Consider the following 121896-nt stretch of genomic DNA (forward strand, 5'->3'; position numbering starts at 1 on the left):
TAACACAAACTTCCAGTAAGCACACAAGCAACCAAGCAGACAACCTTATTTCTATCATTTAACTAGAAACCCACTGACTTCGAGATGGAACCAGAGGCACAAAAAACTAACTCATTCCTATGTTTTAGGACAAATTCCTGCAGAACTCAGTAATCCAAAAGTAAAGCTTTCAAAACTGAATCATCTCCAGTGAGTGTCACGGACAATAAGTTACAATATAAGGTATGAGTGATGCTTTTTCTATCACCACTGGCCAAAAATGGACAGAAATCACTTTTTCTTACAATGCTGTGAATTCTTTCAACAGACATTTTAATATTACAACATTTATGCTTCTTTAACCTATGGAATATATATATATATATGTATGTATAGTGTCCACTTTTATAAAGTGTATATTGCAGTAATAGTATGTATTTTACCTGTGTATTGACATAGGCAAGTGGAAGGAGTGTGAAGGACACACACATCTTATCCTGCTACCAAAGAAAAACACAATCTGATATGTGAATCCATGTAAACCTGTGTGTGTAAATGTGTGTAATCCGGTGTGTGAGAGTGCTGAGTGTAAAAATAAATATAATTCAAAGTAACAGGCTCTGTCTGTACAGTATTATTTACCACTATCGATTCATAATTATCTGTTGAAAATGAAGTTATACATGTGTTTGTTTTCAGTGACTTAACATGTTAATCTCATGTTAGTGCTACTGCTTATACCAATAAATCAATCTCCTTCTCCACTGTAAGAAACTAAGAGGTTTATTTCACCATATTGGTTTCTACAGGAAGTCAAATGGGGCCCCTTCTGGTTCTCATCTGTGTTTGTGAGAAAGAGGCGTCTGGGAGTGATTTGAAGCTCACTGTGACCTGCTTGGCAACGGAGCCCTAAGGGTTGCTCATGTCAAAGGAGAGGATGTGAACAGCTTGGATGGTGGGAATTTGATACACATAACGCACTTCTCATCTCTGTTGCCAAAAGAGGATTGGGGAAAGAAAAACCTGAGCGTTACTTATCTGTGCGCTTGATATGTCTTTGCTTCGATTAGGCAGGGCTGTTTACATCTGCTCATAAACAACGTCATTATTATGGAAAAAACGGGCTTCAGCACACGTACATGTTACTGAAAATGTAAACAGTCTCTGACTTAATGTATTAGAAATACATTTGTCCTTCAAGGCTGAAATGTACTGAATAAAAGCACTATGTCTCTGTGGAAACGCTCCACAGTTCAAGTTTTTTTTGGCTGTAATCAGAAGAGTCATTAACTCAGGATTACACCATCTAGTCTTCTCAAACAGAGACAGAAACCAGGACCATGTAATCCCATGCACAAAGTTGAAATAGGCCCAAACCCACCAGAGCTGTGACTTATCAGATGCTTTCTGTTGTTTGTTTCAGTGCTTAAATGATAAGTCTCAGATAGGTCAAAAGCCTTATGAAACAGTTTCATATTCCCGATATGAAATAATGGTCAGTTCGGTCCAGTAATTCAAAACAGAAACACTGACTCAATGATTAAACAAAGTACATAAAAGAAAAAATATGTTAGGATGAAATGTAGTTTTGAACAGATTTATGTATTTTCTGGGAAGTATAAAAGAAGTGACAGAGTGGAAATGACAGAGAGAAAGACAGGGACTGTAAATGGTTTTAGTTCTTTGGAATTTGGTGGGAACTGTGTTTCTTGCCAACAGTGAATAGAGTAAAAAAAAACAAATAATAAAGGGGGTCAAAGGTCCAAAATGCTTCTTCATGCAGAGCTTATTTATTTGTTACAAATAGGATGAAAAGCCAACACTATTCATGACATACACAGACAGTATGAAGCTGAGTTATTAGACATTCAGCCCTGGAATCACAGCCATTCATTTATTTTCTGTAAGCATCTAGTCCTCTGTTTCTATCGTCACGTTGAAAATAAAAATGAATCTGCTTACCATAGAGTCTAATTTCTATTTTCATCAATTAATATCATTTAATAAAAATATATAAATATAGTTTTACACTGTGGATACTTGTGTTGGAACTTGCAAACAATAAACTTGGGCACATCCTGTACATATGCTGCTTAAAATAAACCATCCCTTTAGACGTTTTTTACTTCGTCATGAGGCCAAAAATGGTTATATTCTCATTACAGGGCCAAATAAATCAGGCAGAAGGAAAAAAAAAAAAAAAAAAGGAAGCCATATTTTAGTGCTTTTGTGTCTATTTTCATCATGTATTTATGTTCACATAATCTAATCCTTGTTCATGCTATTCTTGGTATTGGTCTAATAGTCTAATAATAAAAGATATTAATATACAGAAATACACAATATAGTTACGGTCTTTATTTTGCTGCTGTTAATGCTGTTAGACTTTATGAAGCTTCTTCCACTCCATCACACTCAACTTGTGTTGTTCAGGAACAGATGAAGTGAACGCCCTCAGTCAGTCTGAACATTTCCTGACACAAAGGCCTATGGCAGGCGTATTAAGATAAATAAGTAATTGTTGAACAATTACAGACTTGTGTATTCCTCTGACAAAGGAGGTGCACTTCGGCTGATACATTATATCTCCAGAATGAGAGAGTACGTCTCCTCCTTTGTTGTGCATTGATTATTAGGATTTTTCAGACCTATCCATCCTGCTTATCCCATCTACATGTGTTCGCCACAAGGCATGCAGCATACAGGTTCACCCTACAGTTATGTCTATGACTCACTGAAACATGATGGACGCCACATCCTTTATGCTAAAATATGTTTTGGGCCTGATCAAACACAGCATATGTTTATCTACCCTGCCCTTACATGGCTGTACCCTGTATGCCACTTTGCATGGCAATCCCTCTCAGCTATCCACCATGGCACTCGCTTGCACAACTTGTGGCAAAGACCATTTCTAATTCATAAAAGCCAAAAGGATCAATACAAAATTCATGAACAATCTGTCCTGCAACAACCAGTGATTTCTGTGACTGTGGGGCAGTGGAGACATGGTGCAACAGAAAGGAAAGTTCTGCCTCCCCTCATTTTTACAGGAAGACACACAGACATATGCAATCACACACACACACACACACACACACACATACACACACTGTAGGTAGAATTTAATATAAAGAAACCTTGCTAATCTGTGCAAAATATGAACGGACCTCTGGATTTAGGTGATGAATTCATCTACATCTTGCTTAAATTACATGGGTGAAGGTATTTAACTTCAACAGCAAATAAATGTGGCATCTGAAATTTAATAGATTTATTGTGTACTATAAAGGTTATCTCTAACTTGGTTTCATGGTAAGTGGTTACATAGTATATTCTAACAAAATAAAAGGAAATATGCATTTGGTAAGATATTTTTTATTGTTGAATGCTACTGGTGGAAGTTGACACAAACCTGGAAATTTACAATCCTGACAAGCAAGACGGGCAGCAGTAATAGAGTAATTTCTAAGAAAATTTGCAGTCGAGTCAAATAAGTGAATATGTACCAATAAGTGAATATTTTATTATGGATGTTTTCGCTTTACATAATACTTAATCCATAATAGAAGAATTAACAGAATATATGGTTCTTTAATTCTCCCAGCAAAAGAACAACTACATAAATAAGGTTTTTTTTTGTTTTGTTTTGGTTTGGTTTTTTTTTAAACAGATGGGACTGTTTAAATGCGGTCTGATTTCAGTTCTGATTTAATGAACAGGAAACGATGGAGGTTTGCATTAAAAACCCAGATGCGTATTTTATATCTTATCAAATCCAAAACGATCCACTTTAGGTGAAAAGCGAATTTAAAGGCTTATAAAACTCTTTGAACGTGCTGAACGATCCAAAACTTTTTTTTTTTTTTGAAACGGCCAGATCTGCGAGCTGCAACATATCACATGTTTATTAACTCACATTGCCATCTGGTGGTGAAAATACGAACTAAAAATGCAGAGCAACCAAACTATCCACATGAGTCACAGATATACAGTAAACTCTCTTTAACGATTGGCTAGCTGTCTAAAAATAGCCAATCAGATATTAGTCGGGGGCGGGATTATAAGCAAAGCCAACACCAGGAAGTATACGATCAACAGCAGCTTTATCTTTGGAAACTTTTACTAGCGAACGTAAACTAATTGAAAAACACTAAGAATTGTATGTTAACTTTTAGGGCTACTTGCGGTGTTGTAAAAGGTTTTAATTTTACAGCTGTTGCAGCTCAAAAACTTTAAACGACAGGTCATGAATCATGTGCTTTGTTTGTTTACACGGTGAAACAGCTGACAAGCTAACGTTAGCCAACTGGCTGGCGTGCTAAAATCGAGTCATATGAGCAGATAATGACCCTACAGTTATATCCTCCTGAATGAGATTTTGACAGTAGGACAGAAGGGAACTTTGATGTGCATTAGTAAGATCGTTTTAGGTCGAAGTGGGCGATTTTAAGTGGAACTATGCGAAGCTAACGTTAAGTGTGTCGAGCGCTAGCCAGTGTTAGACGAGTTAAATTGTTTTGTCACTGTACCTGCGGCCAGTTTTAAAGGCCTTAAGGCGTCTTCATGACAAGATGCCTTGCTCCTGTGGGAACTGGAGAAGATGGATTCGGCCGTTGGTCGTTTTACTGTATATTTTACTGTTATTGGTCGTTCTTCCCTTGTGCATCTGGGAGCTGCAGAAATCAGAGGTTGGTTTTAATAAATTATGGTCAAAACAAAACAAACAAACATGGATTTGTTTTGTTTCTGTTAGCACTATAACACTTACCTCATAATCTGTTAGTGTAAGTTTTATTCTGAGGTACTTAACTATTCCCATTTGTGGTCATTTTTATTCATTTTCCTCAACACTACATTTCAAACCAACGCAACAATATTTTATCACTTTACAATGTAAGTAGGATATGATTAGCTTCCAAAATAGATCTGTGAATCATCAGGTTATAAAGTAATTGTAAGCTTTATACTGCTCTCTTATATAGATGGGCACTCAAAGTCCACCCAAATTGGATTTTCTGTGTCAGTAACGCATAACATATATTTAAATAACCTTTTTTTGTTGATTTTACCTTGGATTTTACATTTTTAAGGAAATAGAATTGAAGCTTACTATGTGACCTCAATGAGACCGTCTTTAAGTTTAATACTTTTTTCATTGTAACAACAGGTGGGCACCCATAACAAAGCATGGTTTATTGCTGGAATATTTGTCTTCATGACCATACCCATTTCATTGTGGGGTATCCTTCAACATCTGGTGCACTACACTCAGCCAGAGCTTCAGAAACCAATCATCAGGTAAAGAAGAGAGAACAGTTACATCATTTAGTTCTAATCATAAACTGTATTTTATTTACAGTAAATTGTGTGTGATTTCTTTTGGTTTTTCCAGGATATTATGGATGGTGCCCATCTACAGCCTGGATAGTGTGAGTTGTAGATCACATACAGTAATCTTTCTATTGTCATTGTTGAATTTCCTTTTATTTTTATTAGGTATGATGCTTATTTATCATACCTCCCTTTTCTCCCATCTTTTAGTGGATTGCTTTGAAATATCCCGGCATAGCAATTTATGTGGACACTTGCAGAGAGTGCTATGAAGCCTATGTCATCTACAACTTCATGACCTTTTTGCTTAACTACCTGGAGAATCAGTACCCCAGCCTGGTGATGATGCTAGAGGTCCAGGAACAGCAGAAACACCTGCCCCCTCTCTGCTGCTGCCCGCCCTGGCCAATGGGAGAGTGAGTATCACCATTTATAATTGGATGAAGACTTCTTATGCAGTCCATGTACACAGTAATATGTGAGAAACTTATTGGAAATTCTTTATATATACAGGGTGGGGAAGCAAAATTTACAATATTTTGAGGCAGGGATTGAAAGACAGTGTATGACCAATTAGTTTATTGAAAGTCATGAGAATTTATTTGCCACAAGAAAATGTACAAAATAGAAAAGGTTTTTATTCTATGTGTCCTCCTTCTTTCTCAGTAACTGCCTTCACATGCTTCCTGAAATTTGCGCAAGTGTTCCTCAAATATTCGGGTGACAACTTCTCCCATTCTTCTTTAATAGTATCTTCCAGACTTTCTCGTAATAGTGTTGCTCATAGTCATTCTCTTCTTTCCATTATAAACAGTCTTTATGGACACTCCAACTATTTTTGAAATCTCCTTTGGTGTGACGAGTGCATTCAGCAAATCACACACTCTTTGACGTTTGCTTTCCTGATTACTCATATGGGCAAAAGTTTCTGAAAAGGTATGGATAATAGTGTTAGGTATGATTATGACATCAATATATGTTTGGTTTCAAAACAATTGACGTAGTGCCTGCTGAGAAAAAACAACTAAATGTTCATTGTAAATTTTGCTTCCCCACCCTGTATATATTCCATTAATTAAATATTTCAATTCTAAGTAATAATCTTATATATTTATTGTGTAACATGGTTATGAAATATCTAATTGAATCTCAAGTAATGTTAACGGGTTTCGGGGTTGGGCAGGATGGACAATGACGTCTTCCATCGCCGCCATACCATGTTGAGGCCAGTGTTGGGGTGCAACAAAAGCTGAACAAATTATGCAGTCATGTTTAACTAGTTATACAAGATCTTGGATAAAGAAATAATGAAATCAGCAGGAAGTAACAGCACATTTAAAAAAAAAAAAAAAAAAAAAAAAACCTATTTGAATATACCTGTTAGAATCAAATAAAATAAGAAGGTTGTTCCTGATCACGCAATTTATTTAGTAAATGTAACAGACAACCCACCTTTTATAGGCTAAAACTCTGTATTTACTGTTTACATTCAGAAAGAAGATGATGCTTAAATGTGCATACACTAAAAATATTGATTTATATGGTTTATATAAAGAAGATTGTCATTGTCCGTTATGATGTGATCTGCGGCAGCACTCAACTTAAAAATGTAACAGAATATAATGCAAAAAAAAAGAAAAATCATCAAAAATATTATTATGCATCATTTGTATCTAGAGGCAAACTCCACATGGAAAGACCTAGATACAAGTCCTTTAGTTTGGAAATAAATTAAGTACAATAACATTCACTAACCCATCCTGAGAACATTGGTGGAAGAAAAATAATTACCAAATACACATCATCCCATATCCAAAGGGAATGACACAAAGCTGGATTTTATTGTGGTTTAGTTTCTTTTTCTTTGCATCTTTGACTTAAAGTGAGTCAAGCTGGTACGAAACTGTAGAATTGCTGCAAGAGAAGTCTTATTTTCTCAAAGCAGCCTACTCAATGACTGTCATCAGCTTCAAATTAGCCTCAGTCAGGCGATATGTGTAATTTATGTAATTTGTTAGCATGCCCTCAGTTGTACCAAGAGGACTTGTAATATAGTTTGACATTCAGACTCTGCAGGTCAACGGATTCCATTGATCAGTCCTGTTGATTGAATGAATAAATTGAGTATTTTCATTTACTGGCCATAGATAAATGCTTTGCTTTATTACATGTTGTTCATTCTATCTTCAGGGTGTTACTGTTGAGATGTAAGCTGGGAGTGTTGCAGTACACAGTCGTCAGACCTGTCACAACAGTGATCGCCTTGTAAGTAACTCTGTTCTTGATGCACTCAGTTGTATTTTTCAATGTGAGCCAGAGCTTTCAGTTCCATATTATCATCTGAACAGGGTCTCATCGTGTTTGTTTTTCCCTCCAAGGATCTGTCAGCTGTGTGGAGTGTACGACGAAGGCAACTTTAGTTCAACAAATGCATGGACGTACCTGGTGATCTTCAACAATATGTCACAGCTGGTAATAACATTTTTCTTCCCTAAAATCAAAGTCAGCTTTATTTGTCAGTTTTGCCGTATGTAAAGCACACACAGAAAACTGAAATTACAAAACTGGAAGACCCTCTGTGCCACAAGGAACATAGTAGAAAAATATAAAAAATAGAATATAACCATAAAAATACAATTTAACTATAAACATATACACATATAAAGGACTCCTGTTAATTAATATGATTATTACATTGTATAATTACACTTTAATGTGTCTGTATGATTGTATCACCAGACTGATTTCATGAAATTGCGTTGTATGTCACACCAGTTCTTACGGCATTTGGCGTGCTATATGTACAGATTTTCATTCTTTTGCGTGTTATTCAATGCCATTTGATCGTGTGTCAATGTACGCCAAGATCCCTAACCCTAATCACTAACCCTAAACCTAACCTTAACCGCTTATTGTGTGGCATTTTACGCGGCATGAACATACACACGGAAAGCTTATAATGCATACAGATAACACACCAATTAAAAGTGGTGCGTTATCTGTTGGCAATTCATGATATCAGGTTGGTATCAAACTGAATACAACACCAAACATTATGATCTGATGTCTTAGACTGCTGGTGAGGTGGTGTGGGATGTATTTGAGCACGTAACGTTTACAGTCTTGTTTTCTGTGGGTCTAAAGTCCAGTAAACTGAATTTAGGTCTTAATGTTGCATTAGCTTCAGTCTTCACTGTTCGGGTCTACATTAACATCAAAAGCTGAAATACTCTGAATTCCTACAATTGATATCTACATAACAGTCATTTAAAAGCAGTAAATCATGTTCCATGACTATGTACCTTAAAGAACTTTAAGTTTTGGAATGGGCAGGATAAAACATGTTAAATTGCATAGTGCTTTTTCAAAGGTCTCAAACTCCTTCACTTTTAATATTTTTGTACACAGTTACACAAAGTCCTAAAAATGTCTTGTTAAAACCTGCAGAAACCTTGGGTGTGTGGATGCTTATTGGTTTTAATGCATCAAAAACAGATATACGTAGGTTAATTCTCCTGTCAGTGCCCTGCACCACGATGCTGATAAAGGTCTGGAGTTGGTCCCTGAACACCTTCAATGGCAGCTCACTGCTCCTAATTTGTGCTATGTGCTAAAGCTAATGCTACAGTAGGTAGTGTGTGTATTAGGATAAGTACAAGGCAGACAAAATGTCCTTACAGGGATAATAAAATGAGTTTAGCTCTAACCTTTAAAGTCTCTGCCTAAGACAGAAAATGAAAATGCATCATATTTCTAAACTCGTTCACAGTGTTGTTTCTGTGACATCACACCAACACTCCAAAAATAAAGAGGATTTTATTTAGCTGGTGTGACAGTGTTGGCACGTGTCTTGCAACAGGCTTGTTTGGTGGTTCTGCAGCACCCTTTGACCTTCTAGTGCATGTGATGTATGTAATAGAACCCGACCGATATGGGATTTTTGGGGCTGATGCCAATACCAATATTGGGGGCTAAAAAAAGGCTGATATCCAATATTGGCCGATAACCAATATCTTGGCCGATATATGAAATAAGAACATTGATCTACAGAGGATATAATAATATTCAGCCCTGCGATGAACTGGCGAAATGTCCAGGGTGTACCCCGCCTTCGCCCGTAAGTAGCTGGGATAGGCTCCAAGCGACCCCCGTGACCCTAGTGAGGATAAAGCGGGTTCAGATAATGAATGAATGAAGGATATGATAATCTTATATTAGATAATTGTGGACAGGTGGATTAACAGTTGCATAAATCTTTATCTCACAAAGATAATTTACACAACTTTCCATTTGGAGCGTGGGGAATTGGCGGTCCATCCTTGTCGGATCGCGGTGGGGGGTGTGAAACTGACACGCTTGACTGTTCCTCTAACTCTCCGGGCAGCACACGCACACACAGGAGCAGTGAGCGACAGAATCTCAGCAGCAAAAAAGTTAATAAATCGGTTACATGTTGGCCGATGTGTATTAATCGGTCGGGCTCTAGTATGCAATAACAAGAAAAATCAGAACACGTTTTCAGCCAGACACGTTGGAGGCAGATCATAGACACAAATGTGACCAGTGATGTGTCTCAGCTGTTCAATTGTGGTTGCATTGCACAAGACGCATCTTAAGATGAAGTGTAAACAAGGCCATAGAAATGCAGCAGGAGTTGTGTTTTGTGCTTCTCAGCAACTTTTCTTTCTGTTTCTGTCTAGTTTGCCATGTACTGCCTGGTGCTGTTCTACAGGGCTCTGAGGGAAGAACTGAGTCCAATCAAACCAGTCGGCAAATTCCTGTGTGTCAAAATGGTGGTGTTTGTCTCTTTTTGGTAAATATCAGTGTTCAAAATTGATGACGTAGACACTGTAATGTTCATGTACCTGATTATGTTTGAAATGTCAACATGCAAGTTATAATATTTTTTAGGAAGTGTGATGAACATACGGTGTCCATACAGTCTTTTTACAATTTAACAAATTTATTACAAAAGCAAATGAATAGACAAATCTGTGGAAATTAATACAAAATGAAAAGCAGACACTAAAGTTTTTTTTTTTTTGGCTCATTTAATTCACCTCTATATCAGCACCATTAGTTGCTGGATTTCTTGCCTTGTTGGCTATAGTATAGCCTCATCAGTGGTGTCAATGGCATCAGTGATCTTTGGCTTCAGGTCATTGATGTCCTGTATCTTTGTTCATTACACGATATCTTACCCCCATAGAAAGAAATCCAGGGGTGATATCTGGTGAATAAGGTGTCCAGGGAATTGGACCATCCCTTCCACTCCACTGATCTGGCCAATACTGTCCCCATCTCCATTAATTTCTTGTGTCATGCACAAATTAACGGACGTGACGGTGGATGCCTTCCATACTTAATCCTGTAATTTCGCTGGGTCTGCGTATCTGATTTTGTTTCAATAAACATATTGTGCCTTTTTTTTTTTTTTTTTTTTTTTTTTTGAGGAGTAGCCATTTTTTAGAGGTTTGTTTAACACAGTAGTCGTCACCTGGGGGGCGTGGACAGTCTTCTGGGGGGCCCGAATTTGTAACAAGAAAGCTGAGAGGGGGGCGCTCAGGTACAAATGGTGCGTTTTAGCGACTACTGTTGCACATGACAACATTATACATCATTGCGCCCACACACACACACACACACACACACACACACACACACACACACACACTTATGGATTGAGGTCTGTCATGTAATAGAGGCATATCTCCCTGCCCAAATTTTTTTTCAGGGGCGGCAGGTGATCAATGACGAGATGAGGGGGGCTTTATCAACAGAGCTATATAACCTACAGCGTCCTCCACCACATACAGGTCCATCGCGTTACGTTTAGAATTACGTACCATCCTCCAGTCCCAAATGTTTTTTTTTTTGGGGGGCGGGGGGGGGTCAGCAGTAGGTTCATGATGCCGTTAGTGGGGCTTTGTTCAAAAAAAGTTGAGAAACACTGATTTAACAGAACCTGTTTCATCAACAGGGTACCTGAAATTCACAAATGTAATGTGATTGAAAACTCTGATAACCATTGAGTGCATAGAACAAACCTGATGAACATATCTAATCAATTGCTTTTGTAATCCTTTTTTTAAATTATAAAGAGACTTTGTGGACACGCTGTACAGTAAATGGACTGTGTTTTGTCTTCTCAGGCAAGCTGTGCTCATTGCTTTACTGGTTAAAGTAGGCATTATATCAGAGAAACGTACATGGGACTGGCAGAGTGTGGAAGCTGTAGCCACTGGTTTACAGGTAAGAAGTCCACATTTTTAACATGTTTTTGGTATTGCTTAGGGATGTAAACAATTAATCGACTATCAATTAACTGTCGATAAGGATTTGCTCGATTAAATTATTCATTGTCGGTTAGTTGCCCATTTCAGCGGCGGGATTTGTGGTGTCAGCAGTAGGCGGCGCCACTGCCCAAACTAGGCTTTATTGCTGCGACGCCATGGCTGGGATAGCCGGTCATTGAACCGGATCATGGCGTTGATGAGTTAGAATCGCTTTAGGGACATGGTGGAGCAAAGCACAGACCGGCCCATCTGTTTGTGGGAGCGGTGCACCCCTGACTAAATACACACACAAATGTGGGGTCGGTATCGGATTGGAGCGTTTTCCCTGGAGGTTGGTCTAGTCCACGGTCATCTGGACTATCTGATCAGTGAGACAGAAGTTGAAAACATCCTCCAGGCTCCTGATCCGGGCCACAGGTACAGTATGTGCTGCATTATGTTCCGCTGTCAACCCGGTGGCCACGCAAAAAAAACTGTGGGGGGGGGGGACGCATCTCAGCTGAAATCTCGCTCCATCATGTTAGTGATGCAAAGTCAGAAATGCTCATTTCTTCTAAACTACCCCTCTTCAGATCCATTTATTTTATAGAATTTCTCTGCAGAATTTCTTTAGTTCTACTCCATAAATGTCACCGTCTGTACTGTATCCAATGGTACAATAAATCAATTAAGGAATATGACACGCTTTTTTCATGATGTACATAAACAATATTTAACTTTTATTCTTATAGACCCTATCAAAAGAGAAATTCAGGTTCTCAGGAAAATTGCCGGTCACCCAACTAATGATTAATGGATTAATCGATAATTTGCATCCCTAGTATTGCTCAACAGTTTCCTTCCAATAACACCAAACTGTCCTGTTTCCTCTAGGATTTCATCATCTGTGTGGAGATGTTTCTGGCGGCCATTGCACATCACTTCAGCTTCACCTACAAGCCTTACATCCAGGAGGCTGAGGAGGGCTCCTGCTTCGACTCTTTCATGGCCATGTGGGACATATCTGATGTCAGAGCGGATATTTCTGAACAAGTTCGCAACGTTGGTAAGTGAATCCTGGTTACTGGTGCACACAGTTCACTTTGAAATACATAAAACTTTAGTGAAAATGTACAAAGTAAGTACAGCAACATAAAAAAACAGTTAACTAATATAAAGAAGATACCAAATCTCACAGTGAAGTATACAGAACTGCATGTCAGGTAAGGAAACAAAAGAAAAAAATCTCAGGTCTTTCATTAAATGGGACTAAACTTTATATCGCCATGCAATTTATGTGTAGTGGGGTTGGGGTATAGTATGGTATGAGATTTTTTTTTTGTTTTTTTTGGATAAATTTTTACTTGTCAAAAATGACATACAAAAGTACATAATTTTTGTTTTGTAAAACCAAACCAAATGCTACATTTTTACCAGAAATAGAAGCTGGAAATGACATTTTTTGTTTAATCCATTGGTGAACGTCAATCCAGAATGTATGTACATGAGAAAACATATAATTGTTAATATTAAAATCCATTAGTAATGCTATACATGGGAAGAATTCCAATGTTGTGTTTGTTTTTTGTGGAAACATATATGGGTCAATAGTCACTTTTCCGTGGACCCTCAAACTGCGTAAATATAACTTCACCTAATGGAAAAACGACAACTTCGGCAAAACTCTTGTTTTTCAATCTAGTTTTTGTGCTTGCAAGAGGTGGTTTTTCGGGAGTAGCAAAATTGGTATATCGCACAAAACTGCAATGAAAAGACCTTTTTGTGCAACTAGTCCCATAAACATAAAAACGGATGTTGATGGATGTTACAACAAGTGAAGAAGAAGAGTTATAAACAAACATGGAGCAGTATGTGTGGACACACGAGGAAACCGATTCATTTTTTAATTTCGTATGGGACAGAGTACTATGTATCTGTAAATCAATGTGATATTTATGTTTGTTGCCATCTCGTGACATCTAGATAATAAATAAACAAATCATCGCATTTGTGATTTAATGGAAAAACTGACATTATGCACTTCTGATTTTTCTACATTTAGTAAATATCGGTAAAGTTTTCCACATATGTCCAATGGAAAAGCGACTAATATTACTAGCAGGTGCCTTTGGTGTCCCCCAGCAGAATCTAACTGTCACCATGAATGAAAACATTGCAAAATAGTGAAAATCCAGGGTTTTAGTATAAATGGGCAAATGCTTTCACATATGTCAGTACAATTTTAAACCTCCTGAAATGTGATTTAATTATTTTGTACAATTTGTATTTGAATGTACCTGATTTGTGCTTGTCCCTCAGACTGCCCTTCTGACTTTAGTGAGTTTGATAAGAGTTTAAATGAAAAAAATTAAAATACTTTTTAGATGTTGTCATGTTACTCAACACGACTTTTCGATAAAACAAGTCATTTTGATAATTTATATTTTATTTTAATAATATTAAAGTTTCTACACATGTGGTTGAAATTGCTGTCCACCCTGTCACTTTGTAGAAATCGCCCCTTTAATAAACTGGTTGATGACATCACTGATGACATCATAATTTTGAGTGTCTTCATTGGAGGTGGAAACATAATCTACAAGAGCATTTAGTGTTTGCATTTACGTTTCAAAATTTTGATCATTTTGTGTTTGTACTTAGACATAGTCAAGCTTAGCATGTCCACCCTGTCTCCACAAAATAATCTTTCATATGAAAGTTTTTAGAAATTTAAAATATATTTGTTGAACATTATACAGTCCTCTTCAAAGATGACCCACTGACCAACTCAAGGTCCAACATGTGGTCATTAAATGAGCATTCCAATGTGTTTCTACAAGTTAAATTCAAGACTTTTTAAGACTACGAAATTTACAAAAATGTATTTACTCCAATGCCTTGATTCCCACCATTCCAAGTAATTTCTCACTGGGGGCTGTGAAGTTAGCGATAATTGGTTCCTAATTTCAATATAAATTTTCAGGTTGGAACGAGTGGAACTGAGGTGACTAACGTTACTTTCTTTGCTGCTTGGACATTTCCCAGACACATTTAAGCACATTTATGGCAGTTTATGACAACATAACATAAGACCTACCATACCAAATGCAGTACCTTTTAAAGACTTCAAGGTATTAAATTCAGATTTGTAAATTCATGTCTTTTAAGACTTTTTAAGACCCTGCGGGAACCCTGTTAAATGCTAACTTTAGCCAAAACTGTCCACCCTGTCACTTATTTTTTACATGCATTTGTCAGTGATAGGGTGAACAGTCTACTGAACATAGAACATAAACAGGGCTCCTGTGGGGTCTTAAAAAGTCTTAAAAGTCTTGAATTTACAAATCTGTATTTAACACCATAAAAAAAGTCTTTAAAAGGTTTTAAATTTGATAAGGTACGTCTTACGTTATGTTGCCATAAACTTGTTTACTGCTGTTAAATGTGTCTGAGAAATGTCCAAGCTGGAAAGAAAGTAACGTTAGCCTACTCGGTTCCACCTGTTCCAACCCAACAATTTATATTGAAATTAGGAATTAATGATCGCTAACTTTGCAGCCCCTGGCGAGAAATGATTACAGAACATTCAGCCCAACACACGTGCAGCTGTTAGTCATGCACACATCACCCAAGAAAGCTGAATTTGGGAATGTTTTTTGAAACGTCCATTAAATTCTGTTCCAAGTTGTCTTAAAAAGTCTTAAATTTAACTTGAAGAAACCTGTGGGAACCCTGATAACTCTAAGTGGAAAATTTCCAGCTGTCTTTTAACACTTTGAAGCCTTAAAGGCACCTTATAGTAATTTTGACCCATACATTTTCCATATATTTTTGTGTATATCAGAAATGTAATCTTTCGTAAAACCTTGTCAACAGGGAGAACAGTTATGGGGCGTCCGAGGAAGTCCTACTTCGGCGAGGCAGAGAATGACGGCGAACGATCCGGGCTTTTGTCCTCAGCCTCTCAGGACGCCATCACAGAGGCAACGACCGGAACAGGGTCTCCCAGGGGTCAGTACCAGGGCCTAGGTCGAACCCCGGCGCCCCACTCTCTATCGGCCCCTGCTGGACTCAGTTCTGCACCGTGGGACGAAGGATATGAGGCGACACCTGGAGAAGCTGAAGAAGAGGAAAGGACCGAGCAAACCAAAGAACCAGCAGAGGGAGATCTTATTGTAATCACTTAGTCTGACGCCAAGGCTGAGACCAGAGACACGGTTGGGCTGGACCCAATTACAGCCTTGCCCTTTTCCTGCAGACATACTTTACTAATACAACATGAAACAAAACTGACATGTAGACGTTTGCCAACAAATGCAAAACCAGAAGGACCTCTCTGCCAGTGACGACTCCAAGAATGTTATGGCACCAAGTGGTTATGAATCTGATGTTATGCTGTTTTTTTGAGTTCTAGGGACTTCTATAGCTCATAAGACTTACACCAGAATGGTAATTGTTCTTTTTTGGCAAAGAGCACATTTTTAATCTTTGAGACGTTGCGTTTCTCAAGGTAAAAGGCTGCAAAACATTTCCTGAATCCGAGCAAAGCATGCACATTTATCCTGCGTGTGTGTGTAGGAAATTGAACACACTTTATATGTGCCGGCTCAATCGTATCAGGACTTGTGGCAGTTTAATGAAAAGAGAAATATGCAACTTTAAAGCTCAAATTTTTGTTTCCTCACATTATGAGAAAAAAGGAATAATCAGTGATCTTTATCTTTTACTAAAGCACATTAGATAAATAGGATAATCGTGTTTTGTCCTAATAAAAGATGAAGGGAAGCACCGAACTTTAAGGATGTATAGTTGAAACTAAAGAGGTTGATTTGTGTACTTCTATACTATGCCAGATGAAAAATCTTAAACAGATTTGTGTCATTACTGAAAAAACATATCATGTATCTCAATGAATACTACAAAGTATTACAGCTACTAACACTCAGTCAACTGTACAATCTGCATTTTCGTTAACTCACACTTTCATCAATTAACTGCATACGACTCACTCTGTGGTAGAAATATAGACTAGCTTTCTCAGATGCCTTGTTCTATATGCTGTGGACCTGATCTCCCCATCAGATCAACATTCATATTCCACAATTCTTTTTTTTTGATGAGAAGTTCTCTCTTTTTTTTTTTTAGCTGAATTCATTTTGCAGCAACAGCACGAAAGCCATTTATCTTCGTTTGCTCATTTGTCTTTGTGACTTCCATGGGTTCGTACAGGGATATATCCGTTTAGTGCGTCTGTATAATACATAACTGTATCATACTCCAGTGTAATCTGCATCATGTCCAGCTACAGCATGTTGCATTGCCTTACATGATTTTATTTTTTTAAATAAGACTGACATCAAGAGCAGCTGTATGTTCACATGAGGATTTATTGTCTTACAGTTTCTTCAATAAATCAGATAAGCTATATTTTTGACAGATTTTTGTCTTCTTGCTTTAAGAAATTGTTCTAGTTTTACTGGTATATACAAATGATCAACATCTCTATAAAACATTTGTCCAGAAGGAACAACAGTATTTACATGTATATTCACGTCATGCAGTGCATTACTGATCTGCAGACATACATTACATTGTGTGTGTCTTGGAAAATGGATAAATTTCAAGTATTAAAGTGAGCATATGGAGAAGGGCGAAGTTTCAACAGTAACATTAAGGGAGCACACAGTTCATTTTGACTGAAGCGGGAACATTTAACCAGTTTAGAAACTACAGCCCAGCACATTACTCCATCAGCCGGGGTTCGTTCACTACATGAGCCGATATGGAGATGGTGCTCTTGTGGAGCTTCACAGCGAGGCGGACCCATTCTCCGACTCGGACCTCCAGGGGCTGCTGCAGCACTACAGCTGCCTGTTTCCAGTGGGAGTTCTGGCTCAGCGTGCTCACATGGATATCCTGGTCCAAATAGATGTGGTACCAGAAGGGAATGGCAGTCAGTCTACCTGCGGATGTGGCCTGGACCTGGGCAAACAATACGACTGAAAGTAAATGTTCAGTTTACTTCAACAATTTGCTTCTTATTGGTGTGCAAAACTGAAAATGAACGACAAGAGGATGTTGTGAAGAGTGTTTTCATCTTCCAAATGTAGATTATTTCAAACAGTTCCTGGACATTATGCTGTATACTTACAGGGCTTCTAAAACAGAGTTATGAGGTAAAGTTAAGATTAGAGGAGACGGTGAAAAAAACACTTTCCTGCTTGTTTTGCACTCATAATACAGGGTGCTTGTTCTTTATCCGAGTATAAATTCCATACTTTTTCAAAACTGCAGTTTTTCAGGTATTATGAAGAAAACACAATTTATAGTCAAAAGCAATGATAGAATGCTACTGTTTATTAAAATGTTAAGCAACAAATCCATTTCTCAGGATGATTTTACCTGCAACACTATTTTAATTTTATTTCCGTTGTTTTTTTGTTGTAGTTTGGATTTCTCAGTAGACGGAATTTGTTTTTTCTCAGCTGCCAGTTTTAGTCTTAGTACTGGTTAACTGTAAATAACTTTAGTTAAGATGTTAAGTCAAGTTCTAAATTTGACCAAATGAAAGGTGTATATAAGCACTTTACTGCTTCATTTGCATTCACAAGCCTCTTTGTGTTGTAATCACATTAATTGCTAATTAATTCCCCCAACTGGTCAAGGCAGACGGCCATCCTCCAGGAGTCTGGGTCTGCTCGAGGTTTCAGTTTGTTAAAGGGAAGTTTCTCCTCGCCACTGTCACCAGTCACAAGTGTTTGCTCCTGGAGGATTCTGTTGGGTTTCTGTAAATTGGCTTAGAGTCTGGTTTTGACCAACTCTATATATAAAGTGTCATGAGATAACTTTTTTGTGATTTGGCGCTATATAAATAATATTTGATTGATTGAGTGATTTGATTGGTTTTCCCCTGTAAGTCGCTTTGGAAAAAAGCGTCTGCCAAATGCATAAACATAAACATAATTAATTGGAAAGAAAATAAATCAGTAAAAATGGTTCCCTTTTTCGGTTGCAGCTTCTAAACCCTGAGTGAATCTGAAATCTAATTGTAAATTCATAAACTTAATATATTACATTATCAGATGCAATTAAACAATCAGAATCATTAAATTAGGTTGAATAAGAGTTATAATTTATCTATTTTTCCAGATTTCCAAAGAACAATGAAATCAGACTTATACTAGCAGTGAAAAGTGAGGTTTCTTACCTTGACTTCTCTGTCAGTGTAGTTGGCGTTTGTATCCATGAGGTCAAGAACAAAAAGCTCCACAGACTCACTGAGATGTCTGCACTCCAAAGTGGAGAAGTCCAGGAACACATGGACTGGTACCTGAAGGAGATGCAAAACAGACACACTGTTAGAGCGTGTCCGACGGCTGATAAACACAAGGCTTCATGTCCAGACGGGTGACAAATTAAAGGAAAATCCAGCAAAGATCAGTAAGGTGCCTCCAGAAAAGCATCAGAGCATATTTGGCACTGACCCCACAAATCTGAAGTCCAGTGAAAAGGTGAATGTCATTCTTCCAAAAGGGATTTCCTCCTTGTCAAATATACAGAAACCTGCCCTAGGTGTCCTGTCATTTTCAAACACCTCAGAACCAGAGAGCCCTCATGCCTGGTTTATATAGAAAAGTGAAGAGGTCCTGGGTTTTCAACATTTAAAGACTAAAAACAAACACATCTGTTGCAAATATTCATTATATTCTCACTGAGGTGAACAGTGATTTGGTTTTGAGGGCCAATACAATTGGCAGTAAAATAAAATTTCAAATGTAATTGCATTTCTTGTCAATTTTTTTGCACTATATTTTCAGTCACTTTGAAACACAGTTACATTGATTTTTCCTGTAACCTGGATTTAACTTGCTCAAATAGGTTTAACAGATAATAGTCACTTCAACTTGTATCAGTGATTATTATTTCAGCCACAAAAATCAGATATTATATGTGGAATTTGACACAAACATAGGATATTTCACAAAATAAGCAATCTGACACCTTGTTACCATTGTTGTAGTTACCACTTTGGAAGAGAATACACTTAGATTTGGAGTCAGGTTTTTAAAACAGAAGTCATAGTCAGATGGTCGCATCAGATGATTTTAAATACCACAAAAAAGAAAAAAAAAAAGAAAAAAAAAAAGAAAAATCCACTGTGTTTCTTAAAAGGGTAAAAGTCAGTATATGCACAGCAGCGGTATTACATAATTATGGTATCTTTTAATGCATTTAAAAGATTCCTAATGTGTGCGTTTGTGTAGTTATGTGAGGTTTGGTTCGGAGTTTCTGTCATGCTTGGAGCTGGATGCCTGTTGTCAATCGCTGACTGCAGAAGCTGGAAATGCAGAGTAAGCCAACTGTAACTGTTGTTCCGCATCTTTGCTGTTGATAGAGATGCTGAGCAACATGACCGCAAGTGTCTCAAAATCAGTGTACATCATGAATGTAAGCCACTGAGTTATTAGTTTGGCAATGGAGTAATCTAAGGTCAGTAAAAAACCAGGTCATGCCGCTAAACAAACTTAAAAACACTTGATGTAAGTCCATGCAAATCATCTATAGTGCACCTTTACATCGTTTCAACTGCAGGCAGACAAAAAAACAAAAAAACAAAAACAGATAATAAGGTTTAATTTGACTACTATATGATTTATGCACTATTATTTTAGAATAAAACTTCCTTTTTGTTCCTTTTGCTCATGTGACACATTTGGACTGTTTCAGATTAATGACTGAAAGACAAAGCACAGAAAAGCTGAAGCTGCTTCAGTTAATGCTGGCACAAATCTATGTGCATTGGGTTGGAGGTTTTTTTTTGAACACTTATTTGTGTATAGTTCATTAATTATCATATTGATAATATATTGTGTAGTATGTTCTACAAATTGCTGTTCTAATTGTATCTTAAAAGTGTTTTAATGGGTACGATAGATAGATAGATAGATAGATAGATAGATAGATAGATAGATAGATAGATAGATAGATAGATAGATAGATAGATAGATAGATAGATAGATAGATAGATAGATAGATAGATAGATAGATAGATAGATAGATAGATAGATAGATAACAGATAATTTCTTTCCTACTAATTTTTATTATACTTGAATGGAGCAACTGTAACACCCAGTAATTTCCCCCTGAAATGAATACAGTATTCTGATTCTGATGATTATAATCAGTGTTGTCAGTGTCTAATCACACTATAACTGTTTCATGCTTGGAAACTTATCTTCATCTCTCCTTTTAAAACAGGCAGTGACTGCAGGGCCACAGACTTCAAAGCCACGTGAACAACCGACGCGGTGGCACAGAAAGTGTCACACTGTTTACTTTACCGCGGAACAAAAGCATCTTTCCTCCTCCCTGTCACAGTTGTGTAGACCTCAGAGCACAGTGTTTGATGTGCGTGATGTAATGTGTACTGATGGATTCAGGTAGGAATGTCTTGGGCCAAGCTGTGTGTTGTGTCTTGGGTGACAGTTGTGCTAGAAAGTGCCCTCCACCGAGGGCTTCAAAGACAACATCTGTTAAAACAAACGATCATCCCGCGAGGGGCCTGTGAAATTAGAGCACAAACATAAAGCAGCGAAAAGAAAAAAAAAAAAAAGGTAATTTCCAGACCAAATAAAGACAAAGAATTCAAAGGGATTTCACAGCTTCTTCACGGCAGCTGGGAAACACACATCAAAGACGACTACACAACCGATAACACAATCTTGGACCTGAGTGTTATTGAGTTGAGTGAAATTCCAAGTTCAACACAAGACAACCCATACAAAGTAGAAAAAACAACCAGAGTCATAATGTGGCTTATTTCAGACAACTTCAATCTTTTTTTAAGAATTGTTTGGACTTTTATAGTACTGGGTTGTGTCAATCATATTTAACAACCCCTTCTCACCTCACCCCACCTCACCACCTCACTCCAGCTGCACATTTGCACGTAATGGTCAGACTTTAAATGTGAATGATGAAAGCTAACAAACACGGCATACTGTATGTGAACGCTGTCAGTATTCGCTGTTGCATCAGTAACATGAGACAGAATACAAAATATGAGTGATCCAACATGTACAAAAGGAAGATGTTTGCAACTTGTGTTAAGAAAGTTTGAACTTAATATAGTTTTATTGTTCTCCAGTGATTTCATAGGAGATAATTGGAATTTTATGCATTTATTCTGATTACATTTTAAATTACATATAAATACAAGTGGTGTGAATATCAGAGGAACTCATGATATGATATTATCATGATATGCTACATCAAACAGCCATAACATTATGACCACTGACAAGCGAAATAATACTAATGCTGATTTTCTCATTACAATGGGACCTGTCAGCGGGTGGGATACATTAGGGAGCAAGTGAACATGTAGACCTTGGAGTTGATGTGCCAGAAATGGCAAAACGGTACGGAATTCTAAAAGTAACGCGACAGACCTGTATGTAGAGAACGTGGTGGGTTATATAGCTCTGTAGATAGAGCTGTGAGAAAGTGAAAGTGAGCTCCCCACATTGTATCATTAGCTACCTACTGCCCCCCCGAAATCAAATTTGTGCCCGACGATATGCCCCCCCGACCACGCACTTGCAAGCACACACAACAATGTTACTTGCAACTAGTGGTGTGTATTGGCAAGAATCTGGCGATACAATACAAATCATAATCCTAGGATCACGATACGATATATCGTAATCTATCATGATACTGTTAACAAGGCGATATTTTTTGTTTTGTTTCTTTTTTTTTTAAGATTATTTCCTGGAAAAACTTCAAGTGCAGCATTTGGATAAATAAAGTTTTAACAGGCGGCTTTACCTGTACAAAAAACCCCACAAATAAATAAATAAATAAATAAATAATGTTTTGCAGACATTACAGTTTAAGATCCTGCTTAAATGTTCGTACTCTATTGCGAAAAGAATGCAGTGTTCAGTCCCTGAATCATCCAACATCAGAACATTATTTTTGTGCATTCCCAATACAAAAGAACTAACATTTGCCTCTTTCAGACAGTAAAAAGTGCTTTTAGGATGCTTGAAATAACCGTTATCAATTTAAAAAAAAAAAAACATGTGTGACCTGCAATATCACAATACTACTTTTGTAGTATACAAATAACAGAGCAAAATACCTATGTGAATATAGAATAAAAGAGTATGAAAAAAGAAAATCAAAAAACAAAAATGGATCTCTGCCATGTCTGCATTTGAATAAATACTTAAAAATATTGATACAGTACTTTTTAACATCGATACAGTATCATGAAGTGAAATATTGCGATATATTGTGGAACCAATATTTTCTTATACCCCTGCTCGCAACCCAGCCCCCTATGTGCTCGCACCCCCCTGGGATAGTGTCCGCGACTCCCAGGGGGACACACCCCCAGTTGAGAACCTCTGTAGTACTTGAAGTACTAGCAAAAAAAAAAAGTATTAACTCTGAGTGGTTGCCGCAGCACCAGCTTCATACACAGCCTTTTTTTCCAAAACAGAAAAACACCAATACTGTGCATCAGCTGTTACACTAAAGAGAAGAGAAATACTCACAGGGGATCATCAGCCTGATCAAGTTACCACAGATTCTTTCATTAAAAGTAATTATTATTAAGTTAAACAAATAAACTCTGCAGTGGTGTGTGAAAGAGAACTTACAGTGAATTGGTTGATAAAGGGAGCGATATTAAATCCTAGCGTTGGTTCTTGACCCTGGACAGCACTCTCCAGCAGCAGCATGTCGGACTCCACCAGCATACCATGCACCACTATCTTTTCTGGGAAAATATGTCCTCCGTCCTCCAGCAGACACCTAGTATATCCAACACATACAGTACTCCCTTTAGTATTTAGAAGTACTGCACCCAAAAGACCCATTCCTCTCTTGCTCCATGGACTTACCTGGCCAAGGAAGCTTTCTCCATCAGCTTCTGCCTAATCAAACCACATGTCTCTACACAGTCCAGGATGATAGCGCTCCAGAGCTTCTCCCTGGAGGGCCTCTGCAGCATCTCCTGTTCGTCCTCCAGTGGTTGAGCAGAATTCCAGATGTTGTTCTGGATGTTATTGCCGCGAGCCAGTCTCTTCAGGACTTCCTGTTGCTTGTTCTTCTCCACAGAACTGTAAGCTTTCACATGACCCTGACTGGCAGCGATGAGGGAGAGCAGAGAGAAGCCCTCGGACACATCCAGCACATACAGCATCTCACCACAGTCTGTGGACTTCACAGGGTCACGGACATCTGACTGAACACCTGATCCTTGCTCTTTGTTCTTCAGTTGAGCGATGAGTTTGGCGACCGCGTTACAGAAACTCTGGTGGTAATCATGATTATTCAGGAGCGCCATTTCTGAACATTCCAGCATGCAGAAAGTCCTTGGTTTTGAATCTGGTCTGTTTGAAGAGAAGCCAATGCACTGCAGAGTTCTGCCTCTGGGTTTAACCTGGGGTCCTTTATGCACAGCAAGTCCAGATGCTTGTCTAGACGGATTTCATGCCCATCTCTTCGTACAGCAACACTGCAAAGCCTCAAGTACGCGTCTCTACAAGACACTTCAACCAACAGTTCATCTCCTGGATTCAGGGTGAAACCTAAGAAGAAAGACAAAATCCTTAGCCTTCAGGTCTCTCCTCGATAGGAAATATCTATTTCTTTTGCCTAAAGAAGATCGTTTGGATCAAACCATTGCCACATAAGACAAAGAACTGAATTGTGTATATGAAGCTAGCACACTGTTAATGTATCTGTTGTGACCTCCAAACATGACAACGCATAGATGAAACTACTGAAATGACAAGACCTTTGCTTGTGCATTTAGAGGCTGGACATCAAGACACTCTCTTTGAACAGACTAACATGTGTCCATATCAAATCTATAAAAATGCAGTTTATCTCAAAGGTAACAGTGCAGTAATAGTGTGATAATTAAGTGGTAATAATTGAGTAGTACCGCTGCAATTACCCTGTAATCACATAAACAAGGTATAGTACATATATACTAGGTATTATGTAGCCTTTCTGCTTATATCTGGGTAATATCTGACTGAAATGTATGGAACAGGAAAAGAAGGGGACAATAATGAAGGCGTGTATAATAAAAAGAAAAACTGCAATGCAGCATAACAGTGTTTATGACAATTTAAATTTAAAAATAAACTCAGCATGCACTTGCAACCAAAATGACATCAATTAAACTGTAGATAGCTGAGGCGTCACCTGATTGATAAAATGGTGTGAATGCATGGCTCATGTGTCCAAGGCTCCATCTGATAAATGTGAACCAAACATGAACATGAGGCATGTGCAAATAAAATTGTTTATCACTATAGAGCCATTCATCTTTTATGATGAGTTTATTGCATCACATGTTCATGTCGTGATGACAATGAACATGTGATTTCTCAGTCATTATCAAAACAAGGGCACTGATAGGAAAACAGAGGTAACAAGTGAAAAAGTAGGTGGAATTTACTAATACCCTAACCCAGTCACACAACACCTTGCCCCTCCTGCTCACTGATACTCTACCTACCCAGAGATTCATTTTGAGTCTTGACTTTCAATCTTTTCAAAAATTTGTAAAAAAAAATACAAAAAAAAAAAAAAAAAAGGTGAAAGGGACATGTTAAAAAAAAAAAAAAAACATGTGTGAAATCTGAAAAGATGAATCGGGTGAATAGTGTCAGAGAAATTGGTTGGACAAAAATCTTGGTATGGACAGAATTCCTGGTATACATATATATAAAATGAAAAACTATTCAGCAGCTGTATAGTAATGGAATGGTATATGAGTATAAAAAAAAAGAAAATGTAAAATAGTTAAGTAGATAACGGCGATACCCCGAATAAAGTAGTCATTGCAGTTGGTCTAATGGTAACAAGCTGGCAGTTGGTAAAACCCATGTGAAGGAAAGGTGACCAGCTATAGTTAAAGTGTCATTTATAGGCAAGATACTGCGTTAAAGATAGAATATCAAACAATAAAAGAAACTGAAGCCTATGTGTGTGATATGTCTGAAGTAAAATCTCACAACTGAAATGTACAGAATAGAACTAAAATGCACTTTTCACTTACAAAGAACCACTGAAAACCATTGGTTTCGGTTTTAGTGAATGATCATGATGAAGTTAAGTATGTTTAAAAATCTGCTTGACATTTAACGTGTTTACAAGCCTATTTTTGAAAAATATATTTGGCTTGGATACTATATGAGTGATTGTGACTTGATGATAGCCTAATGGGGAAATTGTGGTTCCCAAGGCCAGACCAGCTGAGAACCGTAAACAAATGCTGGTCAATCACTGGGACACAAACATGAAATGATAAGATTTTGATGGTGAAAGGTCAGAGGTCAGGAATCAAAACGATGTCCTCTATCTCCTGTGCTATAGAACGCAATGTTCCAGGAACTCCTCAAGAGCGCTTCTTGAAATTCTACCCAAACATTTACATGGATATTTTGGTGGCCACAATCAAGGTCAAGTTCACTGCTTAAACGATCAAAGTGTGTGCTAAATTAAAACTTGTAATATTAATTGTACGTTGCTCATAAGTGACAGAACCGTACAAACACTTTTTCATGGAAGCATCTGATTAAATGTTAGGTTGTTTTCCTCTAAAATGAAGTGATAATAAAGTAAGTGAATCAAATATACTTGTCATGCAAAGTGATGTAAACCATAACATTGCAGCTTATTGTACCATGATTATGACCATGGAAATTGCAAGTTGGCTTACAACAAACTTCACTGAAAATCCTGAGGGGATTAAAAAAAAAAAAAAAGTGAGAAAGCACCCATACTGAGAGAAAAGGAAAGGAAAAGCAGAAAATGTGAAAGGAGCAGAGGCAGGGTGAGCAAACCCATAGAGAAATGAGATTCAGGGGATGGTGCAGAGAAAGGGGGAGAGGCACAGAGAGAATCCTACAGGAATAACATCTGTTCATGTCTTCTTGTCAGCGTGGCACCTCATCATAGTCATTGGGGAAAAATGCATATTTATCACTTATAAGAATTTCATGAACACTAAAGAGTGTCACAGGCGATCATGGAGCACACGTCACGGCAGCCGGGGAAACGGATGTTGGTGATCACCGGCAAAAGGTGGAGGCTCCCTTGACGCTGCCCCTCACCAATTAACAGTGCTTGAAATGCTGTTGAGCGCTGTCTGAAAGATGATGTACTGTGATGCCAACTGGAACATGTCACTGCCAGTCAGTGGGTATTAGTGTCACAGTGGCCCGGTTTGATAAAAAAGTAAAGAATATACATAACCCTGGGGACTCTCAGCACCCTTAATTTATATTTAGAAGGTTAAAACTTTGTCTTAAAATGCCTTTAAAATTACATAGTAAAATTATAATAAAACAGCTCAATTCTATATAAACCAAGGAATAAATTGCTACCGCAATACTTCAAAAATGTTTAATGAAAGAGAGGGGGATATAATCTAAGGGAAAACTTAAATCTACAGGTCAGAAGTGTGCGTACAACATTGAAAAGCTTCTGTATTACAGTTAGGGGAGTTAAACTGTGGAACAGATTGAGTGCAGAACTAAAACAAATTGCCAGTATAACTGTGTTTAAAAAGAGGCATAAAGAAATGATTTTCCAGAGGTACATTGATAAACAAACTCCATAAGGCACTTGTTTGCTACTTGGATATCAATTTTGCAATGTGTTGGGTGAATGTGTTGTAATATGGATGAGTGACGAAATGTACATGTTTCAAAATTGCTGATAAATTGGGAGTGTTGTTTTCAGTAAGCATGGAAGGTTTGAAGGGGTAGGATTAGATAAGTTTATACTTCTTCCTACTCCTTTTTGCTCATGTAAATGTTGAGGCTTAAGACGTTACAGTTTTAAGTTACCGTTTTGTTCTCATTCTCTTGATTATCATTTATTTGCATTTCTGTTTTTAAATTGTCATTTACATGATCGAAATAAAGATATCAATCATCAATCTATGAATAATACCAGTGTTCAATTATGGGCAGTTATACTGTTATAAGTTCAACTCAAATGTCAAATTTTACACTTTGTGCACTGTTACAATTGGTAAATATTTATTCCTCAAACTTCTTTAGTCTTCAATTCACATTTCAGCATCCTAAGTCATAGTGTTGACTGTGACTATGTCCAATACAAAGCTATACCCAAATGTCAAACCACTTTGTGCACAATCACAACTGTCCACAATTCAAGTTTCTCCAATCACCATTTTGATAATGTTTTTGTCAAATTTTATGCTTTGTGCACATTGAAAGCTCAGTCACAAAACCTCTCCCATTTCCTTCATTTGATACCAGTGAATCCTTAGTTTGACGGGTCAAAAGGTTCAAGCTTCAGCCTTCCACTGTTTTCCCTTTGTCATGTTACTACCAGCTGTATGTACAGCGCTACTGGATTTTATTACTCAGATGTTTCATGAAGTTCACCATTGAGAATATCTAACCTGTTGCACAACTACAGTAGTTAATGTTGGCATTAATGCAGTACAGGGTGAGGTCAGAAAAATTAACGCTCTTTCCATTTAAAGAAATTGTACTGCTAAAACGGAAACACTGATTTTTCTTTGACCATACAGTCATATTGATGGGTTATTGAGCATGTCTGGTGATGTAGTCATAGATTTATTGCATTGCATAAGAGAGAGAAGGTCCATTGTTTATTGGGCACTGAAATACCTGCCAACACAATGTATGCCACAGTGAACAAACTTGAAATTGACAACAATTACAGGAGTCGGGGCTTTGCTTTCACACTCAGGACATAGGCCTACATGACAGTGCCCAGGGAGGTTTTCACCATGGCAAGACCACAGCGATTGCAGGTATTATTTCCTCATCGAGTTGTCTGTTTGGGTCAGGAGAGAGAGTGGCCACCTAGATCCCCGGACTTGACCCCCCTTGATTTTTTCTTGTGGGGGTATCTTAAAAACTGTGTGTATCAGACTGTTCCACAAACTCTTCAGGAACTCCGAAATCGCATCACGGCTGAAATCCAAGCCGTACGACGAACACAAATGGCGAGAGAGCTGTGTTAGAGATGCGACAACGAGCACAGATTTGCATCAATCTGAATGGTAGCCAGGTTGAAGGTCGTGCCGGACGACTTCGGTGAGACAAAACATTTTGATGGCGAGTAAACATGCTGTAATGTTGACAATTTCAATTTCATTCACGGTGGCATAAACTGGTTGGCAGATTTTTCGGTGCACAATAAACAATGGACATTCCCTCTGTATGTTATGCCATAAATCAATGATTCAATCGCCAGACATGCTCAATGACCACATCATATGACTGTATGATCAAAAGAAAAATAAGCATTTCCATTTCAGTGGTAACAATTTCTTTAAATGAAAAAGAGCGTTTTTTTCTGACTCACCCTGTATTGCATGTCTGCCAGATTACCTGCTACTTACGTTCTTGTGTTAGGCTTACAGTTACTAGTTTGCATTGTGGTCAGTACTTTGAGTAAGTTAGCATCATCAGTTCCAGAACCTGCCTTGTGAAGGTTTTTATTATGGCAAGTGTTTCATGAAGTTTGCAATACTCACCTGTTAGCATAATGTAACTGCATTAGCCAATGTTAGCATGAATGCAGTGCTGTATTATACTGTCAGCTTGATGGCTTATTAGACCAGCTAGTGCTAAGGGTTGTGTTTATTCATTACACAAAGCTGACATGATACAAATGCATCTATATTAATAAAGGAAAGTGGACTCTGTGTGGTGTGTGTGTGTCTCAGGCATCACACTGAATCCAGAAAGAGGTGACTGCTGCAGTTTGGCATACTTAAGTATTTTGGTCAAGGAAGAGACTAGTGAAAATGGCAAATTAATAGGACCAATATTCTGGGAGATATTACTAATTTTGGAATACAATAGCCTTACAATCATGTTGCTATACCCAGATCACGTGGAACACTTTGGCGGTGACTGTTGGAGAATGCAGTACAGCATGCATGAATACACACAAATATCCATGCTGGGGGACCAGGATGTTGCCCCTCAAGGTCGGGATGTGGATTTTAAAAACACCCCCCCTTTTTGCATCTCACCCTCGGTATTGCCATTGATGAAGTCCAGGATCTAGAACCCATGATTCCCCATGGGTCAACGTGCCTGTGTTTTAATATCCACAAAGTAGCGGAAGTTGCTTAGGTGCTGTTAACGTAACAGTGTTACTTAGAAGCATGGTTGATATTTTCAGTAAGTTAGCATTAGCATTATCTTGGCAATTGTAACCTGCTGCGCTTCACTAGCTCCACCCTCCCAACGCCCACAAACTGTCATCTGCTATTGTGTGGAGATACCTTGTCTCCGGTTGGGCTCTTACCCTTAGGGCTGTGGACAGGGTAGATGGCCTGTTCCCAGCAGGTGTCCTCCTGTGGTCCAGTTGACAGACTGCTCTCCTCATCCAGATGCAGCTGAAACCAAACAGCCAAAGCATCCAGCTCCCCCTTCTGTGTGACCGGCAACCAGATCTGCTGAACTGTCCTGGAGCTCAGACCCTCCACTCCTGAAGAACAGTACACGTGAGAATTATGGAAATACTATGTGTACTGAGCCTCAACAGAAAAACGACTTTTATGGGTATAAACTGTCATGACTTCCTCTGTTAACCTGTTACTGTTATTTTGGTCATCATTAACATAAGGATTCTTGGTTTTTGCCACAAACATGATTGTGTAGTCTTTAGAATGTCAAACTATTATCACTTCATCTTTGATTCCAAGTGAGATGTTTGTACCAAAACTAAAACAATACTTTAAATATGTACTATGCTGTTGCGTAGGAATAACAATATGAAACCTGTTAAAAGTCAGATGATTAAAAGAATGTGAATAATAGATATGTAAGGATTACTTTAGGAATTTCACATTGGTGTGTTTAGCAGTTTTTTGCGCATATATTCCTTTCAGTAGGAACAAAAACAGAAAATCTACAGTTAACTGTCAAATCAAACATGACTAAAACATCACATCAAGACCAAGAATCATTCTAAAGTGAGTTGGTCTCACTGATTCTAGACACAGCATCATGGCTCTGTACTGTCTGCATATGATTCATGTCAGTCAGTGATAAATATCAATGAAAAGATCTACAGGTAGTGACTGGTAGACGTGCACTGGGAGCTAATAAATCATACAGCCTCAGAAGGGTTAGAGCTAAGTAAGAGCTACTAACATGCAATATTTAAGCCTACAAGGCAGTAGGTAGGATCTACAGAAATCCTGTCAAGTGAATTAATTATGTATTTAATTATTAACTATCTGTCCAGAACAGCCTTTGACACTTAGTGCCGTGCTACTTTCTTTGTTTTAACAGGAGAATGCACTGTATTGTTGTTACTCTTACTTATTTGTGATGCTTTTATTGTTATTCTTATATTGTACAGCACTTTGGTTGTTGTGAAGCGCTTTAGAAATAAAAATTGACTGATTGATTAATTTGTTACATTGTTCTGATTGACTGAATAATGACGATAAAAAGCAGACAGTGAACTTTTCCAAATCAGGATATTCAAACGAACGGCAGAAAAAATATGAATATTTTCTATTCATATTTCTGAAAAATATGACACATACACAGCTCTTAATTTGAGTACACCCATCTATTAATAAGCTTCATTTATGTATTTATACAATATCTCCAAACACATGCTTTCCACTCAATCACACTCTCTGACTGCTGCTTGTTCACTTGCACTGATCACTTGGAAACATGTCGCTTCTGGCCGGCAATGGCTGCTCCTCATAGGTTCTGTCCCCTGTCCGTAATTCATGTAATACAAAGGTCAAGTATGGTGCATTTATGGCAATTTTTTTTTACTGAATTTGCAGCTCTCTTTCTTAAAAGTAATACATAAAGCATAATCAGATGTTGTAAGCATGACCAGTACAGGTACGCTTTAAGACGTTAGTTCTAACCTGCACGTTGTTGAAGTCTATGTTGAAGGCTGTGAATGGGTCGGTCAGAGGTTTATATCCTCCAGGCAATCGGCTCAGTCTCTCTGTAGTGTAAGGCTCCATGGAGTCGTCTGGCTCAGAGCTGCAGCTGACTGGGCTACGGAGCTCCCCAGCCTCAGACATGGACAGCCCACCCACCTCTGACACACAGAGCCTGGCAAAAAATGTAATGAAATAACAGCACAACATGGATGACTGAATAATTAGAAAAGAAAACAGGGTGTTCCGATACATGTATTACAGGTAAATATGGTCATGATGTTACATCTGGAGTCCGTTCCAGCTCATCTGGTCTACCTGTGATGACGACGGATCTCAAGGCACTCGAGAGCCATCCCGAACACAGTGGCTCCGGCAGGGATGACCCGTCCAGTCGCAGAAGGCTCCTTGAATTCATTCTCCCCACTCTATGGAAAAAAGAAACACATGCTTTTAATGGAAGAAGAAATAGGTGTTAATATGAATGTAGTAATGTGTCCTGCAAAAGGGTGAGCTAACAAATCATGTTTTTTTGGCCCATTTAAAAAAAATTTAATTTTTGCTGGCCTGAAATGACTTAATTATTATTACAACATGATAAAGGTGCTTTCCTTCCTCTGTGTGTTTGTGTTAACCCTTAGTGGTCTGAGCCTACTTTGAGTACTTTTGATTTTGCCTTTATATGCTATATAAAGAAATGTTTACTATACCCATGTTTGTTTTGTTTTTTCAGCACAACTTCATTTCATCTTACTTCATCTACCTATTATTTTTTCACTTTAACCTACTATACCAACACAAGAGGACAAAAAACACACAAAAAATATAAAATCTGATTTGAAAAATTTGTATAATTAATTGCAAAATAACACAAAGATGCTTCATGAACCTTTTCGAAGACTTTAAAAGTGAATACTTGTTCCAAATATTAGGTATATAAAATTCAAATTATAATAAATTAAAACTATACTCAAATATTTGACATAGCAGCATAACTTTACATAGGCATTTTCTCCAGTTTTCTCATCCCTTGTCCCCCCCCCCCCCCCCACCCCACCCCACCCCCAGTCCTCCTGGTTTCCGCATCCAGTTCAGGTGGGGTCATTCTCACCCTTACCTGTAATGCTAATGCAGTCTGGTGGATTAGAATATGCAGATTTGGACAGTTTTTTCCATTTTGAAAAAGGACAAAAATGATGAAGATATGGTCAGAAATAGAACGCCCCCCCCCCCCCCCACACACACACACACACACACACACACACACACACACACACCTCATTTTCATACTTTTATTCACATTCATTTGCTCCAGTTTCAAAATGTCATATCTCCGGTTGTATTAGCTCCTAACAACATCAAATAAAAAGTGGGAGAGTGTTTCAAGTCCACACTTTTGAATGCAATTGTCCCCAGTGGTCTGCGTGACCGACTTCCGACGCTACAACATGTTGAATATGCCATGTGATTGAGTCACGGGGCCGTGACCGTGGACCCTTAAGTGTTAATCAATGGTTTACCTGTGGAGGTAGCAGTAGGTGTTGCCAAGCATGAATGAGACTTTCTATAATGCCCTCTCCAAACAATCCTGCATCCACTGTCTCCGTCACAACCAAAGATACCCTTTAAAGGGGAAAAAGACATCAAAAGACAGATGAAAAAGCAATGAAAAAATAATAATAATAGAATATATATATAAATATATAAATATAAATAAAAAGAACTCCAGGAATCTCAAATAAATAGAAACACTGAGCAGGTATTGTACTTGAGAGATAAATGCTGAAGATTTTATATGTAAATGTTACCTGTGTGGGAGGTCTTTTGGTACTTCCATCTCCAGAGATTTCATGTGGAGGATCTTGATGCTGCCATCCATCCCATTAGCAGTCACCACCTCACAGGCCAGTTCATACATGGTCTTTGACAGTTCACAGGCATACACCTCTGTCGCCCCTGCCTTCTTAGCACACATACTTAACAGAGGAAAACAAAAATCAGAAAATAAACACGTAACGTCCAAAGTATAGCTCCTATTCTACCGAAAACCAACAGAAACGCTAAGTGTGTGTTAACACTATCGAAGTGAATCTAAATCACAATCAATGTAAAAAAAAAAAAAAAAAAAAAAAAAAAAAAAAAAACTTCATAAAAAGTCCAGTTTCTAATGGAAAATATCTCACCCAAGGATCCCAGTGCCAGTACCTACTATCAAGTACAGTGGTTTGCAGCCACTCTGAACAGCCTTCTGAATGGCTTGCTGGTACTTTTGTTTCTGCATGGTCGTTGAGCATTAAGAAATGCCAGCGCTCCACCAACCGTTAGCCACACGGTATAAGTTTTCCCGGGCTTCTGGATAGTCCGCTTCAGCTTCAAGGCTTTTGTGGAAATGACCTGCAAAGCCTCATCCCTAAAGCCCATTCTGGATACGAAAAAGAAATACGATAGGAGTCAAGACATCGAACAGAAATATGTTTAAATGCTAACACAGGAATGGAGAATACCTGAACAGGTGTTCACCCATGCTATTTAGGATGACCTCGTCAGCAGGGAAGAGCTCCAGCGCTTGTTCGTAACAGTCAAAAAGCTCCTGAATGCGACCTAGAGAGTCCAGCTCTTCTGCCCATTTAAAGAGAGTGAATCTGAAGGAGTCCCTGCAAAGGTATCATAGGTTGTGTACTGTAAACATTGACAGTCGTGGAAAAAATTATTACACCATCAAAAATCATCAAAAACAATGGTTGTGCAATCAAGTACTAACTCCTGTGTGTATCACGTGACTAAAACAGACAGAAAAGAAAACATGGAATGTCTAAAAGCACTGTTTTTGTCAGTACAATGCCATAGCTATTCATGTAAGAACTGAAGTGATTTTGGTTATTATCAAGAAAACATGGAAAATGGATAGATATTAGCTCTGAAATTAAACACTTATAAGCTATTTTTGTTATCATATATTTGTCCCAATAAATGTACCTTTAGTTGTACCAGACATTAAAATGAACAAGAAATTGAAGAAAATAAGTGGTGGTCTAATAATTTTTTCCATGACTGTATATGTTCTGCAGATGTGTCTACTTTGTAAGTAAGAAAGTGACACAACATTCATTCATTCATTCATCTTCTGAAGCCACTTTATCCTCACTAGAGTTGTGGGTGGTGCTGGCAACATGCTCCAGACAATGCAAACAGACTGGCCTTTTAAAGCAGTGGATATGGTCCATACCCGCGCAAAGTCCTTAAACACAGGAGCAAGGTTAAGGACAAGTAGGTAGTGCACAAATGCAGTGCCATAATCCTGGTTAAACAGGCACTGCTGAGCACTTTCCAATGACCTGGACACCAGCTCGTTACGGGCAGGGTCCTCTCTGCGTCGCCTTCGGGTTCGTCTCCCATGCTTAGGTTTGGCATTGGCATTAGGCATCCCTTACACAGAAAACAACAGAGAGGAGACAATCACACATTATCAGTCTCATTATCAAAGACCACTTCAGTCAAAAAAAAATTATAAGTTTTTTCTGATAAAATGTGAGGAAATCATTCTGCTTATGTTTACTATTATTTCTATTTAATCAATTTTTATTTTACTTATTTAAAATACATTTAAGCAAGGACCCAACACACTTATGCTATTGTGTTGTTATTTTCATGTTGTTCACTGTTAGCCAGTCAAGGGGGTGCACCCAAGCAGCTTAATACCTGGTTTTGCCTAAAATTTGTAGAAAATAGCACTTTCTTATTATGTGTTTTTGGTACTGTTTTTTTCCAAGTGCACAATGATTGTCTCACTTTTAATAATAGCAGCTGAGGAAGCGTGAATGGACTGGTCATCAAAGGTTAGCTGTTATTGAGAGCAATAAAACTTTTGCACTGTATGTGTCTCTGGCTGCAACACAATCAACAAGAAGAAAAAGAAGAAGAAGAAGAAGACGAAGAAGAAAAAAAGAAGACAACAAAGGAGAATCATTGTAAAAAAAAAAAAAATCAGGAGGTTTAAGTCATTCTCTGCTCATTCCTGTTTGTCATTTAGGGTTTAGGATTGATAATTGTTTGGGGAAAAAGCTTTTTCATGTTTTTCATTATTCTTTGAGAAGAGTGGCACTTCTTTTTATTGGTCAAGCTGAAGTAAGATTTGGGAAGAATTACAAAATATATTGGATAGACAAACTAAAAAGTGTACTCTATTAAATTCTATTGGACTTCCATCCTGTTTGAGCCAAGATACTTTTCCAGTATGTCAGATATTATTTCAAAATAATGTCCCCAAAAACATTCTGGATAAAATCACAGACTAGAGTAGTGGTTCTCAATCTTTTTCTGTCTGGCCCCCCTTTGGAGCACGAAAAATCTCCAAGCCCCCCTCAACCCCAACAACATTGTACCTGTGGTGCAATTATTACTTTTATTGAAAGAAACATCAATATCGTAAAAATACTTTTTGCTTTTCCTTGAATAATTTGTTGTGCAAATTAAAAATAACGTAGATTTTTGATTGAACAATACAAATGAACTCAACAAGACTGCTCCCTGAGACATTATTTTTCAAAATAAAAATAGGAAATGTGTAATTATCTTAAAACTATGACAATAAGGTAAACTTTTTTTTTTTTAGAACAACAAACACATTTTGGTAACAAAGATGAACATTTTAACAATATCAGTGGCTGCAATGAGCCCATTTATGTTGCACATCTCAGAACATGAAAGTGCAAACTGTACAAACTGTGCAAAAACAGAAACATTGCACATTTTTCTTTTCCAGTCCAATCCTTGTCCATTCTCCAAACCTAAACTCTTTGTCTAGTCTAGTGACAGATCACCATGGCAGTAGATTTGTTTGTTGTACGTCCCTAAAATGAGTCCAGAATGCTCCAACGCTAAAACATTAGTTCCACCTGCTACATGTTCTAACCTGAAGAAAAAATAAACACCTAGAAATGATACCATGCCCCCCATGTTTATTTTCATTCCACAGATTAAAAGTATCCTAAGCAAAAGAATCCATGGATCAACAAAAAGGTGTGTACAATACAAATAAATATTTAAAATATTATAAAGTCTATAAATTATAAATAAGACCTAATTTAAGCCATTTGTAATAAATGTATGGCTCATTGTAACACTGAATTAGTAAATCATAAAGGCACTGGATAACAGGAATAAGACACTAACAAACTTTTTTTTTTTTAGTTTTTTTGATTTGCTATACAAATAAGCATCTTTCTGCTACCTGAGGAACAACGGTCCACTACAAAACAAATTAATAATAAATATCAAACAACAAAATAAAGACTAAAACATGAATATCGACAGTAATCAGTCATTGTAGGATACTTTATACCGGTGCTAATTCACTGTTTTACTTATTTATTATTACAGACTTACTGTTTGTTGTTAAACCTCCGGCTCGTATCAGGCAGAGAGTGTTTGGGGCAGTTATTTGAAGTGTCAGTGCTGATTTTGCAAAGACACAAACCTTACGAATCTGTCCAGAAATAAACTCGTTAGCATTGTTAGCATCTCCTCTCTGAAAGCCCCCTAGTATAACCGTACACGGACAAAGCGGTAAACCTGCACTAGTGGCAGTCGCAGCAATAGGTTAACTACATGGAAAAAACACTACTTCTCTTAAAATCTCAGCTTATGCCACTAAACATATATTTAAAAGCGTGCATCACATTTGTTATATCATGCCGAGACTTGTGTCCGCACATAAACATCTCGGTCAGGAACATATGCTGAGAAACAAAAGGTTCCGCTTTAATTGTAATGACGTACAGTGTATTATTATTTGCAAACAGATTGTATTTTCTCTACAAATTCAACACAGTGAAGAATATTTTTTCTAAATTATATAGCACATATGACTATTGTAAAGGTTAATGCTTTAGATTTGCCTCTGATTGAACTAATAAGAGACGATTCTTAGATCATGGCCAAAGAGTATGGAAGATCAAGAGAATTCCTCCAACTATTATCATCCATATGAACCTGATGAAAAGTGGCCTCAGAGTGTTTGAGTTGCATTAAAGTGTTTTGGATGACAATACATTACAATGACTTCTTGAACCTTGAGGATTATTAAGATGATTTTTCCCTCAAACACTAGGTTATCTATGTAATGGATTGGCCAGTGCTCAACCCAGTGTGAATAATGTGCAAAATTACACTTCAATCCAAACTTTCTGATAAGTTCTTTATTATATAAGATTTATTTAACGATATTTTTTTCCCCTTGGAAAGTGTAGCAGTTATTTATCATCAAAATTAAATCAACTTAAAAGTGACTGAACTTAAGGCTTTAACATCATTCCAATAACCACTGAATGCACCATGGGTTTGTGGTTTACGCAGTCAAAAACACAATGTCCATACCATTGATCTATTTCCAGTGGTTTATTTTAAGGATTTTTTTCTGGCAAACAACAACCAAGGCCTTTTGTGCTGTCTCTCTTGCTCATCCTGTCTGTCCGTTTGTCTGACTGATTGTCTGATTGTCTGGTAAAAAACAAAACAAAACATAGGCCCACCCAGGTGCATGCTGGTCTCCCTTAGTGCTGCCTATTTATGTCCAGGTGCCCACAGTCTAAACCAATAAGAAAACACAAAACAAAAAGGTGCTAAAGACTAAAAAATAAAAGCAATAACCATGAAAATCAAAACTCCAAAATATATTCTAATTATTAAACAAACAAAAACAAACAAAAAATAAACAATTAGCAAAAAAATCCTAAATAAGTGAACAAAAAAGTAAATTAACTTTGAACAAAAAACTAAATAGACAAATAGCTCCTACAGAAAGGATTAAAGCAAGATTTTAACTGATAGATTTGCAGTCATTCATTGTGCAAAACACACATCATATCACAATAAAGTAAGTTAAAAAGACATACAATAATGATCAGAATTAGAAAGTATTTCTGAAAGACATCTCTATCCATATATAATAAATCTTAAAAGAGCATTGACAGCCAGATCTGCCTTCCTCAAAATCCTTTAAAATCACTTTGAATCATCTCAAGTTACCAGCTCCATGTTTCAGATCGTTCTGAACTTCAGTGAAGCTGCACAGTTAAACCACCTTAAAGTGGGCTCCTTCTGCTTTAAGTATAATGCCATTGAAAGTCTTTACAGGTCACTGCTCTGGGGTCAAAAAACAGTTCCAGAGGTGACTGGGGAAATTAGACAGGAGGCACTCATGACCGGTGTCTGCTGCACGATCAGTAATCTACAAGAGTCTGCACAGAAAAACAGGAAGGACATGGACTGCTGATGAGATAGATCACACAGACCTTCACCCACATACAGCATATATTACTGGATGAAAATGATATCTATTCACTTCACAGTTTAGGCTTAAGGGAACTTTAATTCTAATTCCCTCTGGTGGAAAACTACCATGTAATCAAGTTTTAATCTGAAGAAATGTGGTAATTACTGTATAGGAACATGGTCCATTTCATTGTCTTCTGTAATGTATTTGAAGAGACAAATAGTCATAGAGCAAAAAGTGTTAGTGTAACAGTGTCCTTACACCACTAACACCTGCAATCATAACAATCTACAACAAAAAGATTAACACCAATAGGTATGGCCGTCTCTCTATGACCTTCTATTTCTGTGGTCCATATCATTCTGGACATAAAATGGACATATTTTCAGAAACACAAGCTCCGACAAACACAGAGGTGCCTTCATTGCATAGCCCACACCCTTAGTAAGGGGGGGGGCAAAGTTCCAGCCCTCTACAACCTTCCATTGGACTCCAAAATCAAACTACACAATCCTCAAATATAGAATCGTGGCTTTTACCCATGTTCCCTAACCCTTAAACTAACCTGCAATCTACTAACTCTAACCAAACCCTAAACTAATCCTACATTTTAAATAAATAAATAAATTAAAAAAAAAAAAAAATATATATATATAATTATATATATACTGTATATATATATATATATATATATATATATATATATATATATATATATATATATATATATATATATATATATATATATATATATATATATGTAAAATTTAGGGTGACATGGCGGTGCAGTGGATAGCACTGTTACCTCACAGGAAGAAGGTCCTGGGTTTGATTCCAACCAGGGACCTTTCTGTGTGGAGTTTGCGTGTTCTCCACGGGTCTGCGTGGGTTCTCTCCGGGTACTCCGGCTTCTTCCCACCATCCAAACACATGCACTGATAGGTTATTGGTTAATTAGTTAATCTAAATTGCTCATAGGTGTGAATGTGACAGTGACTGTTTGTCTCTATATGTCAGCCCTGTGATGAACTGGTGACGTGTCCAGGGTGTACCCCGCCCTCGCCCATAAGTAGCTGGGATAGGCTCCAGCGACCCCTGTGACCCTAGTGAGGATAAAACGGGTTCAGAAAATGAATGAATGAATGAATTTTTAATTTAACTAAGAAGTCCCATTGACATTAGAAATCGCTTTTGTAAGGGAGACCTGGTCAAAGTAGCTGCCACACAAAGTCAGAACTATATAAAACACACACATGCCCTAACTCTAACCCTACCCTAACCTTAACCCTAATCCTAAACTACTAACCTTAACCCTAACACTAACCCCTAACCCAGTGGTTTCCAACCTCTTTTGGCATGTGACCCCATTTTAACATCACAAATTTCTGGTCACCCCAGACATTCAAAACAGAGACTTTTTTTGGGGGATAAAATTAATTTGTTTCTGATCATGTAATAGTTTGCTATACTATGTTGCAAATGAACATTAATTTTAGATGACATTTAGTCTATATAATGTATATTATTATGGACAGAGGCAGAAAAGCCAAGTGTAGATTACTGCACAAAGTGAGAATTTTATTTTCCTCGGTCAGGATATGTACAGTCAGTCCAGTTTATATTTACAAGGCTGACAATTAATACTGAACAAACAAGAACTCAAACTATGAATTATGAAAGAGCTGCAGCATCTGAAACCGACCACAATGAACATTTGAAAGATAAACAGAACCACAGTGCTTCAGTTTCAGCTTCACAGTTCGTCATGTCTGTTATGTATGTGATTGTCTCTGTCAACTCACCATATATTTTTTATGAGTATGTTTTTGGTTTTTTTTTTTTTTTTTTTTTTTTTATAAATTACTAGAAATTTCAGGCCATCTGAATTCCAGATGACCCCATGTGGGGTCCTGTCCCCAAGGTTGAAAAACACTGCCCTAATCCTAACCTTATCCCTAACATTAACCCCTAACCCTACCATTAACCCTTATCCTAAACTACTAACCTTAACCCTTTTCTTCCTCCCATACCTAACCTTTTCCCTAACCCCTGCCCCGACCCCTACCCTAAGCGTCTTCCACCTTCATGTCTAACCTTCCCCCTGCCCCTAAACCCACCCATTCCCATTCCCACTCCTTTCCTTCCTCATTCTTCTTCTTTCCCATATCTTAACACACCTGTTTACCCCCACATTGGCCACCCACCCAGTGCACACCAGCATCTTCGAAAAAAAAAAAAGATAAACTAGAAGCGCTCGGAGAGCGCAGACCTCTGCCAAGGCAGATCAGTGCCCCGGATTTGGATGAAAATTTCAGAAAATGTTGATGCTGGCACAAGGAACAAATGATTAAATTTAGGTGGTGATCGGAGGTGGTGGGGTGGGGGGGCCACGGGGGCCCACTGATCTGCCTTGGCGGAGGTCTGCACTCTACGAGTGCTTTTCTAGAAAAGACAGCGCAGACCTCCGCCAAGGCAAATCAGTGGGCCCCCGTGGCCCCCCCACCCCCGATCACCACTTAAATTTAATCATTTGTTCCATGTGCCAGTATCAAAATTTCCTGAAATCTTCATCCCAATCCATCCATAACTTTTTGAGTTATCTTGCACACAAACAGACAGACAGACAAACAGACAAACCAGCGCCAACAAAAACATAACCTCCTTGGCGGAGGTAAATATCATTAAAGCACTATATGACTTTCATCACAAATGTTTTTTCAAATTAGTAAAACCCCAGTGATATCCTAATTATCACTAATCCATTAGTCTTTATGTACCTGAATCACTTACCTCACGGTGAACAACTTAGAAGATGACTCCATCATAAACGCAGTCCACTTATTTACATAACAAACCCAAACGTCACTCAGGCCTTTTCAGCAGCAATTTCACTAAAGTGGCCTTTACCTCCATCCACCGACTAGACTCATTCTATAAAACAACGCTGGTGGACTGGAGAGTTTTACGTTGTAGTGATCGGACTTGTTTTCTTACTGAATCTGTGAGAAACCATTGTCACTTGGTTGCCATTCCCACAGTGCACTTCCTGACAAAATTTCCATGAGCACAGAAAGACTAACGGATTAATGATAATTAGGCTATCACTGGGGTTTTACAAATCTGAAAAAAAATTGTGATGAAATTCATACGCTGCTTTAAACAACCCACTGAACTGGCCCACTCTGACTTATTTTACATGTGCTTAAAGAACACACCATTGTTTTAGCTGGCACGTGGTAGACCATCCAACACAAAAACACACCAGGCCGTGATGAGTGAGGACCTCATTGTCTCGGGATAAACAGTGTCAAGAGTGTGTGAACACTGAGAAGATGTATGCATGTATCACACCGCCTAACGCAGTAGGGTCCGATCAAATGGAAACACGTGGACACATTTGGTGTTCAACAGTCTCTGTCATGTAAGCAGAGTAACTTATATGCATGTATTATACATATTTGAGTAGGTATTTATAAGCACTTTAACATTATTCAGACAGACCTACTCAATTCCATAATGTCACTTTTATCTGCTGCCATTTTATGTACCTATGTGTTTTATATATGTATGTGTGTAATTTTAATTGTGCTTTATTTATTTTAACAACTTTGTACGGTGACCCTGAATGTCCTGAAAGGCGCCTATAAATAAAATTTATTATTATTATTATTATTATTATTATGTATAACAACATTTGGGGAGATAAACTTTTAGGTGAAAAATATCTAATCACTGCTCAGCAACACATGGACTTCAAACGCACATCAATTTTTAAGCTTTACGCAAACATTCAAAACATGCGGTTCTCAACAGAAATTGACATCAAGTAGAAAAAACCTTTTAGATATTATGTCCAACTATGCTGAAAATAAATTTTGGAGTAAAATATTGAAAAGTCTCTGTTTTATTGACATGAGAACGTGGTAACACATGGATAGGTTGCCATAGTAACACGTGGATGACTCTTTACCATTGTATGTATCACCCAAAATGTTGACTTATTTTTTAAAACAAGCCAGATATAAACACAATGCTTTATTTAATGTATTTAATACTAACACAGTGTTGTTTACAACTTGTGGTGGTCCATACTGATATAGGTAAATTACAAATATAGACTAATTTCTCCGTAACAGTTCACAGGTAGTCTTTTTAAATGTGATCAGTGTGTAAATTCACAAACTTCATCATTCAGAATTTTAATCTCTAAAAGAAATATATAGTCTTTTGCATGTCTTTTTGTTAATTTAATGCAGCCTAACAGAAGGTTTTGAACTCCTCCTGTACTGTGTAAGTCGTATTTTAAAAAGGATAACAGTTCCATAAAATAGAGATGTTTAGCTAAAAAATGAGCCCACTTAATAAATGATATGTGCAAATTTACTTTTTCATGTTTACTTTCACTTGATCGGACCCAGCACTTAATATCACCAGGGTTATATGTGTGTTCATTCTGCACATGTCTGTAGAACCTGCTCAGCTATACTGAGTTTACTAATCCTGTCGTCAGTATTTTCTGTGCTGATGTTGTTTTGTTTTGAACCCAGTAATTGTCTGAGTCTTTTTGGTTTGTATGAGTTGCACACACTATGTTCTCACTAGGCTTTGTTTTAGTGTTTCTTTGAGGAGTTTCTCTTTTTCTCTCCCTCTCTCTATCTGTTTCTTTCTTTTCTTTTCTTTTTTGATCCAGCGTGTTTTACTGTCATTGGAGAATATCAAGGATAGCACAATTAGTGACCTGATATTAATTTCAATAATAATAATGATAATAATAATAATAATAATAATAATAATAATAATAATAATAATAATAATAAGTAAGTAAATTTTATTTATAGAACACTTTTCACAGACAGAGTCACAAAGTGCTTTATCAAGTCAAATCAGAATCAAATCAAGTTTACAGAGACCCAACAGAATCCTCCAGGATCAAACACTTGCGATTGGTGACAGTGGCGAGGAAAAACTTCCCTTTAACAGGCAGAAACCTCGAGCAGACCCAGACTCCTGAAGGATGGCCGTCTGCCTTGACCAGTTGGGTTAAAGAGAGAGAGTAGAGGAGGAGAAAAGAGAGAGCGATAGAGATGTAGAGAGACTGGGGGATTGGGGGGGGGGGGGGACACATGGAGTACTTTATGATGAATACATAGGGTGTAATCAGTTTGTGGTGGCCCTGGGTCAGGTAATAATAATCATCATCATAATTGTAATGATGATAATATGAGAATAAAATATCATAAAACAAGACAACAACAGACTAAAATAGTCATGGACGCAATAAAAAATTGTACACAAAAAATAATAATACCAATTTTAAAAAGTTTGTGAGTTTGTATACATTGTGTCAGGTTTTTGTAGTGTACTATAATATACTCACATCATTCTGAATACTCTAAACCAGGGGTGTCAAACTCATTTTAGTTCAGGGGCCACATTAAGCAAAATTTGGTCTGAAGTGGGCCGGACCAGTGAAAAAAAACAAAACAAAACATAATAACATATAAATAATGTCCAATCCAAACTTTCCTATATATCTTAGAGCAAAAAAAGTAAAATTATGCAATGAAAATGTTTACTTTTACCAATTATCCTTTAAAACAATGGGAATATAATGAATAAATGGACATTTCTTGATAAAACTAAGTGCAATTTTAACAATATTATGTCTCAGTTTATCATTTACACATGTACTGTAAATTACAATGTACAGATCACAGTGGATCTACAAATACACAAAACATCTAATAACAGGCGGAATATTGGTAAAATTACACTTCAGACGTTTCAAAATGTTCATATTTGTTCAGGTTATTTGTGTTTTTATGAAAAGTTAGTTTGTTTTAGTGTAAATACAGTAAAATGACATGAAAATGTTTATATTTACAAAGGGAACAATTTGGAGTTGGGATCTTTTATGGGTTATTATGATAGTATTTTACTAATCCGACCCACTGGAGATTAAATTTGTCTGCTTCTGGTCCCTGGACTAAAATGATTAATATCTTCAGTGTAATTTTTGCATTTCACAAATTCTTCCCAGGGGCCAGACTGGACCCTTTGGCGGGCCGGATTTGGCCCCCGGGCCGCATGTTTGACACCTGTGCTCTAAACAATGCTATTGCATCGCTAATGCATGTAACTGTACTACATATTTGTCTGACAGACAGACAGACAGATAGATAGATAGATAGATAGATAGATAGATAGATAGATAGATAGATAGATAGATAGATAGATAGATAGATAGATAGATAGATAGATAGATAGATAGATAGATAGATAGATAGATAGATAGATAGATAGATAGATAGATAGATAGATAGATAGATAGGTAAAGTTCTACTGCGAAATCAGGGTAAATAAATTAAATTGCTCTCACATTATCTGAAAAACTGAAAACAGAATGTCTAACAAAGCTAATTAGAAGTTGAATTGGATCTCACAGGGCAGTGATGCTACAAATATACTCTTACATTTTTGTTGACTTAACTTGCAGTATTGTTTGGCTGTTTGCTGATTTTTGTAACACTTTTTGATTGCAGCAGGATGTTTCCTCCTTGCGGATCGTTTTGACAGCGCAGGCGGAAGTACAGGTCAGGGAATCCTCTGGATGCAGCTGGACCCTCTTCGGCAGAAGTTTTGCTACACGCACACAGATGTCAGCAGAGTTTCTCAATCTGTCACTTGGCTGGTGGACTCTGTTTGATGGACGAAGGGGAACATTGGATACAACAACACCAACTTTTTGACAGCACCAGCGGACAGACTTCGAATGAATGCTTGAACCGACACCGTACTGTTGTCCCCTTGTCACCGTCTTACCTGTTAGCTGCTCTTTTCGTGATTTGACAACTGTGGAACAACACCCATGCGCGTGTGTGTGAAGTCACCATGCTAACGCCGCCGTTAGCTGCTGCTACCTGACCTGACTATGTTTTACCTGCTACACCTACATTTAACAGCCAGACAGGCGGTAACCTTTTTGTAACTGCTGTTTAGTTAGTTTGTTTGTTTTTTCTGTAGATTTTGACGAGTTTGTTTAGTGTACGAGGCTGTGTGTGTGTCAGTAGAAATGGGACTACACCCGCTGGAGTTCAGCGAGTGCTATCTGGACAGCCCCTGCTTTAGGGAGAAAATAAAGGCACACGAAGCAGAGCTGGACAAAACCAACAGGTTTATCAAAGAACTCTACAAAGATGGCAAGAACCTCATCAATGCAACCAAGCGTGAGTCAGTTTTTTACCTTTTAAAACATACAAAAAACTGTCTTCTGAGTCAGAACAGTCATGCACTTGCACGTCCTTCTTGACTTCAAATGGACTATAATGTCTCAGGCAACTTTATTTTCCTGAGTCAGGGTACACTATTCCCATATTCAGCTTTTCCTGGACAATTATAGTTAGTTTTTTATGTCTTCAGACCCTAAAGGAATCTTTTTTGTTACAACAATCATAAACTTGCCTCTCTTTACTGACCTAAACTGATAATGCTTCAGACAGCTGTATTTCAGTAATTCAGCTTTTTCTAGATAGTTACAGTTCATTTTTACATCTTAAAACCTAATAAGACTCTTTTGTGTCAGAACAATCATGCACATGAATTTCTGTCTTGACCTAAATGGATTATAATGTTTTAGACAACTATGTTTTAGTGATGTTAGGACAGAGTATCCTCTTTTTATCTTTTCTGGACAATTATAGTTCTTTTTCTTTTCTCCTAAAATCTAATAAGACTTTTATGTGCTACAACAATCATGCACAATGTCTTTCTAGGCACAACTGTATTTTATTGAATTTATGACACACTATTCCCTTGTCCAGCATTTTCTGGATAGTTACAGTTAGTTTTAACAGCTTAAAACCTAAGAAAACTCAGTTTTATGTTAAAATAATCATGTTTTTGCACTTTTGTCTTGACCTAAATAGATTCAAATACTTCTGACAATTGTATTTTAATGATTCAGGACACATTAGCCTTATACTCAGCTTTTTATGGTAAAATATAGTTAGTGTTTACCACTAAAAACCTACAAAAAAAACCTACCTTTGTGTCAGAACAATCATACATATACATATGTTTCTTGACTTAAATGGATTAAAGTGTTTCAAACAAATGTATTTGAATGATTCAGGGCACACTATCCTTTTAGTCAGCGGTATGCGACTACTTGTATTAAAGGCTTTGTTTTATATGAATAGTTTTCTACTTTGTTTGCTCACAGTCACACACCTCCAGTGGGTTAAAATGATTAGATTGTTATCTCTCTGAACTCTAGTCCTGTGGGTTGGGTTTGTCTTTAAGGTGCCCAGAGCTTAGTGCCAGACTTAAACACTTAATCCACGCAGACTGTCACTATGTCTTATTACAGTCTACTTCATGTTTCACCAATGTGACAGCCCGAGCCTTTACAGTTTGTGGCACTGTAGCTCTCTATATTTGTTTGTTTGTTTGCTTTTTTGCATAGCATATGTAGTAATGCTGGGCTCAAGCTTAAGCCCTGCAGCAATGCTACAGTGTTTTAGAGCTGTCGGCTGTAACACAACATATTTTGCTTCTCTAAATTCTTCAGGCAGCACCCAGGTATTTACATATTACCCTGGGACAGGTTGAAACTCTCTAAAACACATGCTATATATGAAGTTACTGTAACTACTTTCAGTCTTAGCAGAATTGTATTTGATCATTTAAGACTGGACTCAAAATTTCTGTTGCAGTTCATTGTTTTGTTATTCATTTATCTATGTATTCTCTTGTAATATGTAATTATAGTAGTTTTTAAAGTCCTACTAGTTATCAGTATTGTAGGCTTCATCATTTGGGGGGAAACATACACCTGAGTCTGGGTTAAAATGTCATGAAGGGATTTGTCCGGAACGTCAAAGTATGTAAAAAAGCATTCCACTGCAAACCACCAGCACACCTGTACTGAAAAGGCCATACAGGATACAGTAGATCTGTGGATGAATTCCCCCAAAGGCCTTTATTTGTCAGAGCAGGTGTCTTTCCTGTCTGTACTGTCAAATTTTAGTTTTGTTTTTTTCAGATTCAACACTACTGTTAGAGAGGCTGCTTCTTTTTTATACATTTACCGTTGAGTTGTTACTAGAAAGCTTCAAGAAACAAGGTTGTACTGGTGTTTTCCGTAGGCTTTTGGGGGGTTTTGTTTTAGTCATGACAGGGTATCATTTTCACTTTCATTGTACAGTTTTTTTTTTTCCTGTTTACAGAAGACTTAAGTATATGAGTGGGGGCTCTGTGAGTCCTGTAGCAACAAAATTCTACCTTTTTCTAAAAAAAAAAAAAAAAATTAAATAATAATAATAAATGATCACATAAGTTCTGGAAACCCTATCTAAAACACCATGACCATCTAAAAGCACCAAAAGTCCAACCATAGTTATACCTAACAAAAGTATTTTAGTTAATCTTATACTCTTTTCAGTAACTTGGCTAATATAGTGCTAAAACAGGCTCGGATGTTGTAGCTGAGAAAGTAAATTCTGCAAAATTCACTCGTTAACTCTTTAATAATAGTGATTCAGCTGCACAACTAGTGCACATTTGCTTTGCTTTCTTCCCAGGCAAACACAATAACCTGGTGATTTTTTTTTTTTTAGATGGGTCACAGTGGTAACTTAGGCTATGTTCAGACAGCAGGTCTTAATGCACAATTCAGATTTTTTGGTGAAATTTGATTTTTTTTTTGTGTGCTTGTTCATATTACACATTAAATGCAACTTCTATGAGTTTTGAGTATGAACTGAATGCGACCCTGAAGTGACCCACATGCACCAAAGAGGTCCTGCATAATACATGACCACGCAGGTGTGCACTGTGTTAACGGAAGTAAATATGTTTTTCCCACCGCTTCTCCTACTGGAACGCAGAATGGTGACATTTGTTGCATTTCAGTGATGTAAACAGGGTTTCTGCGGGCCATTAAAAAGCATTAAAAGTTATAAATGGATTTTGTGAAAATTAAGGCCTTAAATGGCATTAAAAAGCATTAAATTTGATGTCCAGAGGCATTAAAATATTAAATACACTTGATGGAGAAAAAAAGCATTGTTATTCACAATTTATTTTGATTATATAAACACTTAATAATTTTGATCGGAAGTATAGTGTGATGATTGACAGGTGGAACCCTTTAATAGGCTACTGTTTATGGCTGATGCACAAAGCACAACACCGAATGCTTGGAATGCAGCGTGCTGTGAGCGTGCTCATGCTGTGGTGAAAGTGCAGAGGGAATATTTGCGAATGTCTGAAAAATAGGAAAATGCAAGTTTCAGCAGAAGTGATTGGAGGAGGAACTATTCAGAACCTGGTTAAAGCCTGTCGAAGGTAAACTGTCATGAAAATATATATAAAACTGTATGTGCAGTTGGACATGGGCATTAAATTTGTTTAGAGTGGCATCAAAAAGCATTAAATTAGATTTGCTGATACCTGCAGATACCCTGGTAAAGGTTGGATAAATGCGACCTGGCCGTTCATACTGAAGTGCAAAATATCACATACGTATCAGATTTAAGACCACATATGAAAGTGGCCTGGGTTGGATTTGTACTGTTCAAACTGTCTTTAACAGATCGGATACAGGTCATATATGGGCAAATAAGAATCAGATTTGGGCCACATTTGCCTGCAGTCTGAACGTAGCCTTAGATACACTTCACAGTGTAGAACATCAAGCCAGACCCTTTCTTTCCACTTGACGTGAGTGATAGTGCGACTGTTTGCCCGATGAATATCTGTCTTTATGTAGTGGAAATGGTACTGTTCGTCAGGACTTCAGTGAAATGTCACAGTGAAGAGAAGTTTTTTGTGGACAGAGACCTTCCACGGAGCAGTGGGGTGAACTCTGGTATTCCCCATCGCTCACAGATGTTAATACTGTGCATGCTGTTGTAAGCTGATCCACAGTGTCCTGTTTCAGGTTTACACGTCTTCTAAGTCCTGCCATATATGACTTTGGTTAAACTATCTGCCCTTTTTTTGCAGCTGATTCAAAGTGGATCCAAGGTAGTTACAAATTGTATCATATGTCAGATCAGTGTTGGCCCACGGTCTATGAGAATATGATATATAAAAAAAATAACAAAACAAAACACAGGACTGTGCCCTTCATGGCAACTTTGTCATGTAGCATCAGTGTTAAATGAGTATTTATGACTTCTTTTCATCACTGTAATCATGAGGCGTCTTCCTCTGAGCTAATGACAGGAACAGAACTAGAACAACACAAACATTATCCAACTTTCACAAAATGTATTAAATTGGCCCTATATCCTGACAATTTACCAACACATCTTCAGGCTGTTTCAGATATATCATAATTTAAGACACAGGTTGGTCCATATCCATATATATATATATATATATATATTTTTTTTTTTACTGTATATTCACTTTATTCTAGCTAGTTAAATAGTACATAACTGCAAAGATGAAAGTTTATGAGACTGTTACATGCTCTAATGTGCCATTGTCATTATAGTTAACCAAAACTAGCAGTGAAATAAACATTTATCAGTTAAAATAAAAATAAAAATGAAAAACATGTGAAATTAAACAGTATAAAACAAGAGCTGGAACAAATTAGTAAATAATGACTTTCTTGATAATACCTAAAATAAAGCAGAAACAAACACTAAAGTTACATAAAAATTACCCAACTTATAAATTTCTCAAAATAAAAGTAATTATGGACTCATTAAACAAAACTCAAATCAAAAACAACTTGTCAAAAGACTAAACCAAAAATACAAACTACATGGTGTCAGACTCACTAAACAGAATAGAACCTAGGATCGATTAAAAGTGTTTCATACTATAGCTGATGTGTAAATAAGTTATAAAGGAGTATTTTCAGTTCCACTGTCAGGGTGTTGCTCTTATTACTTGGACATTAGTGTGATAATGTCTCCGTCTTAACTTCTCCAGTTCGTACAGATAAAAGTGCTCTGTGGTTTATTTTTTCTTTTAATCTCAACTTATGAGCTCAGACAGTTGTTTTTGATGAACGGGCCTGATTTGGAAAGACTAAGCTGTCTAATCCTCCCTCTATGTGACAGCCACTATTAGCTTCACAGCGAGATCAAACACTGCCCAAATGGTTAATTTATCATTCTGTAGTAAACATCCACAGTGTCACAACTCAAACAAAGTCTCTAGTGCTCAAGAGTTGTCCGATAAAATGCTTTTCTCCGCGTTTGACCTCAGTGTGATCTGATGTTTTGGTTTGATAATCTCCAAAGGCCCAGCCCTTTTTCTCAGCTGTTCAGTCACTCCCTCCTCTCCCACGGCGGGGAGGATGTCCCACTACGGAAAGTCCTTGGTTCTGAGAGGAAACTTTACAGCGGGGCCTTGGGCCACAGAGCCATGACATGGAAGTGCCCACTAGAGGAGCAGCGAGCAGATGTGCTTCTGTTTCAGTGGGTTTCCTCCACAGGAACTGTGTCCTGTCTGTACCCTCTCAACTCCCACTCACTGTTATCCTTAGTGAAGGCACTGTGTTCTGCTGTGGAAATCTGACAAGTACTGTAGGCACTCTCTGTTTCCTAACCCCTGAGACCCACATTTCTGCATATTTTTTTTGTTTTGTCTTCTAGTGTTGAGTCTTTTTTATAGTATCTTTTACACAAGTTTACGCATCTCAAAAATCAACACATTGTTTAGACACATATCCTTAGCTTCATAGCATAATTGCCAATGTCATTTATTTTTCCAGGTCAAAGGCAAATCAATGATGAGAAGTTAATCAGCAGTGTTAGAATAAAGTTACACAGATATCACAATTTGGCCAAAAATATGACTTAGGCAATTGTTCTATGAGGCTAATGATATGGGATATTAGCAACAAATAGAACAAAAACATTAAAAAAAATGGAATGTAGCCTAATATTTACTTATTTTATTCACAACAGTACTACAACACAAAGCATTGTCGACACTTTGGACTGACCTGGAATCTGCCGGCTTCTTCTATTCATGAATTATATCCATTCCTTTGGGCTGTGACCACTTTTCATGGACATTTGTCCCTCAGTTAATGTATACCCCTAAATGAGCTTCACTGTGCTTACCATCTTTAATGCTACTGCTTCCTACTGTACAGTCCAAATCCAATCCAAAATCACCAGCCTAAATATTCCACTGTATTTTGTGTAATTATAATATAGCAATATAAAAATGCAATAATCTAACGCAAGTGCATCAAACATGAAACCCGCCACAGTTCTAATCCAGCTTGCAGAACGAATTTGCAAAAGTGCAAAAAATTACTTTGACAATATACATACAGACCAATGTGATCTTGAGTAAAATAAGAGCACAATGACCTATAAATAATGACTCCAAACTGTCTTAGTTAAAATATGATTTTTTTTTTTTTTTTAACATCATGCTTATAAATAATGACAACTCCAATTTTTTTCCTCTTTGTTTTAGCGTAAAAAAAACCAAACAATTTTATTCTGAAAATATTTACATTAAACTATCCTTTAGCAAAAAATGTGAATAACCTGAAAAATATGAACAACCTGAAATATCTTAAGAAAATGAAGTCCAATTTTAACAATATTCTGCCTGTTATTAAGTGTTTTGTGCCTTTGTAGATCCAATCCATAATGTACATGTATAATTGATAAGTTGAAGCATAATATTGTTAAAATTGCGCTTAGGCTATTTTTCTTGAGAAATTTCAGTTTTTTCAGGTTATTCACATTTTGTTTGGATAGTTTGTAAATGTAAATATTCTCATAATTTAACAGACTGATCTCATGAAATTGCATTGTGCGTCACACCAGTTCTTACTGCATTTTGTCTGCTATACGTACGCATTTTCATCCTTTCGCGTGTTATTCAACGCCATTTGGTGGCGTCTCAATGTATTCCAAAATCTAACCCTAAGCCTAACCCTAACCCAAATCACTAATTGTGCTAACTGCTAATCGTACTAACCCTAACCCCTAACCGTTAATTGCAGAAATTGCTAAATGCACTAATTGCGTGGTATATTACGCAGCGTGAACATACACGCGGAAAGCTTATAATGCATACAGAAAACACATGATGATATCATGTTGTAATTTAATGTTATTTTTTTGCACTTAAACAAGGAGAAAAAATTGGAGTCGTCATTATTTAAAGGCTGTTATGCTATTTGCTAGGCTATGTAATTTACTGATCCGGCCCACTTGAGATCAAATTGGGCTGAATGTGGCCCCTGAACTAAAATGAGTTTGAGATCCCTGTTCTAAAGCCTCGGATCTACTCAGTACTTAACTATTTCATTCTATCTTTTCAGACGCACCCACACATCTCTTTAAGAAGGGGTGTCCATCTTTTTGTCTGTCAGTCAGTCAGTCCTCAATGTGTTTACAGTCACTTTTCTCAGCTTCAGGTCAGATTATATTAATACTCTGTAGGTAGGGTGGAATCAAGGTGCTGCTGATGCAATGACAGTGCATGTACCATTGAAATGACAGGTTGTTTTTTATTATTACAGCAAATTTGCCCCAGCTCTGTTTGTAGAAAATCTTTGAATAGACCAAGCCTCTGAATCAGGCACTCTGATGGGCTGTGGTAGGCTACCACCTAGTACAGCCAATAAGAGTGCCTGATTCAGACATGTCTCTTTATACATCACCAGCAAAGGTAGTGGAAGACAGTTGTTTAATACAGTATGCACACAAATGGAGTATAAAAGGCGACAATGAAAGCGAGATACTATTCTGTGATGTGTCTCTTCTGCAAACCAGCCTCTGCAGAATTGCAATGCCGTAAATATGACATGTTTTTGGGATTGCAAGCAATTTCAGAAGGTTTTTTGTGTTTCTTATCAGATTGATTAGTTTGGTAGTTCTTGTTGTTGTTGCCAATGTTGTGTAATTGCCAGAACCTTCTTGGAAACAGGAATCAGCAGAGTTGAAAGGGGGTCCATTGTAATGCTTTTCACAGCTGGACCTCGCCTTATACATGGGACAATTGGCCGTTAGTTTTGTTTTTAATCACTGCCACTTTCACTTTCTCCATTGAATCATATGAAAGCCCCTTTCTCACCGGCAGACAGGTTTAAGAGCAGGCTGCCATGGTGTGCCTTGGCTCACTGCTGCTCCCTCAAATCACATTACTGATTCTGCCAAGGAGCCACATCACAATCTTTCATTAAAATCGCATTAACACAAGACGTGAACTCATGTGGGAGGAACGCTTTTTTTTTTTTTTTTTTTTATCATCTCTCTCCAGAAAGAACAAGGCCTACTATGAAAGTGATAGTGTGATGTCTTCTCCTTTTTAGGTGATCTCAAATATGGAAAACTATTAGAGGAATTTTTCAGTGCGTAATATACTTCAACTTTGTGCATGTCTGACCAAATAATCCAGAGATATTTTGATAAATCTGATTAGACGTCCAGCCACTGCTGCAGGATGCTGTTCAGTGTAACCTCACCCTGCAGGGTTGTTTTGAGGACCAGGAAGTCATGAATGAAGTAATGCATGCAGGAGGTGGAGGATTGTGGGAGGGGATGGGTGGGCAGGCTCTGGTGAGGGCAAAGGTTGGAGCAGAGTGGAGTCGAGTGGAGCAGAGATTCAGACTCGAATAGAAGGGAGAGTGGAACAGGAAGGACTGTGGAAAGGCGCAGTGTGGAAACGCTGGCTGCTCTTTGAGGACCCGGACCAGGCGAGCTCTGACCCAAGTGGCACATCTGATGAGACTGTAGAAAATCATAACAAACAACAGCCCAACAGGAGCCAATGAATACACTGTGGACATCTTCAGCAGATGAACTTTAGCATGTGCATACCTTTTCTGGTGTGTTTTGGGGAAAGCTTTAGCAGCAGCGGTTTCCTCCTTAAGCTGTGAAATCGGTGAAAAACAAGGCCTAATAATTGAAATACATGATTATCTTTTCAATTCAACATTGGCTACCATTGTCAGTGTGTTGTAGCTGAAAGCCGAGAAGACTTTTGAAAAGTTTCATTCAAGACTCTTATGCCTTAGGCTCTGAAGCAATGAAAAAGTCATATAATTTACACTGTTTTCACATGTAAATGAACTACATATAGAGGTGCCCCATCAGACCTAACAGCAGTCAGTTGTGAGATTTATGGTTTTTTTTGTTTTTTTATGTGCCACCATTTATGTGATGTTTTGTCACTTTAAAACAGGGGTCACAAACCCTGGTTCTCGAGATCTACTAACCTACATGTTTTAGGCCATGTCCACGTGAAACTGTATCTTTTCCTATCCAATCTTTATCTTTGTTCAAAAACATACTCCATAAACACGGAGTCATTTCAGGAAATATCTGCATCCACATGAAACTGCTGAAAACGATGTCATACAAATACCAAGCCTGTAAGTGGTGGTGTAATGCTCTCACAAAAAACAGAGAAGAAGATGAGGAGCATACACATAAAGCTTGCTTGGTTCTATCAGGTCTGACCCAATATTTCCTCCTGGTTGTCCCTCTCCGCAGTAGATCCAAGAGTATGTAGTGAATATTGTTAGCTATGGTTGGTTGTTGCTCATTGTAATGACAGAGTAGCCAAAGATTTTGATTCAGTATTTCCAATACGGTCAATAGCATGTAGCATGGGCACTACCCTGTAGTCCGCCACTGTTGTTGTTGTTGTGAAGTGGCACCTTGTTTCCGAGGTGAAAGGTTTGAGTGGTGGGGCGATGACATCATCATTGTAGAAAAGTTGTGGTTTGGTCATACAGATGAAGACGCAAACCGGCATTTTCAAATTTGTCCACTCTGGGACCCAATTTCAAAAAGTTGTGGTTTCAGTGACAAGAAACACCAGTTTTGTGTGGACAAAAGGCATATCTGATACAAAACTTTTGCAGATAGGGCCGAAAACTGACTTCATATGGACGGGGCCTTAGATGTATTCCTCTTCCATCATACCTGATTCAAATGATCAGTCTATCATGAAGCTCTGCAGAAGCTTGATAACGATTGTCAGGTGTGCTGGAAGAGGGAAACATCTAAAACATGCAGGATAGTAGATCTCCAGGACCAGGACTGATGACCCCTGCTTTAAAAGATACGTTTACAAGCCAAGAAAGCCACAGTTTATTGCAAAGATAGTAAAACATCTTTTTTTTTGTGTGTGTGTAACAGCTCAATGGACCACATCTGTCATTGCATGTGATACACATCACCGACACCAAAATGGCTCTTACCTTTTCCATATTTTACCTCAGTTTTTTGGAGTGTGACAAAACTCATTAAAAGAGGTGACTCTACGAGTCTGGTCATATTGAAGCTGCAGAGACATCTTCAGTGTCTCAGAACAGATTGTGGAGTGAGGCAGTTATGTTGACGTCACCTGCGACTTTCTAGGATGTAGTCTGTGTATTTACGTATTTATACACAAATAGAAGTACTTCAACACTGACAAACATTTTATGTGTAAATGATGTCGTCATTCTGAGGAGATCAAAACATTATTTGTCACTCACCACAGACTGTAACACAGTTTTTTTCCCCAGAATGGTCCCATGGGACACAACCGGAAGGGGCAGGACTTCAACGCTTTATGAGTTTGTATTTGGTCTTAAAGCTGCAGGAGCAAAAATCAGGGAAAGTGAAAATACACTCCTTCCTTCTGCAGCTCTCTCCTCTCAGTCCAAATCAAAGCACTATCTTTAAGCACTAACTACAAATACAGATGATCTGATATTGTTGAACGCTGCAGTGGAGAAGAGCCACAGATTAGAACAGCTGTCAGTCACAAATTTACCATAGAGTACTGGCTTGAAAACACCTGACTGACCAGAGTTGGCATGACAGAAAAGACTTTCTTCACCGTAGTGGGTAGAATTCTTGTTTACTCTCAGGCTACTACAATATGTTGAAAGGTATTTGTTGTTAAGTTACTGTCCAGTGATCCCAAAAAACAAGCACTCCAGCTTTGATTCTAAAACCATCTAGGCCTAAATATTTGATCAAGTTAGATTTAGTAGCAGAGTTACTATTGTCTTGACATTTTCACTAGTTTTGATTTTATGTAGTCCTTTCATTTTTGTTTTGATTTCAGTTCTGTTTTGTTTTTATGAATGCAAAAGCAGTTTTACTTTTTTTAAAAGTTGACTGTTGTTGTATTTCATGTGTTATCATGAAAGCCTTAATTTTTACAGGCTGAAAATGAAAGCATGCATGACACCACATATGATTTGCCAAAACATTGGTTACACAGTCAGACCAACGTAGCTTCATGTCAAAAATCCACCCCTCAAAAACAACAGTATTTGCTCAGTTGTTTTTTTTCCTTTAAACTATAACTATGACCTTGGCTAGAAATGTGGAGATTTGTTTTTCTGAACATTTAGACCATTTCTCAATACATGTTCTTGTCTGTTCTTCCTGTCTCGCGTTCTCGTGAAATGTCATCAGTCGTGGCCCGAGTACTGGCTGGCGAAATATCCCAAGATGCACTTTGTGCTACTCTCGAATGCTACGACGTCTTCTGTGAAAACTTAATTCAGAAATGTTTGTGACTAGATGACCATAACAAGATGATGTTATATAGCCTAATGTTAGAACATGAGTGAGAGGCAGAATAGCAAGAAATACGTCTTTATTTCCATGATATGGAATTCAACAAAATGTATTACAGTTTGACAAATATACAAAATGTATAAATTACATCTAAATACTAGTACAAAAGTATTGAAATCAAATCGAGTGACATTGTGATGATTTGAGGGAAATAGCCTACGTTATGGAGCTAATGACAAATACAGCAGAGACGTGGAGGAAAGTTCACAAGTACCAGCCGTTTCAATTACTGACAGACTTGCGTTCTTAGGAAGTCCATTCTCTGGGACCGTTCTTACTAAGGCTGTACTCACTGAGTTCACAAGACCATACTCAGCCTTCTTTATATTGAGAAACGGCCTTAGTCTCAGTCCTTTGGTTAGACAAGAATTGAAAAACAATTTACATTTAAAGCATTAGTGGATTTAACAACTCTATTAAGATCATTTGTTGCTGTCCTTATCAAGTGCAGACTTTTTGTAAAGCTTGAGCAATGTGTGTTTTGATGGTACTTGTGATACTTCACAAAAAACTCAGTCATGTGATTGTGCTGTGTCCTCATTTAGCAGTCTTTGTTTTTCTACCCACCTCCTCTGAATAGGGGCACCAGTGTTTGCGTCAAATAGGCCACTATGTTTTCATGTTCTTCCTGTAGCAGAAAAGCCTGGTTTGTAATATCAGATAGATGTAAGGTGGTGTCTGTATGACTCATACTGTGCAGCCGCTGGACTGGAGTCTCTGGTTTTCTGCAGAGAAACTAGCCAAGTTTGACAGTTCCCAGGTTTGTACTGAAATGCCTTGCTTTAAAAGGCAAAAAGCAGGCGAGGCCTAGCCTTGGACTCTCGTGTGCCCTGGTGTGTGGTATTTCTATCTTGTGATGGTTCCTTCCTTTAGGACTGCAGCTATCATTTCAATCTGTAATGCAGATCTGACAGTTTACTTTATTCCTCCAGTGACTATATGCAGTTGATCTGTGCTGTAATTTCTATAGACACTAAACAGCGGCGCAAATGCTGTTACTATTTTTTCTCCTCTGAATGTTTCCTGAAGCTGCTTGATGCTGGGGTCTCATGTAACAGGATAACATTCATTCTTTATGCTTTATGTAATCAACTCCACACAGCTTTGTCTTATATCTTCCCATATTAACTGTCCACCCTGCAGTGAGTTTCACATGCACGCAGTCTGTGTAATCAGAGTGTGGATGGGTGTGATTCTGTAGACAATTTATGCTCTACACACACATATGGCTCTAATAAAGAGTTTACAAATCTAACCACTGAGATCACTGTTATTGGATTCCACTCTAATTGGCTACAGTGACCTGAGCCTTGATCCTGCCTTTTCTAAGATAGAGTATACCCATAGTATTCTAATAAGTGGAGCAGTAAGATGCACCACTATCAACTTTGCTTATAGGTGGTAAGATACACTTGGAGACAAAGTTTTAGTTGCTAAGTAAATTCTAAAGTACATAACAGTCCGATAAACACAAACCTTATGCTTGTGTTCTGCGTTGGAACAGTAAGCACTCTCGGATCGCATACTTAAAATCTGATTAAATATCATGTCCGTCTGTTATGGCACATTACACATCATATTACACATCATAATGTCATCTTCAGTTCTTCATTATCTTTTACAATGCAGCGACATTGGATGATGTCCTGTCCTGACATCAGACACAATGCAGTGTGTTTGGGGTTTGTTAAGGTGTGTCAAAGTCCAGTGTAATGTTGTCAAAACATGTTTTTGCTTTGTGTGTGGAGCAGCCAAAGTTTCCACTTACACTAGTGTGTTTTGGTGTAATTTGGGCACTGCAGTTGACCAACAAACGCTCCATGGGGGTCGATGATTAGTGTATTCTTTATTCTGGCAAAGATCAACAGTGTCACAGGATTAAACAGGTTATAAAAAATGAGCACATGGCATATTTCTTATTCCATAATGAATTATACATTAAAAAAATGTACTTACAATATTTGCTCATTTTCCCTTCTGTTGTCCAAAATGTCAGTTAAGAATGTGCCAAAGTAGAAAATGTTAATGTACAGGGTGGGGAAGCAAAATTTACAATGAGCATTTAGTTGTTTTTTCTCAGCAGGCACTACGTCAATTGTTTTGAAACCAAACATATATTGATGTCATAATCATACCTAACACTATTATCCATACCTTTTCAGAAACTTTTGCCCATATGAGTAATCAGGAAAGTAAACGTCAAAGAGTGCGTGATTTGCTGAATGCACTCGTCACACCAAAGGAGATTTCAAAAATAGTTGGAGTGTCCATAAAGACTGTTTATATTGTAAAGAAGAGAATGACTATGAGCAAAACTATTACGAGAAAGTCTGGAAGATACTATTAAAGAAGAATGGGAGAAGTTGTCACCCGAATATTTGAGGAACACTTGCGCAAGTTTCAGGAAGCGTGTGAAGGCAGTTATTGAGAAAGAAGGAGGACACATAGAATAAAAGCATTTTCTATTATGTAAATTTTCTTGTGGCAAATAAATTCTCATGACTTTCAATAAACTAATTGGTCATACACTGTCTTTCAATCCCTGCCTCAAAATATTGTAAATTTTACTTCCCCACCCTGTATAAAATATAAAAAAATACACACAAGAAAAAAAATCAACAATAGTTTCAAACAAAATAACTATAGACCTTTATTGAGTATACTATGAGAGTATCTAAATCAAAAATATAATACTTAATAGTACAACAGTTTTAAATTGTACCAGCAAACAAAAACAAGAATGGAGCTTCCATAATTATTGCAGTAAAAATTCTAAACTTGGGTCACTTTCAAGTTCAATCTGAACAAAATAAAGCTCAGAATATATTTATGTGTATATCCTATCTTTGAAAAAACAATTATGACTGATAGGCGACGCTAGCATAAATTCTTTTGTTATTTATTCATTTGTTTATTTTGGTGTTATGTATCCCGCCTTTTGTGCTCAGGAAGCAAAGAAATCATTATATATAAAAAAAACAATTACCAGTTCAGCTCTTCATCACTGTATCTTTGCATGGTCACACATTCAGCCATACAAATTCAAGACACATTTATTATAACACCAGAGGTAGCTTATCATTGGCCACTACTGTCTATGACTGTCACTGATGGAAGTGCATCCATAATAATAGATAAAATCTAGCATGCACACAAAGCATTGTCTGTATTCATGTCATGTGAGGAATAAAGAGTGTAAAGAGTGTAATTTGCATCACAATAAAATACACCATAAGAATATTTAACAATAGATGTTTTTCTTGTGTTGTATCGCAAAGCACGAACTACTACAGCAAAAGATAGGAATAAAAATAGTTGTAAAAGAATCTTTGAAATGCAAAAGAAGCATATGGAAATGTGTGAAGAGGGTTCCAGTTTGCCTGAAAAGCCTCTGGCGCCTTCTGTGATGTGTCAAAAGGTAAAACCAGGTTAAATTTAGAGGGACTGACTGTGCAAGGTGCCAGATTCACTCCCTTTCTTGTCTGTGCACCGCTTCTTAACCACATAAAATTATAGACATTTTTATCGAGCATGGAGCAGGGTTTATTTGTATTGTCTGCACTTGCTCCATGCACTGCAAATTAAGGAGTGTTTGCTAGACCGGAGTGGCCAAAGTCACCTTTTATGGACGTGCACACCATGGTCTGGATTGTAGAGCTCTGTGAAGCTTAAATTTTTTTTTTCTAGATTTACAGTCAGTTCAAAGTAAATTGCTATGTTCAGGATTGCTCCCAAAATAATGAGGCAGTAAGCTTATATTTGCCATATGTGTTTTGCGACAATAGTGTCCATTTCCTGTATTTAAAATGCCCATACTACAGTTCATCAGATTGTGTTTACATGAGTTGGAAGTCTTTTGGAGGCTTTCAATTGGAGAAAATGAAATTGTTTTTAGTACATTAGTTGTGTCTGAGTGTGGTAAACTCCAAGATTAATTGGTGCGAACAACATTCATTTATCATATGAATTTTCTGCTTTAAACTCCTGTCTAATAAATGAATGCGGTAACTCTGATATGGGTATGAATTGATGGTAATAAGGCCTGTAAAACTACTCCCTGTTAACGCTCTGACCAAAAACCAAGAGGAGGTTTTGACACTTGACTGCTATTGTCTCAGACCCAGCGCTACTGTTATGTCAGTTCCCAAACGAAATTTTCTCTATATCTGACCTTTTTTAAGTGATGTATCATCATTTATTCGTAATATTATCATCTGTTTTCTGTATTTTATCAGTATAAATCAGGTATTTTCCTGTATTTAATGTACTGATCACAAATATTTTCATAAAAGCTCAGATTAACGTTGAGGGTTATTATATCAAAAGCAGAGGAGGCTGTGGAAGAAGTGACTTTTTCAGTCAAATATATCATTAACTGAAAATAAACCAAGCATTTGCATTCACTGTCATTCATCAAACTCCATGGGTTTTACTGGTGAATCAATGTTGCAGAAGATGACGGTGTTTCCATGTTCACTACAGAGCCCCTGAATGTCTAAATGGGTCATATCTGATGACCATGAAAAGAAGATAAACTGTATTTTACACCAATTGTTTATATGTATTGATGAGATTAATGGATCAACGGGTATTAAAAAGTTTAGATCAGTAGATGGTTTTGGTCGGTGATGGATGTTTGGGTCTTTATGGGTTAACATTAAAGATGTAGAGGCCTATCTGTTTTGTTTTTTTTTTACTCTGTCTCCGCAACGGATGACAAAGGGACAGCAGTAGGCCTAGTGTTGATGAATAGTCCGTAGTTGCAGTGTTTCACAGAAGTCTAGTGGCCAAGAACTGAGCTATTTTTAGTTCTAAACAATTCAAGAGAGCTTTTGTTTTGGTAGCCACAAGGATGTATTTCTGTAAATAGATTAGTCACTCAAGCCAGATGTAAGTTGTAACTTGTGATTACCTCACAAGTAGAGTCGTCATGCATTTCTTTTACTGATTACACTTTTAATGTCTTACGAATAACAAATTACATCACTCGTCTTGAAAAAGCAGCATTTCCTCCAAGTGCTATATAAACAACAAGCAATTCACAAGCTGTCCTATTGTCCGGTCCACACCTCTGTGCTTCCTGTTGCTCAATAAATTGGTCAGAATAGTTATCCACAGGTGTTGTCTTGGTCCCGTGTATCTTTGTCTGCTCTGGGATTGGACAGACCTGAGCATGGGTGGACAGCAACAGGCTGTGGATGTCCAACTGTTTGAAATAAGGTACTGAGGCAGAAGCTATGCCCTTTGTGCCAGGCTCAGGCAGACATCGTCCAACACCTCTCACATGTTCAGGCTTTGGGCTCTACTGTCGATTTAATCCATAGCATGTGTACACACACACACACACACACACACACACACACACACACACACACACACTGGTCAGACAAATTGGCACGTGTAAACAGCAGAGCAGGCAGCCATGGATGGAAATTAAAAACTTCACTCAAAAAACAGATACAGGGTGGGTGAAAAGTAACTAGGCATTAAAAATTGGTAATAAAATCCTTATTCCTATTACAAATTTATTGAAACAAATGATATAAGTTCTTTATTACATGGGAAAATGAAAGTAAATTTTCATATTTCAATGTAAGCACCGGTGGCATCAACCAGTTTCCTCAAACGAGGGATGGAATGAACAACCTTATGAAGGACGTCGTCTGGGATATCCTTGAGAACCTCCTGAATCCGTGAATAAGAAATAAGACAATAAGAAAATAAGAAATCCCCATTAGTGTGGTCTGTTTAAAAAAATGTTTTCGTCATGACTTCAGTGATACTAAAAATTGTATAAGCAATTTCTGATGCCTAGTTACTGTTCATTCACCCTTTAGAATAGCTGTATTGCAGTTTTGACATTTGATTCTAACATATGGATCAAAGATATATTTGAGCGCTTCTATGAAACTGGGTTCATTTTGGTACCTGGCACTTTGTCAGCTTTTTAGACCCAATAATAAAAGAGAAATGTAGACATATTTCCCCCCTGGATGTACCTAATGATGACCGCTCTGAGCCATCCCAAAATTAATGAATTTTTAATAAAATATTGGGGCTAAAAACAGGACCAAAACTGGACAGGAAAAGCTAGCTAGGTGTCAGTGCATTTGATCTGGAAAACATGGCTTGAAATGGTCTTATATACCACTACATATAAACAGACTGTGTTAAATTTGACGATGCTAGTGGTTTTTCAAATCCAGATGTGAGTTTTTCCATTAATCAGTAGTCTCATTCCAGATTTCACGAGTAACCCAATTTGTCCACTCGTGTTACATGCCAAACCTATCCCTTTAAGCACATATAATTTGCAAGTGATTTTGCAACAGCGGCCATTTTTGTGAAACTCTGCCTTGCATAATTAGTTCGATTCCCAAAATGTACCAGTGAGAGAATAAAAAGTTATTCAAAAAGGTAGTAGCGTGTAATTTTTGTGTCCTTTTTACCGTGTTACATGCAGATTTTTGTATAAAAATAATATAAAAACGTGTTTTATCTGAAAAATTCTTTCTCGTTTATCTCAGTAAATATTTACTTTTAAAATAGACCCAAAGTGCTTCCAAACATGCTTCATAACATTAGCTTGCATCTTGTTTGAATTTTTAGCCCCTCTGTCCTGTTTTTAGTTACCAGTTTCATAGAAGCACACATTTCTGAAAGGTCTCCAAGTCACACATACAGTGCATGAACAAATAAAGCAGGATGACATCCATCTGATCCATCAGTAATATAAAGTATGTTATCTGTACAAAACCTGACTGTAGCTACAGGTACGTGGACAATACATCTTCCAGCTGAAGTCTTTCTGATTCGATTCCAACTTCACTGTTTACACTGAAGCTAAATACACTCATCTGATAAGATGTGTGTTTACATACCCCAACGCATTTCATCAGAGGAGAACTTTTTGGGATATGCACAAAAAATGATTCTGTCTGCTGTGAAGTGAATAACTACCAGGAACAACTAAAGGATTTAAGCAAATACTTTAAGGACTTTAACAAAAAAAAACAAACCCTTCAGTCATCAGTCACAGACCAGTTCTGTTCTGTTACTGCAATGTTTCAGTCCCTCTGGGAAAACCTGTCTTGTCACTTGTATTTATTCCAACCACAGAGTTTATATGACCTTTCTTAATTTCTCCTGAGCTGGCCAGATCAAGACGGTCCCACTGAATGGGATTAGTCAGTTTCACTTTGACTTTTATAAGTTATTAATGGAATAATATAAGGGTCCATATAAATGTCGAGGCCCAAAACGGAATCTGGCCCGATTCAGAATCGGGCCGGCCCAGAATGGAATTCTATTCTAGGCCGGCCTAGAATGGAATCCTGCTGCTATAATGTTATTTTATACCATGTTTAATGCAAATGATCTAAATTATTACAAAAATCAATACATGGAATTTGCAAATATGTGAAAAAAAATGAAACAACATTTTAATTGTAAACTATAATACACTTTATTTACAAATAGAACCTAGTGGTACTCCCCACCAATATATGGTACAGTGAAATCGACTGAAATTGACAATAGCTACTCAAGGTATGTAAGACTGAAAATGTAAAATTATGACAAATTATGGAATTATGGATCATTTGCATTAAACATGGTATAAAAATAACATTATAGCAGCAGGATTCCATTCTAGGCCGGCCTAGAATAGAATTCCATTCTGTGCCAGCCCGATTCTGAATCGGGCCAGATTCCGTTTTGGGCCTCGACATAAACATAGCATATGCCAACAATAATAAAATCTGCATTATTGTTAAGTATTTTTCTTAGGATTTTGGTTCTAAATTCTTGATCAGGTATTCATTTGGTCTACAAAATGCCCATTAAAGAAGGGAATATCCTGCAGAGAACAGAAGACAAACCACCCAGATGCAGAGCTGGGTAATGATGATCATTTTTGGAAGAGAAAAGTGCTTTGAAATGAATTTTTAAATGGACTTATATTAACTTAGAAAGATACACGCCCCATAATCACGCCCCTCAGTTTAAATCTGGCTATAGCTGTGTTTGATATATGTTACACTTCTGTCTCTCAAATCAAAATACTCCTCACATCTTTAAATAAATAGAATTATCCTGAACTAATTTTTCAGTATTATTCATGTTCAAGGTAAGCCGAGGATGGAAAGACAGTAAAGCAGGATGGAAGCTAAATGGCTCAAAAAAAATGGAAATTTTTGTCTCAGTAAAAGTCCAGGTGGATCAAGGAAGACAAATAATGGCCCCTGACAGTCAGAATGCGCTGTAGCACAAATATTGTACCTGCTAATCACATTCTTTCTGCCATGACTTGTCAAATAGTCAAATAATAATTAAACAACAAATGAAAAAGCATAAAATATTTTTTTCTTTCTTATGGCCTTGTACAGCACAGTTGCAGATTCTGACTGTAGTTTGAGAGCGCTGTTCACTGTTTCAATGTAGCCAATTGGTCCCTAAAGAGTTATAGTCATATGCCAAATGTAATGACACTGCTCCTCAGTAAACTGCTCTTAGTCTTAAAATACCCCACCAACATTCTGTCATAGTTCCCTGGAGGACTACAGTGGGTCAAAGATCTAACCTCAGGGCATTTCTTAACTATTTGGAACTAGTTTTTGTTTACTCATTTTTTTTACTGGTGTGCAGGGGTGTTACTGGGACTTAAGGGTGGATTTAAAAGCCTCTTTAGATCTTGAGATCTGAAATGGTAACAGTATTTGCAGTTTATATAAGTGCCTTCTCTTAGAACCTGATCACCACTCCTATCCTTGTTTTATTTTTGTAATGGTATTGGTAACAAAAGGCTGGCAAAAATCTAATCCTGGCCACTGCTGTAAGACCTACATCAGGGTTTCTGTGGGTCATCAAAAAGCATGAAATGTCATTAAACAGATGTTGTGAAAATTGGCCTTAAATCATTAAAAAGCATTAAATTCGATGTCCAGAGGCATTAAAAAACTAAATACACTTGATGAAAAAAAAGTATTGTTATTCACAATTCATTATGCTTCTTTAAACATTTAATAGTTTTGATCAGAAGTATAATGTGATGATTGACAGATGGAACCCTTTAATTGGCTATTGTTTATGGCCGATGCATAAAGTCACAACACCGGATGCTTGGAATGCAACATACTGTGAGCGTGCTCATGCTGCGCGAAAGAGCAGAGGGAATATTAGCAAATGTCGGGAAAAATGGGAAAATGCAACATTCAGCAGAAGTGGTTGGAGGAGGAACTATTCAGAACCTGGTTAAAGTCTGTCGAAGGTAAACCATCATAAAACTGTATATAAAACTGTATCTGCAGTTGGACAAGGGCATTAAATTTGTTTAAAGTGGCATTAAATTAGATTTTCTGATACCTGCAGAAACCCTGTACATAGAACCTGCTCCACCAGGTGATTCACTAGGGCACTGGCATTAATGTTACTGTTTGCCAGAAGTCCAGTTGAGTAAAGGTTGGCCTGCATTAAAAACGGTATAAAAGAAGTTAATGTGGCCACAATGAGGTCACCCATGGATTTTCAGTCACTGTGAAATGATTAGTTTGAATTTTGTCCATTGTTTTTGTTGTTGTTTTTTTAACCAGAGGTCACCATATTTAAACAAAAGCCTGGGGGTGGGGGAGCATGAGGGGAGTTGCAATGGCTACTACTAACTTATTGTGGTGAAAGTCTTAAAAAGAGGTGAGCTAGATGAAAATTTTACATAACGGAATCCTCTGATGATGATCTTTTAACTACAACTGCAATATTATAACCAAATGTTCATTAGTATTTCTACAATGAAGTGCAGTGGGAGTCAAGTGGAGCTAGACCTTATTGAAAACATCATGTAGTGGCTGTCAGTGGTTTTTCTGGTTCAGGACATCATGGCTGGATGGTTTATTTAGTTTTCAAAGCAGCTCAGACAACTTAAACACTGCAAGAGGTAGAAGTGTGATCTGAATAATTACCTTTTGTTTTCATCGGGGTTTGTCTGTTTGTTTGTTTGTAAGGTAACTCAAAAAAGTTATGAACGGATTTTTAGGAAATGTTGATACTGGCACAAGGAACAAATTATTAAATTTTGATGGTGAATGGGAGGGGGGGGTGGACTGATCTGCCTTGGTGGAGGTCTGCGCTCTTTGAGTGCTTTTCTAGTTATTGACTAATTTCATCATTTAACGCAAGCAGTCAGATAAATTTGAACTTTTTGAGAGACTACACCAGGACTGAAACTAGTCTGTAATACAACCAGTTGTGTCTTTCCAACATGCAGTATTTGTAAACTTTACAAACACAAAAGATAAGTCCCTTTGCTGTCCATTAGATATAAATTTGGCCTCTCAGTTTAATTATGATGTCCATGTCACTGTACAACTTCAATTTCTCATTCTCTTTTCTTTACATACAGCAAGAATATACAGGGGATATGCACACAGAATTTAAAGACACAAAAAACGGAACTTAAGGGGTTGTAAAGATTAAGGTCACTATTTAGTGTGACCCCTGACCCCACAACAAGAAGCAGTACAAACAGAAACATCGGTTGAATGAAACCTGGTATTAAACGTCAGAAAATGAATGCGATAAATCACATATTGTCTGAACATAAGGGTTAAAGATTTGTTGAAATGCTTGTTTTTGCTGTACATACTTCACATATATCCAGTTTTTTTTTCTTAATACAGAGACTGAGAAATGCATGTGTGGTCATTCTAACTTTAATAAACCAACAAAACTTATGTTGACCTAGGATCTTTACACAGTACTGGATAAGGTTTTAGGCACTAGCCGTCATTGTAAACATCAGTATCATGTTTCCTACCTTAGCCTTTATACGATCAGTGGATGCATGTGCTATGCTCAGTTGTATGGCATGTGCTGTGGTACTTGCCCACACATGCACTGAGGTTTGATCTGCAACAGGATGAAGCAGACACCAAACAGGATGTTTGCAAAGTTGTTAACTACTTGCCATGTGATGCAGACCTCCTTTCCAGCATAATCCTATATTGTTTTACCTTTGACATGTTTGTTTGTTTTTTTAGGATGATGAACTTGACATTAAGTTATGTTATGTGTGAAGTCACCTACAAATATGAAATATAGTATGAAGTAAAATAAAGTACTTGAGTAGCCTATATTGTGTACAATGCACTATGTTAATCATTCCATCTCTTTCTACACTAGCAGTTGTTAAAATGTTCTGTATTTGTAATCTTCTTTCAGAACTTGGAATGGCACAGCGCAAGTTTGCTCAGTGCCTGGGAGAGTTTCAGTTCGAGTACATTGGAGATGCAAAGACAGATGACGAGAGATGCATTGGTAAGTGTGGCTTTTCCTTCATCACATTCTGGTAACTAACCACTGGTTTTCTTACCACCGAGGCAGACATGAACTGTAAATGTTTGTTTATGCTCCTCCATATACCAGCAGTTTAAGTGCAGCTTTGGTACATCTCTGTGGTGAGGACATCTGATAATCATAACGTTTCTTAGGCTGCATGTGCGAATGTGTTTAAGAGTTAGATGGGATGATTGTATTTATTACCCGTTTGGATTATCTTTATTTTCCCCTCTTAGATGAGTCTTTGCAAGAGTTCTCCTCATTCCTTAAGAACCTTGAAGACCAAAGAGAGCTTATGGTGAGTATAACCAGTCAGAACCTGCTTGAAATTAAGGGAAAATACCTGTGTGTGTATGTGTGGGGGCTGTTTTTACCTTTTACCTAGTCCTCCTTTACTGTATTACTATACACTTGTACATATTGATTTTCTTGACTAAAGAGCTTAACAGACACCTCATTTTTAATTCAGTTTTACCACAAAGTATAAATGTCATTGTTATCATCCAGGAGCAGCCAGTGTCCTTTTTGGTGAATAAGTATTAACAGTGTTTGAACAGTTACTTCCCTTATGCCTGTCTAAGGGTCAGTGTCACACTAATTGTCTGGGAGTGTCTGCATAGAAGACAGGAGTGTACTTCCACATTACAAACAGACGTTAAATACCAGCATCGATTGCAGAAGCTACTACCGGCGACAAGGTCCACATCTATCCAGTCCATTACATCTCATAAAAACCTGCCACCAGCTAATGTGTGTATGTAGTGTCTGAAGTTAGGGAGTGGACCCATCATCAGAAGCTAACTGAGATGACTGTTTTAGTGCCAGACTCAGGCCTTAGTGGTAAACACACGGCTCAGCTCAGCGCTGCGCTCAGCACAGTGGGATGACATCACAGTGCAAAGTAAGGAGAAGCAGGGAGGGCATGCAGGTTTAGACATGTCCTAGAGAGCAGAGGCACCGGAGGAATGAAGAAAGATAACACTTAATGGATCATTGGAGAACAATTGTACAGTCTGAATTAAAGTTGTAATGTGTGTCATTTTAGGCATTAATTCAGAAAGCAGCACCATTAGAGGCAAATGCTGGGCGGCACCTACAAGGAATTATTTTTAAACCTGATAAAGTCATGTTAAATAATACTCCATAACTAGCTTAAAACCTAGTCTATATCCAGAAAACATTTATTTCTGTTGTACTCAGACTTTAAACTCCAATTTAAAGTAATCTAGTATTAAGTTAAAATTGCCTAAAGGACAGAAAGGGACAGGTCATTGCTCTCATGAAGCAGAACTACTGTATGAGCTAGAGCTATGAAACATTTCTTAAGCAGTCGTCTTTTTACTCAGTGTGCTGTTGTTTGTAATTTTATTAATCGGCTGTATTGCTCCATTTATTTAATCAGTAAGACAGTGAAGCCTCTCTGCCAAACCATCATGAGTAAGCTAACAAGGTAATGTTTTAGCTAGTTAATAATTAATGTAATAGTTAACACTAGTTGCTTGGAAGCTAAATTAGCCACAGTTACACACAGAGCGACCTAAAGATAATGCCTGGATATTTCATTCATTAATTTAATTTAATTTAATTTAATTTAATTTAATTTGTAAGGTGGGCTATCATAGTGACTGAAGGGAATAATTTCTTTTCTGTCATTGGAAAAAAATTGAACATTTTCTACATCTTATTGAAAAAAATATTTGAAAAAATGCACAATATGCATGATCTCCATATAGATTAAACTGCATTTAAATTCAGTGTACATTAAAACAATGGATTTCCTCAACAGAGATTAGTTTTTAATTGCCCAACAAAGCTCTGTTCAGTGTTAATTTTAAGAACTCTGATTTGTAGAACTCTGATTAGATGTGATATTATTTTACATAATTCCTTGACTGTCAGACTCAGCGTATATAAAAAGTCACTCAGATAGCTGCACCTTTTATAGGTTAACAAACTTCTGCCAGTCTTTTCTAAAAGCAACCAATGCTAAAGATTCTAAAAGTTGTTGGATGTTATGAAATATTAATGAATGTTATTGAGTAGAGATGTAAAAAAGATCTGTTTCTGTTGTGTGTCTAGATGAGGAACATCACAGAAACCTTAATGAAACCCCTGGAGAAGTTCAGAAAAGAGCAGCTTGGTACAGTAAGGGTACTGTATGATGTTTCATTGTTTCTTCACAATATGGATTTCGTAGTCATTTGATATTACAACATAATTATGTTGTATCATCTTCTACATTTTTAGTAGACATGCAGATCTGATTCCCTCATTACCACCAAGAATGATCTATTTTGTTTTGTGCTTCTTTTCCTTTCGCTGCACTTTCTTCAGGCGGAAAAAAAGAAGTATGAGAAAGAAACAGAAAAGTACTACAGTTCTTTGGAAAAGCTTTTGAATATGTCAGCGAAGAAGAAGGATGCACAGCTACAAGAGGTACATCCACCTACAGACATGTAAAATGTAGAAAACCAGCTAATTTTGACAACATAACAGATGGAAAAAATTGATTTTGTTTATTTTGAGAATTCCTCTTTTGGATTTTGTCTTTGGTGCCATTTAGTGAAGAGCCTTGTTGCAAAGCCTGTTGGACCGTGTGAGTTTCCACTCACGTGCCTTGCAGCAACGGTTTTCCTGGCTTGTTTGGAAAGGAAATGTGTGCTCACTTATACTGTACTACCAAGGTCAACACTGGTTGCTGCAGTTGTGGAACATCTCATGCTGCAGTACCATGAAAAGAAAATTATAAATCACAGAGAATAAAACAACCTCCCTTTGTCTGTGCCCTTCACTCTTTGCTTTTCGATGTCACCATGTAAGGCTTACCCATATGTTGTATACACCAGCCATTTAGAACACTTGAAACTGTTGACATAATGGCTGCGGGCTGTTCTGTTCTCTGACTCTTGTGACACGGGGGTCTGCGGTACAACACAGATTGGTATCAGAGCTGAATAAATAGGCTCAGTGATTCTTTCATAGCTGCGAGAGTCATGAACACATCACTTGTTTCTTTTATACTCACCAAAAAGAAGCAAACACAAACACTAGACCTTGGAAGTTTTAAGGTGAATATAAAGTATGTATTTATGGAGTCACACACTGCACTGAAATCCTACAAATTTGATGTGCTGGTATTTGGCTTCAGTATTTCTATTTTATGCTACTGTATACTTCTAATTATGTTCCACTACATTTCAGAGACAAACATTGTACTTTGCACTTTGCTGTCTCAGTTATTTTTCAGATCCCAGTTTTTCACCCCCTTCCTGTTCAGTGAAAACCACATGTGCTAATTTAGATTTTTTTTTATTTTGTGATAAACAGAACAGTTACATGCTCTTTTAGGAGTTTGGGAGATTCTAATATGTCTTAACTAACCTGCTTGAATTAGCTAGAAACGGCATCTTCACAAAGCTGAAATAATAATAATAATAATAATAGTAGTAGTAGTAGTAGTAATAATAATAATAATAATGCATCGGTCTATACAGTGCTTTTCTAAGTACTCAAAAACGCTTTACAATAAGCAGCCAAGGGACAAACACGCAACAAACGGGTAAAACAGATACAGAGTTAATACAAAAGGGCAAACAAAGAACAAATACTCAAGCAAAAAGGTAGAGACAGATACGGAAAAGAAAACACGAGAGAAGGTAGATGAAGGTGGATGAGGTGGAACAGGCAGTCAGTTTTCGTATGATCATCTGAAGAGGTGAGTTTTAAGTTGGTTTTTGAATGAGGTGAGTGTGCCAGAGTTCCGGATGTGAAGGGGTAGGGAGCTCCACAGACATCAAGACATCTCCATATGAGTTGAGACACAACAGGACAAAAGAGAAAAAACAAATAGAAATATTTCCTTCATGACATTATTTTATAAATGAAGGTTGTGTCCTAAGAAGACACAACCTTCATCTCTTGGGTGTGTCGCTGAAAATGTTTGAGGAACAACTGTTTTTAATCAATTAAACAACCAACAGTCTATAAAGTATTTTGAATGAGCTCATCTACAGAAGTAAAATGCAATACACACATAAATATTCATCCACAAACATCAGGAAAACACTGACAGAACAATTACTACTTTCACTTTAATACTTTAAGCATATTTTACTGCTTATACTTAGTTTGAATGCAGAACTTAAGCTTGAAGTGAAGTATTTTCCCAATGTGGTAATATTTCTGTTTCTATTTGAAGTGGTCTCCTTCTCTCCCATTAAGGTTTTTTGTGAGTTTCTACATACATGTAACATTTTCCCTGATCCAAATTTATGGTCTAAATAAAAGCACTGCCGTATGTTAGATATATTGTAATGTCCTCGGAGGTAAACATTTGGAGTTAGTATGAAGAGCTATAAACAAAATCTCCCTGGCTATCATCTGCATTTGATGAAACACTACTCAACTGCAATTTCCCTTATGTAGGAATTTAATGCCATGACCAGATTTACAGCGCCTCTAGCTTCCCCACGATGCACCGTGTCCCACAGACCAGAATGTGTGTGTCTTCTTTCCCTCTTCTTCTTTTCTTCTGTCGCTGTCTATAATCATCTCTGTGTGTGTTCTCCACCTCTTTAGGCAGATGTCCAAGTGGAAATGATGAGGCAGCACTTTCAGGAGGAATCACTGGACTATGTTTGCAAACTGCAGGAGATCCAAGAGAGAAAAAAGTTTGAGTGTGTGGAACCGGTGAGTGACTGACTGGAGTGGAATGTCAGCGCTGACGTGGCTTGTATTTTTTATGAATAAGTACCAAGCAATATAGTTTACAGCTAGTGACACATAACAGCAATCCCATGATGTAGTAATGTAAGAGTCCCGGACATTATTATGTTTCTCTTTCATAGTTGTGATCAGAGTCTCTTATCTGTTTCATCCTGCTTTTTTTGGTTTTGTTTTTAGATGCTGGCCTTCTTTCAGACAGTCTTCACCTTTTACCACCAGGTGCTTCGAGCTGGCCAAGGACTTTGACCATTATAAAGAGCACTGCAAATTAATATTCAAAATGTAAGAAATGCTTGATTTTCTTGTGATTTGATAAGGGGTTTATATGTCCGTTGTTGTACTATTTTCACTTTTCCAAAGCACAGAAAGGTGCAATAGAACGGTATTTAGGATGACTATAAAGATTTTAAGCACTGTAATGCAGAAGGAATCCTAAAAAAAACTCAGCTTCCTTTATAAACAGGGGGTCCTTAAAGCTCTCGTTACAATTTTAACAAATTTATTTACAAAATCAAATGTATAGACAAATCTGTGGAAATTATTACAAATGAAAGATAGATATTGAGTTTTTGCCCCAATTAATACACCTCTATGAGCACCAGTAGTTGCAGGAAGCACATCACAAGACGGCACTGGATTTCTTGCCTTGTTAGCTGTATCATAGACCTCATCAATGTTGTCAATAGCATCAGTGATCTGTGGCTTCAGGTGTTGATGTCCCATATGCTTGTTCGATACACGATATCTTTAACATAACCCATAGAGAGAAATCCAAGGGAGTGATATCTGTTGAACAGGTGTCCAGGGAATTGGGCCACTCCTTCCAATCCACTGTCTGGAAACGTTTGGATGTTTGATTTAGGAACCCACAACACTGCAGTCCCCAGTGTGGCGTTGCAGCCATCTACCTGGAAAATGATGGTTGGTTGAAGGTCATCTAGTTGTGGTGACCATACAGTCGTGGAAAATATCATTAGACCCTCAAAAGTCATCAAAAACAATGGTTATGCAATCGAGTACTAATTCCTGTGTGTATCATGTGACTAAACAGACAGAAAAGAAAACAGGGAATGCCCTAAAAGCACTGTTTTTATCAGTACAGTGCCATAGATATTGATGTAAGAACTTCAGTGATTTTGGTTATTATCAAGAAAACCATGGATAATGACTAATATCAAGCCTCTGAAATTAAACTCTTATGAGCTATTTTTGTTGTTATCATTATATAGTCCAAACAAATGTACCTTTAGTTTTACCAGGCATTAAAATGAACAAACATTGAAGAAAACAAGGGGTGGCTAATAATTTTTTTCTGCACTGTATTCAGATCAATGATCAAGTCAACATTTGCAGTAACTGATCTCTCGTTGAGAAAAATGGACCAATGATTTTACTGCACATGATCCCACAATGTTATTTAAAAACTATGATAACACTGAGTACATAAAAGACATCTAATTAACATATCAGACCATTGCTTTTGTAATAAATGTTTTAAATTGTAAAGATAATTTGTGGACACCCTGTATATGAGGGTGCTCTAGTATGTCTAGGGAGTCCACTTTCTGTGTTACTATCAGTCATGATCTCACTAGAAACTGCTGAGAATAATATCTGGCTCATGGATGCTTAATTTTCACCAGGTTCTTATTGACTTAGAACATGACCCACCACCTGCAATTTTGGCTTTGTTGAATTCTAAGTTTTAAATTAATTATAATTCCAGCTTTCATGCAGATAGTGAAAGGTATTTTCTGTTCATCCTATCTAAGCAGGCAACATCAGGAAGTGACTATGTGCTTTTGCTTCCTCTCTTGTAGACAAGGAGCCGATTTGAGGCCACAAGGTCAGAGGTGTATGAACTGATGAAGAGAATCAGGGAGGGACCACAAGAATACAGACAGACCAGCCCTATCAGTTGTGAAGGCTACCTCTATGTACAGGAAAAACGTAAGAACTTTATGCGGTGTCTTTGTTGTTTTTAAGTATTGTCAACAATGTACAACAAACTAAGTTATATATTCCAGCTGCTTTTATGCCCCATAGTCACATCCATTTTTAAATGTTTTCTTTATCTCTTCTCTTGTGCTTCATCATTCAGTCACTTATGTTGGGAATGATAATCTTAAAAATTCTTCATTGCATTCATATGAAAAGGCTACTTTTGAGTTATAACCAACAATGTACTGTCTTTAGTAAACAGTGCTTTTTGTTATAGCTGCTATTATCTTTCTATGAGCTATAAAACTACACCGTGTCATTATTACCTCCGCCAAGGAGGTTATGTTTTTGCCAGGGTTTGTTTGTCTGTTTGTTTGTTTGTCTGTCCGTTAGTGTGCAACATAACTCAAAAAGTTATGGACAGATTTGGATGAAATTTTCAGGGTTTGTTGGAAATGGGATAAGGAAGAAATGATTAAATTTTGGTGGTGATCGGGGGTGGGGGGGCCCAGGGGGGGGGCGCAGACCAGAAAATTTAATCAAAATCTGTCCATAACTTTTTGAGTTATGTTGCACACTAACAGACAGACAAACAAACCCTGGCAAAAACATAACCTCCTTGGCATGGGGGGGCCCACGGGGGGGCCACTGATCCCTTGGCGGAGGTCTGCGCTCTCCGATGCTTCTAGGTATATAATGGATTAGATTTTATAGCACTTTTCAAAGTATTAATTGATCCATCATTCTTCACTCTCTGGTGGTAGCTATGTTTTGTAGACACAGTTCCCTGGGGCAGGCCTGACAGAAACGTGTGCTGCCAATCTGTGCCAAACACCAAGGTGGGTGAAGTGTCCTTAACCAAGGACACGACGGCACATGACTAGACAGAGCAGATTCAACCGCCACCCTTCGATTATGGACTGCTCTGCCTCCTGAGCCACAGCCCCCACAACATTTTCACATTATAAAGATTGGGAAGTCTTTTGCAGATAAAACAGTATATTGTGTCCCTTACTGCCCACCCATGTTAGCTTTGTTCCGATCTGATATCATTGTTTCACATCGCACCCAGTCTGTTGTGAGTCATCCTTACTCAGGGTGCAACAGCTGTTGATGGCTGCTTCTCTTTGTTTAGTTGTCAGCAATCTAACTGAGCATGATATTGAGGTGCCCAAACTGGCTGAAAGAGAAAACACAAGAAGTGTGTCAAGTTAGATTTTCTGGAAAACAGTGACAGGAAACCCAGATGGGTCATGTGCCTTCAAGAGGAAGTGAATGAGCCTATGAAATTAGGGAAACTAAAGCATATCTGATTACAAAGCAGCTGGGATCTAAGAGCAAAACCAAATAATTGTTCTTTCATTAACTCAGATTGCTTTATATAACTTAGGTCACTATTTATAGGCAAATTCTAAATTATTTGAAGGGGTAACAAGTCAGAACGGCTATTGTTAATGTTGGATTTTTAGGACATCCAGGTGTGCTCCTGGTCGCTCAATGAAAACTTTTAAGAAAACTTCCTTCTCTTAAAGAATAAACATCAACTATTGCACAGATTTTAAAGTTAGTTCGTTTTCTGCATTCAGATTTATTCGCTTGATTGATTTTATTTATCCTCAGGTATGATTTCTTATTTTTGAGAGCCCCTGTCGTACAGTATCCATACCTTGTTCCTCTAGGACCACCTCCTTTTGGTTCAAGTTGGGTGAAGCGCTACTGCCACATTTGTCAAAGAGCAGAAGATCCTACATATGGTGACCTTTGACCACAGATCTGGTGGAAAGATTGTAAGTAGTCACAGCACACACATATGCGCTGTGCCAGTAATGCTACACTATTTTTATGACATCTTAACTGACTTAATTGTGCAATGTTTGACTTGTCATCCTTAGGGTGAGACAGAGTCTGTCACACTCAAATCATGTGTTCGCAAAACAACAGACGTGTTGGATAGGAGGTTCTGCTTAGAGCTGGACATAACAGACAGGTAAATCATCACCTAAACATGTTTGTCAGACACAGGAGCTAACATTCTTCTTGCTGACACATGTAGTGTTTACATTACATCACAAGTGACACAGCTTCTTTATTTTAGTCCCCTCAAGCATGTATCTCCTAGAAAGGAACAGAAAAAATACATGTGTATCCTGCAAGTAGTAACAGCTGAAAAAATCTTAGCTCCACTCCACACTTACCGTTTACTGTTCAGCAAAGTTTGTTCTTTGGATCGCAGATAGCAGGACTGTTGGATTTGTGTTGGAGGGCTGCCCTCATATACTTGGCTGGGAGGATTTGTCACGCCCTACTGTGCCCTCCTGTAATAGATATCTCATTTTGTCACACAACTTAACTCTGGCATGCCCCTTTTCTGTATTAATAGAAGAGCAATAGCCCAGATTTAGAATTGAAATTTGAGCCCTTGCATCCATTCTGACTGTGATGTGTAAGTTGATATGCGTCCAGTCCAATGCGATTGTGCATCTCAGAAAGCAGCTTGGCTGACTGGTTGTTGCAAATCTAAGATGCAAGTGTCCTTGGCAGTGTTTAGTGTTTCAGTGAATCTTAAACACAGTTTAATGTTTTATACTGACACTGGTAACCCAGAATATCCTCTATAGCTTCTCAATTCTTATCCTCTTAAATCTTAGCGCTCAAAGTAATACGACTGACTGTAATCCAAGTCTTTTTTTTTCCTTTTTTTAAAAGTTTGCTAGTCTTTCTGACTTTGAGTTAAATGGTTCAAAACACCCATCAAAGGGAGAAAGTCTAAAGACCATATGAATTTTCTGACATTAGAGAAAATAAGATATACTACAAGAGGCAATGTAGCCAATTTCTATGCAATATGGCATCCTGTCTTTTCATATATTAAAAAGATGGACACAAACAATTTGTCATTGTAACTAAGGAGAGAGAGAGAGAGAGAGAGAGAGAGAGAGAGAGAGAGAGATAGATAGATAGATAGATAGATAGATAGATAGATAGATAGATAGATAGATAGATAGATAGATAGATAGATTTATTTTTATTTTATGTATTCATTTTGGATGTGTGCATTTATATATTTTTGTTGGAGCATGAGGTGCATCAGGGTTGTAACAGAATGAGGTTACATAACTATGTTGTTATATTTTATGTATATTCAATGATACAGTTATGATTGTTACAATATAAAATTTCAATGAAAAAAATCTTTGGAGGAAAAAAAAAAGGGAGAAAGTCTCCAGTCTTGGAGATCATCTGTCTGAGAAACATGGCATCTGCTTTAGGGTTGAACAGAAAAGTTGCCTTGGTCCAGTATTTTTCTTATTAGACAGACTGCCACTGTGTGACACTGTGTGACATCTAAGACTGTGGTCAGACAGTAGGTCTTAATGCACAATTTGGATTTTTTGGTGAAATCCAATTTTTTTTGTGTTCATTCATTTTACACATTAAGTGCGACTTCTATCAGTTTTGAGTATGAACTGAATGGGACCCTGAAGTGACCCGCATGCGCAAAAAAAGGTCCTGATATAATACTGTGACAGCATAGGCATGCACTGTGTTCACGGAAGTAACAACCATGGGATGCAGAATTGTGATGTTTGTCGCATCTCAATGATGTAAAGGTCAGATAAATACGACCTGGCCATTCAGTCTGAACTTGCGTTACAAAATATCGGATATGTATTGGATTTAGGACCACATATGGAAGTGGCCTGGGTCGGATTTGAAAAAATCAGATTTGTGCTGTTCAAACTGTCTTTAACGGATCGGATACAGGTCACATATAGACAAAAAAAATTGGATTTGGGCCACATTTGCCTGCAGTCTGAACATAGCCGAAGAAAGCAGTGTTCTTCCATCATTATGTGGGTGATACTCAACTGCATGTTTGTGCTGAAGCAAATAAAACTGCATTTGCAAACTCTATCACTGCTGCTACTGCTGCTGCTGCTGCTTCTACTGCTGCTGCTGTTGTTGTTGCTACTGGCAATAAATGAATGATTAAATAAATGAGCAGTAATTTCTAGGGCAACCCTCAACCTAGATGACCAGTAGTCATGAGTTCATGTTTATTGAATTCATTTGCTATGAAAATAATTTGAATTTCTCAATAAAGAGAAACAATTTCAAGTAACATTGTAACACTGCTATATCAAAGATAAAAGAAGACTGTATTATATGTATTGTAAAATGCATTTTACATATTATACAAAAGCTTCTTAAGGACTCTGGCATTAGCAAGTTGGTATTGATTCTGAATGACACATACCAATAAAACAAGGAGATTGAACATTTTGTTATTTTAGTACAACACATCATAACACATAGTGGGTACAACCTATGGAAAGAAATGCACACGCAATGAAATGAACAGTAAGTCAGATAATTTAGTTCCCCAGTCCCCACAAATACTTGGATGAGCCTAATAGGAATATTTATGTGCATTTTCCAACAATAGAGTGTGAACTTTAGAACTGAGAGGAGACATAGGACATTAGTCCAGTTGAGCTTCCCTACACTGGTTCCTGTAACATTTAGAATTGATTTAACATGCCTATAATGGGCTATGAGACAGAGCTTCATGGTAAACTCCCTTCTAACTATTTGCCTTCAGGAACACTGTGATTATCTGCTGCATCTTTATTAGAGATTCCCAGCCAAAAGAGAATGAGGGATGTAGCCTGTGTAAATTATTCTCCAACTCCTGTGGAACGCATTACCCTCAAAAATCAAAGAAACCAGCTTGCTAAGTGGTTTTTAATATAAATCTAAAAGCTTATCTCTTTACTTGCTTTGGCACTCCTGATACTCTTTCTCTTTTTGCTCATCTTTTACAATGTTTTATGTTACTTGATTTTGTTTTGTTATGCCCATTCTAATTTCATTCTTATTTTTATAAGTTTTTCCTATTCTTATAAAGGGGGTTTATTTTTAATCTTATGTCAAATTAATTAGGAGGTTCTATTCCTGTTTTTATTTACTTCAGTCAGTTTCAAGTGATGCATTGTTGCATCTAATTCCTTTATTGAAAAGCACTTTCAGCTGCATTTCTTTTCTTATTACTATATATAAAACAAAATTTCTCTTATTTGATATTGATGCTGATGTGTTGTCTTTCTCTTAGGCCAGGGACAGTACTCACAGTACAGGCTCTTTCAGAAGATGACCAAAAGTTTTGGATGCAGGCAATGGGTGGGAAGGAACCTGTGAGTCACCCTTAAATATTATGTCATCATCAACAGTTTCACTCCCTCTTATGTAAACGTACTGCATGTTGTTAAGTTGCCTCTGTACAGTAAATACAGTATACCTCTTTATATACTAAAGTGCAACATTAATATACAACAATAACATACAACACAAAGATGTTTTATTTTGCTTTTTTGTTTCATTTAACAGATTGGACACTATCTTGGGAGAACTTATTCTAAAGAAAGAGGAAGTAAGTAACTGTTACTGTAACCATGCAAACACTTAAAGCTGAAAACAAAATAAACCTCTTGTGAGAGCAGTGCATCATAGTGATTCTGTCGTAATATTTTCTACTTCCTTCACTCTACAGTTGATGCCCAGCTTGATGATGTGGGCTTGAGTTTTGTGAAGAACTCCATCAATGCCATAGAGAAGAGAGGTAAGCTTTGGATTCTGAAAAAGCGCAATATTTTTATCAGCATCCAGAGTTTCTTAATTAGAGGAATCGCAACATGAAAATGTGACATAAGTGTAATGTCTTTATGTGTCCACAAGGGGGCAGACTTGCTCCACATATTGACACATAAGGATGATTTGGGTGCAGGCGCTGTAAGCAGAATTAATAGTAGACAACGCTTATGGCATCAGCCTTATGCCTTTTGGGTTTTATAGCTTTCTATTAGCTCTATTAATTTGCTCCAGTCTGTACAAGCTCAGCTCTTCTGTTTTCATAAAATATTAATGAAATAGTTTTGGATTTGAACAAGACCTTAATGCAATAGCAAAGCAGATATATTGTGTTGTGTATTTGTAAAGTCCTGTTGATGTTCTTTGTTATACCTCATATTTTTTGAGTTTGTTTTGTTTGTATTGTTTGCAATATGTGTTAAGTTTGTAATCTCTTTATTAAGAATGTAGCTTAACAAAAAAAAATGTCATTATTACTTGTCAGGTATTAATGACCAAGGATTGTACAGAGTGGTTGGGGTAAGCTCCAAGGTCCAGAAGCTTCTCTCATTAATGATTGGTAAGTGAGGGCTCGCTTTTTACTTTGTGCACTTGAAATGTGTTTGTACAGAAAGTTTCTAGTGAGCGCTGAATAGAAAAAAGTTGCAGTGTAATTTAAATTTTTATGCTACTGTACTATCTATGTGATACTCATTTGCCCCTGGTTAGTGAAATGTGCAGTCATAATGGGTGTTACTGTCGAGGCGATATTAAAAAGATAGTGTACGACAATCAGTGCATGACTCAGGCTATCAGAACATGTTCTGTTCTTCAAAGTGCAACAAGTGTCAGTGTGTATCTTTGGTATGCTGCTTTGCAGTTTTTCACCCAGCAGACCAGCAGACAGGGGTCCCTCTCATTCAAATCCTTGCACTTTTTGACTTTGGCTTCATTAACACATCACTAAGACGGTTTCTTATGTCACTGCGGCTGGTTAGTCTGCTGGTTCCCTGTCTTGATTTCCTTTCTGCCCTTTGACTTCTCTTGAATCCCTTCACTCAACTCCTTTTCGATAGAGCTTGTCCTCTGTCCTTTCCATTGCTCCTTGTCTGCTCTCTGGTTTCCTGCCGTCTCCAGCAGACACCGGCTCACTTTCAGCTCTGTGTTCAGAATGACAACAAACTCAGGCAGCCGCCAGCCTGTCTCAGCTTCCCCTCCAAAATCTCTCAGCCTCCCAACCTGCAGACTCATGCTGTAGACTCTTTTAAAAACACTCTACTGCAGCACACAAAGTTTTTAGGGTCTTGTTTATTGTACACAAAGCACTGATCTATTGGCGTCCATATGTTTTATTGTTTTATGAGTAGAGGAGATACTTCATTTAGCTAGTCTTCATGTGTCTTAGATTGTATCTGAAATTTCAGAGTACTTCTCCGGATTCACAATCACATTCACAAACACTTCATGTATACAATAGTTCAGGGTGTGTGGGTGAAGCCAGCTTTAAACCCCTGAAGAAAGACTTAGGATCCTCCCACTCCTCCTCCTTTTCATCTCTCACCCACTGACATGGCCAGAGTCCAATGAGAGAGGACAGACTGATAGAAAACAATATGATGAGACTCCCATCATATTACAGTACAAACAAAGGAAGAGGCACCTATTAAATATCAGGCAACAATATATCAGGAAGAAGACTGTAAAAATGAGCCCCATTCTCTTTCTGACCTGTCTATTGCACAGTATGCGTTAGGGAAGTGTGTGGTGATGTGAATATACAGTTGATATAATAGTTGCTGAGCTAGACTTTTGTGTTCTATAGATATAATTGCAAAGAGAAGGAAATATAAAGTATGCTGTAATATAAGATATTTCCTTAGAAAACTCAATTCATGTCTCATTTTAATGGCTGACGAGTGCAGTTAGGAATCCAAACATCATTCTGTTAAAGGACTTGGCATTTACTGGCAAATTTTCATTACGGATTGTTAAAATATGATGTGGTTAGAGATTTATTAGCTTTAGTGTCAGTTACAGTTGCTCAAGTTACAAGGAACACGTTTTCTCTTTGTCACATGCACCTGTATTGTCAATGGCCCGGTTTAGTTTGAGGTTCACACCACTGAGATGGCCATTCAGTTATGCAAGTTACACAGGTTCTGTAGAGGTAAGTCTCAGAAACAAGAATTGATATTGCAACCAGAATGTTTGACTCAAATATTCATTCTTCAAATATTAAGAAAAATCCCTCTTTTGCTCCTCTCAAAAGAAATGTTAAGAACTGTTGTCCATGGACCTTGACTTTATACTCCAGATACCTACTGTATTCTATGGTTGGGTTCAATCAAAAAGGATTCATTATTATACGTGATGAAAACATGGTTTGACTTGATAAACTTAATTTGGCCAAGACAATAAACTGAAGTGTTTCATAAGCAACTGAAGATCAAACCTATTCACGAACTAGCAAATTATGTGACATTTTGTAAGGAATATAAAGCAGTTCAGAGTTATCAAATGTTTCCCTTTTAAACCAACAAGGTTCTGAGAGTATTAGATATTCAGTTCAATAACAGTTTTTGTCATAAAATTATCATTAGAATAGCTAAGTTAACCCAGGTATGTGCAGTCCAGTCCATACGGTCAGAAAACTTTTTAGTTGTGTGGTTCAGGAGGTAGAGCAGGCTGTCCAATAACCAAAGGGTTGGTGGTTCGAATCCCACTCTGCCTAGTCATGTGCCCTTGTGTCTGGGGCAAGACACTTCACCCACCTTGACTCCAGTGTCACTCACACTGATGTATGAATGTGCATAACTGTTTCAGTGGTGGGTTGGAGGGGCCTGTAGAAGCCAATAATGTGATAAATCTGCCATTTATAAAATGTAATAGGCCAGTAACATAATACTGGCCATAACGTAATAAAAGTCCTGAACTGATAATGTAATAACTTTTGGGCTACTAACATATTAAGTTATTATTACGTTATTGGCCTGGTAAAAAAAAAATAAAAAAATTCTTTGCAAATATATAAACTGTAGCCAATAATAATGTAATGTAATAACTTTTGGCTAATAACATAATAACTTATTACGTTACTGACCTGGTAAAAAAAAATTCTTTGCAAATGTAATGACCAGCCAATAACGTAAGAAATTATTACATTATTGGTTGGTTCTCAAATGTCACAGTAATGTTGGTCCATAAATATAAGATGGGTGTGTTTTAAAGGGGGCGGGGTTAGGGTATAAATTACGTAATAAATTATTACATTAGTAGCCAAAACTTATTATGTTATCGGTTCAGGACTTTTATTACGTTATTGGCCATTATTACGTTATTGGCCTATTACATTTTAAAAGTGGCAAATTTATTACGTTATCATTTGTTATTACGTTATCATTTGTTATTACGTTATCGGTCATTAATACTTATTGGCCTCTATGCTTCGCATGAATTGGCAGTCACGCTTCTGACAGCCTCCACCAGAGCAGCTGTGGCTACAAACGTAGTTTACCACCACCAGAGTGAATGCAAGAGCAAATGAATAATGGATCACTCTGTAAAGCGCTTTGGGTGCCTTGAAAGAGCTATAGAAATCTAATCCATTATTATTATTGTTATTATTATTGTTATTAGTTCTGTTACCATATGTTTTACTCCAACATATCACCTACACTTATCTTTGCATGCAACAAATATAAAATGTGACTGAACTGCATAACATAAATATCAAACTCAAATACATCTTATATGCTTAGCATCTGTTCAATTCCACCACAGTAGTTCTTAAACACTTTCTTCTAAATACTGTATGTTTGCAGACCAGTTCTTGTAGATGAGTGCATGGTCTTACTGGGTTGCAGGTATGTAGTTGTCTCTTTCTAACATTGCTAAGACATTTAGTTATAGGCTGCCAGTCATTATTACCTCCTGCAAACTGCATACCTTCAGTTTTAACGACTTTGTGTTTTCATGGTTTCACAAAGGCAATTCTTTTTTTTTTTTTTTTTTTAATGGGTGTAAGGTTGATCATTTCTAGCTCACCAGCTGATGGCCATGAGATAATGTTACGGTGCTGTGTCCGGTGTCATCTTCGTTGTCACTGTCTTCGTCCTCGTCTTCGTTATCAATTTCTTCAAACATCTTCTCAGACGGCACTACTAGTTGGATTCATGCCAAATTTTATATTTTATTTTATATGTAGCTTCCTTGGGACAATGTCTACAAAGTTTTTCACAGTTGTTCACAATGTTCACAGTTTTGACAAATTCACATTTTTGAAGTTTTGATGAATTTTTGTAATGTAAAAAATTTGCCTTTACTTATAATGGTCCCTAGTTTGATGGCTTATAACATGGAAATGGTTAGTGATATCAATATGGTCACTATTGAGCACTGATAGGAAGTCATATATGGACTTTCATTTGGGTCCATGATCTTTGACCTTGATTGACTTTGTAGGTTCAAACTCAGGGTCACCAATATCTAGAGTTCAACAGTCTTCTCCAAAACTACTGATCGGATTCATTTAGAAAAATTTTATGTAGCTTCCTTGGTACAGTGTCGATAACATTTGCTCACAATTTTGACAAATTTAGATTTTTGAATTTTTTTTTACAAATTTTTAGAATATTAAACATTTGCCTTTACTTATAATGGCCCATAGTTTGATGGCTTAACATATTGAGCTCTGATAAGAAGTCATATATGGACTTTCATTTAACTTGTTGAGTTATCTGCCAGTGAAAGTTCCACCCACTTCTATTGGGAGATTGATCTACTGTATCAAGACCACAGTACTGAACAGCAGAATTTGACAAACTCGCAAATTTAAATTGTTATTGAATCTTGATAGAACATGCCGATGGGCTACAGGACTACTGGTCCTTTTATTCTGTTCCAAAGATGTCATGAGACTTGCAGTTCCACTTCTGGCCTTTATACCGCAGTCATAACACGGCGCAGTATTCGTATAATTAATGTTGATAATAAATAGGAATTAAACTAGAAGAATACGTTTAAACTTAACATTGCTTTTTCATCCTCATTGGTGTAGTCCAAGAGTTTTTGTTTTTTTTTCCTGCACCTGTGTTTTTCTGACCTACAGTAACCAAGTCAAGCCAGTTTGTGCTACAGAGCCTCTACAGACATCATCGATCTCACACACACACACACACACACACACACACACACACACACACACACACACACACACACACACACACCAGACCCACAGAAACTCACCTTTGGCTACAAACACTCCACAAAAACATTTGCCTTCAGAAGTTGATATTGGACAAGCCATTTTGTGGAGAAACACACAATCCCAGAACCAACCACATACCACCCACAATCTAAAAGCCTCTGCTGTGGCTTTGCTTCCATCCTCCTTGTACATATGCCTGAGTCAAAACACTTCACTTACACGTTGCACTTCCAGATCCTCTGTAATTCATCAGAGGTTACTTAAGGTATGACTAAAGCCCCCATGAATGTTCAGCACAACACAGCCGTGGAGTCCCTGTGGAGCCAGTGAAGTAGTAAGGGATTAATTAAACTTGTAATGAGTATAGAAGCAGCAGCCTTCTACAGAAGCTGTAACTTCCTTCCATATCCACTGGGGCTAGACTCGACCCCCCCAAGGCTAGTAGCACTGCTTTTATCCTCATATGGCTAATTACAAGTTACATATTTATATTACATATTTGGACTTTCTAGGCTGCCCTTCTAATCACCCAATCCTTGATGGCACACTTTAATGATGTGAAAAGAACCCTGATTTGTTTTTGTTTGTTACTTTTTCAGTCAATTGATTTTCCAGTGAACATATGTTTCATGTTTACGATTCATTCAGATGAGAAGAGCAATGATGTCGATCTATCTGCCAGTGAAGACTGGGATGTTAAGACAATAACAAGTGCACTGAAGCTTTATCTGAGGTAAGAATCAGCGTGATGAAATAATATAAAGTAAATGCACATACAAATACACAAGAATCTACAAAACTCTGTGTCTATACATTGGGAATTATAATGAAATGTAAGATGGATGGATGGATGGATGATGCACTGTAATAAAGAAAAAAAGTTTTGGTACGTTTCTGAGTCTCACCACCCACTTGTTAATCTTATGTTTTGATCATTTTAATTCTCAAAGATATCATCAAAAAGGCATATTTGGTTGATCTTGTACCCTTGAAGACATTTTGGGACCCTGTTTTGTAATTTGATGTAAAGCCTGGAGTGCATTTAAACATCCTTAGCTCAGAGATGCAAATGCATATTTGATTAGTTTGTTTAATCTTTGAAACTATCAAACTGTATTTTTCTGAGTTGCAGTATACTGTACAGAAGCAAGTCAAGTTTTGATGACCCCAGTGGTTAATGGATTTTTTTTTTTTTTTTTTTTTTGCCCGTCTCCCTCAGATACAACAGAGCTTCTTTGTTGACTTGAATATGAAACATCTCATCCACTGTCAGCTCCATCTCTTACAAAAGTGCTACAGAGTTAATTATGCAAAGTGCCTTAGTATAATTAACTCCTTGCAAGGTCATATTGCTTACCGTACGCCTGCTTTGCATTTACCAACTCCTGTCAGGTTGAGGAATAGTGTGGGTGAAGGCCAAAGACTAAAAATGTCATCTGGCTGCAAGAATGTGAAGCAGATTCATTTAAATGCCAATTTTATTTATATATGTATATGTGTGCGTGTGTGTGTGTATACTGTATGTACACTATATGTAATATATAACTGTTTTGACCGAAACACATGTTTATTTCCTGATTACAGTACGTCCTTGTTTATAAGTAATTAAGTGGTTAGCAGTTTGACAGTACTTAATGAGGTGAGGTAACCACAACGGAATAAGATACTATTCTGTTTAAAATTTAAGACTTTATTTAATTGTATTTTTCTGTCCTAAGTAGAGAAACCCTTTTATTTTTGGGAATGTCCTTACTGCTCTCTTTACTTCATATAAAAATATTAATTGGATTTATTTATGTGAAGTAAAAAGATCAAATAAGAAATGGATTATTATAAAATTTAGAGAATTTTCGTCCATGTCCTTAATAACTTTAGGACCCATCAGTTGGTCTTAATTTTAATAAATCTTCGAATTTATGATTTTTTATATTGAATTGATATTCAGTAATATCAAGGGCAAAGTCTTTAGTCATTGGTGCAGCCAGGTGCCTAAAAATAAAGTTGAAAAGAAATGGGGAAATTATTCTCCTTTATTTGAAAAACTATATCTAATAAGCATGGAATCTTAGTGCAAAAGCTGTTTGGTGCTGATATTCATAAGCATTTAGAGCCTGTGGAGACACACTTGTCGTTTCAGCTGTTGTGCGATACTGCAGTTAACTGAACATCAGTGCTAATGATCGTACTGAATTACATTAATGGCTGTAACCTATTTTGATGGACATTTCAGTAGACCGTTTTATAGACACAAAATTCTAGAGAAGCAAAACGCAGGAAAGTTGGCTTGTCATTGGGATGGCTCTCACTGTGTGTGTGTGTGTGTGTGTGTGTGTGTGTGTGAGAGAGAGAATCTCTGCTAATTAAATAAACACAATATGAAGTTTCTAAAGCAATGTAAAGTGTGAGGACACTGTATTGGTATTATTATACCACCTTTCCACTACGTGGTACTGGCTCGACTCGATTCGACTCAGCCTTTTGGCATTTCCATTACGTAAAAGGACCTGGAATCTGGTCCCTGATACTAGTTTTTTGGTATCTACTTTGCTGAGGTTCCAAGAGATACTAAAATGTGATGTATAAACACTGCAGACCACTGATTGGTAAAAGAGTTGTCTCTGCGTCTTTGCATTATCAATGTGCGGCAACCCACCATTTAAAAAAAACAAACAAACAAACAAAAAAAAAACAGATGCCGAAGTTTACAGTAAATATACCAGTAAATTAATCCAGATGATGGCAGCCCGCAAAACTACACAGTGACTGACAAAAAAAATTCAGCGTTAGCTTTATGGAGCAACACGCAATGAGTGAGTTTATCAGCAACTCTCTGATTAGACGTCATGGAAGTTCTGTACCTCATCGCTATGACATCCAGGTACTCTAAAGTCGGTAGTATCCTGTAATGTAAACGGTCTCCAGGAATAGTACCTGGTACCCAAGTTGAGTCGAGCCAGTTCTGTGTAGTGGAAACGGGGCATTAGTGGTCCCAGTCTTTTTTTGTGGTGTTGTCCCTTAGTTTCTTTACAGACCATTTAAAGCTATACCTATTGATCTGGCATGTTGCACAGCACTTAAAGTTAAAAATTTGAACATGCCTGCCTCCCTCCAAAGTCCCGCCCACTTCCCCTTGCCTGACCTCTGACTCTCACCTCCTCCCCTTACGCAATTAACACAGATGTTAGCTAGCCAGCATTATCTATTAGCTGGCAAAGTCCTCTAGCAATGTGCTGAACTATCTCTGCTTACTGTGCAATCAACACAGTCAAATGCAACCCTGGAGTTGAGTTTGAGAACAGGCTTAATGAAACTTCATAATAAACACTGAGCCTGCTGCAAGCACTGACGCTAATGTCATTACACTGTCCATAACGCCATGGCTAAATCTAAAGCGATTGCTAATGCTACACGCTTGGTTTGTTTACACTAACGGTAAAGTTAACATTGATGCTAACGCTAATCTTTATTGCACAAATAACATAACATTACTTAACTATAGTATCTGGATGCTGTGTTATCACATCCAATGGTGTATTCTATGATTAGGCAAACTGAAAGTACCTGTCCAACAGAAACTCCACGACCATCTCATTGCTTTTCAGCTTCAGATGCAGCTGTTTTAACCTCCACAGTCACTCAGAGGCAGACCCGATGTATATGTGCATCTTGCCTCATGCCACATCGAGAATTCTGTTTTGGCCAGCCTTTTCTGCTACCATCTTTTTGTGCATCTTATTCTGTGTTTGAGCAGCTGGGGGTGGAAGTGGCAGCTCGCCTTGTTCAGTCATTGAAAGTTCTTCGCTGTTCCTTGAATCTTTCAAAGACCACTTTGCCACAGAGGCATGTGACTCCTAAGCGGTGACGGCAGCAAGAAACTGACGTGGGATGCGGCAACGGATAACAGACAGGAAGCTTGGCCAATCTTTTTAATCGGACCAAAAAAATGATTGGTCAGACTTTTATCAGAAATATATGAGAATTAAACATTTATGAATTTCAAAACCTGGTGGATTTCTTTTACATTTTAGTTTGCCACGCTTAGTAGGAGCATTTTAAGATTACAAAAGAAAAGTGTAAAAATGCCAGATCGTACAGTATAGCTTTAAGCTAACATTGCGCAGTCTTATTATTCTGTTATATTAAACCATACTGAGTGTTACTCTGACTTGTCTTTTGCTTTCTCTCTGGCCTGCTGGACTAAAGCAGGGTCACTCTCCTCTGTTTCCTCAGAGGCTAAGTGCCTTTGGCCACTGGCCAGCTGCAGTGTGAAAGTACCTTCAGATGAACTTGGTTATCTCAACGCATGCACCATCTAATTCCATCCCCTGGCCTGGCTACATTAATCATTCCTGTGTGCAGACCCTATAAAACAGTGTGCCGGCTATTTCTGTCCCCCCTCGCTCACTTTAACTCTCCTTCTCCATCCACCTCCCCCATCCGACTCTCTTTCTCTTGTTATCTCTCTGAAGGAGTCTTCCTGAGCCATTGATGACCTATGGACTTTACAAAGAGTTCATCAGCCCTGCAAGTAAGTTTGACCACCTCTTATACCACTACGTTCTACAGACCATATATAAATAAAAAAAAATGTATAAAAAAAAAAAGCATTAATGTAGTCTGTATGTCTGAAATACAATGCATGTTTAGGGCTTTGTGGTCTTCACTTATTTAAAACATGCACTTGAAGTTAAGAGTATTCAATTATATTTACCAACTTTTTTAGAGAGCATGTAAAAGTGATATTTGTATTTAAAGCATCCATCACTAAAAAGTCTGATTTGTATGTGTCATAAGATAATAAGGAATTGTCTTCCAACATCCAAATTTTCAAGAATGTTGTGTTTGTTCTGTATTTTTCTGTCTTTTTCAGAAATCTCTTACTCTTTTTTGTTAGTAATGCAGGGATACTCATCTTAATTTGCCCAGAGACACTTTTACATATTGACAGGGTGCCAGTTAATAACACAATGTCAGATAAATTAGAAAAATATTAAACCTTTAGGTGCCAGAGTTTTTTTGGGGTTTTTTCATATTCAATTTTCATATCAAGATTTTGAAAAGCTGTCTGTTTCTTTCAGTTATGTTGCTTGTTGCAATATTATGACTTTGGCGCTTAAAGGGTGAAAATTAATTGAACATGTTTATTGTCAAATGAACCAACTTATTGACTACATTAACTTCATGTAAGGACTGGCTCAGTTTTTTTAAAAGCTGAACCAGAAGTCCATTGACTAGTGCTTATTTCTAATGGCCCGTATGTGTGCATATTCATGATGATGACTTTAGTATTAAATTATTAAATAATGCTGCAGTAATTTGAGTATGACTACAGTGGTAGCTGGAGATTTTTTAGGAATGAATGTTGTATTGTTATTATTTTAGCATTGAATTATTTAAAATGCCATAATGAAAGAAGAATGGTGTATGAAAATTAGAAAAAATGATATATTTCCATGTTTTAAATAATATTTGTGGTCATTCAAGATTCCTAAGTTTCGTAAGTGCACTTGGATGCACCATGAGGTCTCTGGATGTGTCTGTTTGTTAAACACTGACACAGACAGTAGACGACAGAAGCAGCACTTCAATTCAAGACACCAAAGCACAGTAGAGATGATCATAATAATATAACATAATTTTTAATTCCATCACCGCTCTTTTGAGATTTAATCAGCAGACAGAAAATCTATGGTTTTAGTGTTTGGCAGGTGTTAACTGTCAATACTGTCATTTTGTTTTGACTGTGAATTAGAAAGTGGTTGGCAATCCAGTCCACCTTAATGGACCAGAAGCTTAGTGTCTATGCACTAATTTGTGTGTTAACTACTTAAAATATATGGCCAAATGTGTTGTTAAAGGTCAGGGCTTAAAGGTTTGAAATGATAAATGTCCATGTCGTTAAATGGTCCAGTGACCTTGAACAGCAAAAAGACTCAACATTTATTTGCCCACATAACATCATTTATGTACAAAATGTTTTTAAAGCAAGCCAAACTTGAATCATATTACAACAAGTGCTATAATTGGATCAGGTTGACATTTTTATCAGCCGCTCGCAATGCCCTCATAACGAGGGGGAAAAAATGGATTAGCAATGAATATTTTTTTGATGGATGACAGCATCCATAAGAAGCTTTTTCCACATTTTAAATCCTTGTCGTTCCCATAGTAATGATATTTTGTGAGTCTGTGTGTGTGCGTGTTTGTGTGTAGGCGGTCAGATGCCCATGTGTGAGGAAAATGTTTAAGAGATGATCTTGGGGGGAGGGGGGGTGTAACACAACCCTTTTATACGGTAGCGACAGTAACGTAAAGCTATCTCCTCTAACAGCATAGTACTCCCTGCTGCCAAATTCTGGGAGGCTTCAGACCATATATCACCATCACACCTCTTCTTCACTTATTTAAACTGGAATGTGATGCGGGTTATTGCCTCTGATGACGTGCCTTAAAGGTCCACCAACTTTCTCATTTTCTGATTTTTCAAAATGTGCTGTATTGGGGGTTTTGAAGTAAAAAATAAAATAAAATAAAAAGACACAATCCTTTTCCAGATGACTCTTTTCTGTTTCTTAACCTTTAACACTGTCTGCAAACTATTTAAATTAACAATATATGTAATGTAAAATCCCAAATGTCTGTCAAATGACTGTGCTTTAGTGTCAGACTGTTCTTGATATCGGCTCTTTGCCACCTAAGGATCATGGAGAAATCTTCGCAGTTTAATGTAAGTGCTTCTTCCCCGTTTGAACAGAGGGCGGTAGTCCAGAGTCTCGCATCCAAGCCGTCCACTGCCTGGTTCACCAACTACCAGAGAAGAATCGACAAGTCCTCGGGCTGCTTATGAAGCATCTGGCCAAGTGAGTGTTCATAGTTCCTTGGTCATAGTTCATCCAATCTCCACCCCCTCGCTCTAACTCTCTCTCTTTCTGTCAGTTCTCTCTCCCTGCTCTTCCTGTCTATCTCCTCGTTCTCACTCCACATGCTTTTTCTCTCTCTCTCTCCCTCACTCCCACTCTCTTCACTCCCCCTTCCCTGCTGTCACTCTATCTCTTCTCTGTCTACTCAGTGACTGCTGGGTAAGAAAATTGATGCCACTAGCATCTTAACATTATTATTTTTTTGTGCCATTTCTCGGGTGATTTTTTTTAGTATATATTTAAAGTGTTGAAGGAGCATTGTGTGGCCTGCCTTACCTGTTTAGCATGCTGTTCTGCAGCCCACCACTGAAGTCAAATGAAGTGGACCACTCAAATTAACCTCTCTCTTGAGATTACTTTATACACCCCTGGATGGACAGCTATTGTGCATCACTCCATTTGTAAGATTAGATAGAAGGAAAGATTTAAGAAATATTGTTAGCTAACATTACAAGGTGTTACCTCAGCAGGCTTTTTATAAACTAAATATGAGCAAATTGAAGATAAGTAAATAATCCCTCTTCCCTGAGGCAGTGAAAGTCTGGTGGATCTTATTTCATAGAAACCCTCTGCAGAATCAGGCTCTGGTAAAAAGGCAGCGCTATTGAAATTGAATTTGGATTATCCAGCGTGAAATTCTCCAGACTGGAGAGACTTGAATATTTTTCTGAAGTTGGCGTGTGTGCATGTCCTGCAGGGGAAAGAAGCAAAGCCAGAATTTCACACTCCTATCTGAAATGGTTTCAGAGATGTTATAAATGTGAGTTGTCACCAATGTTTTTGTCTTCAAAGGCATCCTTTGAAGCTATTTAAACTGTCTCTCTGCAGATGCACCGCATATCATCATATTTTGAGTGTGAAATCGTTTCACCTGTCCATAGAACTTTTTCTTTCTAAAGATTTCATCCTACTTTTTTGACCTCTTGAGATCCAGTTTGCTCTCATAATGATGTCCTGGCTTTAGATGGGATTTTTAAGAAATTTAATAAAATAGTGCTCATTCCTTGTGTTTATGTGTCATTTACAAGGATTCTTAATTGTTTCTACTGTGCATTATTATTATTATTAAAGTTAAGTTTTGGTGTTAATGGAACATATTTTATATTTTCATTCGTGTTTTATGCAAGCAAATATTTTATGTAATAGTACATAGAATGAATATGTTAAACTGTACAGACAGAACAATCAGTATGTAATGTGTAGAGTTGGATTACTGCTTACATCCATACATCTGTGATAAGTCTGGCAAAAGTGTTTCAACAGTTTCTCAACGCATTCCACATACTTTGACCAAGGAGTCATATGAAGAAATGTTATTAAGAAGCAGTGTCTTTGAAGCAGATTGATGAAGAGAGGGTAAAAAAGTAAACCATCAAGATTTTAGTATCACATTTTAGTCAAGGACTCTTTTTGGATTTAAGTTGTGTATTCTTATTTTGGCAGTGGGAATTATTAAAAGGGCCTATAGTAAATGCAGCTTCCTGTTGTAATTTATGCCAGAAGACTGTCACCTGAAATAGACTGCTTCTGCCAAAACTATAAAATTATTACAGTTTTACGACATTAAGAATTAACCTTTAAGGAAGTAGAGCAGAGACACGATTTTATGAGGCGGGAAAAGCTGGATCTTTTTTTATCATCTTTAAAAAACATCACTTAAGTTTAGTTAATTAGTTGACGTTGGCTGTCTGATGTAAGTATTTCTTGTTGCTTTTTCACTCAGTGTGGCAGCTCACAGTAAGCAGAATCTGATGACTGTGGCCAACCTGGGTGTGGTATTCGGTCCCACGTTAATGAGGCCACAGGAGGAGACTGTCGCTGCCATAATGGATCTTAAGTTCCAGAACATTGTGGTGGAGATCCTCATTGAACACAATGAAAAGGTAACACTCACAAGAGAGATTTAGCAGACACGCACGCAAACAACACTGTATTGACTGCACAATCACAAACTAATAGACCTGGAACTGAGCACTCACTGAAAAGTGGAAGTGTCTACTCATAGCATAGTGTCTTCCACTGGAAGTAATTACTACCTTGTCGGTAGAAATAGAGGAAAGATCTTTAAACTGTAAATTCTATTTTCAGCCAAAATGTCTTACTGCAGTGAGTCTGCTTATATGATTCATTCTTCCCTATGAATTATTCGTGGAATAAATCATAAATAAGAGGGATTTTACTGTATTTTCTTCTGACAGTCCAACATGAGCTGAGGTACACACAGCATCCTTATTTCAACCAACCTGGGTAGTGTGTAATTACTTGATACTGAAGGATAATGAATAGGAAAGCAACGTGTGAATGTTTATAATTCCTGCTCCCTCTGTATTTTGCTCCTCTAGTTTCAGTTTGGTAGTCTCTGTTAGAAAAGAAGTACTGTACACATGCTGTACCTGACATCAGAGTTGTACATGAGCAGAAAATGGGTCTGAATCAGGGTGAATATGATGCTTTTGTCTTCTTCAGATTCTGTTTATTAAGGCTGTTCAGACTGATATTCATTCGTGTAAAAAAAAAAAAAAAACTGTCTTTGAGTGTTGCAAAAATTGAAAAAAGATGACCCTAAATGGCTGTACGGGTAGTGTGTGTTCTATTCAGGTATGTACATATTGTATTTATTTCTTGTTCCACAAAACAGGAGAACTTAACCACTAAGATAATGAGCCGTGAACTACATTTAGCATAAACTTTTGGGACAGCATCCTTCACCCAGATATCGAGTCAGTATGATTTCCACATTTGAATCAGGCCAATAGGGGGAGCCCCAAGTGTTTGTACAGGGTTAACACCTGGCGCCTCTTCATTTTCAGGAGCCCGATTATACCGTAGATCAAAATATACATTTTATTATATTCAGAATGTCCTTTGCCTGCCTAAATACATTAATTTTGTTTATGAGTTCTTTCATAACCTGTAGTTCAGGGGATCATGTAATCTCAGAATGTCATTAATCGTTGTCAATCCTCACAGGGGGATAATTTTCCATGTCAAAAGAGAAAAAAGGTTTGAGATTAGTTTTCTAATCTGTTTGAAGCAGCACTGCACTCTGAGTTGAATTAGATGAAACCAGAAGCTTTTAGTGTTTTGTTTTTTTTCCCTGGCTTCATTAAATGTGGGTTGTGAATAATATCTCCACCCAAGCTCACAAATCTAAATGGGGTGTAAGAGAACACATGGTAAAAGTCAACAGAGTATATTAATGTGCTAAAACAGCAGCAACACCACAGTACATATGAAGCTAGTCTTAGAGACTACCTAGAGGTATCCAACACCGGCCAGGTGATAAAGGATGTAGTGTTAGAATGCAGCAAGAGCATTTTGGAAAGTACAGTGTGTTAGAGCAGGGGAAAAGTTGAGCAGACAGACAGGCATTAACTTCCCTCACAGCTGAGTCCCACTACAGACTGTTGATACCCCCAGATACCAACAGTAGACTCTGTTTTACATTCACCTCCATCTGCAGAGCGAGGCGAGAGGGAGAGAGAGAGAGGGAGGCAGCAGAAACTCTCAGCCATATCAGATTTCTCACTTTTTCTATCTGCCTTTCTCCTCCAAACTTTCTCTCTCATGCCCCCTCCTCCTCTGTGTCTGCCTCTCTGCCGTTCACACTCTCACTTTCTCTGCCACTTTTCTCTCTCTCTTCCCTCCCTCCTTCCCTCCCTCCCTTTCCCTACCTCCCTCCTCTTCTCGTCTGTGATCCTTTCTGAGACTCTGCTGAGACTTCCTCTCCTCTGCAGTCCTATTCTCTTTTAACTTCACATCTGAAGTTTATATGTAAACACGACCCGGTGTAAACACACTGCGCCAGTTGGCCAGCCCTCCTCCAGTCCAAACTCATGTTTATTTGACTCCCCACTCTTTCAGGGAGTGGGTCAGAGGCTCTGAGGAGACATGTCACCCTAACTTAGGCCCGAATTTTTCTGGACGGGATGTGATTTTTTTACAAGTTGAGCTGCTCTTGTTTGTTTTGGCGCAAACAAAATCTTTTCACATGCAGTTTTAAGGGCTAATCATTGAGCTTCTAAGTTTTCCCAGGGAATGCATGCTGTGGCTACAAATGGCCTTTTTCCATTCATCTACCAATACATTAAGCCTCTGAGTTTGAAAATCCCTCAGCTAAGGCAGGGTCAGCTGAGGACACACTGCTGCTTCACACTCACGGAGTATCTGCACTGTGCTTTTTCATCTTGGTAGAGACTTACTCACATTGTGCATTCAGATCTTTGCAGATGCTCCGGAGTCATGCCCTCTTTCACCTGCTGCCCCAGTATTCTCTGCTCCCACAAGGCAGTCCAAGAAGATGAGTCGACAGAATCGGCCCCTGGCTGTCTACAATCCACAAGCCCTCGACATCCAGTCTGGTAGGGAATGTACACACACTCACCTGTATGTTTGAGCACCTCTTACACTGGGATGTACCAGTAAAGATTATTATAAATAGCTTCTAATCAGTGTTAAGCAAAACTTGGTTTAGAATAAATCAATTAAACTAAGCACAATCTGAAAACAAATACAGTTTAAATAACCCACAAAATGCAGTTTAATTAATATGGACATGCTTGCTTGCTCAAATTAAAATAAGTAATTTCCCCTCCTTTAGGAAAAAAAAACAAAGAAAAAAACTTGTTGGGAGAAGTAATGGCCAAGTACTGTTTGACACTTGGTCCAATTGTTCAACTTCCTTGGTGAACCGGTATCTTGACAGAAATGCAGCAGCAATCTCAAATCTCAATTGGATTTTGTCTGTCTCTTAACTTTCTTCAAGGAACTTGATTATTTTGTTCAATCAATCTCAAAAACTTAATCCTCCTCAAGTCTAAGTTTTAAGTGAAAACTCAATCACATTTTAAATTGGAGTATAAAGGTTTGGTGCAACAGAAGTAAATTTTATCTATGTTTAAGGTAAAAACTGAACTGAAGTTTAAAGACAATTTCATTTTGAGCTAGTTTTAAAGTTTGGTGCAACTAATTTAAAGTTACACCATGATCTAATTCACTGCAAAAAGAAGGAATGTAAAGAAGTACAAAATACCTTGATCTGGGAACTGAGTCATATCAGAGACAACCCTGTAAAACATGTTTTCATTCAAATTTAAAGTTAGATATTTTTTCTTCTAAAGATGTTCCAGCTATTATTGAGCTCGATGTTTTTCTTAAGACTGAGATCACCTGCCCAATAGAACTGAGGTTTTATTGTAGTTTAAAGTTTTTATTAAAGTTTGCTATTTTTCAATGTTTTTTTTTTTTTTCTTTCATTTTACAGTGCCAAGACTATTATTCTTGATTTACATAAATATAACCAAGCAAAATATGCTTATATTGGAACATTTTCTGCTCGATATAATACTGTGGATATATATTTACATTGTATTGTATAAAACCCCTGATACAGTCAAAAGCTCATTCACAGTTAGTGATCAAATGGTAATGTTTTGCAGTTTTTAAGCTCTGGAAGTGGTGCAACTGATTCTTGAAAAGCTCTACACTCACATTGTCATTTAGTTTCAAAATGTTGGATGAATAATCTTTATGCATACTCGTGAAATAGTAATATGTTGTTAAATTAACAGCGGGGCAGAAATAGCCTTAAGGGGAAGATACGAGAACCTACTTCTTTTTTTTTTTTTTTTACCTGTAAACCTGCTGAGGTCTGTATTTACATGTATTTATTTAGTGATTCACTCATTTACATCTAATCTGCAACATCTTCCCTGACAAGAAGTACAGATCTCACCACCTCTTTGTAATCACTGATGTGCACCTTACCTCCAAACTGTAATACACTACAGATTTCTTGTTACTGTTATTTAAATGTAATTCCTTTCCTTACAATATTACTGTCTCAGAATTGTAACGTGTTACATGACTCCTGTATTATTTTTGAGTTACATACGTACTCTCGTCATAAATGGTGCATGCCCAGTAGAACCCCCCCCCCCACACACACACACACACACACACACACACACACACACACACACACACACACACTGCGAACTGCTAATCCTTACACTTGCATTTTTTTCAGCATTTTACGTGTTCAAACAGGGGCCATGGCGCAGAGGACGCAGGTAGATAATTCCGCAGTTGATAAAGAATTCTAACTAGTCATAGAAACATTATCTTACCTTGTCATTGCTGATCACAGGGATCATGCTAACTAGCTTCTTGAAAGCAGGATTAGGGTTAGTAATGGGCATACGTCCATCTCACAAAGTACTGTCTTCTGTCATCTTTACCCATTGGCTGAACACCAACAGGAAACAGAACTTTCCCGCCGCATTTTTGATTCCTTAAAGGAGTGATATTTTGCCTTTCTAAATGGAATTATGCATTTTAAAACATTTCCCTTTGGTCTACATAAACTGTAAATGCTATGCTTGGGCCTGAATTCTTCATTAATTCAACTTCACAGGTCCATCTTCAACCCTATTTTTGAGTAATGACTTGAGAAAGGTCATTTTGAACGCTGGCCTTATAAATGCACATGACCCCATCCCCTCCAAATTGTTGACTGTGCTGCTTTGTCCCATTCAGCCACTTGAGTTCATTGATACAACCAACAACTGAACATTTTAGGTAATCGGCTCGAAGTTTGGACATATTTTCAGTATGGACTACAACTGCTGCTGCTGATAAACAATGGCGTACTTGGATAAATGTCGTCAGAAGTCTCGACCTTATATGTGCAAATGTCGTGGCATAACTAGTTATAAAATGTAACAAATTAGGAAGGAATTGAAACGGGTTGTAGAAATCCACTAGATTTTTTGCCAGAATGAATATAAAGATGGCTTTGCAGCACCTGGAAGGTTCAAATTCAAACTGTTTGAACTATTAGGGTCCAAATACACAAATAAAAGTACCAAAAACTAATAAAATTAGGTTTAGCAAAATATGACTCCTTTAGGGTTTCACAGTCTTGCTGTTTTTTTTTTTTTTCAAGCAAATTATGTACGAAAAGTTGGTTGTAACACAAGCACGATTGAACATGTACCGAGTAAAATACTACTGGAAATTGATTAGTAATGCCTTATGATACTGCTTTAAAACAAAAAGTAATCTGTTACTGTAATGCATTACTTTTTTAATGTGTTACTCCCAACACTGTTCATAATATTTTGAAGAGAAGAGAGAGGAGAGATTTAGTATGGCTTCATCTACATTGCCTTTGTTTATGTCAACATGCTCAAAACTCATTTTTACCCTCAGCCCTCGCCACAGGGTATTGTCATCAGTTTGTCATCCGTCTGTCCGTCCGTCCATATGTGCAAAAACTTTGGCATGGGCTGAAGGCTGACGGTTTTCAAGTGCCGGCACGTTATGTTGTTTTTCTCTGAAGCTTGATGAAATTATAGTGAATGATAATAACCCCCGTCTGTGCATCAGGTTATCTAGTCCTCTAATAATTGAACCAGAACCAAACAGTTGAACTCTAGGAATTTGTGACGCAAAGCCAGCCAAATCCTTTGCCTTCTACAATACCACAGGACTCTAAATCTGCTTACCAGAGTACCTCTCTTTACCTCTCTTGCACCAGCTTTTTACCATGGAGTATTTTAATATGAGGGATAAGAGGCGTAATCCTTTATTAACCTTTGTGCGTTTTATATTTGTCCCAGATAATGCATTTAAAGTAAGTTGGGCAAAACAAAATTTAAGGATGATGATATGGGAAAGACAAATGAGTCGCTGCATGGACCTGATATCTCGACAGACTGTTGTACTTGTGGAGGTGTAACAAATATTATATAACATTTTTCATTCTGATTAACTTTGTTGGTGATCATTCATGGCATATCCCAGCCCCCCTTCAAAATAACCAGAGAAGTAATTAATCTGAATAACCCAAAAAACACCTTTAAGTGATGGTCTACATTTTACTTCACATGCGCTGGAGGCAGTATTTTATTTAAATGTTGTTGTTTGTTTGTTTTTTTTAAGTGGAGCTTATTACTTTGTTAGTATTTTAGAATTAGTGTCCTGCTTGTTCAGAAAAAATGGATGTGTCACTAAATACTAGAGTTTGAATTTGTGTATGTTTGCCTCCCAGAAGAACTGCACCAGAATAAACCTGACCACAGTCTTTGGCCAAATTTAAATGAATCACATGTCACAATGTGGTAATTTGACTTTGTATACAACAGTAACACCTATCACTGGTGTAAGTCCTAATGGCCCTCTTACATCCAAACCATTATCTGCTGGTGCAGTTAAAGCCTCAGTGATTGACAGTTTTTTGGCATCTTAAAGAGAGAGAGAGAGAGAGAGGGAGAGACTATGTTCAGACTGCAGGCAAATGTGGCCCAAATCCTTTTTTTTTTGCCCATATGTGACCTGTATCCAGTCTGTTAAAGACAGTTTGAACAGCACAAATCCAATTTTCACCAAATCTGACCCAGGCCACTCACATATGTGGTTCTAAATCCGATACATATCTCATGTTTTGCAATGCAACTTCTGTCTGAACCGCCAGGATGCATTTATCTGACCTTTTCGTCATTGAAATGCGACAAACATCACATTTCTGCATCCCAGGAGGAGAAGTGGCGGGAAAAACATACTTACTTTAATAAACAGTGCGTGCCTGCGTGATCACATGTTGCATCAGGACCTGTTTTGCGCATGCGGATCACTTCAGTGTCGCATTCAGTTCATACTCAAAACGGATAGATGTGAGCACACACCAAAAAAATTGGATTTCACCAAAAACTCTGAATTGTGCACTAAGACCCGCTGTCTAAATGTAGCCAGAGAGAGAGAGAGAGAGAGAAGAAGAAATGCAAACTGAATTTTTGTATTTTCAAAACCGGTTGTATTTTCTGATTTTGGCTTCTGCTGCTTTCATGATTCTTCAGAACATTAAGAATTACATTATACACCATATACACAATGCAATTTCTCAAATAGTGGCCCTTTATTTTTCTTAACCCTAACCCAACTGCAGAGAGAACCAGGCTGTAAATAGTTGCTTCTACTTTGCTTATATTCTTAAATTCAAAATTCAATTACTAACATTATTGATATGTTTTATGTGTTTTTGAATTATGATAAGAAATGTATTGTATCCATCTCTCTATATATAGGAATTTAAAATCAAGAATCACAATCATTTGAATGTTTAAGGCTCACTCCACTTAACTGTTGGTTTACTCTACAGTCCATTTTGACATTTCAGTTTTATTCTATTTTTAAACCTCTAACAAATCAATTATTGAGTGGCTGTATACTGCATGGCTTATTGCAGGCTATGAGAAGTATTCAGTAATTTACTCAGTTTAATTTAGCTTAGTTGTAATTAAATATAGATTTTAGGTTTAAATATTTTGGTGTGTGCTGGTAGGGGAAAAGGAAAGAAACAGTCCAAACACACTGCTTTTTTTTTCCCCCCAAATTAACAGTTGCCTCCATGCCTCTTCCATCTCCCAAAAGCAGGATCTTTGCTTGACAGTAAAACTGAACTAAAAGAGCTTGGATTCCCCAAGTGTTTCATAGGTTCCTGTCTATATCTGCAGAAGTCTTGTATTATTGTGAACAATACAAACCTGAATGTAAGACTCGCCTGTTTTGACAGCAGTTTGATGTATACGGTCCCCTGCTGATGCAGCCTTGCCTTATGTATTGATAAATTATTCACATGTGTTTTATCAGGCAATAAGCTATCATCAGTTAACAAAACTAGGCCAAATTTTTGACAGTGGAATAAAATATGTAATTTGCTAAAACAAACTGCTTGCTTTTTTTTTTTTTTGCTCTAGTGTCAGCGGTGGGGGATGGCTCCAACCTAGCTGCAGATGAGACATCAATGGGCAGCAATGAGTCTGTATCATCCCAGTCATCGTCAGCCTCGACCTCAGAGACGCCTACAGAGAAGAGCGACCATGCCCCGCTAAGCAGCAGCCTCAGCTCAGGCAGTACCTCCAGGTGTGTGCTTCACTTTGCTTACTGGAAAGTACCAAATCGATACGTGACTGTAACCACTTAAAATGCAGGCTGTGGAAGTGAGGCACGTAGATCCGCAGTAAACAAGTGAGAAATGCAATCCACATGGTTTTTATTTCTTAAATGTGGAACATGTGTATGACATGGATTTAAAATAGTATTGAATTTCAGGCAGGCGAGAACTGTCTGTGGAGCAGTGTACTTTTCATTGTAAAAGTAGAGTTTAATAGTCATAGCACACTTTTTGACCATTTCAGACAATTGTTTTGTATGACAAGCAGGTTCTGGGGTTTCTCCATCTCCTGCATGGTATAAACTCACACAGGTTGAGTTTCTAGTCGTGAGGCTTTACATTTTGACCCAATAGCCTTTTAATATCATTAGTTTTTTAGTAAGCTCAAATTCACAGATCATACATAAACACATCATAGAAATGTGACAACTGGTCACTTAAAAAAAAAAAAAAATCAGATATGTCCTTATGTGTTATTTTAATGAATAATAATAATGAATTGGATTTCTATAGCGCTTTTCAAGGAACCCAAAACACTTTACATTATTCTTTCGCTCTCACATTCACACTCTGGTGGTGGTAAACTACATTTGTAGCCACAGCTGCCCTGGGGGAGGCTCTCGGAACCGTGGCTGCTAATACACACCAAACGGCCATTCTGACCACCATTCATACACCAGTGTGAGTGACACTGGAGGCAAGGTGGGTCAAGTGTCTTGCCTAAGGACACAACACAGGAAAAAAACCTCATTAGGACAGAGTAGGATTCAAACCGCCAACCCTTTGGTTATTGGACAACCTGCTTTACCTCCTGAGCTATGGCCACCCCATTAAACATTAGACATTAAACATGGTATATGTGTTATATGCAGTGAGGCTTCATAGTCAACAACTGGTTAAGCCATTTTTAATCATAACCTGACTTAAGTTTGTCAATCAAGTTAAAAGTAATAATTATGTTTGACACCTAATGTTTGCAAATTGCAATACCATGTGATGTTAAGTAGAATGCAGTGATCTATAGTTGCTCAAAATTTCAATAACAGATTAGTTCAGGGTATAATTTGTTAAATTTAAATAGCTGTTTCTTCTGTCTTTCAGTCTGTTTTGGAATGGACTGTGCATTAATAATCTGATGCTTTGCTGTGTCTGTCTCTCTGCCAGTCTCCTCTCTGTCCTCCTCACTTTCTCCACTAAGTCCTTGGTCCTTTTTGTTGTTTCTAGCCTCTGACTTGTCTTGAATGCTGATGTGAGAGATGAATTATTGGGTTATTCTGCAGATGTTAGAGTCTCTGCTGTGTCATGTCTACAAAATCACCTTGAAATAGACTTTTTTTTCCCCCTCATTCACTGTCCCTTTCTCCTTCTCCATCAGCTGAAAGGAGCTGTAAAATAAAACAAACCCACCACAACTTGACAGCGGACACTGTGATTCCTCTCTTACTTTGACCTCTGTGGGTGCTTTGTGTGTGTGTAGGCATGTTTGTAGCTTTTTTGTAAGTTGCAGTATGAGATGGACAAGGCTCTATCTTACTTATGTAACCAACTCCTTTTTTTTTTTCCTGCGGGCATTTTTTTGTGCTTTCCCACATATGTGGCATCATGTTGGAGGACGGAAGAAGCAACCAGGAGGAGGTCGTAAATCTCAGCTCTTATTTGTTTGGGAGACAGGTGGCCGTGCGTTGGCCGTGTAAATTGTATTGACATTGGGGAGATATTCATCTTGTTTACCCTTATAGCCGCAGCCCCTGTCCCTTTATGAAGACTTGCGCCATATGTCACAGGGTGTCGCCCTGGCTTTGTTCACTCATAAATCTTAGCATGTGAGATGGTGGAGACCTGTTAGCACAGCACCTCTCTGGCCTGGCACCTGGGGATTCGGCTTCAGTCCTAGCCAAACAGAGCAGTAGGGATGGCAGTTGCTAGATTACTTCCAGCCATTCTCAGAAATGTGTTATCTGCACTTTGTTGTGCTCAGACGTGCACCTGTAAAACAGCATATTTTAGTCAGTTTCTTGCAGAATGGCGATGGCAAAATCTGCCTGGTCACACACAAATGCCTCCTGACTCACTATATCATGCAATAAGTCTTTGTGGACTGTGGCATGATTTATCATCTCCGTCATCTTGGATGTCTCGCTTCATTTCTCCTCTTCTCCCTAAATACAGTCACAGCTTGCCCTAAGCCCTACCCAATGAGGTTACTTTTTTTTGCCTGTTTTTCCTTCTTTTTCCATCCAGCCCTCTGTGCCGCTCACTGGCAGACAGCTGTGGATCATAAAATGGTGGATCAGAGCTTATTTCCTGCCCACCCAAACTGGTGGTGGCTGGTCGGGCTGCTTTGGCTGTGGGGCTGATCCTGCTTTCTACTAGAAACACTACAAAATCCTGCCTCTGTCCGTCTTCCTCTAGTAGAAAGACAGCAGATAGCCCCGCTCATCCTTGTGTTAGCTCTGTGCCAGCATCAGAGAGGCCTGGATACTGCAGGGTGAAATTCCTGCTGTAATGAGAAGCAGCAGTCCACTTGTGTTGATGAATTTTTTTTGCCTGCTGCTGACCTGGTGGAGTGTGATAACATCTGATAACCCGACAGTTAAAACAATACACCCAAAACCTCTAGGTGCAGTTTGTCTTAAAATTATACAAGGTTTCATTGAGACTGAATTTTAGGCCTTATAGCTGCAGTGTGTTGGATTTGGAGGGATCTTTTAGTAGAAACTGAATGAAATATTTGGTTATTATGTCTTCACAAGTGTATAACCACTTAAAAATAACATTTTTTATGTTTTCATTACCTTAAAATAACCCATTTATGGTGCTTTTCTCACCTCCTAGTTCAATTCGACTAGACTCCTTTTTTGGTTTGCCATCAGACAAAATCATCAGACTATGTGCTATCTGATTCCTGGATTTATTACCACTATCCATGGTTCAACATGAGCTGATATGATCCAAAAGTTGACTTGAAAGCACAGCTGATTATTGACTGGTCAGAGAGAAACGTGACTTTACTCTATCATCATCGTGCAACACAGGACAGAACGAGACCACTGTTTGTAAACAGCCAAGCTAATACACTCAACTGGATTCATGTTATGTATATTTATTGTAGTTCACCACTGATTACATGGCAACCTGTGAAACCACACAAGGGTCAAATGTGTATGTATTCCAGATAAATTTTAGTGTCATGCTGAAGATGCCATTTTGGAACTTTCATAAGCCGTCATGTTGACATCCATCTAGTACTATCTGCAGTGGAAAACTAATAAAGGACCAGGTACCAAAAACAGCTGGAGTCACATCTGGCTGGTACCGAAGCCATGAGAAAGCACATTTACATCTACAGAGGAAGTGGGTCATCATCCTTGTAATCTGTCAATCAACCCACCAAACTCTCTAAAATGAGGGTGAATGAGAACTGTAATCCTGCCAACAGAGGTCACTAAATCACTGTACCTTTAAAGTATCTAAAATACAATTTTGACAGTTCTTAAAATTAATTGGATTTAGTGCTTGATTGAAGCCTGTTGAAAATACCAAATTTGAAGTCCACTTGTGCAGGAAAATTAGGAGCATAGGGACATTTTGATGTAAAGGCACTAGAGCCACATGAGTAGATGTGCTGCAATTAATACATAATCTGATTCTGATTGTTACAGCTGACTCTAGTCATTTTGCCTAGCTGTTGGAATCTTCCACTCACTTGTATAAAAACGGCTAAATAAGGATAGAAATGTCACATTTCAAGTTATTTCCCACTGTTTCAGGTTTGACTGATGCCCTTTTTAATGTCATTGCACCCCCTATTATTTTGCTGTTTGGTGACACCTGAGTGGAGAATTAGCACTAATCACTGTTAGCTTTTAACGTTCAGCTGAGCACATTTCCAGACACAAATGCAGGATCAGAAATGTAATTTATATTTATATGTTCAGCGTGTACATTGTTCTTTGCTATTAACTGGCTGTCCTTCATATGTATTTATATAAGCATATGGCTTTACTATAATGATGGCATCAAACAACCAGAAAAAAAATGATTAAACTCTTAAATGCAATTGGTCTTATACAATTAATCATCCTATAAAAATTCTTGGTAGTTACAGCCCTAACGAGAAGCTTGAAAAAACAGAAGTTGCCATAAAAAGCTACCAGTAAAGGCGGTCATCACCCAGTGCTTTTCTGTATTCACATCAGGAGCACCACATATGTGGGAAAGTCCAGTGCCAGCGTGACAGGATGTGAAATAGGTCTTAAATTGCTTTCATAATGGTCTTAAAAAGGTCTTAAATGTCATAAATTTAAATTATTGAAACCTGCTGAAACCCTTGTTATATTTAGTGTCTCTTTGACATTACTGTGCATTTTTATGTATGATATCATTATATACCATACGTCAATAAATAATCCTTTCAGCTAAAAACTTGAACATTACCAACAGCTGGAATAGGATTTTGAGGTAGACCTCATATACAGTGTATTTCCAGACGAGTCTTCATTTACTGTATTTAATCATGTTTACAGAAGAAGCTTAGCTAGGCCTGTGATAAGTAAAAACAACGGATGAGCAATTCAAAGCTTGATGCTATTTTTGTTGAGAGAAATAGCAAACGATTTCCCTTGGTTTGGCTTAGCTGTAATTGTGAAAGCAATTTTGGGATGAATCCATTTACCTCTGGTACATTTATCTAGTTTCTAGGGCAGCCATGTGCCATTCACTGATTTCCCCGACTGTTTATTCTGTAATTATTTAGATATGTTTATTTTAAAGATCTACACAGATCTCACTAATCCTATTCAGAGTGAAATAAGCAGTTAAGATGGATATGCTGACAACTTTTTTCCAAAAGGGTGTGTATGCATGTGTTCTCACATTAAGAGGTCTTGTGTGTATATGAGTCCGCTCACCTGCAGGTGGGTGAAATGTTGGTGCTCCTCTGTTCTTCTCTCTCTTGGCTGTGACCCAGGCAGACAGTGGTTGTGCCTGGGCCCAGGTTAATGAGTGGATTTGCTGCACTGCAGCGCACTGTCCCCCCATGCTGATGTGGAGCAGCTGAGCACCACAGTGGCCCCACACTGCTGCAGAGCTATAAATCACCCACAGTCAGGCCAGGCCTGAACGGAACAGCCACCGCTGGGGATGGACAAGTACACTGAAAGGGAGGCAGGGGAAGAAACTGAGAAAGGAAGCATTGCAGAGGGGGAAATGAAAGCTTGAGCCCAGTAGCGTGTGTTCACCTCCACCTATGTTCATGTAAGATCCCCTACCATGTTCCCCTTAAGGCTGTGTGTCTCTCTCCTCTGCCAGTGCCAACGTAACCACTATTCACAACATCCTCTCAACGTCCAGCCCCTCCCCAGCTGCTCCCTCTAATTGCCTTTATTAACGTCTCTATGGGAGCGGCAGCTAGGAGCAATTTGCTCATTATGTGCTGTATTAGCACTGGCCCTGGGGCAGGCATGGAACACAGAGGGATGCCTGGCTTCGACTCCTGCTCTCCTCAGCATCACTGTGCTTTCACCAGGACCCCTACCTCCATCCTGTAGGTTAGCCATAGACTGATTGGCCTGGACACAAACCTGTGTAAAAGTCTTACAGATGAGATTGACAATCAAAGTGTTCAGGTCTTTATGTTTCACTTAACCTTTGCATTATGTGATCTTACATGACAGTTTAAAGATGTTGAAAGCTGGAAGCAGTTAATGTAAATAAATATTCTTGTACAATGTATTTATTATGTTTTATTCATGTTTGCTTTTCGCACTCTGAATTTATTCCTCTGAGACTTTTACGATTAGGGTCAAATCAGATGAATTTTAGAATTTGTCATAAGTCTACTCTGCTCATTGTAGTCAGCTCACATGTTTAATAACTAGTCAAATAGTTCTATTATAATTAAATCAGTTGGCTGGGGTCATCAACAGAAGGATTCCAGAAGGCCAATAAATTCTCTGGTGTGAGTTTGAATAACATATTAACCAATAAATACAGCAGAGTTACTCCTGATCTTGTTTACTCATCAGATTAAAAGAGGTGGATGGGTACAATAGATGAAATATTGTACTAAATGTTTTAATGATATTTAATGTATATTTTACATCCTAAGACTCTTATGAGACATTGAATTCATTAGTAAGATCTTAATTCGAATTAAAATGTCTAATGTCAATTTTCCAAAAGTCCCAATAATGCTGAGAAGCATCCAGGAAAGTAGAATAATATTTCCAACACTGTTGCCTAACTGTAAATAACTGTTTAATTTTGTTTTTAATTTTGCTTATTGCAAAGTTACTTTTAAGGTTTATTCTGAGTGTCATTAAAATAAACAGTAGTAGAGACTAGGTAAGAGTGGCAAGACATGTTTTGTTCTTTAAACATGACAGTTTTCCCCAAATAAGATGGTAAAAATTAAGATTTATCAATTTATTTGCAACATTGCTTCGAATCTAGCCCATCTATCATGATTAATATCGGCAGATACATGTAGATTTTAGATGTTTTTACCCTGCATTGTTTAATGCTGAATTACTTTAGTTGAAAGTCTCCTTATGAAAGGAATGTCACAGAATGACAGCACATCTGGAGTTTGCTCGTTAAACTTGTGGTAAATGGTGTCGAAATCCACTGCTGACAAAGCTGCACTGCACTACAAGTTTTGGTTTGAATAAACTCCCTCATGAGGTGCTGGATTGGTGTGGAAATGTATTCTCACCTTGTCTCCATAACAACAGGTTGTTCAGTTTATCTTGCATGTTGCTCTCATTCCTCCACTTACTGTAGTTGCTACCTTTCCTGAATAATGCAGTATTTTTTTTGTTGGAAGCATGAAATCCAGTGTCTGCTTGTTGTAATTGGTAGGCTGAGAAAAAAGTCTTAATATCTTTCTGCATTTCTGTTGAATCTTCAGGGTTGATACTTATCCTTATTGCTGAAAAGCCACCATATCCAACAATTATTTAAAAAAATGCAAGTGCATTATGACTACCTTCAATTTGTAACTGCACAGTATCGGTAGGGGAAATTTGCTGTATATTTATGTTATTGAGCAAAGGAAATGGAAATATTTGACCTTATCCTTTTATTTCAATAAACAGACACCATTGTAGCATCTCTCCAACAGCATTTTAGGCTAGTGTTGGTAAAAAAAAAAAAAAATAATAATAATAACATAAAAAATGATAGTAATAATAAAAAAAAAAATTACAATAATATGTTGAAAGAAAACCTTCCTCATGTTAAAAGTCATGAATTGGTGGGAAAAACTCACTGAGATTAAAGTCACAAATTTAGGAGACAGAAAACTTTGTATTGACTGTTATTATTTGTCAAGGAATCATGTCACATAACATGTAAAGTTTGATGAACCTCATGTAACGCAAAACAATTCAGTGATTTCTTTAATGAACTTACATCACAACAAACAACTGAGTAGCTCACACTATTAGATACAGGCCCAGCAAAAATTCAGAGTAAAGCTGAATTTTTCAGTAAACTATGTAAAATTCACTGAACTCCACACCTCACCTCCAATATCCAGTGAGTGGGCTTTGCCTGTCACCAGTGGCCTCCCCTCCTTAACAGTGGTGTCTTTGGCAGGGTGACATTCATGACACAATCGAGGTCTTCACACAAAAAAAAATGCAATTTCTCAATAGTTTTTTCTCACCGATTTATGACTTTATAATCTCAGAATATTTAGGTGTTTTTTTATATACATTTTGAATTTTTTGAATTAAGTTATTGTTTTTAATATAATAGAATATTCAAGTTTTAATAATAAATATACAACTTCAATCTTTGAAAATCTGACATATTGTTATATTACCCTCTCCCCTGGCTCCATAAATGTTATTTTTTACAGACAATGGCCCTAATACACCATCGTAAATCTCTGATGACTTAAGATAGTCTCTTTTTTTATGCAGATCCCCCACAGCAGCCGCCTCCTGGTCTGCTCCTGGAGCGTCAGGAGAAAACCAGCCAGCTGCCACGACGGCTGCCACTGAAAAAGAAAATTCAGAGGAGAGGTAAATCTAAGTTCCCTGTCTTTGAATTCTGGACCAGTTCTTCTTCTACCTCAACTTTTTTTTTCTTTGTACTTTGAGTCATTTGCTCAGTCCTGTTTAACTGTCACACTCTGAGACTCTTTCACTTCATCAATTAGTTTTCTTTCACTTGCTCCATCACTTCCTCGGTTGTCTTATCGTGCATGTTTTTTCCCGACAGAACCGACTCTGTGCTTCATCGTGCATTTATTTGGTTTCTTTACACATCAATATTTTTCTTCACTTTCTCATTCACCCATTCCCGCATTAGTTTAACTTTGAGTCATTTTAATGCAATACAAATACGATGAGGAGCAGCTACCCCCCCCCCCCCCCCCCTTTTTTTTTTTTCTGTCAAACCCTAGATACATACAGAGATACCTGAGTGAACTGGATGGGACTCTGTAGGCAGGCTCCACATTATGCTGATATATGGCTCTGCTTCCTTCAGACTAAATAATGAATTCATCCTCAGTGCTTTCAGATGTTGCGGATGAAAATGGAAGAAGCTCAGTCATTCTATGGGCAGTCCATTAATGCTTTTTTCATGTAGATACAAACCCTCATTTTTCCAAACGGGGTTCCACAAGAGTGCATTCTTCTAAAATTCTGAATTCGGGAACTTGGCTGAACATTGTTGTATTGACAACTCTGTGACCACAAACTTTTTTTTCCAGTTTGTATATATTCTTTCTCCTCTCTCATCCTATATTGTTGCTGCTCTGCGGAAAGAATATGAAATATTTATCAGGGCATCGTGTGTTGAAGGCACAATTTCTACATGGTAATGTTGCTGGCATTCGAGATAACAGTTTGCAATGGCGGGCAAAACAACCTTTCTGTGGAGAGAGTTTTTATGTTGTTGGAAACGGAATGGCATAAATATGGCTTTTTAGTCACCTTTGCACAGCAATGAATATGGTTTCTTTGACTGAGCTCTTTTACATCAAACTGATTTAAAATGCACCTTCTAAACTCACAAATGTGAATTTAAAAGCTGAAGCGCTGCGGAGCGAGGTTTCTCTTTTTTTGCCTCTGTTTGTGTGCAAACCTACTTTAGAATCCCCCCGCTTCTTTTTAATTATCTCACCATGGCCGGTTGTCTGCTGTGAGGACCTGATGTGTGGCTGCTTTTTCAGCTGCACAAAACCTGATACAAACAGTGCTGCATTTCATTGTGTTTGCACACACACGCAGGTGGATGTGGGTGTGTTTTGACTTGCTCACTTGTACGTCTAGACTGGAGATAGGGCAGGACCAGAGTGTGTAGTGGCCTGGCTCTTAGTACTTTTGCTTATTTTCCAGCCTGGCCCATTTCTGCTGTTTCAGGCTAGTGAGTGAATGAACAAGCAGGCCCCGGGCCCAGATTGAACTGTGCGGTAATCCTCCCCAAAGCTCCGCCAGCTCACTGATTGCCTTCATTTTTCAGTGTCACCAGCAGGAAAGCCATGGCGGTGTACCCATGTGAGGCTGAGCACGACTCTGAGCTTTCCTTCCAGGTCGGCGCAATATTCAACGCCGGTAAGTGTTATCGCGTTCACCAGTCGCTCACTCAGAACCAGCCCTGGCATATTGGATTTGGAGGAAAACCGAACACCCAATCTGATCTTCAATCGAAGAGAGAGATGAGACGAAGAGAGGGGAGAATGGGGAGGAGGGAAACGGGACACACAGATTTGCTCTTCAGTGTGTCTGAGAAGAGGCTTGACTGAGCTTTAATCACTCTCAGAGGAAATGAAGATTTTGTACTTCCTTTTTCTCTGTCAAGCCACTATAGTCTTTACAGGAAGACATGCAGTGACTTCTTTGATAAGATCCCATAATACATTGGTTATTACTGCAAATATAGATGACAGAAATCCTTCCTTAATCATGTCACAATTAAGGCAGGCCGAGAGGTGGTAGGATAGTCTTTTGAGGTAGAATGACAATTCATGACCTCAATCACAATTTTTATCCTGTGTTCCTAAATGTACAACCAAACTGTAACAGGTTTTCTCCCTTCTTTTGTTTCTAGAGGACTTGGACTGTGTGTGATAGCCTGTTGTTACGTGACAACAAAAAACTGTGCATTTTTGCATTGTTTTGGACAGTATCACTACCATATTTTAACTATAACTAGAAACAACACAAAGCAAGTCTGCTTTTTGATGAAGTGAACACTAGTCTACATTTTCTCACAGATCTAACAAATCTGTGTAAATCAAACTTAGTGCACATCACAGTTCAGAAGCTGAACCGGCAGAATTACTCTTAATTCTTCTCTGTCTATAATAATTATTTCATCCGCAATAGCAAAACAATATATTGTACTTAACTCTACAAGTTAACACAGACTAAATAAACGCTACAAATTAAGATCTGATCTGATTCAGATAGCTGGATCTGGGTATTGTGGGTGTTAGTTTGAAAGACACTGCAGGGCATGTGCATTTCATTAACAGGTTTGGGGTAAATAAATTAGGCTGCATAGTGTCATCAGAAGGTGGCTCTATAAAACTCACACGCTGTAATATACTGAGTAGAATCCAAACTGTTGTTTTTATATCTCCAAATACATGGTATGAGTGTACACTGTGCAGGAGGCAAGAACTTTGGCTCCAAAATGAAGACAGTCTGGAAGCATCTTAAAGTGTAATACCACTGACTACAGTTGGCATGAGGCTCCAAAAACCCCTTTTACATTAACCTTCTCAAAACATACTATGTCATTTTTTCCAGGACTCATTCAAGTATTTTTTGTTTTACTTGGACCATCTATTAAGTCGTCTGGTGGTCCATGTCTCTGTGGTGTTCTATTAAAAGGCTTTGACGCCTGTGGTGTCAGTCTTTGATCGAACAGTCTGACTGCTCCTCACCTGCCAATATGGACTCCAGAGTATCTCTTTATTTAATACGTTTTTTTTTCCCCATGATGGACAGATCCACTGTAGTTATCATTAATAACTTACATTACAAATACTGAAATGACATGCTTGATGAAGTTATCTGTTTTACCAAGTCAGTGGGAGAAAAGTTCCAAGTTGATTAGGTTCAACAGTATAATTTTTGAGCAACTACAAATGTATATTAACAGCAGATTATGTTCTTAGGCCTAGGTCTTTGCTTATATCCTATAAAACAAACACATGCTAGATTTATATCTGTAAACATAAGTACTGGGGAACAAAGGGGCTGACCCCAAGTCCGGAACATAGCATTTAACATTAGCTAAACGTTACTGCTAAATGCTAACACTCACAGAACATGATTTAATTTAGTTTAATTGACAAAATCTAATGATCAAACACAAAAAGCTGTTTTCCGTATCAATGCCTGTAATTTACAAATGTCGTCCTTCTGTTTTCTACTTGGTGACTTCAATTAAGAACCATTACATTGTCCAAGATGCTAGCTTAGCATAGCTTTAGCAGGTGCATCCACGACGAGGAAAGAAAAAGTGAGAGGAAGCTCATTTGTTCTGTGTGAAAACTCAAACTCAAATGAACAGTCCACAAACCCACTCCCACAAGTATGATACTGTGGGTTATGTTTGGGTTTTACACTACATTACTGATGAACTTCATCAGGGTCATGGGCAACAGTGACAGAGCAGCAACAGCAACACAGCAGACATTTATCTGCCACGCCTCTGAAATAGAACCAAAATATCTAAATAATCACAAATAATATGCAAGATGCACCTCCCACGCAATGCCCTCATCTACATACTGAAAACAATAACTTCCAACTTAGAATAATAGCCAATAATTAAAATATGTAACTCTTTAAATTGCCCTGTACAAACTAAATCCTCACAAAAATACAGTTCTGACACTAATAACAAAGGGTCAGCGCATTGCACGTATTTCATACTGTCTGATTCATAACTCTGATAAATAATGTGATATATAAATATGCAAAATTGTTGTTTATGTGGGCTCTTTTTTTCCAAGGAAAGCAGTGTAAGTCAAACCTAATTCACCTAAAATAATGATGCTAGTCTCATACTGTTTTATCAATTTAACATCATCGGATCATTACTTAGTATTGGTCTTTACCTTAAGCCCAGGATTCAGTGTTGGAGTTGAAGAAGTGGGATTTGTGTGTCTCTACGGTATATACCTTCAGTGTTCCAATGGTGTTTGAGAGAGTTCTGTCAGATAAACACACATAATGGCAAAATTCAATTTAATAGGTGGATTTTCCAACTCATGAATCATCTCAACTGAAATAATAATAAACAAAATGAATTGAATATCACATCTTCATGAACTAAATTTAATTAGATTGTAGTGCCTGGTTTCTTAATCAGATATTTCATCTGGAGCCAAACCTTTTTGTTTAGTGGGAGTCTATGTGTTTCTTTTGGATTTCATTTAAAATCTCCAGTTACTTTCACACAAAGTTTTGCTTGCACTTAACTTTCTATCTGTCTTTCAACACTTGGCTTCATATAACTTGGTGTCGTTACATAAATACTACGTGATGAGCTTCTCATTAACCAAACATCTACAGTATCTTCATGACCCTTGGCCACTTTAGATATTTCTTCACACTTTTCAGTTATTTATGCATGTGTTTATGATTTTAGTCTACACTTTGGGCTTAACAAATGTGCAAAAGGTCAGGAGGTCTGAATAGATGTATTTTTGCAACAGCAATTGTATATACAATGTGTGTAAAGGAAAAATGCAGTATAGCTTGGTGTGCTTTTACTGTCTGTGTAAAAAGTGGAAAGCTTTTCCTTTTTATTCAGAAAAGGTTTAATATGTTGTCTTTATCTTATGTGTATGATGATAATATTTTTTTTTCTTTTCTTCAGTTTTCAAAATGAACTAAGCAACAGACAAAAGTGCTTTGGACTTTTGGCTTTTGTCAGATAAATCCATCTGATATATACTGAAGCAGGAAGAGAGACTTTATAGTTAAAAAAATTAAATAATGATAATAATCATATTAATTCAATACATTTGTAACTTAAATTAAGCTGTAGAAGTTCCATCTGACAGTCGTCTGTGATTCATCCGTGCACTTGATGCTGCCGATGCACTCACTGTTTTAAAATTGGCTTACTTTGTTGACAAATGAAGAATCTAGAGGAAAATTCAGTAAAAGGCATGTCAGAAAAGTATTCTGCGCTTTGAGTGACACATCTGTCGACCGTATATGAAGGCTCCATTTTGCCGCAGGCTGCTGAGATTCAGAGCGTGGTGAAATTCCAGATCTAAAAACAGACTGTATGTACAGTACAGATCAAATGAGTCGTAGGATAGAGGGTTGTATCCTCCTCAGACCTCTGCTCTGTTGACTCTGACACACGCTGATACTCACCAGAGTTTTCTTTGTCCTCTGTCCGTCCCCCCACCTTCACTCTCCCCGTGGTGCCGTTCCCGCGGTGACGCTTTGGTGTCCTCATCTGCAGTGACCCATTCAAGGGAGCCGGGCTGGCTGGAGGGGGAGCTGGAGGGAAAGAGGGGCCTGATCCCTGAAAACTACGTGGAGATGCTGTAGCCCCGAATGGAAATATTTATGGACATATAAAGTAATGACTTTCACTGGGAAAAGTGTGCAGAGATGCATGTGCCTCAACTCTGAAATTCACATTAGAGCCTTTCTTAAAAATGTAATATGTAAGATTTATGCATGCTGATGCGCTTATGTAAAGTTTGTGTTAGAGTCTGTGTTGTGCTGGAAGATGGTCATTTGTTGACATCAGCCAACGTCATTCTAACAGTAGCCAGAGCTGTTCATTGTGGCTATAGAGGAGCAGAAGCGACGCATTGAAGAACTCAGGAAAAAAGGGTTTTTGTGGACACAGTAGTCAGTCAACACACGGTTATGATTGGAACAGAGGTATTTGTTATGGTCTGTTCATGTTCTGGTTATTGATTTTGCATTTCAGAAACAGCTTTTAAAATCCAAAAATATTAGATTTTCCTTTAAAATACAAGGTTTTACTCATCCAGGGTCTACCACGCCTTCGCCCATAGGAAGCTGGGATAGGCTCCAGCTCCATTCAGAAGATGAATGAATGATTACAAGGTTTTGTTCTTATTCATAGTGGAAAAGAGATTGTAAAAACAGACTTGATGTTCATTTTCTGTTTTGTAGACCAGGACTAAAAACCAGAAAACCGAGAACAGTTGTGATTGTTTCCAAAATAACAGGAATATAATTACTTTTGTTCTCTGGAAGGGAAGGGATTATTCAAAAACTACACAGAAAAACACATCTGGTTTGACAGTAAATATGTAAAGAAGTTTTTCTGCAGAAAAATGAAATTCAATCTGTTTTTAAAATCCTCTTTATGCGTTTATGATCCTGATTAAACAAAAAAAAAAAACCACCTTGGATTTCTATTTTTTTTTTTTTTTTTAATGAATCACCTGTTTCTGAAAATAAAAATCCAATGACCAAAATGCGCATAGACAATTTATTTTAGAAATGGACACAGACTCCAACACAAACTTCACATTCGAATCTTACAAACTGAACCTTTATGCAAATATGTTATTACTGCTGGACTGTTGTAGCTGATACTAAAGAATACATATTTCCTTCTGCTGTCATGCTTGTGATGCATGTGCAAGCATGTTACTTAGTTTTGATTTTTTTTTTTTTTTGGCCTTTTTCATCACAAAATAGGTTTGCACTTAAATCAGCGTGCTGCTGCATTCGAAGATGCTGTAGTCTCCAAACATCCAGGTAACTTTTGTAGCAGCACCACAGATCTGGATCTGGATCTGCATCTTTCTCTCACTGCTTCATTCTGTCTCTTCTGCCCAGTTATACATGGTATCCATGAGCTCCGAGTCCTCACACATTAAAAACTAAAATGTCAGCACTCATATCACTGCACTAAAATCCAGCTGGTTTTCTCGACAATGTTGTACACAAATTTGTCTTCAGCTATTGAATGATTAGAAATACCCGTGCCTTAATCACCAAACGTATGTACGGGTACGTATGAAAAGTAATTGGAATTTTACTTTAATTCTATGTTCTGTCCTTATAAAAAAAAATATTTGGATCTTATAAACGAGGCACATTGCTGTTGTAATTGTATTTTATTTAATTGGCACATTGAATGCATGAGTTTTGAATTGTAAAAAACACTTTGTACTGTTTTGTTTTTGATGCACTCCTTTTGCAGAAACACAGTGAAACATCTCTGTCGTAGTAAACATTAGCATCAGACAGAGTCATCAAAAGTACCTTTTAATGCATAGTAATAATTGACACATTGTTTTAAACTGTCAAATGATCTATGTCTGTTTTTTTTTTTTTGTTTGTTTTCGATGCATATTTTATACGTTGCTCAGTTGACTTTGAGCAGAGAAATGAGATTCTCCCACGAGGTTGAAATTTTAGTTCATGATTATTTTATCGTCAACTTTAGTGGAATAAGTGATTAGATGATAAATCGGTTTTAGCACAAGTAACGCCATACATATAAAATACAGTATTTCAAAGTTTTACATCACCGTTAAAGCTACATTTATTGTTCATATAGCGTAGAGTTTTAAATGCCAAATATATTTCTCGAGTCTTCGTTAAGTGATGGACATGTTTTCGGTTTTGACATGAACACACGTAACATTTCATCCCCTCTGCCGTTCAAAAAGACACTTTAATTTTGCTGAGAGCTTTTGGTTCAGGCCGGTTGTTTGTGTTTTGGATTGTGGTTGCAATAATTTAAGACATTGATTTATGACATTTGTAAAAGACCTTGACATCACCTTCATTTTTATACCTTTGGGTATTCTCTTGATCTATGGTAAACAAATAAAGATTTTTTTTTTTTTTTTTTTTCATTATTGCCTTTCTCTTTTATTGCAGTTAAATAAAAAAAACTCAAATGTAAAATCCTCCTTCAGTAAGAAACAGTTTGATTTCTTCTCTTTTGGCTGTTTTTCGTGTTTATCTGCATGTGGAAAGTTTCTCACCGTGTACGTAGGCACTCTATTTGTGAAATTACAAATATTTGGGAGCCAAATGTGACATCATATGCATTTTTACTTTACTTATGTACTTATGCACCAAGTGGTTGAAACATGACACCATCCATTACCTCATAGACAAAATAGACTTTGGGGAGAGCAGGAACCTTGTTGTTAACATTTGTAGACGTGCAGAAAAGCTAGAGAATTAAGTCAGAAGTCCCATTTTCACAAGTCTAAATAGGTTGTTTTAGCATTCTGTAGACATTCAATTTTTACCATATTTTAATTATGTGAAATTTCAGAATAATGCTGAAATGTTTATTTTTTATTATTATTATTTCAGCTAAGACTAGTAATAAAAACATACAATGCAGCATCTAATCTGCATAAAGAAGAAGATAAACGACTCTTGTGTTGTTGTGACTGAATGGGTTTGTTCTACATCATGTTTGTGAACAATTTGGCAAGTTTGTCGAGTTGACAAGTTGAATTCTGACAATATACAGCGTGGGGAAGCAAAATTTACAATATTTTGACGCAGGGATTGAAAGACAGTGTATGACCAATTAGTTTATTGAAAGTCATGAGAATTTATTTGCCACAAGAAAATTTACAGAATAGAAAATGTTTTTATTCTATGTGTCCTCCTTCTTTCTCAATAACTGCCTTCACACGCTTCCTGAAACTTGCGCAAGTGTTCCTCAAATATTTGGGTGACAACTTCTCCCATTCTTCTTTAATAGTATCTTCCAGACTTTCTCGTTACAGTTTTGCTCATAGTCATTCTCTTCTTTCCATTATAAACAGTCTTTATGGACACTCCAACTATTTTTGAAATCTCCTTTGGTGTGACGAGTGCATTCAGCAAATCACACACTCTTTGACGTTTGCTTTCCTGATTACTCATATGGGCAAAAGTTTCTGAAAAGGTATGGATAATAGTGTTAGGTATGGTTATGACATCAATATATGTTTGGTTTCAAAACAATTGACGTAGTGCCTGCTGAGAAAAAACAACTAAATGTTCATTGTAAATTTTGCTTCCCCACCCTGTAGAATAGTTTAAAGCCACAATTAAGCATACAAACACAGGGTCACTGATGACTTCTCCAACCTGGGTCCACTTTTTTTCCTTCAGGTATTGAAAGCCATCTGAATATTGATCACTGATCATTTATAGAACTACAGGGTGTCCCATAAGTCTCCATACATAGGAGACATAATACATTCCATACATATATTGTTCTAACATGTATTTCTTTATATTTCTTCTTTATAGTTCTTCAGCAGTGGAGGACATGCATTGAAATGTGTTCCCGACAAAATGGCAGTCATATAGAGCATATTATATAAATTAAAATGGTTTATGTCAAGAAACGTTTATTTTTCCTATGTATGGAGACTTATGGGACACCCTGTATAACGCTGGTGTGGTATGCTGCCATGGGCTGTACTTTGACTTGTGCATAATTGAGACTCCCTAACATCAATCAATCAAATCAAATTTTATTTATATAGTGCCAAATCATAGCAAAAGTTATCTCATGACAGTTTACATATCAAGTTGGTCAAAACCAGACTCTAAGCCAATTTACCGAAACCCAACAGAACCCTCCAGGAGCAAACACTTGTGACTGGAGACAGTGGTGAAGAAAAACTTCCTTTAACAGGAAGAAATCTGGAGCAGACCCTGACTCCTGGAGGATGGACGTCTGCCGGGACCAGTTGGGGTGAAAGAGAGAGGGTAAAGGAGGAGAAAAAGAGTGAGAGACTGGGGGAGAAGGGGGGAAGTAGGGGGAGACGCATGGATGCAGTGGATGCGCAGATTACAGAACTAGAACTGTCAAAAGTAGATCAGCTGGTGTTAGTATAAATACTAGAAACCACAACAAAGGTCGATGACTGTTAATACTACTACTACAAATACAAGTACTAACAGTGGATGTACTACTACTACAAATACAAGTACTAACAGTGGATGTACTACTACTACTACAAATACAAGTATTAACAGTGGATGTACTACTACTACAAATACAAGTATTAACAATGGATGTACTACTACTACAAATACAAGTATTAACAGTGGATGTACTAGTACTACAAATACAAGTATTAACAATGGATGTACTACTACTACAAATACAAGTATTAACAGTGGATGTACTAGTACTACAAATACAAGTATTAACAATGGATGTACTACTACTACAAATACAAGTATTAACAGTGGATGTACTACTACTACAAATACAAGTATTAACAATGGATGTACTACTACTACAAATACAAGTATTAATAGTGGATGTACTACTACTACAAATACAAGTACTAACAGTGGATATACTAGTACTACAAATACAAGTACTAACAGTGGATATACTACTACTACAAATACAAGTACTAACAGTGGATATACTACTACTACAAATACAAGTACTAACAGTGGATGTACTACTACTATAAATACAAGTATTAACAGTGGCTGTACTAATACTACAAATACAAGTATTAACAATGGATGTACTACTACTACAAATACAAGTATTAACAGTGGATGTACTAGTACTACAAATACAAGTATTAACAATGGATGTACTACTACTACAAATACAAGTATTAACAGTGGATGTACTACTACTACAAATACAAGTATTAACAATGGATGTACTACTACTACAAATACAAGTATTAATAGTGGATGTACTACTACTACAAATACAAGTACTAACAGTGGATATACTAGTACTACAAATACAAGTACTAACAGTGGATATACTACTACTACAAATACAAGTACTAACAGTG

At 37.6% G+C, this 121896-nt stretch overlaps 3 protein-coding genes across 3 annotated transcripts; 2 read left to right on the forward strand and 1 right to left on the reverse strand.

Moving 5' to 3' along the window:
* The first annotated feature begins 4064 nt into the window (after positions 1–4064).
* Positions 4065–17013, forward strand: tmem184c (transmembrane protein 184C). The gene is made up of 10 exons (XM_030140870.1): positions 4065–4670; positions 5150–5280; positions 5375–5411; positions 5524–5729; positions 7504–7578; positions 7692–7785; positions 10014–10126; positions 11466–11565; positions 12483–12654; positions 15465–17013. Exons 1-10 carry the CDS (start codon positions 4554–4556, stop codon positions 15773–15775), a joined length of 1356 nt encoding a protein of 451 aa, XP_029996730.1. The 5' UTR covers positions 4065–4553; the 3' UTR covers positions 15776–17013.
* Positions 16722–37267, reverse strand: prmt9 (protein arginine methyltransferase 9). Its single transcript, XM_030140881.1, is given in 17 exon segments — positions 16722–17570; positions 18796–18918; positions 23259–23412; positions 23502–23986; positions 23989–24191; positions 29944–30123; positions 31516–31730; positions 31874–31983; positions 33076–33178; positions 33364–33531; positions 33739–33834; positions 33836–33875; positions 33878–33953; positions 33956–33977; positions 34060–34208; positions 34782–34981; positions 36941–37267. Coding segments are annotated over 16 exon segments (2562 nt in total). The 5' UTR covers positions 34980–34981; positions 36941–37267; the 3' UTR covers positions 16722–17330.
* An 8214-nt stretch (positions 37268–45481) lies between these two features.
* Positions 45482–119016, forward strand: arhgap10 (Rho GTPase activating protein 10). The gene is given in 26 exon segments (XM_030145081.1): positions 45482–46054; positions 68624–68719; positions 68977–69038; positions 70820–70891; positions 71075–71176; positions 73319–73429; positions 73643–73684; positions 73686–73719; positions 73722–73747; positions 75286–75415; positions 77086–77123; positions 77125–77193; positions 77299–77393; positions 80520–80601; positions 80795–80837; positions 80958–81026; positions 81540–81614; positions 86889–86973; positions 90710–90768; positions 92995–93100; positions 94884–95043; positions 97380–97521; positions 102919–103084; positions 111044–111145; positions 112593–112684; positions 116568–119016. Coding segments are annotated over 26 exon segments (2301 nt in total). The 5' UTR covers positions 45482–45900; the 3' UTR covers positions 116657–119016.
* The last annotated feature ends 2880 nt before the right edge of the window (positions 119017–121896 follow it).

Source organism: Sphaeramia orbicularis, chromosome 1 (assembly GCF_902148855.1).
Source record: "Sphaeramia orbicularis chromosome 1, fSphaOr1.1, whole genome shotgun sequence".
Classification (NCBI taxonomy): domain Eukaryota; kingdom Metazoa; phylum Chordata; class Actinopteri; order Kurtiformes; family Apogonidae; genus Sphaeramia; species Sphaeramia orbicularis.

Coding starts and splice junctions, on each gene's coding strand:
- tmem184c (XM_030140870.1), top strand. CDS start 4,554: ATGCCTTGCTCCTGTGGGAACTGGAGAAGATGGATTCGGCCGTTGGTC. Junction 7,579..7,691: donor GTCACAACAGTGATCGCCTT/GTAAGTAACTCT, acceptor TTTCCCTCCAAG/GATCTGTCAGCTGTGTGGAG. Junction 12,655..15,464: donor TGAACAAGTTCGCAACGTTG/GTAAGTGAATCC, acceptor CCTTGTCAACAG/GGAGAACAGTTATGGGGCGT.